Genomic DNA, 108,350 nt, shown 5'->3' with positions numbered 1-108,350 from the left:
TTAATCTCTGTGTTTCATACACAAATGCTACATCATGCTCCAAATCATCAGACAAGACCCATAAACTTGCAATGAACAGGTCATCAGACTGAGAAACATGAGCGTAGATTCCAGCTGGGTGCAGTGTACAGGCATTGTTCGTCCAATGATACCATTGAACTTCATCCTGAATCATGTAAGAATAGTTTTCACTAAAGTCCAGGAGAACAATAGCTGTGTCAAGTTCAAGGTTGGCCTTCATTTCTTTTAGAAACTTTGATTGTGCCTTAGCGATAAATGAATGAGGGACAAGTTTTTCTATTTTATCAATCAAAGTTTCTAAATATTCATCAAATGTTGCAGTGCATCTCACCATCTTTGATCTGTCAGTAGATACCCACTGACTGTAAGAAACTTTATCTGCAGGGTCACAGTCTTCAAATTTCTCAAGTAGAATGCTTTTTAATTTTTCACTTGATGGACACTGAGAGCAGTGTCGTAGCATGCAGTCCCTGTTATCTTTTGAACAGACTAAATAGGTAATTAGGTCCTGATAGGTTTCTTCTATATGACTGCCAACATGCACCATTTTGGATGCAGCATACAGAATTTCGAGAAGCCTATTTTAATGCTAGGGTATTCTAATTTGAATGCAGCATATATTTCTTTTAAATTAGAAAGTAACTCGCTCTTTTGCATGTGCACATTTTTTGAAATACTGACTATCTTTATTTCCTGGTATAACTGTGGAATATTCAGCATTTTGGAAAAAGTTTTTCAAAACTTCAACAAGTTGTTTGCCTTTCCTTGGCTCAGGTAAAGCAAAAATTCCCTTTACGTTAACAAGTACTCTTGCTTGACGGACTGCATACTCACTAAATGAAATATTTCCATAACTTTTACTCCATAAAGTAGGAGCTAGAGTCAAAACCTGTATTTTTTCTCTTTGCGTAATCGGTGTCATAAGTTTAGCTTTAATTAATCTTACAAGTTCATCCATATCACTTGCTTTTTGTAGCAAGTCTTCTGGCAGGTTTTGGCAGTCCTTCTCTGGAGCATATTCTTTGTCTATGATTCTACTAATTATAACTAATTACTTTTCATTTTTAAAGAGAAAATTGTAATTAAACATTAAAAACTCATACAGGCAATCAAAATTCCATTATTTTTCTTTCATAGCCTTTTAAAGTATACTTTAAGGATCAATTTAAAATGGACATGCTAACTCCTCTGCCTTAGGTTGATAATGCTTATTGAACACAATAATATTTTCGTCTCAAAATTTTTTGAACTAAATGATTTTTTAATGACTCACAGAGTCAGGCTAACTTTTTTTTAATCCCCATATTGTGGTTGATAAAGGATAAAATTATTTGTGGATTGAGCACTGAGATGTGATTTTTTCTTTTTATGAGACATATCACACTAAAAATGGAGAATCAGGAGTGGCATTTCTGAGCAATTTGAGATATTAAGTCATAACTTAATATCTCAGAAACTATGAAGCCTAGAGAAGATAAATTTTACATGGGTTAGTAGAAATGTGGTAGTATCAGGTATACCAAGTTTCATGAAAATTTGAGTCGGTGGGTGTCATGGCCTGGGTGAATTGACATGGAATGACCAAGATTGATGCCAAAGTATCATCATCATCACCATTTATTTATATAGCGCTACTGATTGCGCAGCGCTGGACAGAGAACTCATTCACATCAGTCCCTGCCCCATTGGAGCTTACAGTCTAAATTCCCTAACATACACACAGAGACAGACAGACAGACAGAGAGAGAGAGAGAGAGAGAGAGAGAGCGAGAGAGACTAGGGTCAGTTTTTGATAGAAGCCAATTAACCTACTAGTATGTTTTTGGAGAGTTTGAAGAAACCGGAGCACCCGGAGGAAACCCACGCAAACACGGGAGAACATACAAACTCCACACAGATAAGGCCATGGTCGGGAATTGAACTCATGACCCCAGTGCTGTGAGGCAGAAGTGCCAACCACTTAGCCACTGTGCTTGTAATGTTTAGAGGAAAAAAATATACTTTTGTTTTTAGTTCACTTTTTTGCACTTCCAATTAAACCAGGGGTGGGCAAACCTGTCCTCAAGGGCCATATCCAGTTCATGTTTTTAGGATTTCTTTAATCATGTACAGCTGAGTTAATCTATTTGGCTGGGTCAGTAATTATCCTACCTGTTTCTACAGACAGAAATCCTTAATTAATTAAACAAACTTTTTTTCTCCATTTTGGGTACATTTTCTTTGCCATTTGAGGAGGTATAAGCACCCTAATGGTATTTTCTGAAAATTCAGACTTCTGAAAAAATATCAAGGCATTAACAAGATACTGATATTTATGTTGGAATGTGACCAGCCAACAAAGTGCCAAAATAGGCTCAATATAGGTGTTAAGCTGTATCTTGTGCCTGTTACGAGCCGCGGCGGCCAGCGGCTCGTTTCCCCCGCTAGAAACCCAGCTGTCATGGCAACAGCCGGGATGTCACTTCCTCCTTCCTCATCCCGGCTGTCACCATGGCAACGGCCAGGATGCTCTGTGTTACAGTGCCGTGCCCCAGCATTAGCAGTGAGCCAGGCACGCGCGCAAATGTTAATTAAGCAAACTGATTAATTACCATTAGGCTCCTGTGGCTAATCTCCCTTGTGCTCTCTGATTGGACAGTTTAAAAATTTCTTGGCCTTCCTGATGGTTATAGTGTCTGTGTACGCTGACCTGCTTCATCTTCAGTTATCCCGTGAATACTCTGCTTCTGACCTGATTCCTGTTGTGACCTTTGGCTTTGGCTTTGCCCCTGACCTCTGTCTGTTTATTGGATTACCCCTGTCTGCAAGCTGCCCTGACCTTAGTTCTGTCTTCTGGTTACCCTGTTGCTGCTGCCCCACAACCTTTGACCCGTCTCTGGTTATTGCTTTCTGGATTCAGTTTTTTCTCCATCCTGCGCTATAGTTATGCTGATAAGCTTTTACTACCTTAGAGTTAAGTCCAGGGGGCATCAGAGTACCTCTGAATAAGTCTAGGTCTACGGGAAAGGCAGCTGCTAAAGGTGAAGACCTTTATTAGCCTAGTTCTAAAAGCTTATCAAATAGCCATGGTCCTAACAGTGCCCCTGCTTTCAGATTACACATTCAACGGGATGAATGAAATTAGACAGGATTGGTTGCTACAAGTGCTTTATTGCTCTGGGCGCTGAAAACACAGCATGGAGTTTCCTCTATGCATAGAGAAAATATAATATGGTTTAAATGGATTTAAAACTTTACACTAAATCTATAAACATTTAATAAAGAAAACAAAATAATATTAAATAATGACCCAGTGGGATCTGGGCATTTGTTCCCAAAATATTATACTGTTACAATACAAAATCTGAGCTGTAAAAGTACAAATTCCAATTGCTGTCCAGAGGTGAACAATTTATACACTGTACAGTTGTAAAAAGCAGTGACCACACAAAGATACACAGTTACAGTATTAAGGTTCACATTCATAGGTCAATGGGTCATGACATCTCAAGAATTCAACGTCCCATTGGTTGATTACTCTGGTAATTGTTCTTTGAGGTGGCCAGGTGTCCTTCTTCAGGCTCCCGCCGCTAGACATGTATACACTGGTTCTTTTATGACTTGCTATTTGGTGAATGTTAAGTGATATTAACTATAACTAGCGTTCGAAATGTGTGAACGCTAAATAAATAATCCTGAAAACATTCTCATGCAATTGTGAACAGAATGATACCAAACTCAATGTAATTTATATGTTGGAAACATTAATTAGCCTCTTCACCACTTTATATTAAAATATATAAATATGTTAAACTTATTTAAATGTTGCTATGATAATAAATACGTTGTGTATAAATCGCAACACAACTGATTGTAGTGTACAGAAATTACTGATTATCACCTATTATCTATAACTAGCGTTCGCAATATGTGAACACTACATAAATAACGCCTGAAACGTTCTCATGCAATTGCGAACAGCATAATATCAAACTCAATATAATTTATATATTGGGAACATTAATTAACTTTTTCAACACATTATATTTTATATTAAATGATAGAAATTCATTAAAACTTATTTACATATATCTACGATAATAATTATGTTGCATATTAAATGCATTCCAGCTAAATATACTGTACAGAAATTATTGATTATCACTGTGGCTGTATCACTTATAAATAACTTGTTTGTGGCTGGATTACATAGAAATAACTTATTGAAGATATTTATTTTAATTAGGAGTGCAATGCACCTCTGTATATCATTGCAAATGTACTTATCCTGGTATGTGTTTTGTATGGAAATGTATGGACTTCTGAGACAATATGTCATGTTTGGGTTTTGCAATTGTCTACAGACAAGTAATCTCATGTTAATTAGACCTTTTCATCACTCAGTGACCAAAACGTCTGTTAAGCCTGAAAGACAGGAGGAGGTAATTATACTTGCTGGTAGACTCCCTATGCAAATGATCACAGATGAATATGAATGTTGCAAGTTAATTTGTGTTCAAAGCAAGATTATAGAAATGTTATATCCTGATGGCAAACATTCAATAGAACACCTCAGACGTAGTGTCACCGCTAGTAGCAATGTTAAAAGGTGTTAAAACACCTAGGTTGATTTATGTGCAGGCTGCATGAATCATTCTGGATTGGTTTAAAGGGCAGGAGGCTGGAGTAGTGTACCTTCTGTACTTCTGGATATCACTAGTACCTCAAACTATTGTATGTAACTGTCCTTATTAGGACACTTGAGCTAATAAAACATCACTGCTTCAAGAACCTGCTTTGATGACTGCTTAACCTGCTGTAATTCCTGTGACCTGCACATTAAACCAAATCTAATCCGTTATCCAGCTGTTCTGAGGTTAGAACCCTGCATCCACTACCAATGCTCTGCCTGATACCCTGCACCTCTGGGCAGTGTGATAGGCCAGGGGGAAATATCCACAGCAACCCTGATCTGAAGGCAAGGTGTCAGGGATAGCAGCCCAGGTGTACCAGCAAGGGAGTGCACTAGCAGCGAGAGTTACCCAGAAGGATGAGGTTCTACTTATGTATCCCTCATAATTGCTAAGAGGAGTCATTGGAGCGGGACTAAAACTATTCTAAGGTTCTAAGTGTCGCTCAAGAGTCTAGTGGTGGCAGCAGCAAAAGCCCCACCTACTGTGGTTAGAGGGCCATTTAGGATAAAGAAAAGGAGACGGTGGCAAGGCAAGGCAAACCCAGCCGGTCCCCAGCAACACAACAGACAGGGTGGCATAGGAGGTCTATACTGTCACAACCACCTTTATCCAATTATTAACTTCAACAGTCCACCCTTTGAGAATATATCCAACATGCTCAACCTTTCAAGATTATATTGCAGGATTGTAATATAACACTTCATTTTCTGTGATACCTGTCCCTCTTAATACCATCACATTGTCCTTTTCTGGGTTCAGCTCAGTCAAATGTTTACCACACTTCAACACAGCAGAAACTCATCTGATACTTAAGTCAATTACTATAAAGACGACAGCTATAAGAATAAGAATGATACTGAATACAAAGGAAAACTCCCCGGCGCTATAACTGTGTAATACTATAGAAGACAAAAGCAAAACCAAAACCTAATGTGATTATTTAATCAATAGAAATACATTTTAAAACCAGGGCTGATGGATCCTGTAAAACACACATCATTTCTTAATGTCCAAAGGTGAAAAAAGCACCAAAAACAAGATAAAAAAGGGTTGTCTACAGGCATCCAAAACAATAAAATGTCCCTATGAAAAGCAATCTGTCAAAAGTTAAAACCATACAGTTCAAAGAAAATAAGGAAAAGAAGAAAAAAAGGGGGAAATAGATACTTTAACTCATAAAAAGTTCCACTTAAGAGCAAGTAAAGTATATAACAAATAACCATTATTAATGCCTGAAGAGCTGTTAATTAAATTCATGCAGCTAGCGAGTACCTGTGTATTCTGAGATAAGTACAAATAGTGAACTATGGATCGGTCCTCTGAGGAAATCACATACTTATGATAAAACGAGACAGAAGGAGAAGTATCTGGGTCACAAATAACCCCTATACTTATGTATTCCTCATAATTACTAAGATGAGTCATTGGAGCGGGACTAAAACTATTATTGGAATAGTGCACATCGAGATAGAGAAGTTCGGTTGAACCAGTGGACAGGCAGAAAGAGAGAGAGGTCGGGATGTGAAGGTGTGTTGTGGACACATTCTATTGGATCTGCACATACGGTACTCTGCTTTTATCCAATATATGCTAAAAGCCAATTTTGCATTTTACAACTATTATTCATTTCATCTATCTATATATGCATTTGTGAGTCATTTGCTAAGGATTTCATACCATTCGTGGATGTTATAACTTTCTGCAGTCTTTACTTCAATTACGATTACAATTTTGTTATATATTTATCCATATATAACAAATATGTTATAATATGTTGTTTGGATACATACACATTTGCATATTCTTGTTTTATATTTTTTGTCATTGGAGGATTGCAGACCTCCTGCAAATAATGTTTTGTGTCCATTACCCTGACAGTGTCAAGAGTCATTTCCTTTTTTCTTATTTTTATTTATATCATTCTTGTCTTGAACCTTCTCCGGATTGTTGACTTTTCTGCAGTGGGTGGAGTGGATCGAATTGTCTCTTTCTCCTACTTTCAGATATGCTGTGCTGGTCATCAACAGTTCGTATGATCCTTCCCACCTGTCTGTTAAACAACCTGAGCATAGGAAAATGCAGATCATAACATGGTCCCCTGGTTCAACATCATGACAGTTAGTGTCTGGCATATCAGGAGACAATATTTTGAAATTCCTTTGTTGCTGTCACACCCACAGTTCGAATGGTTTTCCTGGTGATTGACAAATTTAGAGGAGAAGTTAATGCAGATCTGGCCACCCTGTGTCTAAAAACTAGAGATGGTCACTGACCCCCGTGTTTTGGTTTTGGATTCGGTTTTGGATCTGGATTACCGTCGTGTTTTGGTTTTGGTTTTGGTTTTGCTAAACTGCCATTGCGTGTTTTGGTTTTGGTTTTGTTTTGCTATTTTTTTGGAAAATCCATGTTTTTGGGCCTAAATTAACCCAATTTAGTGCTCCAACTGTTTTAGAGACAAGTAATCTAATTGTTGAGGTAATAAATCATCCAAAAAAACAGTTTAATTCTTCGTTGGTAGGCCTATTCTACACACAAAACAGATTGTCTTCCTCTCCATCTATGCATATTGGCAATGCAGCCATCGTCTTTGAATGTATATTACACCCTACACTTATAGTTAAATATGTAAAGAAATGGAAAAAGCCAGTTTGGTTTCTGTCTCTCAAGGCCCCCCTCCACTTGTATAAAATACCAAAAAATTCAGCCATTATAGACTGTACAATATTAATTGACATGGAAAAAGCCAGTTTCGTTTCTGTCTCTCTAGGCCCCCCTCCACTTGTATAAAATACTAATAAATTCAGCCATTATATACTGTACAATATAAATTGAAATGGACAAAGGCAGTTTGGTATCTGTCTGCATCAGATCCTCTCTCCACTAGGAGTAAAATAGAAAACTATTCAGCCGTTATATAATCTAGAATATAAATAGAAATGGACAAAGGCAATTTGGTATCTGTCTGCATCATAATCATCAACATCATCATTAGCGCCCTCGTCGCCTACACAAATCTCCCCCTCATCCTCTTCTAATTCCAAAGTGGCATCCTCAATTTGGGTATCACCGGCTACACTCGGGCTATTAAGGCACACATCAGCAGAATGCTCACGATTAGACATCCCACTGTTGGATGGACTCTCCACAGGGATTGTTGTCATTTGTGAATCAGAGCAAATATTCTCCTGTAATGCCTCACTGTTATCTTGCAGCTCGGCTTTGACGCGTAACAGTAGTTGTGCACCAATTGTAGGCTGGGTAACTTTTTGGGATCTGCCACTAATAGCCAAAGGTGAAGGCCTCATTCTCTCTTTGCCACTGCGTGTGTAGAATGGCATGCTTGCAATTATTTTTTTATCGTCACTTAACTTTTGCTCAGTTACACTTCTTTTTCGCTTCAATACAGTAAATTTTTTTTGGGTTTTTGTTTTTTGCACTAATTTGAAAACACTCTGTTGTTTGACATCGCCTTGGCCAGATGACGTACTGGGAACACTAACATCAGGACTGGTGACAGAACCTGGTTGCTCATTCAGATCATATGTGGACTGCTGTGAATCCATTCTGAGCGCAAACCACTGGGGAGTGCTAAAAATTATTTAGTAGATACTGCTGACAGTTATGACTTTTGACAGCCAGAAATATTAATGCACAATTAGGGAGGACACCCCAAAAGCACTGAGGAGTGCTAAAAATTATTTAGTAGATACTGCTGACAGATATGACTTTTGACAGCCAGAAATATTTATGCACAATTATGGGGGACACCCCAAAAGCGCTGGGGAGTGCCAAATATGAAGAAAAAATAATAAACCTCTATCCTCCTCTCTGCACTAGCGATTTTGGTTAGAGCAATTGCAAGAACAATATTGTATTCTCCGTCCCTGCTCTAATTAGCCTATGACTACACCCTGCTCTCTCCCTCTGTCAAATGGCGATGGATTGCTGTGGAGGCGTGTATTTATAAAGTTGAAGTATCGCGAGAACCGAGCCCCGAGATCCGACGACGTCACAATGACGTTCGGCCTCGATTTGGATTCGGAATGGGCGGGAGAGTACCGAGCTGCTCAGCTCGGTACTCGGATACCCAAAGTTCGGGTGGGTTCGGTTCTCGGAGAACCGGACCCGCCCATCTCTACTACAAACAAAAAAGTTTGATTAGTACCATATATAGTCATTGTTACTTTTGGATCTTTGTTCTGATTATTGGTGAATTTAACAGTCTGTAAATTACAGGTGTGGCCCAGATTTCAGAGATTAGCATGCGTATTCATGACATTTGCTGCCATTGAAGGAGTATGTCCCTGATGCTAATTTCTCTCTAGCCCAGGTTCCCCAAACTGTGCGCAAGGGAGCCGTGGCAAGGTCACAGGGGTGCCGTGAGCCGGCTCGGATACCCTAAGTTCAGGTGGGCTTGGTTTTCGGGAAACCGAGCACGCCCATCTCTACCAAAAAGGTACATTTTTTAAACAAGCATCCATACCAAGCAATGCTTTGCTAGCATCTTACAAGGTGGCATATAGAGTTGCGAAGTGTAAAAAGCCTCACACCATCGCAGAAGAACTCATTTTACTGGCTGCAGTGGATATGGTCACCATTATGGTTGGGGAATCAGCGGGAAAGCTGCTTTCAAAGGTACCTTTATCCAACAATACCATGAGTCGCAGAATCCAACATATGGCTGAAGATCTCAATTACCAGTTGATTGAAAAACTGACAGGGAAGGAATCTGCACTACAACTAGATTAAGCAACAGACAGTAACAAGGATGCTCATTTGATTTGTTACACACGCTTTGTCGATGGTGACAATATTGTGGAAGACCTCTTTTTTAAAAGTATCACTGCAGGTATAAAGGCACAAGACTTGTTTCAGATCATTGACACTTTTAAGAGTGAAAACAACTTAGACTGGACAAAGTGCTTTGGTGTCTGTACTGATGGTGGTCGCTCTATGTCAGGATGTTATGGAGGATTGCAGGCACTCTTAAGAAGCAAAGCCCCTGATGCACTGTGGACTCACTGCATTATCCACAGTAAAGCCCTTGCATCAAAGCAACTGAGTCCTCCACTGAATGCAGTCATGGAAAGCGTGTTGAAAGTGGTGAACTTCATAAAACCTTGGACACAGAAGACAAGGTTTGTTACAAAAATGTGAGGATACGGGACCTGAGCACACAAATCTTTGTTGGATTACTGTAGCTGGTGATGGCTCTCCCGTAGCAATGTACTTTCCTGTGTCTTTGAATTACGGCAGGAACTTTACTCCTATCTGGAAGAAGTAGTACACGAGTGTGCCAATAATTACTTGGATACTGATTTTTCTTTTGTCCAAATTAGCATACCTGTGTGATCTTTTTGACAAACTGAATGCATTGAATCTGTCACTACAGGGAAGTAACACACACATTGTTAAACTTTCTGAGAAAGTATCAGCTTTTAGAAAAAAAAACTGCTTCTATAGAAAAGAAAATTAAATGAAGTTGGTTACAATGACTGTTTCCCCCTGTTGCATCCATTTGTTATATCCAATGATGTTTACTTGACACATGAACTTAAAACAGTTTTTGAGCTGCACCTAACAAAGCTCAGTGACTGGTTTGAAAAATATTTTCAAGAAAATATGGAGAAATTGTATTGATCCAAGACCCATTCAGTCCTAATGACCCATCTGAATTCACTTCTATAGAAGAAAAACTAATTGAGCTCTCCTGTGACAAGTATTTAAAAGTAAAATTTAGCAGCATGGGACTTGAAGAGTTTTGGATATCCATTAAAGATGAATATCCGATGCTAAGTGCTAAAGCACAGCGAATCCTAGTTCCATTTGCAACCACATATCTGTGTGAAGCTGGGTTTTCGGCTGTTGCTGTAATAAAAAGCAAATACCGCTCAAAAATGAATGTTGAATAGGAAATGAGGGTGGCAGTGTCCAAGCTGATTCCAAGGTTTGAAAAGTTGTGTAGTGCACAACAGGCGCACACATCCCAGTAATAAATACGTTTGGTAATTTTGTACATTTGCATACCGAGGTTTTATTTTGTTTGATCATCTTCCTGTTAATGAGTGCTGTAAATTGTGGAGAAAAAAATTATTTCAAAAGAACAAGGTTTGTTTGATTTATGTGTATTAGTTTTGCAAACAACTTAATAAGTATTTCTGTCCTGACCACAATACTTATTACGTTATTTTGACCCAAATACTTAAAAATCAGGATTACCACGTAATTATTTGGACATAGGGGTGCCGTTAAAATTTATGGAGACCCTAAGGATGCCTCGAACGGACAAAGTTTGGGAACCACTGCTATAGTCTATTGTCAGGTCTTTGTCAATTACTCTCTGTTATCTACACAGGGATGAAAGGATTTCTTACCCTGTCTGCATCTTCTAGTAAGATGCCCTCCTCTCCCACAGTTATAACAAATTACTGAGTATTTCTGCGCTCGATGTAGCGAACGCTGTTCCTATATAACTAGTATTCTGACTGCCCTATCAGGGTAATCTACAGGCATTTCACTAAGATTATTACATTTATCATTCTTTAAGACAGGATATAACGTACAGGGTTTACCGTTTTCCCTGGCTTTACTTTTGTTACTATCCACATAAGGTGGGGGTGGTGCTGTTGTATACTCAGATTGTGAACAATTTTGTCTTCGTGCCCAGGGTAATTTTTCATGCCAAACTTTGCCCTCATACTGCCATAAATTTAAACACACAATATGTTTAAGTCACAATTTTCTTGAATTTAGCATACAAATATGATCTTTAATTGGATTCAATATATATACCAGGAGTAAAGCTATCAACATTAGGAACACTTTGCACACATTCAGCAGTTATTTTTTCCACTTCTCACAACACACAGTTGCTCTCTGACCATATTTCCTACAGATAATATATATTGCAGACCCTTCAGGTTCTACCGTATACCATACTTGCCAACATTGGCAAGTTGTTTCCCGGGAGGTCCGGGTGGGGGGGGGGGGGGGGGGGGGGGGAAGGTGGGTGTGGGGGAGCGGTGCTAGAAGAATTGCGTCATTAGCCCCACCCCCAAACTGGCATCAGTATTTTGAGCCAATAAAAACAGGGACGACATCACCAAGCTCCGCCCCCTCAGTTTAATTTTACAGAGCTGGCTGGGATCCGGGAGAATTGCCTGCTCTCCCGGAAGTCCGGGAGGACTCCCAGAATTTCGGGAGTCTCCCGGGAGAGTAGGCAACTATGCCCTATACTTATGCGGATTTAATGTTGCTCCTTGTCGTGCCTGCTTGGCTCCCATGGTCTGCAGTCCTTCAGAACTCTAGGGCAGGTTAAGAAAATGCCAAATTATAACCAATACAGGTCGCATACAATTGTGCGTCCACGGAGCTAAACATTTCTAAAGTAACATCTACTCAGGGTTTTCTTCCAGTGATGATTCACACTTCCCCGTCTGGAATTTTTTTTTCTATATATTCTCATAACCATTAAAATTATTTTAATGGTTTTAATCGCCTAGCCAGACGATGTCATAAGCCACCCGCGTTGTGTACCAATAAAGAATCACTACACTAGTCAGTATTATTAACCATCTGCGTTGCGTACCAGTACAAACTATTCCCTTTGCCTCTCATCACACATACACGTGATCACATACATACTGTTAGTATAATATCTTATTGTTGCCAACTTTTTTCCTAGATACGCTTAACAATTCACTGTACTATATTATAACAAAATCTATTAAATATAAATATTTAAATCTATGGCAAACAAATGCTGTGCATAGCAATCGCAATTAGGACTATGTAAAACAATTTTACCTTTGTCCCTCCAGGTTCACTCCAGCACCTCCAATAGACTCTCAAAGCAGGACTTCGGTTTACAAACACAAGATGTTAATTAAAAGTATAGAACGATAAGCGTTCTTGACTTCTTTGACACGTCTTCCACCCTTTGAGAAACCGAAATGCATAGGTCTGAGAATCCTAAAGTGGATTGGAGTCTGCTCACGAGCCCCCAAGCTGTTACGTCTGTGTTTATCATATGAAATAAAGATTCTCCAATGCCATCACTGTGGTTCCAAAGCACAAAGATTTTATTTGCAAAATAGATTAGATTACAGGGCAAAGTTTGGCATGCATACGCTTGCGCTGTTAGCATTAACACAAGCTTCTATCAGAACTCTCTGGTTTCCAAAGCCAGAGGTGAATAATTTATACACTGTACAGTTGTAAAAAGCAGTGACATCACTAAGATGCACAGTTACAGTATTAAGGTCCACATTCATAGATCGATGAGTCATTTCTCCCAAGAACTCAATGCGCCATTGGTTGATTCCTCTGGTCATTGTTCCTTGAGGTGTCTTTCAGGCTCCTGCCTCTAGACCTGTATAAACTAGTTCTTTTAGGACATCTCTGGACTTGCTGTTTGGTGATTGCAAACGCTAGGTATAAATAATATCACTTTTCAATGTGCGAACACTACATAAATAATCCCGTTTTCATGCGATTTTGAACAGAATGATACCAAACTCAATGTAATTTATATGTTGGAAACATTAGCCTCTTCACCACTTTATATTAAATGATTTAAATAAGTCTAATGTATTTCTATGTTGCTATGATAATAATTACGCTGTGTATTAATTGCAACACAACTGATTGTAGTGTACAGAAATTATTCATTACCACCTTTGTCCAATTATTAAACTTTAACACAGTGGACAATGAAATAGAATTCTCGAACATTAACAGGTTGCTGTGGAAAAAATGTTAACGGAGGAGGGGTAGTGCGTGAGCACCAGTGTCCTAGTTGCATGGGTTCATCCTGAGGGAACATGAGTTCATTATAGTCCTGTGCCAGTTTAATACCGGAACTGCAACTCTGCTCTTTCCGGAGTTTGTTTTCTGAACCATATTTGCGCTCTGTTCGATAACATCATCTAGAGAAGACTGTAGTTCTTAGGAGGCAAATTTGTTTCCAAATGACATTGTTGTTCCACTGTAATTCTGATGCAATGATACAAACTGGCCCTTGGTTTGAGAGCCTTGGTGAAGGTGAATAATATTAGAGGCACCAGAAGTAGCACAGACAAGAATATTCTCTGAAATGCTTCAAGGAAATAGGTGCCGTCATGCAAAAGGGTATCATTGCATTCCCAAAGATTTGAGGCCAGGCCAATGCTTGGCCCATCAGGAGACAAATAATGTAGGCCACTTTTTCATTCTCAGACAGGAAATTTCCCAGTAGCAATTCAAATTAGAAAGCACACTGGTTCAAGAAGAACCAACAGACTTTAGGGTGCCAAAAAAATTTGGTGTATTGGGAATCCGCAGTTAATATTGAGTCACCAGAACTGTGGCAGGAGAAGCAGATGGTATTTATGGAGAAGCTAGTGTGGTCAAGGTATTCTGTAGTTGAAAGACTTTGCAGGCACTGCATAAGATGGTTTTGGCTCGTCTCGTTTCATAAATCTTACTAGGAGATGTTGCAAGAGGTCTCGCGGGGATGAATTACAAGCAGGATCCATTAGTAAGGGCCACTCACACGCTGAGAAAGTATAAATCCTGGACCATCAGCCCGGAGGAGCACTACAAAATGCAGAGGCACGAAATACAATGCGCCTCCCGTCCTCACCCGGGAAAGGAGTTTGGACTCTACTGCTGGTGACATGCCAAAGTTTCATGCATGACAGGCTGGTATGCCGGGACCAAGGGATATGTCAGAACTAGCCAGGTCAATAATGGACTGGAGTTACAGAATTAGCAGGTGAAAAAAATGGTCAGGTCAATCCCATGTCAACATCACTGGCAGAAATTCAGGGTCAGGAAACAAGCCGGGAAAACTCTTACACAGGAAATCGACAAATACAAGGTATCATAAGGAACACTAGAGTAAAGAAGAGCTAATACCTTGGCAAAATAGTGTGCTCAGAGGCTGCTTTATATAGTCTAGGTGATTTGAAACAGGTAAGCAATGAGGGAACAGTGGTCATATGACCACAATTTCAAAAGGACCGCAGTTCTGCTCACTCACCACTAGGGGGAGCAGATGGGAAGCTGTCTGGTACCTGCCATACACCAGACACTAAGACCCGCTGGGAGAAGCGTGTACTAGACCCAAGACCCAATTAGTGAGTCCTAGTATCCAGGGCTGCGTGTGACAGTATGTGGTTTAAGACTCCACCTGATGAGTTTGAGAGAGTTCACTCCCCTCATAGCAGTTTTGAATGGCTGTTAATAGATATATTGGGAATATGTGATGTTGGTAGGTCTACTATTCATTTTAATGCATGGTACCTTTTTTTTTTTCTCTTTTTTTTAATGTGCAGTACCAATGATTTATTTATTTATTTTATTCCCCCACCCCCCGAATGCAACCATTTTGAAATCCTGCATTTGCCCCTGCTTATTCACAAACATAATACATTTATATCTGCATTAAATATATAAAACATAAATGACCCCGAGAGGAAGGAAGCAGAATATTTCTTTATTTCAATGCAATAAAAAAAATATTGCAAAGTTTTTGTTTCCCAGTTCTTTAGTAAGTGGTACAGTCTCTGCCATACAGAGTAATAAAACTGAAATGCATAATATGTAATGAGCACATTCACATCAAGAAAACAAGTGGCAGCATATCATTTTCTCAGTTCTTTTATTACAGCTTTTTGTGGCACAATATATATTTTGAGCGAAGTAATTTTTCATATTAGGTGATAAAGTGGAGAACTTAAAACAGACATCCATCCTACAAATACTCTCTGAGTTTAGAGAATGGGTATTGCAAATCTTTATATACTCAAAATCCATCCTCAGTATATTAATAACTACATTGTAAATCTAAAAACACTAAATATTACCAAGCTGAAATGATTTTAAAGTGCTGCATGCAAAATCTCCAGCTTTATGCAGGATTTAACGTTTGATGGTTTGGCTTTGTGTTAACTTCTTGTCCTCCAGGTCTGAAAACTGAAATAGGTGCTTGTGGCATAACATAATGTGACCATGAATGCAAAAAACTGTAACGACAAAAAACAAATACTCATTAAGCTGGGTATTTCATTAAATATACTGTATGTATTCACGGTCATAAAACAGTACAAAAAAAGCCATCTAACTAGTGCTATTGTACAGTATATTGCATTGATATTGTTATAGAGTATTTTGTGATGTAAAAGGGAATTTCTTTTGTACACGAACAATTATTTTAAAATTTTAAAAACATTTTATACTTCAAATTTATGTTATGGCCCTTTAATAAAGGTTACCCAAAATAAAATGTTTTTCCCCTTTGTTTTTATTTAGAATCCCTGTGTGTGGTCTGTTGTGTCTTTGCAAGAGCCTTGCACTAAACCTAGCTTGTATAGAGGGGAGATCTCGCCTAGTGCTTTACTTACTAAATTAGTCTGGCTGAGGTTACCCTAGGCCAGTGATGGCTAACCTGTGACTCCAAGTGTTGTGAAACTACAAGCCCCAGCATGCTTTTCAGCTATCACCTAGTTATCTACTGGCAAAGCATGCTGGGGCTTGTAGTTTCACAACACCTGGAGTGTCACAGGTTAGCCATCACTGCCCTAGGCCATCTAACACTATTAGAGAAACAATGGTAACAGCTATATTTCCAAAAATACAGTCAAATTTAAGACACTTACACAATTATATCTTTCTATATAAAACAAACCTTAAGGGTTCACATATACAAATGTATTTTCAGAAAGTACTCCTGTTGCATTCCAAATGGAATACTATTAGAGCACGGGCACAGATCTATTGGTCATTACTTAGTAGGAAAGTAGGTAACTGTAAATTTATGAAGAGAGGGGACTGAATCTGGACAAAGACAAGCTTAGAGTGTAAAAATGTAAATATACTGGGATATAAAAGTGTAGTGCTTGCATCACATAACAGTGCAATATAGTGACAAAGCAGCGGCAAGTTTTAAGGGAAGTGGTGAGCTACCCATTCATAACATTTTACACACTGCCCATTCTCCAAGATAGTTAACCAGTTGTTCATGTAAATGCTGTCCCAATAAACATATGCAGTTTACCATATGGCTAGGTCATTGTTCATAAAGTGACTAGATTACCCCAACACAGTGATGTCACAGCTGTAACCACTAGGGATCAAGGATGTCTTCGGGCTAATGGAGAATTGCTCCATCGCACATAATTAAGGATGAGTGCACTAGACCCAGCTATACAGGGTTACAGATCAGTACGCTGGTTATGTTTCCCCATCAGGTAACTGATGTTTGATGGAAAATCAGGCCACACTGGGGGTAGTGTAATACAAGTTACAAAATGCCAGAGAGTTCTGCAGGTAAAGGAACCAGTGTGTGTGTGTGGCAGGAAGCAGAAATGTTCATAGATTATAATGGGCAGGTAACAGTCTGACCTTGTGCTCTAACAAATGGTCCTAGAGCTAGAGCTAAATGGTTAAATAAGGTTGTAGTCTGACACATACAGTAATGCTGACTCTGGCTGAAGATGGTACAGGATGTTAAGGGCCAATCCTGCACCATATTGTCTGAAAAAGGTCTATTTTTGTGTAAACACTAGAGAACAGCCATTAGAAACTCATAGTGAAGACACCATTTGTGTCAGATGAACCAACAAACATTAGAATGTAGTTTATAAATTCACCAGGATCAAGCACCTCATCAATATTACTCATAAAAAGTTAGAGATGTCACTGGTTCTTAAGGCTGTGCCTGAACTGTGGGCTTGCTTATAGCAAGACATAGACCTTACACATGAGGGTATATAATTAAAAAGAACTAAGAGGTTACAAAAAAAAAAAGACTCAGCATCGGATAGAGGTAATTTGGAGTTCACCACCACCTTACGCACACAAACTGCTCAGTAAAACATTATCACACAATAACACAACTTGCATCCTTCCCTTTGTGGTCTTTATGCTAACACATACAGGACAAAAGGCCACCTTGAATTCACTTTGTTGTGCAGCCCATACCTCCCCAAATCTCTAGATTGTTACGCCGTACCCAAAAATCACCAGTCCAATAACTTTTTTGTCACAATAAACTTCCTGGAAAAAAACCGTGCACACTTCAAACAACTGGTTTTCTGCATACACCTGTGGCCGGAAGACTGTGTAAATATCAAACTTTTTTTTTTTTTATCAAGTATAACATCCAATATTGCAAAGCCAAGGAGAGGTTATAAAACTTTATTGCCTAGATTTCTCATTTTACATTTACGTTTCCCTTTCCATCTAAACATTGCTCTATTTTACACAGGAGGTTTCATTGCTTGTAAAGCTTGTTATCATTTTCCATTTCCGAGACTGTAACAGAACATTTTTGCAAATACTCACTGCAGATGCCGTCCAGCTGTTGTAGTTGTGATGCGGGTGAACGTCTTTGGTTATTGAAGTTGCATCCACTACAGCAGCAATGAGGTATAAAACGGTGGCACTTCCATTAAAACATAGACCCTTTGAAATACAAAGAAAAAAAACAAATATTTTCAATAAAACCTCTCTGTAATACATCTAGGAGCAAACACAAGATGGACACATTTTAAACATAACTGTCCAGACACGGAGGAAACATACATACTCCTCACCTGTTTTGATCTAGTGCAAAAATAGAAGGATTATACAGTATTTTTTACAAAGGGAACCTAGGACCTAATATTTTAAATGTTCTAAAATTATAAAGTTAAGATGTAAAAGTGTGTTTGTCTTTTGATTTTATGAATTTGATACGAGTATGCAGGACTGCCGCCGTCAGAGGGGTACAGAGAGTACAGTAGTATGGGGCCCCACCAGTCCTAGGCCTAAACAGATTTATTAAGGAAGGGTTCCTCTGCAATGTATTAAGGGATGTGGCAGGCTCCCTTTCTAGGCAGTAGTTGCTCCTGAAAAGGAGATGGAGACCTTCTGCGCTGAATTAAGGGATGTGGTAGTGGGGTGCCCCTTGTAGGCACCACATCTGCGTTCACTTTCAACATGCTTCAGCCCCAGCTCCCCAAATATAAATCTTCCCAATAGAGAGGCGCTCAGCTCCCTGCAGCGTCCCTGATTAACTAAGGACATGTCAATTGAAACTGGGCATCAGGAAGCAGAGAAGAGAAGCTGAGAGGTAAGTAAACTACTGCAGGGGTTAGATAGACAGAGGATGGAGGTGGCTGGAGAGAACGGGGGCTGGGGCATAAGCCAAATGTTAGAGAGTGGCAGGGGGTCAGCTAAGAGAAGGAAGGAGGGGGTCCTGCTTGTTACATTTGTACTGGGCCCCACAATTTCTGGCGGTAGCCAGAAGTATGTGTGTGTGGGTATTTCTCATACTTGCCAACTCTCGCAAAATGTCCCGGAGACTCCCGAAATCCGTGTAGGTCTCCCAGACTCCCGGGAGAGCAGGCAAGTATCTCGCATACTGCAACTTACTGGTCAAAATGACACGATTTGCGGTGAATGTCATTTTGGCATGTCCAAAATGATGCCATTGATGACGCCTGCCCTCTCCCGCCCTTTAACCACGCCCCCTGCCCAGGATCTCCCGGAATTCACTTTTTTTTTTTTTAAAGGTTGCCAAGTATGGTATTTCCATAGGGACCTTGCCCAGCAGTCACTCTTCACCTGATGACAGATCTTGCTTCATTCACGCAAAATATTGCCTTTTTGTCATAGCAGCTGTCCATTACGCCTATTTAAGGCACATTTGGGTGTGGCTCACAAGCCAGCCCTTGCTAGATGTAAACCCCTATACCTGGGAGGTGAGTGCATCTGATTTTAACTGCATTTTAATGGTTTTTAAAGCATATAGGTCAATGTAGGACCTGCATATAATGAGGTTCCCTTGACGTTGGGATACAGGCTTAAATCTTTTGATCAAAATATGAACTAATACCTCATGTTTTCATTTTGCTAGACACACAGATATGCAGTTTAAAGGATAAGCGTTGACAACTGTCTTTTCATTCACGCAAGTTGTTTATTGCTGAACTATAGACAACTCTATGAACGTATTAGTGATCATACAGATTCCTATAACAATGAAAAGTGACAACATAATGAAGAGGAGGAAGAAAAGCTACAGGACCACATGCTACTAAAAAAAATAAAAATAAAAAGAAATATTGCACTTTTCCAACAGGCTCCCAGCATACCCATCTCTCTTAAGAAACCCCTATACATCAAGTAATCATTAGTTACCTGTGTTAACATACATTAAAGACAATTGTTTTAAATATATATTTTTGCCCTTGCTGTGTTTGTCCAACCATTTGCACTACCTATGCTTTTATTTATAAAACTGGTATTGCTTTCTCTATGCTGTTCATGAGATGCATGTGAAAAAAACAATAATGAGAAATGATGAAGGTTCAATTTCAGATAAAGTTACTCAAAAATATAGGTATAAGACATGAAAAGCTTAACTGAAAAGGTAAAAATTCATGATTGAATTGTACATTTCTTTAAAATTAAACGCCCACTTTGTAGCTCCTACTTAAATTCAAATCCATTATGTGGGTGGGGAAGGCTTAGAAGTGTGAATGATTTAAAAATACATCAAATGACTCAGGGCCTAAAGCGCTACAACTAATTCTTTTATACCAGAGTAAGATGAGAATTATGTTGCGGTTGTATTAGAAAATCCTATGCTTTCATTCCCCCCCCCCAATTTAATTTATTATGCTGTAGGAGGACACGTAAATTGCTGCTGCAATTCCACTTTTTTTTTTTAAAATAAAAGTCATGCAACATTCACAGTGTTCAAAATGTGTTCTTTATTGTGTAGCAAAAATTGAAGTAAAATAAAAAGAATATATTTGTTAAGAAAACTGCAGAAATTTCAGCAGCATAATGCAACCTTGTGCATATGCCACAATAAAATGACTCCATGGTAGATAACTGATCTACATATAACACATGCAGAAGTGAACCAATGCTACATGCCATATGAGGATCGACATCCAACACCAATGACCACCCGTGTAGCCTCACTCCAACTTAATCACCATGTTTCCCAAACAACCCCTTCCATTTTGATTCTCCTGTAATGTAAATATATATTCTTTAAACTGACCCACACTCTGCAACTTGGACATTCCCAGCATTACACAGTCTCCAGAGGAGCAAGCATTGGAGGGCTGGCAAATGTTAGCCGGGGGAACAAGACTCAACTCAGCAGCCTATTAGGAACATTTTAAAGGAAACAAAAATGCAGGTGGCCCAGTGACCCAGCCCAAGGTAGCCCACTATGGGACCGGCCCAGGGGGTAGATGCCGCCCTGCCCCCCAGCCAGCCCCTGGGAGCAATCGTGCAGTGATCACAGCACACACAGTCCAGTTACAGCAAACTTGTCAACTTTGGCAAGGTCTGTTCCGAGAGATTGGGGGGAAAAAGGGTGAGTGGGGCCTGGTGGATCGAGTTGCGTCATTTGTCCCCACCCCCCACCACTTTACTATTAAGGTGGTTAGAAACCAGGAGGTTACCCTGCTCTCCTAGGAGTCCGGGAGGACTCCCAGACATTCCAGGAGAGTAGGCAACTATGAATTACAGTCATAAGAAAAACATGACTGCACAGTAGTACCCAAGTGACGGAGTATGCAAGAAGGGGTATATGTTTTGGCAATTGCATTAAGCAATACTCTACAAATGTAAAAAGAAAGATGGTCTTTGTTAAAAGTATTAGAAAGAACTACAATTTTGAAAAGTAGAGTCCCTTAGACAGAGAATTATTTAATGTTTAAGAAGTCTGGTGTACTTTAATGTGGGTATAACCCCGTGAATAGAACCAGTAGGAACAAAATAAGCATCATCGGTAACCACTGATGTAGTTGTACAGCAAGGAGAGGTCTACTTCTCATTAGATGTATTGTGCTCACTTTCTTGTCGCAAGGTTATTAAAACTGGACAAGACAGGTCTGCAAAATATTTGCCTCTTATTTCTAACTTTTGAAATTTAATGGCTTTTATGCTTTACAGATCACTAAAAATACATGCGGAATATTCTTCACTTTCTGAATTATTGCGACAGCAGAAACCGCAATTTCATTTTGAGCAACCACATCTTATTTGGGCTAAGCGGCTGATGCAATTTAATCAACATAGTGGGGGCGGGTCTTTTGCTAACCTTGCTGTCAAGAGCAAATCTTAATTAAACAATACATTCAACTTATGCTTTTACCGGTCCAGGTTAGGGCAAATTTTCCTCTGAACTATGTTGGTAAATACCACTCAGAATGTGAAAGGTTTCGGGAATTCACTCAATGAATTGAAGCCTTATTAGTCCTGGAACCATGTAGGAAGGTTTTCTTTTTTGTAATACGAATTTAATCAGAAAATGGTATCAAGCTCTTTTTGGAGTGAAAAAAAGCACTATGTACTTGTAAAGTGACTGCTCACTAGGTTAGAATCGGACGCTATTGGAGTGTAATGGTAGATTATTTGGTTGTAGCAACTATTTCTGCTATCTAGTCCATTACTGAATATGTTCACAATGTAACTTAAGTGAGCATTACCTGTTGTACTACTTACATTCATGCATAATGTTTTTTTGCCTTTAAACAAAAATCAAATCAAAAGCAACAACAAAAAACAAACATGTACTTACTACCAATGTCCATGGCACCTTAGGGATTCTTGTGTATGCCCTTGTAATGTAAATAATGAAAAAGAACACAGTCAGGACCCAATAAAATACTGCTACAAACATCACCCAGCCAAAAGCAGGAAAACGGAAATATTCAGAGCCTGCGATTAATGCCCACACCAACAACCCGAATACCTGGGGGAGAGAGCAGAAAAGTGGATTAAAATTCTGTAGCAGAAAAGGTCACACGTTTATTTTTGGGTTCAACAAAACATCAAAGTAACTATGAATAATATATAGATTATTTATAAACATATACACACACAAAGGTTTATTTTGATTAGTAAATGTGGTGTGAAAAAAAGCAGAATTACATTGGAGACACTGAAGTGTGAGAGGCCAAGTATCTTCACAGGAATATAAATTGCATTTTTCCATTTGCTTTTTATAATTGATAATGCCCTGATTTTAACCTCTATTTATACTGTGTGCCAATCTTACACTCTACCATAGAGATATAATAGGCATTGTTTTGTTAAATCCACTTTTTATTAAGAACAACATCAACTCTCAGCTGCAAAGGGCACGTGGGATGCCATCTCAGCATAAAGAGCATACTTGCCAACTCTCCGGGAATCGCTGTGTTTGGCCCCGCCCCTGCTGTCAAATGACTCCCGGAAGCCAACTTAAGTAAGTTGGCAAGTATGGTAAAGAAGCACAGGTGCTTTCATCAAACATCCAGCACTGTGGTCAATAGATTAGATAATGTTTGAAACATGAGAAATACCAAAATTGTTCAGGGTGCAAGGTAAATGTCCATATTGTAGTTTAAATTCAAATGTTTGAAATATATATAAAAAAAATCTTCTACACGGCATCTGAGACTAGTTTTTGATGGTTCTCCGTTTTGCTTACATTTGATCAAACTCTCCAGGAGACTGCTGTCATGCAGTAGGTTTAAGTCTGCATTTCAGCATCTTAAAAGGCCTCAGCCACTGGTGTCAATGTTGTAAATTAGCATTTTCAGTGCTTGTACAATACATGAAAATGGGTCTGAATACGGAGACCATTGTTCACCTGCTCAGTGTGTTATGCATATCTGGATGTGGTGTGGTTTTATCCAAACCTAGTTGTTCCATTCTGTGCCTAAAACACTGAAGTGATTGCCGACCACAACACACTGATCCTCCCCATACCCCCCATGACCTCTGTCCTTGTCCACTCCCTGTTCTTGCTTCTCCTTCCTTGTCCACTTGTGTCGCATTTGATCCTTTTGTCTCCGATTTCCCCCTCCATCTAAATTGTAAGGTCTCATAAGCAGGTCCTCTCTACCCTTTGTCTCATTCTTGCACCTTCATTCTCTCCCTTGAATGTACCTGTTATTTCTTTAGGTTAATTTTCTGTGCGCTTTTTGTGAATTTCCATTTAACATGGACTTGTTTATTGGCACTCACATTTTGGCATTAGTTTCATTTGTTATTATAGTTACTCGTATCCATATACTTCCTATGCCGACTACCCGGCATGATTTTTATAAAGGTGCCACAAGTACCTTATAAAAACAGTTGATGACCATGACGACGTAAAAAAACAAAAAAACAAAAACAAAACTACATGTTAAACATATTGGTACGTAATCCGCTGTTCATAGATAGATGAGACTATGTATATATGTAAGGGAAATTGTAGACTACAAAAGTAGAAGAGTTGCTTATTTAAAAATTTTAGATTATTAAACAAAAAACAGTAAACTATATGAGCTGCAACGTAAGCCAAGGCGAATTAGATTTAATTTTCAGCACTAGGGGGAGCACACAGATCACTTTTTCTATAGAAATGCATAAAAAGAAAAAAAAGAAAAAAGAAACCCACCTTGAAAAATCTGCTGTTATGATATTGTAGCTGGGTAAATTGAAATGCAAATTTCCAGAACACTATTCTTCTGCTGAAATGTATTGAAAAAAAAAAAAAACCTGCCTGCTATAGTTTTGGCTTTTTTAGCAAAAGAGTAAAACATTTAACGATAAATAGGTCATCCTGTTTAGAAGTAGATTCGCTAACAGTGGCGGTCAAATGAAGTACCGCCAACAATCTAAAGTTAGTTTTATTTTTCATTCAAGTGGTCACTACACGTGCTAAACTTAATCAAACGGAATCAATTAAAGTTGGGGATAGATTTAGGGAGGCAAATAACATTCCACCGGCCTTGCATCCACATAGTAACATACCAACATAAGTGAAAGTAATTTTATCAATGTAATGCTTCATAGACTATAGAAGGAGGCCTGCAGTTAGCAATCATTCATTTTTTTCATTTAGTATTAATGTTGCAGCAAAATGTCTCTAAGTGGAATTTTAGGGGGGGGGGGGGCGGGGTTTTGGGAAATAGATTAAACTCCTGGAACCTCACTATGCTGCAGGAACATGGTCAGTGTTCTACAACACACAGATAGCGGTACATTACAAGAAAATGACCGCTGCTGTCCTACACAGAGAACTGATGTTGTCTGTGTAATTGCCTACTCCCCGGAATGTCTGGGAGGCTTCTGTAATATTGGAAGACCTTCTAGGATGGTAGGCTAACCTCTCAGATCTCCCACTGTGCCTGCGGAACTGGCAGATTGCATGTTTGTGCGTGTGATGATGCGACGTTGCACACTCGTTCAGGCTCGCACAGGGGCACTAGCCAGTATGTGACATATCAGGGAACAGCAAGTAGTAAGAGAATCCTCATGACTTCATGGAAGGATTGTATTACAAGTACGTTTTATTTGTTTTATATATTTTTAATAATTTACGTATTTGTTAAAGGTTTGTAGAGAAATTTTTGATATATGCTAAATTCTTAAACTGTTTATCAAGCCCTAATAATGTGATAAAAAGAAATTTTTTTTCCCATTGTTCTATTTATTCACCTGGTTATCCATCACATGCGATTGGGTCGCCATGCTTCTGCATGGGAAACATTTATCAAGCAGTGAGGCAGTAATTTCACTGCTGCTTTGCTTTGTTAGCCCTGGCATTTACAGCAAGATAAAAAGTAACATTTTTTTCTTCAGCCCTGCTACACTACACAGCCTGTGACAGCATTTCCCCCCCCATACACCAACCCCCTCTGCTAGCATGCTGCACACAACACTATAAGGTCCACGGGTGTGTCTAGACACGCCCCCTTTGGCGGCACTGTGTTATAAGACTGGTGTTACTTGCATAAAACTCCCTAAAATTATTTTTCAAATATAGACACTTGAGCAATGAGCAAGAAAATGGAACTGGAAATTGTAGTCAAATGTTAGCAAGTGTGTAAAAACAAAACTTTGCTGTTACAATTAAGTGCAGTACACTACACAATCACAGCTACTTAAGGAATTAAATACATTTCAATGTAGCTAGTAATCCAAAGAGACTATTGTGATTAAAGTTGAAATATATTTTGATACCACTAGATGGGGCTGGTGTAAATGTTTAACTTAAAGATCAAATTTACTTAGAAATGAATGTCCCTTAAAAGGGAAGACTGTAAATGATTGGTCAGAGGTAAGGGCTTCATGCTAGAACAGATATGCTGTAACATGCAGGGGCACACGCAGGATTGTTAGGGAGAGCTGCTGCGCATGCGCCACCGCCGGACGCTTCTTTGACAGCGCCGCAGCTGCTGTATAGTAAAGTGCCGCTACGTGGGGCATATTGTTAGCGGAGGGGAGGGGTTTCTGGAGACCCAGAAAGCCCCCCTGCGTGCGCCACTGACATGTGGTATATTTGTTCCTCCTCACCTACTGTCTGCAAGATCTACATGATCTGTTAAAGACTGCAACTTGTAGAACAAATGATTACACGATTCTTGATTAAATCTTTTAGAGCATTTTGAGCTTTGGATAAAGAAACCCCAATACTTACAGTAGCCCAGCATCACTATGTTGCCAATTTTAAAATTCCAAATATTTATGGTTTATAAAAACAGGTTTTTTTTTATATAATGCTTACATATTATGCAGTGCTTTACAGAGAATACCCTACCCCAGTGGAACTTACAATCTATATTACCTATCACACAACGCACTAAATTTTGTCAGGAGCCAATTAACTTACCAGAATGGTGGGAGTAAACCCACGCAATCAGGAGGAGAAAATACAAACTCCACACAGATAACACCTTAACACCTTAAGTAGCTTGATTTGACTAGAATGCATGAGTATCATGCACGGGTTAATTATATATATATATATATATATATATATATATGGGCCCCGGTGTACTGCTTTGCCCGGGGGCCCAAAATGTTGTTAAGAGGGCCCTGTGTATTTGCATGTACTGATGCACATAAATGGATGGAGTCAAGAGGCAGCCTACTTGGTTTTATATTGGGAGTTGTCCTATTATGTTCCGATTTAGGCAGGGCAGTCTCGGTTTGAGGGTTCTGTCCCACTGTCCCGTTGAAAGATATATCCTGTTTACAAAGCAGCTGTGAAGGGTGGTCCACTGTTTTGGAAGGACCGGGTACTCCTGGCCAAACCTCCGTCATAGTAGCACGAGTATATTTTGTATTGGACAAAAAGGGCACAATATTTACACAGACTGTGGTGTTATAGAGACGCATGGTCTACAGCAGACATGGACAAACCAGACTTATTAATAGCCAAATTTTACATTTATTGCAGTCCCCACAAAAAACTTTCATAGACAATTATTTACTTTTTTATATGCGTCATAAAACATTTTTAGGATATGGTGGCAGAAGTGTCAGTAATAGGCAGTTATATATTGATATTCGCATACAAATAATGAACAAAGATGCTGAAGTTCTAGGTCTCAGTGAAGATTGAGGTGGCTGAAGGGCACCTGACAATAGAGAAGTCAGAAGCACCATGCTGATGCTTTCAAAGAATTGGGCGGTTTTCCATTAAAATTCTTCATTAAATTGTAACCTGAGGCATAACCAGTTATGTGCCCACCAAGGAGACTTCCTATAGTTCTTAGAGCAAAGATGAATGAACTCAGACTGATAGGAAACAAGGGCTCAACACAAAGCAAACTTACAAGCACTGCTAGAATGAAGCAAAAAGAAACAACTCGCACTTATTTGTGCCAAAATAGAAATAGGAGTACCGAAGGCGTCATATTTTAGGTATATAATAAGCAGTGAGAGAGTATTAAACCAGAACCTAAGACTATACAAGCAGTCACCGAGATGTCCACATCGACAAACTGGACAGAGCTAGAGACTATTCAACTAAATTATAGAAGCGGTTACCACAACTCATTGAACCTTTGCGAACCTTTACCAAAAAAAGGACACAGAATGGATTCTCACACTCAGAAAGCTTTTAAGACTTTCAAAATACTCCTAACCAAGCAAACAGGAACAATATTAAGGTTTCTTTGCTCAAGTGGATGTGTTACAAAACAAGGTACGGAAGATAGTAGCTAACCACAGATTGTGATAGAAAGGCTGGGTATAGTAATAGATTGTGAGAAATTACACTTATGGATGTAGAATAGCTAAAAAAAAAAAAAAAAAAGCCACTGGAACATATAGGTAAAAAAAACCAAAACCCTGATATCACCCGCACCGTGCATGCAAAATGATGATTACAAAATTACCGCTCACTAGTGCAATTCAAACCAAGCAAAGAATTCCAATAGCAGACATTATCCAAAAATAATGGACAGCAGGATTAAGTGAATGGTATTATAGAACACCGTACAGTGACAAATAGAAAGCCACACAAAATGCAACAACTGAGGATAAATTTCTAAAGACGCAGATACATTCAATGCATGAGTGGCCTGTAAAGGAAAAGAAAGTGACTTTCAGAATCAATGACTGTAGATAACTGTGGAACATGCCAGAGGCAAATGGGTGCTTATTTACAGGTGACACATTGTGAATAGAGTGCCTATGCAGTAAAATAGACAAAAATACTTCAGCTAGGAACAATGTTGACCGGTCAACAAGGTAGTATTATCGCCACACAAGTCATGACACTGAGAAGGTTAAAATTGTCAAACAAATCAAGACCAACATCAAGCAACAATGGATGCCTCAAGAAATCCCAAAACAGACATGGCGAACCTCAGCTCTGTTCATATATAATAAGGGGATTTTACTAATTGTAGTGGATTACTCAAGCAAATATTTAAAAATTGCTAAACTACAAAAATTTACAGCAGGCACAGTAATAATATATATTAAAACAAAACTAAGACACAGTATATGTGAGGAGTTGATTACAGATAATGGCCCTCAATATGCTTCACAAGAGTTCCACAATTATATGGGTAACAAATATATTTCTTTATTTTTATTTCCTTACCCATGTAAAAGCCTTTCCTCCTCAGTTAGGAAAAAGAAAACAGTAAGACTGATATATAGTCGACTGTTTATGGTTTTATTCTTTGTATGTGACCAATTTCTGGAGAAGTGAAAAGTGAAATGTAAAAACTTGTAGTCCATACGTCCAGCAATGAGTCTGGTGGAAAAGTATGCAAGTTTCTCACAAGTCCTATTGGGGGACACGGCTATACATAAATAAATATTTTACTACAAAGCTATGTATATTATTCTAGCAGACTGAATTACAATTTTAAGATTTGCATATTCTGTAGATAGATTTGCTCAAAGGTTTATGTAGAATATTGTTTAATAAATATGAGACAATTAGCGTAGAGAGTAGGGTTTGAGTTTCTTAATGTTTGTTTCTTATTGTAAAAAAGTGCGTTATTAATATAACACAAGTATATGCCGACATGTTTTTTTTCACCATCTGAAACATTGTCCAATATTTAGCATTTGAGCAAGTTTGCAGTGAAATGCCTTTAAAGCCATTGCCGCTTTAAAGTTTCACGGCAAACCCGCCGAATAGTGACGACTTGAAAAAAATCAGAGGTTAATACAGGGGTATAGTAGGTGGTACCAGGAGTCCAGGTACCTTAAAGAGTTAAATCTGTGAGTGACACTCCACCCCTGCTATACCCCTCCAACAGGAAGGATAATCAGTTTAGTGTTCATGCCTTAGGAGAGCAGGCATGTTTTCATGGCTCCTGCCCTGGATTTTATTTTATTTTATTTTAATGTTTTGGGTTCTCTTTTTTTTTCTTTTTTTACAGGGGGGAAAATGCTGGGCTCAGGGATGCCTCCCAGGGGGTGGATAGCCTGCAGCCTTCCTCCACCCCAGGTCCCGGAGTCGCTATGAGTAGTTTTGACAGCCAAAATTTTTTTTTCGGGAACTTGTCTTGATAATGTACGCCAGCTGAAGCTGGCGTACATTATCGGAATTGAAGAAATCCACTGCTGTCAGCTCTGCTCCGAAGAGCAGAGCTGGACAGCGCATGTGTGGAGGGATCACATAATCCCTCCCTGTCACTCAGCACGCTCTCTCTGCAACGATAGTTGCAGGGACAGAGTGGGGACTTTGTGCGCATGTGCACTGCACATGCGCAATTGAAGGAAGAGGAACGAAGAGGAGATCCCGAGACAGCGCATCCGAAGACGGGGGTAAGTGTGATTTTTTCTATCACAGAAACAGCAGTTTTTTTGGAACTGCTGTTTCTGTGTTCCCTTTTTAATAAATTTGAGAAATAGTTCAATCCTTATCCTTGCAATAAGGATTGATAACTATTTCTCACTTTTGCCGATTAATGATAAATGTGCCCCTATAGGAGGTGAGTTTTACATTGCTGGCCGCCGGCTGTCAGCGCCGACAGCCACGACCGCAGCACACTGACAGGTGCTGCGGTTATGTCCCCCTCCCTCCTAGGCACCAGAGCAGCCACACCTGATCTCTGTTGAATTGGAGAGCACAGTTGTGGCTGCATCGCACACAGGGCCGGTGCAAGGTCTGTAGGCGCCCTAGGCAAACTTTCAGCCTAGCGCCCCCCCCCCCCCCTCCTGCCCCTGGGTTCTCGCCTAAAAAAAAAAAAAATACAATTTATAATACCCAAAAAATAAATAAATTAAATATACTTACCGTTTTTGATGATCAGATGCAGGGAGGCTCTTCCTTAATGGCTGCCCACCGCTCCTCAGCTTCTTTCCAGAAAAAGGAGAGGGGTGGAGCAGCCTGTGCATGCTGGGAAGAGAGGGGGGCGCTGGGTAAACTTTACTCCTGACAGACAGGGGCACAGCAGGCGGCGCCGGGTAAACATATGTCACCTGATCACTGACGTCAGTGATCAGGTGTGCAGCCCGGGCGCATCTGACAGCGGCGGCTATTTAAAAAACAGCGGCGGCACTGCACCTCTATCCCACATCTCTCCGCTGACTAGATTTTCAATCTAGTCAGCGGCAGCGGCGCCCTGCAGGACCCGGCGCCCTAGGCAATTGCCTAAGGTTGCCTAATGGCCTGATCGCACACAGAGGGGCACAGAACGCTGTGGAGGAGGCGGGGACATCCATTGGCCGGAGGAAGGGGAGATCCAGGAACTCCTCTCCTACTTCCTAGTGCCAGCATGTAGCGCTCAGCGCCATTCCCACACTATGGAGGAAGGAGCCCTGCTATGCCCCTTACACAGGACAGGTTTTTATTTACCTTTCTTATGTGCTCTTTCTGCAGTGTGATTGTTTTTAAGAGTATTTAGCGTGTGGCTTTTTTTTGTTGGTCACTATTAGCATTACAATTATATCTGTGTTGAAACATGTATATATTGTACTGTTTGTTTGTTGGTTTACACTGAGGGGGTTACTGGATGTATGCTTAAAATACACAATAAATATATTAACAAGGGTCCAGGATGTATGTAATTTCTGCATTTTTCAAAAAATAAAATAAATTGTTGTTTTCTATTATATTCTCTGTGAAGGAGTAATAATATATATATATATATATATATATATATATATATATATATATATATATATATATATATATATATATATATATATATATATATATATATATATATATATATATATATATATATTTTACCATGCTCACATTGGGTGTTGAAATTTTTTTTTTCCACCATGGCTGCAAATGGGGGCTCTGAAAATGGTACTGCTGCAGGGTCTGTTATGCATTATAATTGTGCTAAATGTAACGAAAAATTGTCTTGTGGACAGTCTAACCCAGAGGCCCTGTGTACAGCTTGTGAGGTGGAGATCCGGGATCATAGCCAGACCCGGTCTACATCCAGGTTTGTAGATGAACCTACTTGACTGCATCCTTTTACTTCGACTTTAGCAGAGCTCACAAGGGTAATATCTCACTGTGAGGTAAGCCAACCTTATACTCCTGTTTCTGCAATACACATGTCATGTTTAGTTGCGGCTACTTCCTCAATGGAACGCTTACGGATTGCTGATTGCGGCTAAGAGACTGTCTCATAAGCATCAGGCCTCTCAGGAAGCTAGGGATTTTATGTCCACTTCAAAGGTGTGACATTAAAAAAGGGAAAAAGGAAGGGTAAGGGAAAGGGAAACCGCTCCACACAAGATATTTACCAACCTCACTTTCAAATTTATTTTGTTGTGTGGAGGGGGTGCTTAGGTCAACATGCACGAACATATAAATTCAAAAGGAGGAACATACATGAACATATAAATCCACTTCAGAGGTGTCAAAGAAGGTGAGGTTCACAAAGATTCGGGGAAGGAGGATTTGGCCTTGAGGAATATTCATCCACAGTGCAGGGTGTAGAGGACCTTGTGTTGGGGGTGCGCCAGACTTTAGGCTTCACCAACCCATAGGTATCCCGGGTACCAGTTACTCTCCGTTTAAAAGACAGATGAAACATTTTATTTCCTTTTCTTCTTCAGCTGAATTAATGGAAATCATTTCAGACGCCTGGAAAAAGCCTGATCGGCGTTTTTCCAGGCCAGCGAAGTTTAAAACTCTCTACCCTCTTCCAGATGAAGATTGTGACAGATGGGAGGCACTTCCAAGGGTGGACCATCCCATAGCCAGGTTGACCAGAACAACCACTTTACTTGTTGAGAGAGTGTTATTTCCCTCAAGGATGCCACAGACAAAAAGATTTTTTGCTCAAGTCAGCTTATGAAGCAGCTGGTAGTTTCTTCAGGCCAGCCATGTCTACGGCCTGTGTCAATAAGACTATCCAAGCATTGGCAGAGCAGTTGTCAAAGGGTCTCAGGGATGGAGCCCCTAGTGATGAATTAATGTCGCTCTCTGATCATATTAGAGAGGCTTCAGAGTTTTGAATGTCAATTCTCTCGCTGCTAAGCTCTCAGCATTAGTGATAGCAGCAAGATTTTCCCTATGGTTATGTTCTTAGTCCGCGGATTCCAAACACACCTTGAAGGGGGTTCCGTTTGATGGTGCCTCTCTTTGGAGCTAGATTACACCAGCTCATTTAGGAGGCTACAAAGGGTAAGAGCCAATTTTTGCCTGTCTCAAACCAGGCCTAGACAGCCTAGATTTCAGTCCTTTCGGTCCTTCTAGATATCTAGAGGATCCCCTGCTAGGGGGCAGTCAAATGCCCCAGCTAGGGGTGGGTTCCATAGAGCCCGGGCTTCCTCACGTAGGGGACATCCTAAGCTGACAGAGTTGGCTTCAGCATAACATGACCTCCATACACAGAGCTGTGGTGGGAGCACGTCTTCTGCTTTTCCACCACAGGACTTCCAGCCTGCAGTATTTGGCGCAAGGCCCTGCAGATAGCGATCCAGAAATTGCTGGACGCGGGTGTCATCGTTCTATTTCTGCCATTGGAAAGAGGTTTGGGGTAAAACTTTTCCTAGTCCAAAGCCAGACGGCTCTTTCAGACCCATTTTAAATTTAAAGTCTCTGAATTAACAGGTCAGAGTCAGGGGATTCTAGATGGAGTCAATCAGGTCAGTGAATGTGACTATGGAACAGGGAGAGTTTTTAGCTTCACTAGATGTAAAGGACATTTACCTGCACATTCCTATTTGGCAGGGGCATCACTGTTTTACTTCACTTTACAGTAGGGAAAAAAACATTTCCAATTAAGGGTGTTACCCTTCGGTCTAGCAACCGTCTCGAGGTTATTTACAAAGGTGATGGCAATAATGACAGCCCTTCTCCGCTTTCAGGGAGTCACGGTAATTCCTTACATGGACGACCTTCTGTTGAAGGCTCCATCTGCTCTGGTCCTGTCACAACACATTAATTTGACTAGATCCTTCCTAGAGGAGCATGGTTGGATAATCAACCTGCCAAAGTCATCCCTAATTCCTTTGCAGAAGATGTGGTTAGATTTCGACACCAGGTGTCAGAGTGTGACGTCAAGATTCTCTCTCTCTCCGGTCCAGGATCAGAGACCTATTAAGCATGCGTTGAATGTCCCTGCTGCGATGCATGAGGCTGCTAGGGTCAATGGTGTCAAACTTCGAAGCAGTGCCTTATGCACAATTCCATTTGTGGGCTCTGCAGTGGGAGATCCTGCGCAAGTGGTCATCTCACTTACATCTGGACAGGCAGGTGATCATTCTATTATCTCAGGTCCGCCTGTCCCTCACTTGTTGGCTGATCAGGTCACATCTGTCCCGGAGAACATCACTTCAGACCTGTAATTGGATCATTGTCACCACAGACACAAGTCTGTCTGGTTGGGGGGGGGGGGGGGGGGGGGGTCGGGGGTCTCACTGCAACCCTCAGATTCCAGGCTAAGTAGGATCCGCTGGAGTCAGCTCTTCCCATAAATGTGTTGGAGCTACAAGCTATATTCAGGTTGCTGGTTCATGCTCAGGTGTTTCTGCGCAGAAAGCCAATCAAGGTCCAGTCGGACAATGCAACGGCTGTCGCATATATCTAAATCATCAGGGAGGTGCGCGCAGTGCCAGGGCCATGAGCAAAGTGTCCAGGATAATGCTGTGAGCAGAGAAACACATCCCAATTATATCGCAATATTCATCCCAGGTGTAGACAACTGCAAGGCCGATTATTTCAGCCGCAATAGGGTTCATCAGAGAGAATGGTCCCTTCATCTGGAGGTCTTCGATCTCCTGTTTCAACGCTGGGGTTGTTCAGAAATGGATCGGATGGCCTCGCGGTTGAACTTCAAGGTTCCTCTCTTTTGCTCAAAGACCAGGAACCCCGGGGCAGGATTTGTGGATGCTCTAGTGATCCCTTGGCGGTTTCACTTAGTTTACCTATTCCCTTCCTATGATCCCGAAGGTTCTCAAGAAACTGAAGAGAGAACGTGTGAAGGCCATCTCAGCCGGACTGGCCGTGCCGAGCCTTGTACTCGGACCTGCTAGGAATGGTTGTAGAACCTCCGTTCAGACTGCCTCTCAGGCCAGACTTAATCTCTCGGGGTCCACTGCAATGCCACTCGTTAGGTCGGTTGACTTTAACGGCGTGGCTACTAAAACCATGATTCTGAAGGCCATGGGTTTTTCCATCCAAGGTGATTAAAACCATGATCCAGACCAGGAAGCCTCCATCAGCATCCAATTATTACAGGTAAGTGAAGACTTATGTTTTATGGTGTGAATCAAATAATTTTCACACCTCTAGTTTCAAGCTTTCTAGGTTGCTGGCCTTTCTTCAAGTGAGTTTGGACAAGGGGTTGCGCTTAGCCTCATTGAAAATGCAGGTGTCAGCGCTGTCCATTTATTTCCAGCGTAAACTGGCCTCCTCCCGGAAGTTCATACTTTCTTACAGGGTGCGCTTCAAATTTTGCCTCCATTTTTTCATCCTGTCGAGCCATGGTACTTGAATTTGGTTCTCCAGGCTTTGATTAAGGATCCTTTTGAGCCTTTACAGTCTGTGGAACTTCGTTTCCTTACTTGGAAGGTGGCTTTTCTTTTGGCGGTGTCTTCAGCATGCAGAGTTTCTGAGTTGGGGGCTTTATCCTGTTCTTCCCCCTTTTTGATTTTTCATGAAGACAGGGCTGTACTTTGCACCAAGCCCTCTTTTGTCCCTAAGGTTGTTTCCCATTTTCATTTAAACAGAAAATTGTTGTCCCTGCCTTTCCTCAAAGTACTAGGTCACGGGATCAGTCTTTGTTGTTGTTGGATGTAGTCAGGGTTCCTAAGTGCTACGTGGACCACACAGCTAGTTTGCACAAAACCACTGATCTTTTTGTGCTTTATGACGCAAGGAAGAGAGGTTGGCCTGCTTCTAAGGTCTCTTTAGCTCGTTGGATTACCTCCACCATCAAGCTAGCTTATTTGAGGTCAGATAGACAGTTGCCAGGAGGTTTGTCAGCTCATTCCACTAGGGCTGTGGGTGCATCCTAGGCGGCGCATCATGGAGATTCTTCTGAACAACTGTGCCGAGCGGCTACGTGGACGTCTGTTCACAAGTTAATGAAATTCTATAGGTTACAGGGCTTTGCATCACAGGATGCCAGCTTTGGCCGTAGGGTTCTATGTGCAGCCGTTTTAGAGCAGTCCCTCCCTTAGGGGGCAGCTTTGGTAGGCCCCATATGTAGAGCAGTCCCCGCCATTTGGACGTATGAGAAAATAGGATTTTTGTACTTCCTGTAAAATCCCTTTCTCGTAGTCCATTGGGGGACACTGCGCACCCACCCTTGCTCTGAATGTTGCATGGTTCTCTGAGTGGTTGTGATTAAGCCAACTTAGTTGACCTCTTTCGGACTTTGTTAGACAAACTGATTATCCTTCCTGTGGGAGGGGTATAGCAGGAGTGGAGTGTCACTCACAGATTTAACCGTTTAAGTGCCTGGACTCCTGGTACCACCTACGATACCCCTATGTATAGCAGTGTCCCCCAATGGACTACAAGAAAGGGATTTTACGGCAAGTACGAAAATCCTATTGTCAAAAAAATTCTCATAGACTGCAAAAGAAATGGGACATGAGTCAAATTGTTTTTGATCTGTAGAAACACACCATCATGCTCGTAGCCCAAGCAGGATAATTATGAAAAAATAGTAGAATATGGTGGTCATGATCTATCCTAAAACTTAACTTACTGAAGTCAAAATTGCTTCCAGCAAATCAGTATTTATGCAAACAAACCATTCATGTACGTAATGAAGAAACACATGGTTCAGAGGTTTACATTTTCCTCAATTTTCCTTGACTATTTAGGGAGATACCCTGTTATCACACAAGGGCAATCAACCCTTTTTTAATAGAGTTAAGAGTTTAAAAATAGTTCCTTAAACATTGGCTGAATTCCTTAGGCCTGAAAGAACCATGTGGGTGGAATTCAAGCTCATTATATAATCCTCATAAATAAGTGTGGAATTATGAGGGATGATGCCAGGATGTCCTGTGCTGCCATATGCATAAACCGAGGCGCACAAAGGTATATCCATGCCTTCTAAGAAACCAATAGGGTAATCTCTCTCTCCTAGGAATCCATATAAAAGTAAACATGCAAACCCCAAAACAAAATGGTAAATGATGTTAGAAAATGGTCAGTTTTCAGGGATCAGTCAGTTACTGAGAAATTGCTCAAAACTTCCAGCCTTTCCCACAGGCAGCAGATTACATAAAAGTGTATGGGAGTGTGGTTTTTCAGTTTCTTTTTAGCTTTATCCATTTTGCAGTTATATTTATAGATGACAATTTGCGATTGAAATTCTTATTAAATTAAAATGTTGACCTTTTGCCATGATAAATCCCATTTAATAACATTCTATCTTGCGTCTTAATAATTCACATGTCAGCTAGCCTAGGTATTATAGACCGCTACATTTATGCAGGAATTGATTGGTTTGTAGTACCTCTTGATTAGATTAGATTGTGATTGCATTTTGGGATAAGTCAAGGAATAACTGCAAACTTCCCAAGAGTGTCAGCTCTTCAACTAAATCTTTGTGGTGGTAGTACAGTGTGTTTAATAGCAAGTGTGAGAGAAAGGGAGGTGTAAAGTAATTTTTAGGCAGACAAGGTGATTGTTTTAATTAACCCTTACACACACACCTCAAGCTTGTCTAGGTGGGTCTTGTTGTGAGACATGCCAATTGAAAGAAGGTTTTCACCTGCTTAATTGGCCGACCATGTAGCTTAAGTGTTCCAAACTTTTTATTCCCCATAATATCTGTCCAGGAGTGTCCCTTGGCAAGTCCAATGCACTTGGAAACAGTACTGAAAATAAGAACTGGCATCTGACCAATCAGGGCAAAAAATGCAAAAAAATGAAAACCAATATGCAGGGCTGGAATCCCCTTACCTGTAGACTGGCTGGCCAAAAAAAAAATAAAAAAAAATTACAACAGAGGTCTGGGCTATGTGCATTTTTTTCCCTCTAAACTGTTCTTAATAGGCTGTTGAGCAGAGTCGCACTTCCTGGGTTAAAACTTGCCAGCCTGCCAGTGACCACAACAAAAATACGAGTCGTCATGCAAGGTTCTCGTTACACAATTTCTAGGTTGGAACAACATGACTTACTGAAAAATGCATTTGGATCATGCATCTGTGGGAAACTGAGCACAGCTTCACAATACAGTAAACAAAAGGGAAAAAAACTGCAAATATCAAGGAGAGAAAAAAAAAAAAAGACAGCAGAATAACAGACAGCCACAGCAAAAATATATATGTTAAAAAATATTAATAAAAAATAGGTACTTCACCTTACATTTAAAGCAATCCACTCAACAACTGCATAGACCCAGAGGTGTCTTCTTCACTACTCTCTGCACCATCACAACTGTACAAAATTTAACCTTAGGCCCCTACCTCACTGCTCCTTACCGCTAGAATCCATCCCTCATTTGTTTAGTAAAGGAACCGTGTGTGTGTGTGTGTAATAAATATATATATATATATATATATTATTATATACACACACACACACACACACACACATATATACACATACATACATACCCAATTGTAGCCAGGCATATCAAGTTCAGGTTTCCACAGTACATAACAGTGTTAGGAAATTTAGACATTGACCCTTGACATGTCCGCAAGTGAAAGATCAAAGATTGCAGCATAGAATTGTTTGAGTGTGGGAGAAAGTACCCCAATAAATTGCCAACCAGGTTCACACTGACCTTCAGACACAAGATATGACAACTGTTGCAAAATACATATAAGGTTAGGAGGACCATATGTGTTCCCCTGCTGAGAGAAAGACATAAATCCCAACTAGAGTTTGCTGAACCCAATTTGAGAAAGATGGGTCTCTAGGGCAATGACCCCATATGCACTTAAAAAACACCCAGGAATGGATCAACACAAGAGGCTAGATTGTCCTGAAAAGTCCAGCAATGAATCTAAATCCCATAGAACACTTGTGTAGAGATCAGAGAGCAGCCATTGGGAGAAGGCACCCTTCAAATCTGGGAGAACTGGAGCAGTGTGCACTGCAGTGGACCAAACTGCCAGTAGACTGGTTCAGGAATCTCATCCATTGCTGTAGGAAGTGGTTGGTTGCAGTTATTTTGATCACACAGGCTATGCTGCCAAATATTAAGACTAGGGTGTCAATAAGTTTGTCAATGTTATTTCTTTACATTTTTAATTTTATTTAAAATGATATACAGTATTCAATTAAGAATCACAAAACAAAGGTTATGTATATTAAACAGAAAGTATTGTGAAGTTAACTTTTGTTAATTTCACCTTCTGTTTATAGGAAAGTGTGAGTTATTTGAAAAAGTGCAAGGCTGCCAATTTTTTGGACCATGACTGATATATTATACATAAACCGATGTATATATACATATGTATGATGACGACACAGGGAGAATAAAAGCACCAGCTTTTAAGAGATGCACAAAATCATGATCAATAAAGCACAGATACATAATGATGGGAGAGAGTAGGTCATAAAATAAAAAAATGAAAATTAAAAACCATTTCCTTTGGCCTGTTAATCATGTTGTAAGAGTAACTGCATCAAACATATTACAAGACCTGTGAATTCTACTTCTTACTAATGAGTTCAAGCCACGCTGTTTATTTTCTCAATAAAGAATGAACATAAACAGTGTGCGTCATGTTAAATTCCTGAGGGCGCATTCACAACAGCCACTAAGGCTTGTAATAATGCTTGCAACTGGAAGGCCGTTAACAGGCAATAATTGAAACATATACAATAAACTAACTGTTTACCCAGGAGAACACTACAGGTATATCCTATCAGTTTATAACAGTCCTCTCTCTTACAGGGATTATTGAAGAGAAAAACCCCAAAACACTCATGACTAGTAATTCACTGATTTACACTTCATCTTACAATCAGTCTTATAATAAAGATTCCAAACTTAATTACAGGTTATTTTCAATTAATGTGTACACACACAGATTTTATTCAATAATACACCGCATAAATTGTCATTACTTACATATACATACTAAATATAAAACAAAAACATCACTGTCCTATTGTTTATTGGTCAGAAAAAGACAATTTACTTAATGAAAAGGATGGAATAAAAAACAAACAAGAAGATTACATTTGCCTTTTTAACCTCCATCTTCACCCCATCCTAATCCTACAAAGAACACCTAAATAATTGCACACCTTAAGCTTTGCTTAAAACAAAACTTCTTGGGGTAAATGTATCAAGCTGCGAGTTTCCGGCGGGTTTGAAAAGTGAATATGTTGCCTATAGCCAGGCCCGGCGGTCCCATTAGGCAAGGTTAGGCACTTGCCTAGGGCGCCGGGCTCTGGAGGGCGCCACAGATTAAAAAGTTCTTTAAAACTGTGCGGCGACCGCTGACCATACCTTTCACGGCCGCCGCACAGCTTTACATACATCCACAGGGAGGGGGGGAGGGACTATTGCTCACCACCACCGCCGCCTCTCTGCTCCGTCTCCTCCCCTCCACTCACTGACTGACTGTCGGGTGTGACATCATCATCACGGCCCGACAGTGTCAGTGAGTGGAGGGGAGCAGAGAGGAGGCAAGTTAGAAGCAGGTAAGAAAAGACGCACATCATCAAAATAGGCGCCCCCACCCTGCACACTTACACACTATTTTGTAAGTGTGCAAGGTGGGGGCGCCGATTTTGAAAATGTGCCGGGCGGGGGGGGGGCGCCGATTTTGTAAATGTGCCTAGGGCGCCACGGACCCTAGCACCGGCCCTAAATGTACTAAATAAATGAGAACTGCAATCTGATTGGTTGCTATAGGCAACATCTCCACTTTTCAACCCCGCCAGAAACTCGCCGCTTGAAACATTTACCCCCCTGGAGTTGATTTACTCAGTGCTATTCTCAGGCTAGCACTCCCCCATCCTTTATATAAATGTGCCCAGTGAGTGCAGTATTGCTGCATAGTAAGAGAAGACCACTAATGTACACTGATGTGGTGGAAGGAGACCAAGTAAAACACTACCCAGTTTTTATTGGGAGCTCTGTATTGTTGAGGTTTTCTGCCATAAAAAGACAACTAATCTCATTAATTAATTGGTTTCAGGTTATGGGACACATGTCAAATAAATTTCTTTTTTATGCAGCCCTATCCTTAGTTTAGGGTGGGGAAGTCAGGGACAGTTCTGGGAGCTGCCAGTATTTACATGTATTAGGAGGTAGGACTCCCATACATCTCAGTTTCCGTTAGGATAGATTACTTATTTTCCCATAATTTAGACTCTTTATATACCTGAATTATCTGGACATAGTTGTGTTCATGTTTTACACACAGGTGTTTGGCACACATTTGTTTGCTTTTATTTGACACAACAAATGTAATATAGCAGTGACTTTTATGGGTCTTTCTTCATTTTTCATTCATGGGAGAATTAATTTGAGGCCACTTTAGTTTTAACACTCATACAAATTAGACCTGATGCAGAGTTGGTCACAAAATGGACATAAATTGCATAAACACGAAAGTGCACAAAAATGTACACAGCTCGAGATGTGTCTGGTTCCGCATCAGCATCATATGTGCCTAGTTTACGCCAAGTCATTATCTGCATGTATTTATACCTGCCCTCTATCAGGGGCAAGAGATACAGCTCCTAACAGGGATATATGCATGTTTCTGCAGCAGGGGCAAACGCAGGATTTGTAGAGAGGGGTTTCCACACCACGCCACCAGTGGGCGTGACCAGCAAGCATGGGGGCGTGGCTATAATATTAGACAGTGTTTGGCTGCTCTCCAACTCTTCCTATCCCTATAATATACATGGGCAATGCTGCGTGCACTACTGTTAGGTGCACACAGCTCTCCCTTTTCAAGCAGAGTCATGGGAAGCAGGGGCAGGGTCCAGACACCTCAATTATACAGTGCCCCTGGCTTGGAGGGGGTTTCCAGGCACTAGGAAACCCCCCTCAGTTTGCCTATGTGCAGGTCTGTATGAGCCTCACGTGTGTGAACATGCTTTACTGTACTACTCTTGCATGCCCTTTTCCTTCCTTGTTCAGCCTCACCAGGAGGCACAAGTGCCAGATTCAAGCAAACCTTCATTGCTGCATATGCGTGCAAACGCCTGGTAGGCATGCACCGTGTGAATCTGCACAATATACGCTACATAAACTGTTGCGAGATTAACTCTAAATACAGTACAATTGGCTGATGTAAAATATTTTTTTCTGATCTTTCTAATGAAGGCAGTAGTAATAAATCCCAGAAACATGGCATGACAGTATTTTTTTTTATTTTGAGACAAACTGTAAAATGTGAAAAAGTATAAAACAAGCAAAAACCTAAACATGATATTTCTGCACATTTTAATTCACAGCTAGTTAGTAGCTGAATTTAACAAATTGCAAGACAAAAAAAACAACCCACAAAAGAGTGAATGTAGCTTGTAAGTGTAACAGTTTCTCTTTAAAAACATTGATGCAATTTCTATTCTACAGTTTCCATCAAAACAATGTATGCAGGCTGCAAAACGCTATAGTATTTTATATTCAACTGGATATTTCTGTGGCTATTTAAATAAAATAGATCACACTTTACACAGTCTGAATAAACTTGAATGAAAAAAACAAACAAACCAGCATTGAAATATATAACTTAGTCCGGTACTGAAATGACTGCTCAGACTCGGTACCAATGCTGGGGATCTGCACCCCAAAAATAGATAAATATAACAACCAAAGTGTGCAGTGGTATGTCCGAGTCTGCCACAAAAACACTCATGCACAATGTATATAATTTAAAAATAGTTTATTCTAACATATAAAAAAAACGATAACAGCCCACATTGGTTGTACCTATTATGGTTTTTTTATATGTTAGAATAAACTATTTTTAAATTATATACTTTGTGCATGAGTGTTTTTGTGGCAGACTCGGACATACCACTGCACACTTTGGTTGTTATATAAACCAGCATTGAAGCAGCATAATGACCAAACACTAATCCTAAAACAGCATATTACAAAATAGTTTCATATGAACTGAAGACACTTCCCTGAACGGCTTTTAAAGCAAATCAATAGCTGTGGTGGGAGGCATTTCTCTACTGAACCGTGATACATTTCTTTGTGCCACAGAGCGTGCTGCACAACAGTTACACAATGACATGCCTGTCTGCAAGATTAAGCAGTCAGACTGAGCAATTAAGCATTGGTTGTACTGCACCACACAAGCAGCTTCATTATACTTTGGAGAAAATAAAATACAAGTTTTCACAGATTACGTCACAAGCTAATTAAACGCTGTTAAATGCTTTAGCGTTTGTGCCAGAAACAGGCACCCGATTAGCAGATGTTTTAACATCTCTATGTTTAACCTAGGCTAGGGAGATCTTAAACTGTTGTCGAACTACAACTCCCAGCATACATTCCAAGTACACACTAGGAGTTTTATCCAAATTATCTGTGGCAGCCATGACATTTTCAGACTAAGCCCAATTTCCAAAATAAACCCTGAACCTTTTGTGCCTTGATATGTCAAACAATGAGGGGTCTATTTAAATGCCATAAAAACCTGAGTAGAGAAATATCTATAAGAAATCAGATTTAACATTTCATAATGCAGACCCTATAATCTATATATATTATATTATTTCACTGAATCCTTCAACTGCATGTGCTTAGCATTTCCTCCATTCACTGGCAGAGTTAGGCTGTCAGTAAATGGGAAACACAGTTTGTGGAGGAGGGGTGACTTCGCCAGAGCAGCCTTGGCATGGTAAATTACAATGCTGTTTCACTATAGATTGGAATATTTTTTTGTAGTGGTCTGATAAAAAAAAAAAAAAAAAAAAAATTCACTTGTGCTTCTTGCCAGATAGCGCCAATAGTAGATCAATTAACAAAGAAAATATATGCTCAAAACTATTGTTATACTTCTCCATACATATCATAAATATACATATATATACATAAATATACATACATATACATATATACATACATACATACAAACAAAAAAGATATATATAATGGCGCTAATTACCACAACATAAATACAATTTAAATAGACAACTGGTATGAATAATATATAAAGTCCAGTTTTGAGGGATCAGTCCCAGAACAACACTTAGCTCGGTTGAGAGCGGCAGCCTCAGAGAACTTGTGACCAGATGGTTATTCCGGATAACGATAATACTACAACAGAAAAACAAGTAGGGCGCCCCAATGTGTATTATCAAATATGAAATTTGGGAAGATGTAATAACTGCGTACCGTAAAGATGTAATCAGGAAGTAAATGGTCATATGGAGGTTCCTCTTCAGAGGTAATCCCTCTCGATCTCCATCAGATGTAGCGACAATGCAGAAAAAAACAGAACAAAAACTAACAGTGTAGTATTGTTATATGCTAAACTGCACCAAATCTGGAGATAGTCCTCCACCAGGAGAGAGAGTGCTAAATCAGGTAGTGAACCCAAAGGTGAATAATGGAGGCTCCTTAATAACATCTGACAGAGGAGAGGAGACTAAAGGAATTGCCTGATCCTTTATATATGGTCTGAGAAAGTCTACGGTCTTCTGACTATTTGGTACGCAGTTTTTATATATTTAGGGATGCACTCTGCGCCTGTGTGCTACATTATTCACCTTTGGGTTCACTACCTGATTTAGCACTCTCTCTCCTGGTGGAGGACTATCTCCAGATTTGGTGCAGTTTAGCATATAACAATACTACACTGTTAGTTTTTGTTCTGTTTTTTTCTGCATTGTCGTTACATCTGATGGAGATTGAGAGGGATTACCTCTGAAGAGGAACCTCCATATGACCATTTACTTCCTGAATACATCTTTACGGTACGCAGTTATTACATCTTCCCAAATTTCATATTTGATAATACACATTGGGGCGCCCTACTTGTTTTTCTGTTGTAATATAATATATATATAATATTTTTTTTAAAATAAATCCTTACAGACTTTATTCTAAACAAGTTTGTACAGACAGACAATCTTGCTCTGTATATACACAACAGACCTTAAATACGTGTTTACACAACTCTATGAGACATTGTAAAAGCCATGGTGTTATTGCCTGACTGGGGGTGCGGTCATGACGCCAATAACCTGCTTATATAATATACACATATTTTGCTTGCTTGCATCAATTCATCATGGATCTGTCAACTTGAACGTTGTTTTCCCTGTAGTGTGATCCCTATTAGCAGGTTAATGTAAATCTCATGCCCTTGTGTTTCTCCCATTGTCCTATAGATTGTAAGCTTTGGAACAGGGTTTCAACAGCATCTCTAAAATACCAGTAACTCAGATAACATCTATTTTAAAAGAAGGCAAAGCTTCAACAGTTTTACTGTAAAATGGTGTTATTACAACACATGACAAAGCTAATGCTATGGATTTAGTAGAAGCTGTGTTAAAGAAAATCATCAAGAATCAACAACATAAAGCAGTAAAATATGGAGGCTGAACTAAACAAACACAGGAATATTCCCTACTACTAGTTTGGATGTATGGTACTAGCATCTTGATGGATATAAGATGTATATGTAACAGGAAACTCTGCATTCACATTTCATGAGATAGATGAATAGATAGATGGATAGAAACACACATACATAACCCACCCATTAAAACCACAGACAAGTGAAGTGAATAACATTGTTTCGTTACAATGGCTCCTATCAAGTGGTCGGATGTATTAGGCAGCAAGTTAACAGCTGTTTCTTGAAGTTGATGTGCATAAAGATCTGATTGTCATTGACAAGGAAAATTGTGATGACTCGACAACTGGATCAGAGCAGATCCAAAACAGCAGGTCTTGTGGAGTGTTCCCAGTATGCAGTAGTTAGTACCTACCAAAAGTGATCCAAGGAAGGACAACCAGTGATGGCTCCCAATTCTCATTAAAGTGCATTACAGTGCATGGGGAACAAAGGCTAGCCCATCTGGTCCAATTCCACAGAAGAACTACTGTAGCACAAATTGCTAATAAAGTTAATGCTGGCTGTGGTAGAATGAAGTCAGAAGACACAGTGCATCACAGCTTGCGTATGGGGCTGCATAGCTGCAGACCAGTCAGAGTGCTTATGCAGACACCTGTCCAAAGCCGAAATTGCCTACAATGGGCATGCGAGTGTCGGAACTGGACAATGGAGCATCATGTGGACGGCCGGGTGTGTGTGCACGTCATTTACCTGGGGAAGAGATGGCACCAGGATGTACTATGGAAGAAGACAAGCAGACAGAGGCAGTATGATGCTCCGGGCAAAGGTCTGCTGGGAAACCTTGGGTACTGGCATGTGAATGTTACTTTAACATGCATCACCTACCTAAACATTGTGGCAGACCAAGTACACCACTTCAATGCAACGGTATTCCCTGATGGCAGGGGCATCTTTTGGTAGGATAATGCACCCTACCACACTGTAAAAATTGGTTTGAGAAACATGACAAAGAGTTCAAGGTGTTGACTAGGCCTCCAAATTCCCCAGATCTCAACCTGATCGAGCATCTGTAGGATGTGCTGGAAAAACGTTTGAGCCATGGAGGCACCACATTGTAATTAACAGGACTTAAAGGATCTGCTACCAACATATTGGTGCCAGATACCACAGGACACCTTCAGAGGTCTTGTGGAGTCCATACCTCGACAGGTCAGAGCACTTTTGGCAGCACAATGGGGACCTTCACAATATTAGGCAGGTGGTTTTAATATTGTAGCTGATCTGTGATTATATCACTATCTCAAGATTAGGTTAGGGGTGCTGTTTCCTGGGGTAAACTGCTGCACTTCTTATGCATCAGCCAAACAATATCACAGCACTCCAGTACATTGTTTCAAGTAGCTGCAGCTAGTTTTATTTAGCAGCTACAAATACATAAGAGTCGTAGTCTGTCCAACTTCTAACTAATACAACAGGAACACCCTCCCTGAAGTGAAAGACCACACACAAAAATAACAGAAAGTACTGGTAATAGTGACCAACAGCAGGCATCTGACCTGTTCCCCAGGTAGTGACAGACTGCGTGAACTGCCTAGCAGCTTTTTACCAGTACCACACATAGTCCTTCCAATTTATGTCAAAAATCTACACACAACATTTAAATAAGATAATATTCTCCATTTTATTTTGAAACTTACACAGCTTTTTAGGATTACCATTATTTTGGCTGTAACATACTACGTTAGGTCCACTCTCTTGTTTTTCCTTTAGTTATCTACAGATGATTTGCAGGTTTCAGACCAAACAAAAAAAACAGCAAACACTTCATTCACAGCACAGGAATTTTGGCGCATCAATTGGGAATTGTTTATCATATACATACATGTATTTCTCCCATCTATCCAAAGAGACTCATGAAACACATCTTGGGACCTTCCAGCTTGAGCTGCCAGCATGCAGTAACCCACTGAGGGCCATTACATACATTTAGAATTAAACTTATTAGTTTCTACTTACAGCACTGATTCAACATAAGAATCGCATTGAGGAGATTTTACTTTCAAGTGGGCACACATGACCCAGAATTAGGTCTGACTCACCCTGCAATTACTCCTGATGCACAGCAACATTTAACCTATTGTGGACCTGCAATTTATCTATTTGAACAGCACGGCTCATAGATCTCTACACATTAAATATAAGTACAGTGCTTGTAGATTTCACTTCAGCTTTTATAAATGATTTGTTATGTGTTTGTATCAGTTTACTTCAAGTCTTTTCGTTCTACAGTATATTTACTGCTTTCTTACCGTACTGATGTATTAACCAGAGCTCCAGAGAGACCGTGTTTAATCATCGTTTAACTGACTATATGAGATTGGGGGTTCTTTCCATGTATTCGCTTATCCTTGCATTATTTTTTTAAGCATTTTTAGTATAATTGTCTGTGATAAGTATTCAATTAAAGCCTCATTATTTTCATTTAGTACCCACACCTTATTAAAGGTTTTCTTTGGCTGTATGGATTTGCATGTGGGACTTTGATATAGAGTGTGTCTAGAGGGCGGGACACAGGGAATTGCGTCATTTTGGCCCCGTCCCTGCATCAAATATGCCGTTTTGTCGCGGGGGCGGGGCCAAAATGACGAGATTCACCGCAAATTGTGTCATTTTAGCCCCGCACTTGCGGGATGCAGGATATTTGCCAGCTCTCCTGGGAGTCCGTGAGACCGACCCGAATTTCGGAAGTCTCCCGGACATTCCGGGAGAGTTGGCAGGTATGATTTACATATTTATGGCACACAGATTTATCTAGTTATATCATATTTATAATGGATACTATTTTGTGGATGCAATAGACTACAAATAGGACATGGTATAGTTACACTTCTGTAGTATTTATGTATTATATGATCACTGATGAACTCTAGCCATAAGGCTGCTGTGGTCAGTCCTCAAAATACTCAATATTTGAATGATCACTGAATCAACTGAACATATTAATCCAATGTCAAAAAATGTCCTGAAACAATTACAATGGTATTTTTACATTTATATCATGAGAAAAGTTGATACAAAATGTATCTTCCTCACTGGAAACTCTGGAATCCCGTGTCAGCTATTTTAGGTCCAGAAGGACTTCATGCAATGTGTTTATATAGGAAACAAGTTAAACCGTGCATGATACTCATGCATTCTAGTCAAATCAAGCTACTTAAGGTGTTAAAAAGGTTCTTATCATGCATTTGGGCCTAGCCCAGGCCTCCTCAGGGGAAGAGCGTTACTTCCTGACGTAAGCGCCCTTTTTTAACGTGGTTTTGTCCACGTCACCACTTCATCATTCTTCTCCATCACCTCATCCTTCATTTTCATCGCCACATCTATCCAGATGTCTATCCAGACACAGGGATCTCTCTCAGCGGTCCTGAGTATCACACTCCTCTCACTCTGTCACCCCCGGCAACCACCAACCACACCCCACTGTCACCCCCGGCAACCACCAACCACTCCCCACTGTCACCCCCGGCAACCACCAACCACTCCCAACTGTCACTTCTCCTTCAAGAAATATAGATATATTTTTTTTAAAATCTTTATAAAAGACTTAACAATTAACAAATTAAAAACATCTTAGTATACCAAATTTCAGCCCTTTCTGAATTTTTTTTCCCACACAATAAGAATTTAGTAGGTCAGTGTATAATTCCGCCCAGCAGGTGGCGCTGCAGTTTTATTTTTTCCACACACACACACACACACACACAGACAGACTAACACACGCCACTAGACATTTATATTATAGATATGGCCTATATAGGAAAGAACGGAAAACAAAAAGGCACCTCACGATTAAATCCTTTTCTGAAATAGCATAAAGAAGATGGTGTCCCAAACCTCACAAGTGGACATGAGAAATGAAAATAAAAAATAGAAATACTTTATCACTGGTCTATGAAACTGTACACTGTAAATATCGACCCTTCTGTCTATGGATTTACCTGCCAAGATTTTCAATGCCCTGATGTACTAGTACAACCTTTACCTACGGTTAACTCTGAGCAGAGTGATGAGAATAACTTCTCAGTAACTATGACATATCTGATAATTTCTCGTTGTGCACCTCCATTGAAAATAATGTTCTCTGTACCCTGATGTCCTGTTAAATGTGCCTAGTACAGCAGTGAAAGGGTTAATTACCAGTGATAAATCAAAAAGCTGTAAAAGCTCCATGATAAATCCAATTTAACCTACCAAAAGCTCTGAACTGAGCCATGTGTGCTTTAATGGGTCCAGGCTCATGGGAGCTGAGGCATTAGTAGACGTTGAACATTTCTTAAACTGTGGTGGTCTTGTCGAGGTAGGTCAAGGCCTTAACTTATGGAAGGTCCACATATGCCCTAGGCCTAGTGGATACTTACCTACTCTCCCAGAATGTCCATGAGGCTGCCAAATTTCAGGGAGCACACCAACTCCTGGAAGAGCAGGCACCCTCCTGGATCAGTGCAGAGACGGGGCTTATTAACGCAATTCATATAATTAAGTCCCACCTCTGGGGCAACTCTCCACAGGAGGTTACGGTGACACAATCGCGCCACCACTCCATCCTCCCACACTTGTCGCCTGACCTCCCCTCTGCGATCTCCCGAAGGAGAAACGGGGGGAAAAAAGGGTAACTATGGCCTAGTGAGGTAGTGTTCTGCTCACATTTCACAGCATTATTACAGTTTTGTAGGTTCATTATCAAAATTTTATTATAGGTTGAATTAGGACAAATTTAGTTTACAAAAGTAGTTGTGCTGGGATTTTGGAGAAGCTGCTATGGTGCTAGGGATATATGGGGTGGGACGTACGTGACTGAGGGGAGCACAATATGTAAATTCTGGTCTTGGTGTAATGAATTTGGAAACGATGGTGGCAATTTTTCATGGACTTACATTAGATTATTATGCATAGATATCTACCAAAGTGCATTAGTACGTGAATAACGTTGGTGGCATTCCACGAGGAGTCAAAATTTGTAGGGCAAGGGCATTCCCTGCAAAGTATGGAGGAGATGCACCGTGTTTTGTGGAGCAATGAAAACACACATTTTAGTTTTGGAGAGTGAGATTATCAGAACAGCTGATTATTTACCAAGTAAACTCTTAAAAGATAATGCAGTGAACAGATTAAGAGGACATCTACTACCCTTTGCCTCATTTGTGCAAGTGCAGCATTGCTGAAAACATCAGAGGGATAATTAAAGATAACTTCCTTCCCACTGTATCTCACCTGTTTCCTCTGTCACATCTTATCGCTCTGTGTTTTGCATGCTGCTTCCTCTGATACAAGATCAGATTTGCTCAGGTCTTCAAAATGTGTGGCTAACCCTTACATAGCTATTTTCCTTCCATTCTCTCTCGCAGAGGAAAGAATTAGGAAAAAAAAGCTTTTTTACCGTACTACTACAAATCTCATGAATAATAAAATACAATAATTATAAAAATAATCATGTACTAAGAAACCTTAAACACTCAATTTATAGAGAAGATTTTTATAAATAAAAAAATATGACGGTCTACAGTGAATGGGTGTTCAGAGATAAAAGCAAAATATCTGGTTTAATTTTTTTTGTATTAAAAAATTAGGTTATGAGAAAAGAACGCCCATATTAGGAAAACATTACCTAAGGACCTAAGAGATGAATTTAAAATAATGAAAAGGCTTCATAAACAGTTCTAGTAAACATTTGATTAAAGAACAAAACAAAAAAATAAGTACAATGAAATTCATTGCTTTAACAGGGGATGCAAAGTATATAAAAACAGATGCCTCCACTCAGATGAGTTTCCTGTGTCAATTAAACAGTTATTATTATTATCATCATCCTTCATGCTCAGGGCCATGTATAAAAATATTGGACAGGTCTAGAGTTAGTAATCTCAATTGGGCTGGCACATTTGGCAGAGGCTGGAGAGACTCACTGCTCACTTTGCGATATTTCACAAGGAAAATGGTCTAAGGTGAGGTTGGCATTAAAAGACATTACTGACCATTGGCAACAAAACGAGGTTCTGGAGCGGTGCCTGAGATTTTTATTTTTTTTTAAATAAAAAAATAACCCATATAGAATTTCTGTGGATGGAGAAGAGAGTCCCAGACACTTGTAGGATTTATGCCAAGACATATGTCATATTAATATTGAAAGACAACTTATTTTGGTGCTCTCTTTATTTTGTTAGTTACTTGTGTATACTCGGCCAATACAATAAACTCACTGCAGACCTACCAAAAGGCATCATACAATACAAATGGACACTTATGGAGATTGGAAGTAAAGTACTTCCTTCTTACATAGTTTACTTTACGTTTCTCTGACTACATGAGCCCAGAGAATAGCTATGTTCTATTAGCAAAATACAGGTTCACCAAACATCATTATAGTATGTCAAAAGGGGGCAAGAAAATGACACCTGATTAGATGGGTGCAGAAGGTGCTGCCATTGCATGGGAATGTCACAGTTACTATTATAATAATATTATTATTAATTCTTTATATGGCACCTTTTCCCCGATAGGAATTAGAGCACTTTACATTGTTGAGGAGATTGAGACAGCCATCTGTGGTGTACTAAGCTGTTATGCTATTTAATTATTCACATCAGTCACTGCCCTATTGAGGTTTACAGCCTAAATTCCCTACCACGCACACATGTCCATTTTTGCCAGAAGCTTAACATCATGTTTTGGACAATATGGGAAGAAACCAGAACAACTGGTGTAAACTCCACTCAGATAGGACCATTCTAGGAAACAAACCCATACCCCAGCTCTGTGAGGCAGCAATGATAACCCCTGTCCTGACCCATGCTAGTAACTGGGGAAAGAGGACATCTAAGTCTCACAAGAGTTATCTTTGATAAATGGTGGCATCTGGTAAGTGGTGTAATGGCCACTGGTGTCAGAACCATGTCAACTTCCTGTGCCACCGACACTGTATCACCTACTCTACCAGATAAAATGATCAGGTAGTAAGCTATCCTGGGAGCTGGGATAGTATCTGCTACTGTGTGGGGTAGTATTCCCGTTTAGCGAGTTCCAGCAGCCAGTTGGCAGCTGTAGAATTGTCTATTAATGTGCATGTTACTAGTAGTTGCTATAATGCATCCAATCGCCAACTGAAGTGAATTTTTTAGCAAACACGCATTACTTCAACTAATGAAGTCCAGCTCAATGCATCAAACACACCATTTGCATGAATTGTATGTGTTTACTTACAAACACAAATAACACAGGTATTTATGTTTAGTCATATATGATTGGATGATTGTGATCTCACTCAGTGAAGAGCAGGACCACACAAGTCTAGACTTTCAGTTTCAACAGGAACATTATAGATCGGTTCACCTTTATCCACCCCTCCAACTTTTTAAGGAACCATCAACGGCCACCTGTGAGGCTCCTGATATATAGGTGACTCCATCCTACTGATCTTAATGTAAATTAGGACTGAGCCTGATCTTAAATATGTAGGATGAATAGTCAAACAAAAGAAAGTTGTTATCTATATTGGGATAAGCTCATCTGCCAACGTCAAGGCATCTCCTGTAGGCGAGTCCCTAAGGTAGTGATACAAATTTACATTCAGGGTTGAACAATTAAAACCTTCCCCTTAACATCCATCTTATAAAGCCTGGAAGGAGTGGTGAACTCCCAGAAAACAAACTAGAAATTAGTGAAAAGGTGCACTTCTTTCAATTAATGAAATGTGTACAAGTCAATAACATCATTTGAGATTGTAGCCCAGGACAATTTGAAGAGGAAGAATTAGACCACCCACACAATGGCAATTGTGTTGAGTTTACAATGCTTATCTCCCCAGTCCATTGTCTCTACCTCCTGATCCGATAACAATTGCTGCTGTAATATCACTAATGAGTTTCTATGAAGGGCCACTGAAACTCTAGATAAACATATATCTTAAATTTGGAAACAACATTAATGAATGATTGTGAAGAGGGTACACACTGATAAAAAAAAAATAGTTAAAATAAAAAAAAACCAACACATTAGTGCTCAGCAAAATAGTTATCCATGAGCACTATAGACAAGCTAATATAGCTTAATGTGGTATTTCAAACCACATTAAGGTAGCTTAAAACAGGATTTCAAAATGTATACAGGCCATAAAGTGACGTGAGAAACTAAAGACAGAGGTTAAACAATAAATAAGTGGATAAGCAAAAGCAAATGTCTATTATTTAATTGTTACCTCCACCAGAGTAATGTGGAATGAACACTGGCCTCAGGTTACGATGGCTGCCATTTCTATAGTGTGATGACAGAGCTGTCCCATGCAGGTTACTGGAGTTACATACAGACACATTGAGAGAAACTATGATGTCATCACTGGGCAGGTGAACAAGAATGTTTTCAGTGAAGTGAAAAGTACATGAAGATAGCCGGTTCTACTGTAAACATAGCCTGAATCACTCAACTGTATGGGGCACTTTGAATAAAAATAAAAAAATATTACATTTGTTTGAGGGAACCGGGGCATGAAACATCCAAATAGTGGCTCTTCAGCTACTTAACTACATTCCTAACAGGCAATCCAGTGTATAAAAGTTCGAGATCAACTACAGCTAGAGTCAAATGATGTCCATTCAATATCATCATCATTATTTATATAGCGCCACTGATTCCGCAGCGCTTTGCAGAGAACTCATTCACATTAGTCCCTGCACCTTTGGAGCTTACAATCTAAATCCCCTAACATACACAGACCGAGAGACACTAAGGGCAATTTAATAGCAGCCAATTATCCTACCAGTATGTTTCTGGAGTGTGGGAGGAAATAGGAGCACCCGGAGGAAACCCACGCAAGCACGGGGATAACATACAAACTCCACACAGATAAGGCCATGGTCGGAAATCGAACTCATAACCCTAGTGCTGTGAGGCAGAAGTGCTAACCACTGAGCCACTGTGCTGCCCATAGAACAAAATCCTGAGTTTATGTTGCAATGATGCCTAGAGTTCTTACAGGAGCGGAAGGTGCAAGCACCCTCGGTACCCCACTCACATTGTATCACTGACATGGCGAAAGGTCAGCTCTATATCAGTGCTCAAACAAAAACACCAATATATACACACACAATATATAGGTCAAGATATTTTTAATTATTACTGAACTGCAGCAGCTACCCTGAGATATGCAATGCTTTCCAGATCTTCAACTCAACCAACCAACGCAAAGTATCCATTTTACTTTCTGTATTAATGATTAGATTTTTGTTTTTAAAAACGGATTCAGAGATCTGAATAAAACATTGTCCATTTTCTAACATTAAGAATCCCGAAGCGGGACACCTCTCCCCCTTTTCCCATTAAGCCCTGCCCCTTTTATGGGACACAAACGGGGCGTTGGGAGGTATGCTACCCCCTGCCCTACATTCCTGTCTCTTGTAGGGAAGCAGGCCCATGCCATGGTTATCTTAAGTCATTTTTGTTAGGTTAGTTGTGATGGGGATTCATACAGTAAGAGATTTCAAAGATATATTGCTTACTAGGACTTGAATATAAACATATAAAGAATAAATAACAAATAATTGACCTGTATACCTTGCTCCTCAAGTTTTATTTTTCTATTATAGCAGCTCCATGTGTTTTTGATGTATTTGCTTTTAAAAGCAACAGGCTGCAATTTCATCTAATTATGCACTTTATTTCTTATGACTTATTAATTAGAATAATGGTACATGTTGCGCCTCTGGCTCAGCTCTATTCTAGTAGAGTAGATAAAGGTAGAGCCTTGATGAGTCATTGATCCCTAGCATGATCACCAAGGGCATGGCTCTTTGAAGCAATGCATGGCATAGATGGTAGGTTAATTGGCTTCCGACAAAATTGACCCATGTGTGAGAGTGAATTTAGATTGCAGGCTCCAATTGAGCAGGGCCTGATGTGAATAACTACATATTTGCTGTACAGTTCTGCATAATAGGATTGACCCTATTTAAATAATAACTAATAATAGATTCACTTATATTTCTGTTTATGTTACTATAATGCTTCTCCCTTCTTTGCCAGCTGAATAATCGTTGTGTTGATTGAAGAAAAAGGGAGTGTAAAATGAATACTTTTGTGTAGCAAATACACCTGGTTACAAGAGATGGAAGTGATATAAAGAAGCAGCAGTGTACAATATAATATAGGATGTGTTATTAGTGTGGTTCTTTTTGCTTGTATTTCATGAATTTTGGGAGTGTGGAATGTTATGCATCTCGTTAAGAACAAGATGTATATAATTTATAATAGGAATACAATTTTATATTCGAAATTTGACACTACAATACGTAGTTCTATTTTTTTTTTTATTGTTTTTCTTAATGGCCCTTAATAACAAAGTCGGAGACCAGTGGTCTATAAAAAAAATATATTAAAAAGCCCCTTGTAACACCAAATATAAAATGCCACTTTTCTGATGAACAACTTTACCTCACAAATTCCAGATATCTCTAAGCACAAGACACACATCACATATCTAAAGCACACTCTGGATCCAACCAATCACAGTGAGGAGAGTCCCAAAACTTAGCTCAGGTGGCAGCAGTTCCTTTGGGCTCACAAACCTGGAGGCAATGTTACAGCTTAATGAAACAGGCTTTTGGAATTGGCAGTAACGGTTATGGAGGAGGCAGAGGGCGGGGATTGGAGACATTTCAAGATATCCAAAATTATAAATACCACTGGAGACACTGCTGGGCCTTTAGATTAAAGAGCTTTAGGGGTATATTTACTAAACTGCGGGTTTGAAAAAGTGGAGATGTTGCCTATAGCAACCAATCAGATTCTAGATTTCATTTTGTAGAATGCACTAAATAAATGAAAGCTAGAATTTGATTGGTTGCTATAGGTAACATCTCCACTTTTTCAAACCCGCAGTTTAGTAAATCTAGCCCTTAGAGTTTAATTAAATCAATTTCAGTAAAGAACTTACCTTACCAAGTACTTCAGTGGGGGGTTCATCCGCTGACACTGGCTGCATTTTGCAGGGTTACAGAACTTGCATATAGTCAGGGCCTCGCTCTGTAAACTGCATGTACGCTACTGCTGTAAAGAGATTCACACAGCAGCTTGGAGTTCTGTTTTGTATTTATTAAGAACTAGCAAAAAAATGCTAAAACACGTCGCACGTGTCTTGCAGCAATTATAAAGCTCTGAGAGTATCAGTTACAAGTATATAGCTCTAAGGTATGTTGATGAATTATAGAAGACGTTTTTTTCTTTGGTAAAAAAAAAACCCCCAAAACAAAGCATGTAATACAGCTTCAGTTAGCTACCATCAGCAGTGTGACAGGGGAAGTTTTTTTTCCACTAATTACAATTATGCAATTTTAAAAAACAACTGTGTGAACAAAACACCTTACATCCTTTCACTGCACCCAATATATCACTCAATCATTTTAAGAGGATTTTAGGCATTGACATAATTGATCGCTTGTATTTCATCATGCAAAACAAATTATAATACACAGAGAAAGGGTACTAATAAATAATGAAGTACACGTCTTTGTACATATGCATGAAAACACAGATGTCTTCTGAGAGGTGATGCCATACTCACCAGTTCTGCCAGCAGAAGGAATCCAGGTGCAGTAACGAGTAAGCCACTGTCATAGTAAGACAAGCTGGCACTGCTGGAAAACGTCTCACTATAAGAACTGGTCGTGGTGGTCACAGTGTTCGATCTGGGTCGTTCCTCTTCCATCTCCCCTATGGAAATCCCAAGCACAGTTAGACGTCTCCCTCACAACCCCTCACATATCCCCTCTCTCCTCCCTGATCCTGGACATAAGGAGCACAGCAATGACCATACAGGGACTGAACTCTTAATACTTTGTTCCCAGAGTTATGCTGCTCTGATGTATCTGTCTATACAGAGTGTAGAACACACAAAGGATTAGTTAGAGAAATGATGTCCTCCTCCTCCTCTTCCAGCCCGGGGGCAGGGGAAGGGCGGTGCTCAGGTAGCTCTCGTACTGCATATCCTAGGAGTGTGGGAGAAACACGTTACAGTTAGAACACATAGCTGAAACACAATATATACCTCTTTTTTCATTTTCATAAAGATTTTCATCTTCATATTTAAATGTGACAGATGCTGGGGCAATAAACGGAGAGCGAGTAATAATAAACTGTTTGCCCCAACAAGCTGAAGGTGGGTGATGCCACTTATCGTACAGCACCGGTTGGCACAGATCGCTCCTGCCCCTCTGAGATCGCATTTGTTTGTCTCCCTCCATGATAACTCAGGAGGTCTACAGCCTCCAATAGCAGAGTGGGCGACTGAAGTTTAGCTGAATTTGTATGTGCAGGTGAAATGGAAAACCAGGACTGCTCTAAAAATTGGATTAAGGTCCCTGTAGGCTTGTACGAACAACCCTTCATATCAAAGTAATGCACTTCAGCCCTTGTTGCAGAACTTTCTGTTTATAAGCACATGGATATTGTGAGCAGAGGGAAGCATATTTTTCCTCAAGCAGAATGGGAATTAGGTAAAAGCTGGAACTGCCTGAAAGCTGGAATGAGTCAGCTTAGTTTACTACAGCGCCCTCTGCTGCTTGGTGTCTTGAGTGAAGCTTGCTGTGCTTTCTCTCCCTGTATAGTGCATTCTGTTTTGTTAAACATATATATGTGTGTAGTGTTTTTAAGTATGGGTGTGTGTGTGTATATATATATATATATATATATATATATATATATATATATATATATAATTAATATCTTCTATCTTTGGCACAACTATTCCACATTTTATATTGCTTATGTATGTCTATACATATATATCAAAGCTTTATAACTTAGCCACTTTCTGGGTACTTTAACCCTTTATTCCAGGTGCCAGAATGGATGCCTGAGTACCTTAGTCATTCATTCTGGGTGCCAGAATGGATGTCTGAGTACTTTAACCCTTCATTCCAGGTGCCAGAATGGATGTCTGAGTACCTTAGTCATTCATTCCGGCTGCCAGAATTGGACTCTAAGGGCAAGATTTACTAAGCTGCGGGTTTGAGAAAGTGGGGATGTTGGCTCTAGCAGCCAATCAGATTCTAGCTTTCATTTATTTAGTACCTTCTACAAAATGATAGCTAGAATCTGATTGGTTGCTATAGGCAACATCCCCACTTTTTCAAACCCGCAGCTTAGTAAATCTAGCCCTTAGTATCTTAGACAACTATTCCAAGTGCTGGAATGCGGCTCTGAGGAAATTTTTCATCTATTCCTGCTGCCGGAATGGGGCTCAGAGTACCCTAACCATGCATGCCGGGTGCCGGAATGGATATCTGAGTACTTAGCCACCCATTTTGGGTGCTGACAGCTGGAATGAATGATTAATGTAATCACACCTCGATTTCGGAACCCAAAATGAATGGCTAAGGTACTCAAACCTCCATTCCGGCACCTGGAATGAATGGCTAAGGTACTCAGACCTCCATTCCGGTACCTGGAATTGAAGGCTAAGGCAATCAGACCTCCATTCCGGCAGCCAGAATGGATGGTTAAGGTCCTCGGAGCTCCATTTCAGGGCCCAGAATGGATAGCTATGGTACTCACAGACCCATTCCGGCACACAGACTGGATAGTTATGGAACTCTGAGACCCATATCGGCACCCGGAATGGATAGCTATGGTACTCACAGACCCATTCCAGCACGTGGACTGGATAGCTATGGAACTCTGAGACCCATTCCGGCACCCGGAATGTATAGCTATGGTACTCATAGACCCATTCCGGCACGTGGACTGGATAGCTATGGAACTCTGAGACCCATTCCGGCACCCGGAATGTATAGCTATGGAACTCTGAGACCCATATCGGCACCCGGAATGGATAGCTATGGCACATGGAATGGATGGCTAAGGTCTTCAGAGCTCTATTCCGGCAGACGGACTGGATGTTTAGGCTACTCAGCTCCATTCTGGCATCCGGAATGGATGGTTAGGGTATTCTGAGCCCCATTCCAGCAGCCGGAATGGATGAATAATGTATTCAGAGCCCCATTCCAGCACATGGAATAGTTGTCTAAGGTACTTAGAGCCAAATTCTGGCAGCCGGAATCAATGGCTAAGATATTGAGACATTCATTCTGGCAGCTGGAATGGATGGTTAAGGTACTCAGACATCCATTCTGGCATCCGGAATGAATGGCTAAGGTATTGAGACATTTATTCCGGCAGCCGGAATGGATGGCTAAGGTATGAGACATTTATTCCGGCAGCCGGAATGGATGGCTAAGGTATGAGACATTCATTCCGGCAGCCGGAATGGATGACTAAGGTACTTGCAGACCCATTCCGGCACACCCGGAATGGATGACTAAGCTACTGGTAGACCCATTACGGGAGCCAGAATGGATGATTAGGGTGCTCTAAGCCCCATTCCGAAATGGATGGCTCAATTCTGGCAGCCAGAATGGTTGGCTAAGATATTGAGACATCCGTTGCGGCACCTGGAATTGATGGCTAAGGTACTCAGACCTTCCAGCAGCCAGAATGGATGGTTAAGGTACTTGAACTTCCATTCCAGCACACGGAATGAATAGGTAATGTGCTGGCAGACCCATTTCGGTAGCCGGAATGTATGATTGTATGTTCTCCCCATATTTGCGTGGGTTACTTCCAGGTGCTGTGGTTTCTTCTCACAATCCAAAGACATACTGGTAGGTTAATTGGCTTCTGACAAAAATAAATTAGTGTGTGTGCCTGTCCTTGTGATAGCAAATATAGATTGTAAACTCTACAGGGGCATGGGCTGATATGAATGACTAAACATAATCCGTAAGCGCTACATAAAAAAACGTTAATAAATAAATGGTGCATAGGGAAACGATAGAGTACATTAAAAGAGTAAAGATTTAAGATGATAGTTAAAATGCAATTGTGAGATAGCAGGGAAATAACACATTGAGTGAAGTGTGCACCTCAGTTTCTCACAGTCTGTGATGCCAGTGCCAGTATTAATTAAGCCTGGCAGTCCCAGACAGTACAATGTGTAAATGAATACCATGGACTCTAAACTGTGTCTTACAGATGGACAGGCCAGACCCTGAGATTAAAGCCTCAGATGAAGAGAGTTAGGAAAGTTCCACCTCCCAACCAGGTCAGGCCACTGTCACATGGTGACCACAGAGGGAGTAGTGAAAGGTTTCAGTCCTTGATTACCGTGCTCCACCTCTGCACTGCCTGACCGGGAGGTGGAACTCTCTGCTTGAGGCTATTATCTCAGAGCCTGGAGGAGGGATTTTACCCTTTAGTCAAGCAGACCTGAGCGGGGGAGTCCTATAGTAGGATACATTGGGCTCGGTCACTGGGCTTCCTGCATTTTTTTGTCCATTATAATGTTCCTAATAGGCTTCTGACCCGAGTCTTAGCCAGCCTCTGAAGTCAATGGTCTCAGTTCAGTCTTAGTTGCCTAGGCTGTACAGACTGCTCTCTGCCTGTTATCCGACTCTGTTCCCCAAAGCACAAGCCATCTGGACCTCTGCTGGAGTGCTTGCCCTACCTCTGGCTTGCAGGCCACACATTCTCCATGATGGGGAACAGGCTGTAGTTACTCCATGCCAAGAAAAAATAAAGTTACCTAATCAATTTTTTATGATATGGATGCCAAGAGCTGCCCTATGTAACTTGGGGGGGGGGGGGGGGGGTGCCAAGCTGAAAGTCGGGGAATGGGTTGGTATGAAATTAATAGGGATTGTGGGGAAGATGGTGTCGGTGAGAGGTTGTCTGTATGAGGAGTGGGGATGGTTGGTTGATTTAATAGTCCTGTGGCCTATGATTTCCAATTGTAGGTCTACCTGGGATCCCTGACAATTCATCAGTTTGGCATGGTACCTCTCTCGGTCAGGCTTGTTAATGGTATTTGAGTCGGCTTAGACATGGGCTCAGAGGGGATTAGCCCCCACTGAGGTGCTGCATAAGGGGAAGGAATATTTCAAATATAGAAGAGGTAGAAAACCCCTTTACATGGTTACCATGAATTACTAATACTAACGTTATAACTATTTTGCTTACCCCATTCTGTGACTGGATCAATTATAAGTAACTTATTTGCTTATTTGTATAATTGCCAATGCACTTATTTTTTATATTGTGTATATTTTGGTATAGGAAATCTTTATTTCTGAGACAAGGAAAGAAAATTTGTTTTTTCTGTTTTAACCTTGCTGGAGGAAATGCCTTATTTCTGATGTATATATCTGATACAATAAGCCTTTGTTTAGAAAGCCTTTTGTATATCTTGGTGTAAGGAAATGCCTTCTTTGGGGTTTCCAACTTTTTCTTGGGGAATTCTTTTCTTTGGATAAAATGCAACTTTGCAGGGGAAATTTAAAGCGGCAATAGTTTTCAAGGCAAGTTTTGCTTTGAAAGCCATTCCCGCTTTAAATTTCCCCTGCAAAGTTGCCGATATCCGGCGGCTTTCAGAAACCGAAGCTTAATATATTTACCCCCAGATGTACACTAGAAAAATCAGTTATTGATCTATTTTACACCTCCCGATGAAGTCACATAGACAAAAGGCTGGACAAAATGCATTGAGGAAAGTGTGATTCTAGTTGCATCATTAATGGATTCCCATTGTGCTTTTATGTCATCATCTCTAACAACTTCTGCTACACATTAAGTTTTATGGGAACATTCATTATCTTGCCAAATTTTGATGTACGTGCATTAATTATATTGGGGTTATTAACGTTTGTTAAAAATATACTAGACTGTATTTGATTTTGATCTTTGTCTCCACTTGTGAATAGCTGAAAGCCTGTGCTGAAAGATGTGGTGGAGACATCTAAATTGATCAGATAAGCCTGATTGACTTTTGCACATTGGTTACTGAGTGAACATTACTTTTGCACCTTCTGTTCATTATTATCTTTAGAATTTCCCTTGCTCACAGCAGGGTCTGCGGAAACTGGCTGCCAAGCTGATGTGGGTGGAGAGTGGCCTAGCACCAGCTAAAATGATAGCCACACCCTTGCATGATGACATGCACATTCTGGCGATGTTGCACGCAAACTCCTCTCTAGAAATCCTGTGCTTGCCCCTATACATGGTAGACATCAGCTCAAACGTGATGGGTTCTGCAGTGTCCTGGTTGCGCCATGGCTGATCCCTTGGTGGACAGCATGTGCCAAAGTTTGGAGCTGAAGGGATAGAGAACTCCCCAGGCATATACACAGCACAGAAATGGTCTCTCTCTCTCTCTCTCTCTCTCTCTCTCTCTCTCTCTCTCACACAGTATAATGTACACTAAATGCTAATGGTAATGTCAGGAACACATCATTTTATCTTTTACAGAAGCTCAGATTCATTTAAGTTCCCCTGAGAGTGTGTATGAATGTCTAGTCTAAACAAGAACCCTGCCCTAAAGGGCTGAATTGTGCTTAGACAAAGAGTCGCTCATGTCAATATTGGTATTATGATACAGAAAAATAGGTGGGAGCAGTAATAATGCAGAATTCTTGAGGCAGTGGCCAGAAGGATATGAACAATAATAATTGTCATCTAAATATACAGTAACTATAAAAACTAAGCAGTGCATTCTGTGCAAGTTTATCATTTTATTTAAGGTGTCTGTTCACCAACTAAACCCTACTAGTTGTGGAGGTGTAAAAAGTGCAATGTTAGTAAAATACAAGGACTACTATGAGCTACAGCGTCAGTTAGGGCCAACTGTTGTTTACTGTAATTACTGAGAAATTCCGGACCAGGTTGAATGTCTAAAAACGTCAGAATCATAACTTTTTGTAGGTTCACAAATGTGATTTTTTTTACGGTACCAAATACATTAGACAGGGTATGACAAGTTTCTAAAAGTCATTTGCAGTGGATTTTGAAAAAAAATGTTCAATTTTGAACTGATGTCTAAATCAGTGGTTCCCAAACTGTGCGCCTCGGCGATCTCTAAGGCAGGGACTACTTAGTAATTATTTTGGCTTTGTGGTGCCTTGAAAAAATCATGAAGACCCTAAGGGGTATATTTACTAAACTGCGGGTTTGAAAAAATGGAGATGTTGCCTATAGCAACCAATCAGATTCTAGCTGTCATTTATTTAGTACATTCTACAAAATGACAGCTAGAATTCGATTGGTTACTATAGGCAACATCTCCACTTTTTCAAACCCGCAGTTTAGTAAATCTAGCCCTAAGGGTGCCTAGAACTGTGAAAGTTTGGGATCCACTGGTCTAAATAATACAGACTGACTAAAGTGCTACTAAGTGAAAACTGCCGGATAGAGCAGCTGAACATGTATAATAGCTGCCTTTGTTTCTCTCTTTCATAACATTCTAATGTTTGCACAGCTACAAAAGGCCTGTGCTACAGTATCAGCAGACATGTTTACAAGGTAAATAATTGATGGTACACACTATAATCCAGCAGGATATTACTGACTGTGACAGGGTAGCTGAGAGCAATATAACATATTGTCACTGAAAAGATGTGTGGCTATTGCCAAAAGAAGCGGACTGGACTTGTGTGAATATCTTTCCCATGCTCAGCTGTTTATAGCAAAATGGACATACAGCCTCCTCGTCTGAGGCTTTCATGTGGTTTTGTTTTTTTGTTTACACTACAGATGTCTACACAGTCAACCTTTCTTTGCTTCCAAGAAAACATTGGATAAAAAGAACGTGTACATAATTCAGAGGTACATTTTCATTTGGTAATCGACACTAGAGCAGCAATAATTTAGAGCTCTCATCCAGGCAAGAGTTCATTGTTTAATTTACAATAGAAATACTTTAAAACTTGGCCTAGGATATCGCCAGTTAGCAAACACACATTTGCAATTGTAATTAAGAAATGGTGCGTGACGCTGAGATGTGTATTGTGATTAAAAATGTGAAGATGATCATGTATGATGTTTCATTTTAAAAGTGGCCAAACATGGCTATTATTGCTTTATAGTGAATGATTTGCTTATTGGAAAAAATATGTTGATACACCTCTTGTACCTAAACTAATTATGGTACAATTGTTTACCACTGTGAGACACTTTCAAATTGAATAATATAATGCTGCCAATGTGAATTTACTCTGGCCTGGGAAAAGATAGAGGTAAAAGAGTAAACCAACATGGTTTAGGAACACAGATTGAGCACTAAACCAATTATTTCCAGCTTTAAAGATTGGCATAATACCTGTTGCTTCAAATTGAAGTCTGCACTTGACTACTATCGGTAGTACTGGCCACAGGCAAAATCAAGAAATTGGCCTGATATCCCAGCATGTGTGGCCCAAAAATGACCATGAATTCCAATCATAATCCAATCAAAATGAATGGAAACATTATCTAGCATATTAGTAAGCAGAAAGGGACCATCATTTTCTACTATTGTCCTTAGTGTTTGCTAATCTTTTGATTACAGGCCTTAGTTATGCTTCAACCTATCCGCACGTTTGTGAATGATTGGACATTGGCTCTGTAAGGTCCCTAAAGGAGATGTGCCTCACAGGGCGACTACCTCCTAATACCTCCGAATTTACCACGATCCGCGTGGATGACTGGATCCCACCTCGGTCCCGGTTTGGGTTTTCTCCGGACGCCCGCAAGTAACACCTAAGAGGGAAACACACAGTTAAACCGAGTCTACCAAGTAAGGGCTGTCCGAGACTACGGCAAGGGACGAGGACACGGTCAGTCCAAGCTCCCTGCCGCCTCCTCACTTTGTTCTTGCCAAGACGCGGGGGACTACAGGCACTGAAGGCCAAGACTAATCCGAGGACTAATCCCGCCTCAAGTGCCTCACACACCTGCCGGTGAGGGCCTAACCGAAAGGAGGAATCGAGCGTGATACTCACCGGGACACTCCCACTTCCGATCCGGTTCTCCTGCACCTTCCCGACTCCTGCGGATGACAAGAACACACAGCCTCCCTCTACGCTATCCGTGAACTAAGATGGCACCCACAATACTATACTAACTACAACGGCGACCCGACCCTAACAACGTTCTAATGGTCGGCAACGCAACTAAGTCAAACACTAGGACTAACTAAATGTGGTGCACTAACGGAACTACTAGTTACACGCTACGGGGAACACCAGCCGGTGTTCACAGCCTAAACCGGAGGGCGGTTCCTAACCCCCTCACCCAGGTCGTACCAAGAAGCTGCCTTCTTGCTATGGAGTCACACACAGGCCCTAAGTACGGGTTCTTTAAGCCCGGCTGAGGCTCAGTAAAACAGCACACTAACCCGCGGGCCGACTGCCGCACGGAACAGCCGATCGAACTGAACCGCCCGACTGCCTGTACTCGGGTATCTCACACGTGTCCCTACGTCCGGAACCACAGGTCCACCTGCACGGAACCGGCCTTGAGGACCCTTGATCAGAACCACGGCCGCCCCTGGAACTGCCTCAAGGTGTGCTGTACTGCCACCAACTCACTCAGCCACCCCCTCCGGGTACCAGTGTGACCCCGGGGACCTAAGGGACAGGGAAACTACATGTGTTCTCCCCTGACTATGTGTATGCTGGTACTTACACTTGTCCCCCCACAGCACGGGTTAGCACAGGAAAACCACAGGAAACAAGAGCCTACCTTTAATGGGGGCCTGACGTCTTGCCCCTGGACACAGTTAGAAAGCACACCAAAATACTGTAATGTAAACTACACTCGCCACACAGACAGAATAAATAGATACAGTATACAGTACCTTGCCCGCTACTTACCCGAACACACCGCTGCTAGCCAACCAGCAGGTTGCTACAGCACCACAGGAGCCTACGCTCGACCGTACCTCCTAACCACGTGTGCTCACCTCACACAGGACCGCGCCTACTCTCACGAGGCTCCCACGCCTCTACCTCACACCACCAGGGCCTTATGCCCTACACACCATGGGTCTCTGCCCAGCTACACACAGAGCCTTCTACTCTGACTAATGGGCCTCAGCCCCCTCTCTAACTCAGGGCTCTGAGCCCACTCACTAGGGCCTTGTGCCCTACTACCTAGGGGTCCTAGCCCCTGCCTGAGGCCTGTGGCCTTCCTAACTAACTGAGGGCCTTGTGCCCTTAATAGCAGATGGGCTACCAGCCCCTAACCAGGCCCTCTGGCCTTCCTATGGCCTCTAGGCCACTAACTACCTAAGGGCCTTGTGCCCTTGTACACCTGGGGCTCTGAGTCCCCCTCTCTTACTAACAGGGGCTTGTCCCCTTTATATAGATACTAATGGCCTACTGGCCCACTACCACGTTGAGGCCTAGTGCCCAGGTCCCTGGGCCTTGTGCCCCTAATTCACGTGCCACGGGCCTTGTGCCCGACTGTGCCACGAGCCTAGTGCCCGACGTTATTGTATGTGCTGCGGGCGCGGGCCCGGGAGAGGAGTTGCCTGGCAAGGCCTTACCTGGGGCTGTCTTCGGGGAGCTTCTCCTGGACTCCTTCCCCGCCTGCCGCCGCTTCTACGCTCTGCCGCCGGCTTCTGTTCTTGATCCCGCCGGTCTTCAGGCAGCAGAGGCGCTCTTAGCCCTAACAAGGGCTCTCTGCCGCCACTGCTGGTCTCCGCTGCCTTCTCTTCTGGTCTTGATCCCGCAGGTCTCCGCGACACGTCCTCTTCTGACTCTCTCCGCCGTCGAACTGCCCATGGCGGCGCGCGCGCCGACTTAAATAGTCGGCGCCGCGCTAGCGTCATCACGTAGCGTCGACGCGACGCCACGTGATGACATGGCGGGCCCGGATTGGTCCGTCGCCATGTTTCTTTTTGAAATGGCCGGGAGGTGAGCCCTGATTGGCTCACCGTCCCGGCTGAACGAAGGGGACCGCCGCCCGAGGGATGACGACGGCCCCGGCCAGGTAAGTCCTCCACATTTCCCCCGTTTTTAATGTCGGCAGTCCCTGCCGACAAAACCCTGGTCCACACGAAATCCGGGTCAGTATAACGTCCTCCAGGCTGGCCCAAGTTTGGCCGCTGCGATCTTCTGGGTTGAAGCGGCGGTGTCGGAAGGTCCAGGTCCACTGGAGTAGCATCCGGAGTAACAACGTCGTCGGCGGTCATTGGTGCCCACCAATCCACCCCCGTCGGGGCGGGTATAGGATCTGGCTCACTTCTCTCCTGGACGTCGGAAGGCAAATCCAGAAAACCACAGGGACGTAACATATTCCGATGTAGCACCCGCGGTCTTCCAGTCCCTTCCGCAGGAACCACCTCATACAAAGGAAGGTCAGGAGCCATGCTGTCACGGGCACTAGGAGTCTTTACCCAGGGATCACCAGATGGTAGGCTTACCAGAGCAATGTAGATGGTAATAGGGTACTCTGGTAGCTGGGTGATCACGGAACATGAAATGATGACCGATGAGATGCTCAGGAAAGTCTATGACTAGCAACACTGGTAATAATGAGGTAATAATACACAAGGAACTGTATGGACAAAGACACGTGAAGATAGTCAGTGGTCTGCGATAGCAAGTTGTACCACTGCTATAGGGAGGAGGAATGTCCAACAGAAACAAGGAGGTGATGAGAGTCAGCGGTCTGCGGGTAGCAAGTTGTACCGCTGTCTGAGTGAAGGAATGGAATCCAAGTGGAGGTATCCGGGTAGTCAGTGGTCTGCGGCAGCAAGTTGTACCACTGCTATGTGAGAGGATGATGGAACAGGTGATACCGGAAACAGGGATCAGTGGTCTGACATCAGCAAGTTGTACCACTGAATATATATGTGAGGAGGTGCACAGGGGAAGGCTGCAACACAGGATATAAACAGGCACCTTATACACGATCCACAGTAATATGCACAATATAGATATACATATAGATATAAATGACTGAGCAGGTCTGCAATCTAGAAAGTCTCTTGAAGTAGTCCAGCACAATTATAACACAGTCAATGATGGCAATAGACTCAGCGGATAGCAGACTCCAGAGAGAACCAAACACAGTCCAGCAAGATATGCAATACACAGCACAGTCAATGAGAAGTATGCATACCGTGGTTCAGCAGTAGCAGTCAGATGGGATAGCAGCGGTACCTGAGCGGCGGGAGGCCGCCTGGATAGAAAGTCCCTGGATAGGTGAGGCAGCGGTCTAGCAGGTGCAGCGCACAGGTGAGTAGACCAACAGGGACACGAATTCACAGGAGTCAGCAACACGTGGAACTGGACTCATAGGAGACCCAGGAGAATGGAGATGATCCAGCAGAGGGTAGTAGATGAGATACAAATCAAATGCTGACAGGAGGGTAGAGACCAGTGGAACACGTGAAGGCGTGCAGAGTGGATCAGCAGGAGATGGAGGATAGCGCTGACCACAGCAGCAGGACTCAGCGGCACACGGAGGTAACCAGTAGCAACCACAGGAACCAACAGCGATGGGAAACAGGAGTGTAGCGCAGGGCAGGAGCTGTTGATCATGAAGTGTAGCAGATGGTAATGAAAGCGGCAGGCTCGAGGAAGTCACAGCAAAGATGAGATGAGACTGTAGTGCACGGAGGCAGCGGATAGTAATCAGCTGGCAGTCACGATGTTGAACACAGGCGAGTTGAAAGCAGGAGACTGTAGTGCACGGAGGCAGCGGATAGTATTCAGCTGGCAGTCACGATGTTGAACACAGGCGAGTTGCCAGCAGGAAACTGTAGTGCACGGAGGCAGCGGATAGTAATCAGCTGGCAGTCACGATGTTGAACACAGGCGAGTTGCCAGCAGGAAACTGTAGTGCACGGAGGCAGCGGATAGGAATCAGCAAACAGACTTGATGAGAAGCAGGTGAGTGAAGTAAAAGCTGGAGTGCACGGAGGCAGCGGATAGCAATGAGCAAACAGTCACATAGATGTAAAATAACGTAGAAGTGGTTTAGAAGACTGTAGTGCACGGAGGCAGCGGATAGGAATCAGCAAACAGTCATGATGATACAGTTGATGGTAGAAGTGGTATGGAACCACAGTAGTAGAAGTGGTTTAGAAACCACAGGAATCAGCAGCGCTGAATACACGAGTAATACAGGAACACCTTCAGAGACTCATGAGGAATGAGACTCCAAGATCAGGCCACGTGGTGTTGACCACAGGTGCTTAATATAGGGAGGTTGCCTGATCTGCCAATTGAGTTAAAGGGGTATACACTGAAGTATAGAAAAGGGCTGCGCATGCGCAGACCCTCAGGATGGTGGACGGCCACGGTTCCTAAATGTCCGGGAAGAGGCACTCACGGTCCGGTGAGTGACAGTACCCCCCCTTTTAAAGGTGGGCACAGAACGCCTGGAACCGGGCTTGTCCGGATTTTTGGAGTAAAACTTCTTCAAAAGGGCAGGAGCATTAAGATCTTCAGCTTTGATCCAAGAGCGCTCCTCAGGACCAAAGCCCTTCCAATGAACGAGGAAGTGGAGGACTCCTCGCGAAATTTTTGCATCTAGTACCTCGGTAATCTCAAAATCCTCCTCCTGATGAACTTGAACTGGCTGCGGAGCTGAGGGAGGAGTTGAAAAACGGTTGATAATAAGAGGTTTGAGCAAAGATACATGGAAGGCATTAGAAATCCGAAGACTCTTAGGAAGAAGGAGTTTCACACATACTGGATTGATAACTTGAATGATCCTATATGGACCAATAAAACGAGGGGCGAATTTCATGGATGGAACCTTCAAACGAATATTTTTTGTGGATAACCAGACACGATCTCCAATTTTTAGTGGTGGAATAGCCCGCCTCTTCTTATCAGCGAAAGATTTATATTTGACAGATGTCTTCTTTAAACAGGTTCTGACCTGAGACCAGATATTTTTAAAGGTCTGACAAACAGTTTCCACCGCAGGAACTTGGGTGGGCGGGAGGGCAGGAAATTCCGGAAAAGACGGATGGTGACCGTGAACCACCAGCACTTGACTTTTTGAAGATGACTCCTGAGATCCATCTTCAACGTCCGATGACGTCATGAACGCCCGATGAGGAGGAAGGCGTTCAGACTGAACTTTATCACACAGATCCGTAGATGAAGGATCTTGTGGAGGAGGACCTGGTGGAATAGACGAATGCTGTCTTTTGAATGAAACCACTTGGGAGAGACAACGATGATGACATTCAGTTCCCCAAGATGTAACTCGAGGAGTGCGCCAGTCAATCTGGGGAGAGTGACACTGAAGCCATGGAAGGCCTAAGACAATCGGACTTGTCGTAACAGGAAGGATCAAAAACGATATTTCTTCATGATGCAGGGCACCAATCTGAAGGGTTACTGGAGACGTACTCTGGGTGATGAGACCGTTGATGAGACGTGATCCATCTATAGCCGTCACAGTAATGGGTGTTTTTAAGGTAATCACTGGTAGAGACCATTGATTTACTAATGATTTGGAAATAAAATTTCCTGCTGCTCCGGAATCAATCAATGCCTGTGACTCAAAGGTTTTGGTAGCACAGGAAATCGTAACGTCAAAGGCGCAGACTTTAGATTTCATGGAAGATGGAGAGGACTCCAGGAACCCTAACCTTATCTCCCCAGTATTGGTTAGAGCCCGGCATCTCCTGGGACAAGAATTGAGCATATGCGTAGAATCGGCACAATAGATACAAAGTCTATTCTTTATTCTTCGGTCCCTCTCCTCTAAAGTTAATTTGGAGCGACCTATCTCCATGGGTATCACCGGAGATGAAGCTGGGTGAAATTGAGGATTTGAGAGAGGAGGTGTTTTAACCGAAGTTGTTTTCTCAGGTTCTCTTTCACGAAACCTCAGGTCTACCCGATGGCAAAGAGAGATCAAATCTTCTAAAGAGGAGGGTAGTTCTTGTGAAGTCAGTGCGTTTTTAATTTTATCGGAAAGCCCCTGCCAGAAGGCGGCAACTAGTGCTTCAGTGTTCCACTGAAGTTCAGAGGCTAAGATCCTAAATCGAATGACGTACTGAGCCACAGTGCGAGATCCTTGGCGAAGACGGAGAATGCTGGATGCAGCGGAAATGACACGTCCTGGTTCATCGAATACACTTCGGAACGTGGAAATAAACTCGGCACTATCCTGTAACAATGGATCGTTTCTTTCCCACAGAGGGGAAGCCCATGCGAGAGCTTGTCCAGAAAACAATGAAATAAGATAGGCCACTCTGGAACGATGGGTAGAAAAATTTTGAGGTTGGAGCTCAAAATGAACTGAGCATTGAGTAAGAAAACCCCTACAAGTTTTGGGGTCTCCATCGTATTTTGACGGAGTAGGCAGGTGAAGCGTGGAAGCTGTAAACACCTGGGATGGCACTGGGGAAACGGAGGAAGGCACAGGAGCATCAACAGTAGTTGTGGCATCTTGTACAGACGGTCTTTGGGAGGCTAAGGCCTGGTAACACCGCAGTAAATGCCGTTGGCGAACTTCCTGTTGCTCAATACGAGTAACCAGATGCCGCAGCATCTCTTTGGCTGTAGGTTCCGTATCTGGGTCTGTCATGGCCTGATCTTACTGTCACGGGCACTAGGAGTCTTTACCCAGGGATCACCAGATGGTAGGCTTACCAGAGCAATGTAGATGGTAATAGGGTACTCTGGTAGCTGGGTGATCACGGAACATGAAATGATGACCGATGAGATGCTCAGGAAAGTCTATGACTAGCAACACTGGTAATAATGAGGTAATAATACACAAGGAACTGTATGGACAAGGACACGTGAAGATAGTCAGTGGTCTGCGATAGCAAGTTGTACCACTGCTATAGGGAGGAGGAATGTCCAACAGAAACAAGGAGGTGATGAGAGTCAGCGGTCTGCGGGTAGCAAGTTGTACCGCTGTCTGAGTGAAGGAATGGAATCCAAGTGGAGGTATCCGGGTAGTCAGTGGTCTGCGGCAGCAAGTTGTACCACTGCTATGTGAGAGGATGATGGAACAGGTGATACCGGAAACAGGGATCAGTGGTCTGACATCAGCAAGTTGTACCACTGAATATATATGTGAGGAGGTGCACAGGGGAAGGCTGCAACACAGGATATAAACAGGCACCTTATACACGATCCACAGTAATATGCACAATATAGATATACATATAGATATAAATGACTGAGCAGGTCTGCAATCTAGAAAGTCTCTTGAAGTAGTCCAGCACAATTATAACACAGTCAATGATGGCAATAGACTCAGCGGATAGCAGACTCCAGAGAGAACCAAACACAGTCCAGCAAGATATGCAATACACAGCACAGTCAATGAGAAGTATGCATACCGTGGTTCAGCAGTAGCAGTCAGATGGGATAGCAGCGGTACCTGAGCGGCGGGAGGCCGCCTGGATAGAAAGTCCCTGGATAGGTGAGGCAGCGGTCTAGCAGGTGCAGCGCACAGGTGAGTAGACCAACAGGGACACGAATTCACAGGAGTCAGCAACACGTGGAACTGGACTCATAGGAGACCCAGGAGAATGGAGATGATCCAGCAGAGGGTAGTAGATGAGATACAAATCAAATGCTGACAGGAGGGTAGAGACCAGTGGAACACGTGAAGGCGTGCAGAGTGGATCAGCAGGAGATGGAGGATAGCGCTGACCACAGCAGCAGGACTCAGCGGCACACGGAGGTAACCAGTAGCAACCACAGGAACCAACAGCGATGGGAAACAGGAGTGCAGCGCAGGGCAGGAGCTGTTGATCATGAAGTGTAGCAGATGGTAATGAAAGCGGCAGGCTCGAGGAAGTCACAGCAAAGATGAGATGAGACTGTAGTGCACGGAGGCAGCGGATAGTAATCAGCTGGCAGTCACGATGTTGAACACAGGCGAGTTGAAAGCAGGAGACTGTAGTGCACGGAGGCAGCGGATAGTATTCAGCTGGCAGTCACGATGTTGAACACAGGCGAGTTGCCAGCAGGAAACTGTAGTGCACGGAGGCAGCGGATAGTAATCAGCTGGCAGTCACGATGTTGAACACAGGCGAGTTGCCAGCAGGAAACTGTAGTGCACGGAGGCAGCGGATAGGAATCAGCAAACAGACTTGATGAGAAGCAGGTGAGTGAAGTAAAAGCTGGAGTGCACGGAGGCAGCGGATAGCAATGAGCAAACAGTCACATAGATGTAAAATAACGTAGAAGTGGTTTAGAAGACTGTAGTGCACGGAGGCAGCGGATAGGAATCAGCAAACAGTCATGATGATACAGTTGATGGTAGAAGTGGTATGGAACCACAGTAGTAGAAGTGGTTTAGAAACCACAGGAATCAGCAGCGCTGAATACACGAGTAATACAGGAACACCTTCAGAGACTCATGAGGAATGAGACTCCAAGATCAGGCCACGTGGTGTTGACCACAGGTGCTTAATATAGGGAGGTTGCCTGATCTGCCAATTGAGTTAAAGGGGTATACACTGAAGTATAGAAAAGGGCTGCGCATGCGCAGACCCTCAGGATGGTGGACGGCCACGGTTCCTAAATGTCCGGGAAGAGGCACTCACGGTCCGGTGAGTGACACATGCGCCGTTGCACTACATGTGGCAACACTTCCCACCGATCGCTGAGTTTATTTTCCAACCTCTTAACTCTTACCAGTACCCGCTGACCCACTACGAAGGGGGAAGCCGTGCTGTTGGTTGGCCCGTGATGGACTTTGGACCGTAGCTGCCCCCTAACCACGTCCCCGGCAATCTTCAGCTTCCTCTTCTGCTCGGTCACCCAGCCGCTGGGAGTCCATCTGTCCGCTTCTTCGGGGACGGACAACTCCAAATCACGCCACTCCCTTCCAGGCCGCCCAAACAAAAGGAAGTATGGGGTATAACCGGTGGTACTATGTACCCGGTTATTGTATACCCACACCAAGTCCTGCACGTACTCCGGCCAGCGGTTCTTTTGCCCAGCCTCCAGAGCCCTGAGCATTTGCAGCAAGGTCCGATTGAACCTTTCACAGGCGCCATTACCTTGAGGGTGATAAGGAGTGGTCCGGGACTTCTGTACCCCATAAGTGTCACACAGACCCTCCATGAGGCGTCCCTGAAAACAGGCTCCCTGATCCGAGTGAATCCGCTCCGGGCACCCATATCTCCGAATGAAGTGCTCCACAATGGCGCGCGTAGCTGCTTCCGCCGTCTGATTTCGTGTGGGCACAACGACGGTGAACTTTGTAAAGTGGTCGGTCATGACCAACGCGTAGCTATGACCACTACTTGACTCCCCAACCAGGACGTAATCAATCATAAGCAGCTCCAAGGGTCGCCCCGTCTGAATGGTTTGCACGGGCGCATGCTGCTCCCCAGCCTTACTTACCCCACATCGTGGACAGGCTCGGCAGACCTCTTCCGCCAACGCCTTGGCGCCAGGTACGCAGTACTGCCTGCGTAGCCATTGATGGGTCTTGGCCGCCCCGAGATGAGCGCCTTCTTCATGGGCTTCCAGTACCAAGTCCCGCGCCATGGACTCAGGCACCACCACCTGCCATACAGGACGGAGCTCTTGCTCCAGGTAGGCTCGGCGAACTAGCACCCCTTCCCTCACTGCCAGTTGATCCCATCTGTGCAATAGCCGTCGTCCGGCTATGGACAGTCGACGCCGTTCTTCACTAGAGGGCCAATGTCCCTGTTGCTTCCATCGGCGGACACACCGCAATGGAGCATCCTGAGCCTGCCGTTCGGCCCAATCTACGGTCGTCTTGGGCACACTCAGAGCACAAACAGGAGATGTCAACTGGGTCAGATCCGGGATCTCCTCCCCTTCTCTGTCCTCATCACTAGGCCCCTCCGGCCCTTGCAGGGGATAACGGGACAACGCATCCGCATTTCCATTAGCCTTTCCGGGTCGATACCGGATCTTATATCCGAACTTGGCCAACCGAGCCATCCAGCGCTGTTCCAGCGCCCCTAACTTGGCCGTGCCCAAGTAGGCCAAGGGATTGTGATCGGTCACTATGTCGAACTCAGCGCCGGTCAAGTATTCCGTGAACTTTTCGGTTACTGCCCAAACCACTGCTAACAACTCCAGCTTAAAGGCACTGTAATTATCGGGGTTTCTTTCTGAATCCCGCAGGCTCCGGCTTCCGTAGGCAATGACCCGTTCTTTGCCGTCTTGGACTTGTGCTAGCACGGCCCCCAGGCCCTTGAGACTTCCATCAGTATACAGAACGAAGGGCTTCTCGAAGTCAGCGTACGCCAGCACTGGAGCCGTCGTCAGGTCTTCTTTGAGCGTCGTGAACGCCTTTTCCTGAGCGTCTCCCCAGGCTATGGCTTGATTCTTAGCCGTAGTGGCAACGCCCCTCAATAATTCGTGTAGCGGGCCAGCCACCTTCGCGAAGTCTTTGATGAATCTCCGATAGTAGCCCACTAACCCCAGAAATGCTCTCAGTTCCGTCACCGTTCGAGGGATCTTCCAGTCCAACACCGCAGAAACCTTATCCGGAGTGGGGCTCACCCCATCCCGGGACACAATATGTCCCAGGTATTCCAACCGAGATTTCAGAAGATGACACTTTCGCGGCTTCAACTTCAGGCCGAACTTCTCCAAGCGCTGTAGGACGACGTCGAGTCGATCCAGATGTTCCTTGACCGTGGGAGCGAAGATGATGATATCATCCAAATAGATCAGGAGAGCGTTGAAGTTCAGGTTTCCCAGACATCTCTCCATTAACCGTTGGAAGGTGGCGGGAGCATTAGTGAGCCCAAACGGCATCCTACAGAACTCAAACAGACCCATTGGTGTGATGAAGGCCGTCTTCTGCCGGTCCTCTGCCGCCACTGGTACTTGCCAGTATCCGCTGGCAAGATCCAGAGTGGAGAAATATCTCGCCTTTCCTAGCGCAGCTAGCGATTCCTCAATCCTGGGCAATGGATACGCGTCGCGGACAGTACAACTATTCAACCGCCGATAGTCCACACAGAACCTGATAGCGCCATCTTTCTTCCATACTAAGACGATAGGAGCTGCCCACGGGCTCTTACTTTCGGTAATCACGTGGCTATCCAACATCTGCCTAATCATCAGCTTGACCTCTTGGTACAACTTGGGCGGGATTGGCCGATATCTCTCCCTAATGGGCAGACTGTCTCCGGTACGGATATTATGTTCCAGTTCCTCCGTGTACCCAAAATCCTCTTCACTTCGGGAGAACACTTTCTGTCTGGCCCACAATATCTGCTGTAAACGGGTAACATCTCGAGGCTCGATCCCTTCCAAGGAAACATCCATTTGTTCCAAAATGGTGTTGCCGTTCCACTCGCGGGACAGGCTATCGTCACCCTCCACCTGGACCGCCAGGCCCCCTTGTTGTCCTGACGCGGGTTTGAGAAGTATCTGCCGGTCATCTCCAATCTGTTCTGCTTCTACGGCGATAACTCGAGCGACAGTCGTACCAGGCCCCATCGTCTGAGTATGGTCCTGCACATTACATAACCGCACGGGTACCCTTCCTCGATGTACCCTGGCCAACGCACGGGCAACAAGAGGTCCTTCCGCCGTTCGTTCCGGACTGACCGGTTCCACCAACACCACTCTTCCCTCTAATCTCCGGTTTGTCCTCACTTCCATATATTGCAGCACCTCCTGACCAGGGGGTACTTCGACCGTCTGTCGATAGTTGGTCCGTAGGTAGCCAAGGAGCTCCAGTCCCGACTCAGTCGGTTCTTCATCACACCGTCGTACCATTCTCTGGAAAACCTGCTGCACGGGCCGGGGTACGTCCAACTCTCTCCAGTATCGAGCCCCTTTGGCGTGGAATAAGGCCTGATCCAAATTTTGTAGGGCGTTCATCCCCAGGATCACCGGGCCATGACGAAGCTCTTTTCCACCAACCACCAGAATGCCCTTCTTTCCCAAGGTCTGTCCGCATACTTCAATTTCCAACCAGACTACTCCCACGACAGGGATGGGCAAATTGTTGGCGGCGGTCAGCTTAATCCACGTTTGGGCCCGGCTCTTCTGCAGGTGAGCGTAGTTTTCCAGGAAACACCGCTCCGACATAGTGGTCACCTGAGACCCCGTGTCCAGCAGACACTGTTGTGGTTTACCCCCTAACGTGGCTACTACGGTAGGGCACTCCCCCACCAAATCAGCAGAGTTGGTGAAGTTGGGGTTTGCCCCCATCTCCCCCGCGGGTGGCCCCTTCACCGCGAGGGACTCTAGTTTAACGGTGCCTGGTTTGGAGGTTCGGGACAGTTTCGGGCATAATGTCCCACGCGTTGGCATCTCCAGCAGCGAACGCCCGGTCTTGGGCCCTGCTGGGACCTGGGGGCGCTTCGCCGTTCCTCTATAGGTCCCCCTTCACTTCGGCGATCCCTCGGCCGACGGACTTCCTGCCGCAATTGGGCGACTTCTTCCTTCATGGCCAAGAGAGCTTCCTTTAGATCTTTCACACAACTCTCCAACGGTTGGGCCTCTGCTTCGGACGGGCTACTGGTGAGCAGGACTTGCTGGGGCGCTACCGCATAAGGCCCGTAGTGATCATCTCTGTCCCGGGACACAGCCTCCGCTTGTATTTCCTGGAACGCCAGGTGAGGTTGGTCCCGCACCTTGTCCAGTAGAATGTGCCGGAGTGGCACGTTCCAGAGCCCCAGGGCAAATTGGTCTCGCAGTAGCACATCCGAGTCTCCCATGGCGGCCGACCCCCGTGGGTCTCTCTGCCAGAGTTCTCCCGCCAATTCTAGGAGAGCGTTGCCAAACTGGGTTAGACTCTCGTCTTCTCTCTGCACACGCCCGAAGAACCTCTTCCTCAGCACTGCCGCAGAGGAGGTGTCACCGTACAATCCTCCCAAGATTTTGAAGATGGCGTCCAGGGTGTCCCTATCTGATTTGGGTCGAAGAAGAACCGTCTTCCTGGCATCCCCTTCCAGGGCGTTCAGAGCCAGCTCCACCTTCATGGCACCGGTGATATGATACAACCGGGCAGTGCCATGCAGCCGTTCCTGCCAGTCGGCGAAAGCAAGATTCTTTCCATCGAACTTCGGCAGGTGGGACAACGCGGCACCCACAGCCATCACATTAGGCGGGTTGCGCTCGGGGGAAGGCGTGGTTGGTCGTGAATCCGTCATCATGAACGCGGATCCTGCCGACTACGCCAAAATGTAAGGTCCCTAAAGGAGATGTGCCTCACAGGGCGACTACCTCCTAATACCTCCGAATTTACCACGATCCGCGTGGATGACTGGATCCCACCTCGGTCCCGGTTTGGGTTTTCTCCGGACGCCCGCAAGTAACACCTAAGAGGGAAACACACAGTTAAACCGAGTCTACCAAGTAAGGGCTGTCCGAGACTACGGCAAGGGACGAGGACACGGTCAGTCCAAGCTCCCTGCCGCCTCCTCACTTTGTTCTTGCCAAGACGCGGGGGACTACAGGCACTGAAGGCCAAGACTAATCCGAGGACTAATCCCGCCTCAAGTGCCTCACACACCTGCCGGTGAGGGCCTAACCGAAAGGAGGAATCGAGCGTGATACTCACCGGGACACTCCCACTTCCGATCCGGTTCTCCTGCACCTTCCCGACTCCTGCGGATGACAAGAACACACAGCCTCCCTCTACGCTATCCGTGAACTAAGATGGCACCCACAATACTATACTAACTACAACGGCGACCCGACCCTAACAACGTTCTAATGGTCGGCAACGCAACTAAGTCAAACACTAGGACTAACTAAATGTGGTGCACTAACGGAACTACTAGTTACACGCTACGGGGAACACCAGCCGGTGTTCACAGCCTAAACCGGAGGGCGGTTCCTAACCCCCTCACCCAGGTCGTACCAAGAAGCTGCCTTCTTGCTATGGAGTCACACACAGGCCCTAAGTACGGGTTCTTTAAGCCCGGCTGAGGCTCAGTAAAACAGCACACTAACCCGCGGGCCGACTGCCGCACGGAACAGCCGATCGAACTGAACCGCCCGACTGCCTGTACTCGGGTATCTCACACGTGTCCCTACGTCCGGAACCACAGGTCCACCTGCACGGAACCGGCCTTGAGGACCCTTGATCAGAACCACGGCCGCCCCTGGAACTGCCTCAAGGTGTGCTGTACTGCCACCAACTCACTCAGCCACCCCCTCCGGGTACCAGTGTGACCCCGGGGACCTAAGGGACAGGGAAACTACATGTGTTCTCCCCTGACTATGTGTATGCTGGTACTTACACTTGTCCCCCCACAGCACGGGTTAGCACAGGAAAACCACAGGAAACAAGAGCCTACCTTTAATGGGGGCCTGACGTCTTGCCCCTGGACACAGTTAGAAAGCACACCAAAATACTGTAATGTAAACTACACTCGCCACACAGACAGAATAAATAGATACAGTATACAGTACCTTGCCCGCTACTTACCCGAACACACCGCTGCTAGCCAACCAGCAGGTTGCTACAGCACCACAGGAGCCTACGCTCGACCGTACCTCCTAACCACGTGTGCTCACCTCACACAGGACCGCGCCTACTCTCACGAGGCTCCCACGCCTCTACCTCACACCACCAGGGCCTTATGCCCTACACACCATGGGTCTCTGCCCAGCTACACACAGAGCCTTCTGCTCTGACTAATGGGCCTCAGCCCCCTCTCTAACTCAGGGCTCTGAGCCCACTCACTAGGGCCTTGTGCCCTACTACCTAGGGGTCCTAGCCCCTGCCTGAGGCCTGTGGCCTTCCTAACTAACTGAGGGCCTTGTGCCCTTAATAGCAGATGGGCTACCAGCCCCTAACCAGGCCCTCTGGCCTTCCTATGGCCTCTAGGCCACTAACTACCTAAGGGCCTTGTGCCCTTGTACACCTGGGGCTCTGAGTCCCCCTCTCTAACTAACAGGGGCTTGTCCCCTTTATATAGATACTAATGGCCTACTGGCCCACTACCACGTTGGGGCCTAGTGCCCAGGTCCCTGGGCCTTGTGCCCCTAATTCACGTGCCACGGGCCTTGTGCCCGACTGTGCCACGAGCCTAGTGCCCGACGTTATTGTATGTGCTGCGGGCGCGGGCCCGGGAGAGGAGTTGCCTGGCAAGGCCTTACCTGGGGCTGTCTTCGGGGAGCTTCTCCTGGACTCCTTCCCCGCCTGCCGCCGCTTCTACGCTCTGCCGCCGGCTTCTGTTCTTGATCCCGCCGGTCTTCAGGCAGCAGAGGCGCTCTTAGCCCTAACAAGGGCTCTCTGCCGCCACTGCTGGTCTCCGCTGCCTTCTCTTCTGGTCTTGATCCCGCAGGTCTCCGCGACACGTCCTCTTCTGACTCTCTCCGCCGTCGAACTGCCCATGGCGGCGCGCGCGCCGACTTAAATAGTCGGCGCCGCGCTAGCGTCATCACGTAGCGTCGACGCGACGCCACGTGATGACATGGCGGGCCCGGATTGGTCCGTCGCCATGTTTCTTTTTGAAATGGCCGGGAGGTGAGCCCTGATTGGCTCACCGTCCCGGCTGAACGAAGGGGACCGCCGCCCGAGGGATGATGACGGCCCCGGCCAGGTAAGTCCTCCACAGCTCCATCACCTGGACTGCACGCCAAGCAAGAGGATCAGCCCTTGTGTAGCCATCTTCACTGGAATTTCAAAGCTTTTTAGAATAATTTCATATTTAGCAATGACTAGCAGTGTTATGTAGTGAGCATGTTAGAAAAGAATTTGGAGTTCCCAAGGATAGTTAAACATAAATAATCTTATAGGGTCGCAAGTTGCATTTTCTTAACTTATGATAGTGATTCTTACATCAATAAGGATAACGCAAGGAAACATAGTAGGGAATGTAAGGAGGAGAGAAAAGCTGCTGTATGGTGCTAAGGAAAGTGTTAAGACATTGGGGGCACTGTATAAATAACACCTCTGACTACCTCCAAATGTAAGTTGTATCAGAAGAAACTCAACAAGTCTGAGGGGTAAATTTACTAAGAATTGTGTTTACTGGCAGCTGTAAACCGCCAGACATCACCGATGGTTTAGTGCTCCAAACAGCTGCATTTACTATAGGGCAGTTTGAGACTGCGATGTAAAATGCCTGGCGATGTGTGGCGGATTGAAAACTGCTAAACCACTGGTAGTTTGGTCAAAACCGCCAGGAAAAAAACAGGAATTTCTATACCTGCTTCTGATTGGCTTCATAGCTTCAACGTGCTGTTTAACCTATCTTGCCATTCAGAATATAAGAGGAAGCACCATTGACATATAAATAATGTGGGCAATCATTATGTATTGATTAAGGAGCAAAGTTAATTTATAACTAACTAGTGGACAAATTTAATTTTTCACTATATTGAGGGGACAATATTATTGTATTATTATACCATGGGGGCACTATGTAGAGCCACATGTGTGCAATCATAAATAATTATTGACCCCGATAGCAATCAAATAGTATTGCTCAGTTAATATAGTTATATATTCATATTTCCCCCATAATATAATACAATAATATTATTCACATAATAAAATGAAAAATAAATTTTGCCCCTTCAATAAATAATGATTGCCCCCATAATTTATATGGAGCTTCCTCTTATGTTCTGAATGTCTAGATAGCACAAACAGCATGCAGTTAAAGCAATCTGGCCTCTCACAACCAGCAGTATTGAAAAACAAGTTTAGTAAATCCGGCTGTTTGTATGTTCACAAATGTTAAAATCGGGATGGCGATCTGTAAAGTGGTTTTTAAAACTGGCGGTTTGGCCTTTAGTAAATATGGCAGTTCTAAAACGGCTGAAAACTGGCGTTTTCATAAAATCCCCCTTTAGTTAATCTAGCCCCTAGTCTTCTAGCAACCTTTATTGCAAAACATAGCACAGTAAAGCATTTCATTTAGTAAGAGTACAAGTTAGATGCAAATCATATATGTTTCTGGTCACCTGATACTTTACTAGTATGCGTATACATTTCTAGCATTACGCGTTCATATGCAAAGTACAAAGATTATCAGATTACCATATGAGCTTGTTTCATGTGACATCAGACAGGTGAGAAACAACTTATGTAAAAATACTTTCTGTTTTCCTGTTCTTTATAATGTATGTCCATGGACCATGTAGTAGAAGGATAGTTTGAGGTTTATCCAGCTCTCTTATATAGACTTCTATTCTAAGACATGTCAAACACTGTCCCAAGAAAACTGGTCAGAAAATATAATTTATGAATATTTAAAGCATTTATTCCACTAATATAGTTTCTATTACAATATCTTATGCTGAATTATAGTTCATATTTTTACCCATAATCTATCCGAAAGGACAGTGGCAATTTGAAGTTCCTTTCAATGTTCATATTTTGAATTTAGTGAAGATAGTGATACCTGGATTTTTAATTTTGGTGAAGTTATATATTATTGTATTGGTGTCAGGGCCGCCGAGAGGGGGGGGGAGCGGGTACAGTTTACCCGGGCCCGGCCATGCCAGGGGGCCCGGGCCGGGCCCTCGCTGCTAATTAAATTTATTTTTTTTTTATTTTATTTTTCTCTGTTGCGCTATTCTTTTTAAACTTTTTTTATTTTTTTTTCCCGCGGGGGGAGGGGGGGGGGTCTTGGGGGCTGGAAGAAAGAATAAATAAAAATAAAAAAAAAATAAAAAACTCACGTGATCGCGCGGCGCCGTGTCCCTCCTCTCCTCCATTCACACTGACTGCCGGGCGTGACGTCATCAAGTCACGCCTGTCAGTCAGTGAGGAGCGCCGCAGCCAGCATGAAGAAAGAAGACAGAAGAGGAGACAGAAGAGCAGAAAAGAAAAGAAAGAAGTTGACAAAAGGTAAGTAAAGAAACGGAGAGGCAAGGGGAGGAAAACAGGGAGGGACAGTACTATAAAGAAAGGGGACAGAGAAACAGAGGAGGAAAAAAAGCAGAGAGCCACAGAGTAATAAAAAAAAAAGTGGGAGAGAGGAACAGAGGAGGAAAAAAAGGAGAGAGCCACAGGGGAATAAAAAAAAATTGGGGAGAGAGGAACAGAGGAGGGAAAAAAAGTGGGAGAGAGGAACAGAGGAGGGAAAAAAAGTGGGAGAGAGGAACAGAGGAGGAAAAAAAGTGGGAGAGAGGAACAGAGGAATAAAAAAAGTGGGAGAGAGGCACAAAGTAAAAAAGAAGGGGGAAAAGCAGCATGGAGGTCGCAGTGTGAGCATAAGGGGGTACAGTGTAGTTGTGATGAAGGGGCACAGTATTGTGTGTGTGATGGCACAGGGGGCTTGTTGCAATGTAGTGTGTGTGAGGTAGGTGGCGGCTAATTAATAGGCGCTATTTTGTTTGTAGGGTGATGGTGAGGCAATTTAATAGTAGGGACTATTAATTTAAGATGGGGTGGTTTGGGGGCTATTGAATCTTGGGGTGAGTTTAGGGAGAATGAGGTCTATTTATTAAATGTGACTATGAATTATTTAATGGCAGTGATGGTTGCGGGAAATAGGTATTGCTGGGGCTGTTTGCAGGAAGTGAAATAGGTTTATTTATTAAATGTGAATAGTATTATTTTTGTTGGGGCTGGAGGAAGGCCTAATTATTAATCGTGGGTGCTATTGATTTAACGCCGGGGCTGGCTGTAATTTTCTAAATGTAGCCATTTTTTTTTTCAAAATAGGTCCTTCAACATTTCTTGATCCGGACAAGCCACAACTAAAGAAAGCAGCAGCCACAGGTGGAGAAAGTGAGAAGAACAGGTAGGAGAGAGCAGCACAGTGTGTGAAATGTTGTGATTCTAGTAGGGACAATGGCAATTTTTGGTGAATGTTGTGCCCAATGTAAGGTGTAGGCCAAGACTGAACTGTTTGTTTACACACTGCATTGTTTGTATACTACACTGTGGTGGTAGATGTCCTGAAAGTCAGGAGTGCTTGAACATATGTGACGCTCCGGCGAATTGAGAGCCTAGTGGTTTTTATGTTAGCCACGCCCAATGGCACGTTTGCCACGCCCCCAAATGCATGACCACACCTCCCAAAATTTTTGCACCGCCGTTTGGCTAGCTACGCCCCTGAATGTACGACCATACACCCAAATTTTTTTGCGCCGCCGTAAGGCGGCGCAAAACATTTTTGGGGCTTACTTGACTATGAGGGGGGCCCCATGAATTTGTTGTACCCGGGCCCTGAATTCTTCTTGGCAGCCCTGATTGGTGTTTTGGACTGGATCAACACAGGTATGACTTAGAAACAATAACAAAAACATAGAAAATGATGGTTGTCACAGGGATTATTATTATTACTATTATTATTATTATTATTATTAATATTATTATTATTATCCTTTATATGGCGCCACAAGATTTCCGCAGTGCTGTACAGAATACAAACAGTAGACCATACAGGGTAAAACAGTACAGAACACTAAACAAGTAAAACCAAGACTCCAATAGCTTCAAGCCTAGCTAGTACAGTGAAATTGGTAAAGAAAAAAAACGGTATAGAGACAAGAGAGAAGAGGGCCCTGCTTGCAAGAGCTTACATACTAAAGGGAGGGCAAACAGACTACAGGCACAAGGAGAGTCAGAGGGGGAATCAAGTGCAAGAGGAGCACGTACAGGGAAGAGGGGGGTGAGGAGATGGTTAGGTCGATGGCTGGTAGGGATTGAGGAACAGATGAGTTTTAAGTGCCCGTTTGAAGTTGCACAGATTCAGTAGTAGTCATTACAGCGATTAGCAAGGGTGGGGTACGGAATAACGGTGCTGATTGCACCAACAAAACTTACCACAACATCTTGAGTTCGGACGTCTGCTTCCCGGCGAGGATCCATCACGACTCTTCTGTGAAACGACTTAAAGCAATCCCGAAGAAAGAAGACACCGGCGGGACTTGATGACGTCACTGACATGTACAATGTACAACCCTTTGTAAACTACATTGTACACTGATGTCTTAAGTTGTAATATGATCCCATCTTGCGGGACAGTGTTTATAATGAAACATACAGATATATGCACAAAGAATTATCTTGTCTATATGGGAAAACCATATAGAGACCCTCAGGGGTATATTCACTAAACTACGGATTTGAAAAAAATGGAGTTGTTGCCTATAGCAACCAATCAGAATCTAGCTGTCATTTTGTAGAATGTACTAAATAAATGATAACTAGAATCTGATTGGTTGCTATAGGCAACATCTCCACTTTTTCAAACTTGCACTTTAGTAAATAAACCGCTTAATGTTTATACTTAAGGATCCAGATTATTGTGTGTGATCAAAAACAATCTGTTACCTAACATAGTGGTTCACTCTTGGGCAAAAAATATAATGTTCGTATCTTTCATAAAAAGTATTGTTATTTAATAATTGAAGAGGGCATTAATTGCGGACCTACTACCAGCTTCTGTCCTGGAGTCTGCAGAATACTTGCTTCTGGCGGCTACAGGAGTTTAAAGTGTCTGTTGGGTTGCTTATCCGGCTGTAGCGGGGAAATGCCACGTTATCGGCTTCTTCTCACCTGTAATCCGGAGTCTGTGGGAGTCAGGTGAGTTTATTGACCAGCAGGTATGACAATGAGATGAGGAGAATATCAAGTGTGGGTTGAATGCCTGTCTTGATCCTGGAGTATGTGAGTGCTTGGCTGAACTACAAGTGTGATGGCAGGCTGAAAATATATTCAGTGAAGGTTTTTTACCAACTTTGGTTCCAGAGTAAGTAGGAGTGCCTATTGTGATCCTGCATTTCTTTGTGGTGGTTTGAGGTGGTGGAGACTGTGTTGGAGCAGATGGCTCTTCTTCTATCAGGACCAGGCTGTTAAATTAACTTGAAAATGAAAGAGTCTCTATAACTGAAGGGAATCTATATGGCATAAATTAGCATATAAGGAACAAAATACTGATATATGCCCAGTTTAGATTTATTGAATTGTATTGCATATCTTTTTTTTTTTCTTTTTATCACAGAGGACTTCTTTACATTATTGAATTATATATGTATCCTCACTGTTAGTAAAGTTATAGCATTTAGTGGTTAGAATTGAAATTACAGCTGAATATTATTAATATTATATATATTTTTCTGAGGAACTATTAACTTTAAGTGAATTAAAGAAACCAACATGAATATCTCCCCTCATCCACTGAAAAATTTGCAGAGGCTCTTGGGACAGAGACAAATTCCTCTCTGTTTGAGTACTTGCATCCTTACTGTATTTAGGAATCCACAACCCTCCTACTCTTACTAAAATATTCAAAAGTAACTTTCCCCTGATATTTCTCCATCTCTCTTCTCTGGCCAAGAACTGGATTAACTACGAGGTCTCCTGGCTGAATCGTATTGCTGCCTTTAAGTTTATGCTGTTGCCCAAATTAATGTATATTTTTCAGACCATCCCTTACATTGTCCCCAAAAGATTTATGGCCCAGTTCCACATGCTGATGATGTACTATGTCTGGAAACAAACACCTTCTCCTCACACACAAACACATGGCCCTACCCAAACTGAAAGGTGGCTAAATGCTCTTAAAACACCTGTGAGATTGGACACTTCCCTCCGCCTCTAAGCCATGGGTGAATCTCGAGAGGGCCTTGTACTCAGTCTACCCCCTGACCAATCTTCTCTGGACTCTCAAGTCTGCCCGCCACCAATCTGCTTGCAGGCTTCTTTCCATTTCCAAAGCCATGCAGATGTGGGATAGGCTGATAGCGTTACATACAGACTTCACACTTCCAACCCGCAATCTCTCCTTCAAGCTTTCTACCTGGTACAATAGAGGGCTGAAGTTTCAAAAAGACTTTTTTGCTCAAAACCTTCTTCTCCCCTTCCCTCTCTTCCAAGACCGCTTTTCCATTCCCTCCACAGAGGCCTATAAATACCTGCAAATCCGGCATTGGATTGTAACAACCACCAGGACCCCCCACAAAATCTTTGTGTAGCCTTTAGGTTGGGGCCAGTCCAGGATAGCCTTGATTTTCTCTGGGTCCATTTGGCGTCCTGAATCTGAAACAATATAACCCAGGAACGGTAGCTATTTGGATTCAAAAATACATTTCTCTAATTTGCAGAATAATTGATTCTGTAGAAACATGTTCACGGTGAGTTTTTAAATCAGCGGAAAATATAAGGATGTCATCTAAATACTAAATACTACAGAGTGATAAAGTAGGTCTTGGAAGATGTCGTTCATGAAGTGTTGGAACACTGCTGGGGCATTACCTTGTATTTAAAGTGACCATCGTGCATATTAAATGCATTCCATTCTTCCCCTTTCTTCATTCAAATTAAATTATAGGCACCTCGAAGGTCTAGTTTCATGCAAACTGTAGCTCCTTTTATTCTGTCGAAGAGTTCTGGGATGAGGGCCAGGGGTACCTGTTTTTTACAGTGATGGCATTCAAACCCCGATAATCGATGCAGGGGCGAAGGGCCCCATCTTTTTTCTTAACAAAAAAGAACCAGGCACCTGCAGAGGAAATTGATTTTCTATTGAAACCTCTCTTCAGATTGTCATCAATATAGGTAGACATAGCCTGTAATTCAGGCAAGGAAAGAGGATATATACGACCCTGTGGAGGACATTTCTCAGGTAACAATTCAATTGCACAATCCCAAGGACGGTGAGGAGGTAGCTTGGAAGCTTCTTGTTCACAAAACACATCCGCAAAGGTGGCATATTGAGCTGGAATATTCCTGAATGGAGGTTTTAGAACATATGGAGTTGATAACTGGGAGGACCTTTGCAGGCATCGGGAATGACAGGTGGAACCCAGTATAGGACTTGGGCTACTTTCCAGATTTAAGCCACGGTAGACCTAACACCAAAGGATTGACAACCTTGGGGATCACCAGGAAGGAGATGGATCTGGTATGAAGAGCCCCAATTTGCAGGCTCAGAAGCGCAGTGCGACTCTTAATAGAACCCCGCATAATCTTGCTGCCGTCTATGGCGGAGATAGCAATGGGTTGGGGAAAAGGAACTGTAGGCACAAAGAGCTTAGAAACAGTATCCGCAGAAATAAAATTCCCATCGGCTCCGGAATCAATAAGTGCCAAGAGGGGAACTTGGCGATCAGAGAGACAGAGGGTAACTTCAATAGAAAAATTTGTATCATGCGGAGAGATTTCTGATAGACTTAACCTGGCCACTCCAGAACCGGTTAAGCTCTCTTGTTTCTCAGGCTCTTGGGACAGAGATTGAGAAAATGTCCAGGTTCACCACAGTAAAGGCATACCGATAGACAAGCGTCAATATAATTCTGGAAAAGTATCTGTAGCTGAAGTCAGATGTACAGCGAAGATCCCCAACGAGTAGTAAGGTACAGCCGGGTCTGGTAAACAATAGCAGATGTCAGTCGTGCCAAAAGAGGATCCTATAGAATAGTGAGGTCCAAGCCAGGTCTGGTACACAGGAGTAGATGACAGTCGAGCCAAAGGGAGGTCCAGCAGAATAGTGAAGTCCGAGCCCAGTCAGGTACACAGAAGCCAATGACAGCCGGGCCAAGGGAGATCCTATCGGGTAGTCTGGTCCAAGCCGGGTCTGGTACACAGGAGTAGACTCATAAGCTGCAAGGAGCAACACAGGGAGCAGATACAGGAAGCCAGGAGTCTGGTGATTAACCTGTTGCTTGTGTCAGAGTGCGATTTATAAATTGAAGGCTGGAGGAGTTTCGAATTCCCCGCCGGGAATCACGTGACCGCACCTCCACAACCCGGAAGTGACAGGCGGTAGGCCGTGCGGGAATCGTGGAGCGGGTAATTATTACAATAGGCTTCTGCAACTAGCATGTTCCTAAAGTTTGGTGTCAACTTATCTGGTGGGAAGATTTTTTCAAGCAGCTAAAAGAATTTGTACTAACATCAAATCTTTTGTGGCACATATGGATCCTAATCTGGTTTTGGAGGCTCTAGAATAAGAACTGTTTTAACTCTAATATGAAGTTTCAATGAAATGGCTTACACACAAGGTACTATTCTTAGTGGCAATCACATCTGCTAGAAGAGTGTGCCAATTTTATGGTGCAAGGAATCATTTTTTAGCACCTATACCAATAATATAGTGCTACAAACAAATCCTACTTTCTTGCCTAAAGTAGTTTCCACATTTTATAATACTCAAACTATTGTACTTCCATGTTTTGTCCCAAGCCATCTAAAAAATAACATACTCTAGATAGGGTTAAAGAATTTCCATGTATTTTTCAGCACAAAGTAATTCAGAAAGACCCATCATCGATTTGTACATCCTGAAGGTCCACATCCAGGACAAGCTCCATCCAAATATACTCTTGTAAGGTGAATTTGAGAAGTAATTTCACAGACTTATAAGAGCAATGGACAAATGGTGCCAAAAATACTGATAATGTATTCAACAAGGGTGGTGGCAAACTGCTGAACACAGAGGGCTTAGGCTTTAGCAAAATGATCTATTCTGAGCAGCAGGCTAGTCATCTCTTCATACCTTCTCCAAAGATTGTTATTGTTGCTGTCATACCTTTGTCTGATGCTCAGTTTGGAAGAAATGTTTTTAAAGCATTTGATCAATAAAATATTTTATATGCATGAATTGAACAGTGTTTGCTGGACCCACTCTGTGTTATTGTTTGGATACATCCCATTCATTACAATTGCCTTGGAGTCTAAGGAGGAAATAAGCAAATTATATTCACCAATAATTTAAATTCCTTAAAGTACTTCACGGGAGCCCAAATATATCTTGTTTTTCAAATACAGCTTGGGAAGTCGCTCGAAGACAATGAAGGAAGGAGTCACACTATATACCTTCTGGGGTGGTCAACTTTGGTTCCTGCCTCTAATCAGCTGAATAATGAGTAACCCATTTGTTAGGGTTTCCATGGAGTAGTTAAAGGAAATTAAATTATTGGTGAGTATAATTTTGTTAGTATCAGCAGTCTTAGGCATCACTGGTCTGCCTCCAACACTCAGCAGGCCACTGATTGCTGGCCTTCCCAATTAAAATTCTTAACAGAACCCATCAGGGCTCAGGCTACAGATGAAATAACACCTCTCTCAGGTGATAATAGTAACCTCCAGTATATTGGAATCACCAGTCAACCAGCCACTATAAGAACCTGTTCATTGAGCTCCTCAAGTGCGAGTATCAATTTTGTGTGTGCTCCAGGACTATACTAGGAAGTATTACTGCTATTTGTGTTTCAACTCCTGTGTCCAGTCTTCAACAGCAGAACACCCATACCCGCATTTCCATCTGCTGTGTTTTTGGCCTCATACCAGCTAACTACTCTGCTCCTTTTACAGAGGGAACAACTACACTGGGACGCATCATAGGTCCTCACTGAGCGAAGTCCATATTCTTTTGCTGGGATCCCTAATGAAGTCCGTTGGGGTTATTAGACTCCATGCCACTGTATTTGGTTTTGCCACTCCTGCCTGCTAGCTATTCATCATCATCATCATTTATTTATATAGCGCCACTGATTCCGCAACGCTGTACAGAGAACTCACTCACATCAGTCCCTGCCCCAGTGGAGCTTACAGTCTAAATTGCCTAACATACACACACACACAGACAGACAGAGAGAGAGGGAGAGACTAGGGTAAATTTTTGATAGCAGCCAATTAACCTACTGGTATGTTTTTGGAGTGTGGGAAGAAACCGGAGCACCTGGAGGAAACCCACGCAAGCACAGGGAGAACATACAAACTCCACACAGATAAGGCCATGGTCGGGATTTGAACTCATGACCCCAGCGCTGTGAGGCAGAAGTGCTAACCACTTAGACAGATGACAATAGCACGGTGGCGGTGTGTAGTCTGTCGAAGTCTTGGATGAACGAAAGTATATTGGTTAATATTGTTTTATTGGTCGATTGCACTCAGTATGCCACGCTACACGTGGCATACGGCGATTGCAAGGTAAAATACGCACGTACACACTCGCATTGCAACATTTAGTTATTTATGCAATTGTTAGGAACCCCTCCAGCCGGCACAACACAACCCGGAGTCTACTCTGTCAATAAGGTGTTCACTGGAGCCCCTGATGGTGGGGACAGACTGGGCTGCAGACTGACAGAGGGTCGTGAGGTGTGTACCAGCTGGGGAGAACCCAGGCCAGCGGAGTGAGGTCCACGCAGAGGTCAAGGGCTGGCAGCAGGTTGCAGTTCCAGTAAACAAGCAGGGGTCAAGGGTCACAGGCAAAACATGAGAAAGGGTAAACAGGCCAGAGGTCAGGGTCACGGGATACACAAGCGAAGTCCAAATCCAATCCAAGGGTCATACACGGGAGATCAGTAGAAGTTCAATAGACAGGAACAGGAACAAGCAGGTCAGCAGACTGGGTAGCAGAAGCTATAACCGGCAATGAGGCAGCAGACCTCATTGCCTTAAATACAAATACAGACCAATCAGTAGTTGGATACACTGCTGCAGGCTAATTACTCATACAGAGCAGGGCCAATCAGGGCTTGTCCCTGAAATACACAGATGCAGGATAATGCCTGTAATATCAGCCCACTAATTAAATCAGCCCACAGGCTGCCTGTCATGCGCATGCGCCCGCCTACCGCCGGGACGCAGCGCTATTGTAGAGGCGTCCGGCCGTTGCTTTGGTGACGGCCGGGCAGGAAGAGGAAATGACGTCCCGGTCGTCAAGGTGACGGCCGGGACGCCAGGGAGAGCCAGAAGCGAGCCGCTGTGAGTACCGCCGCGGCTCGTAACAGTAATTCATATTCATATTGGTTCCGTTACACAGTCATTTATGAGCAGATAGTATTTAGTTTATTATTAGTTTATATAATAATATGATTAAATGTACACTTCAGTGTTATTTAAGGTTCAGGTTAAAGGAAATGTGGCATGTCTAGTATCATATTAAACCCCTATTCATCAGCAGCTGTCCGGTGCATTCGGCGAAGAGATCGCACATTGCATACTCTAGTTATTAATGTTAGGGAATAAACCTTTAATATGATACTGACCATAAAATGCTAATAGACTAATTGTAACTGGAGATTCAGGCGGGAAGAACAGAGCTCATCCCCTGGAGAGATGACCCCCACCTTTGGATTTCTTAGATTGAACCAGCCTAAGACCTGTTTACCCTGGACCCATCTGAAGTCTGGACCTATAGAAGCAAGCCACGTCATCTCTATTGTTCACTCTGTAACACTGACTGTATATATATTCATAGCTGCACCCCCACTAGCCTCAGTCTACTCTGACCACAGTATTCTAAACAGATATACTGTGCACTGGGGCCCGTGGTAGCGCAGCGGTATGTATGTATCTTTTGGTATTGGCTGTACTGTAATGTATTATATTATAATCTTGTATTGAACTGTTAACTATTTACATCTGCTAAAATAAATCACTTTGTGCGTTGGAAACACAACACAATCGCCTATGCAATGCTTATTTGAAAACGATAGAATTACTTTAATAAGTCCAATACACTTTCTGTCAATCTCTGTTCTACAGGGTCACTGTGATATACTCTGTTGTATCTATTTGTTTATTATACGCTATGCGCTATTCAACCAGTGGCAACACCTCTGTATACCTTATTACACGCAACACGCTGTTTCAATCAATGCCAACACCAGCGTGTACTTTATTGCATGCTACGTGCTGTTCAACCAATACCAACACATCCTTGTACCTTATTGTACACTACACGCTGTTCAAACAGTACTTTCACGAACACGCTCCCGGCTGTCGTGACTTTGGGGTGTTCGCTGTATGAGGTCACACACGATTTCAGTCCGCAGTCTCTCTCTACCTATCACACAGGTTATAGACCTACGGAATCGCCCCCCAACACAGCGCTCTCACAACCCCAGACACTTCAGGTTTTCCACCACCTATTGAATACAGGCAATAGGACCCCAATACACTGTCCCACACTGGCACGCAGGCTTCTAGTTATTCACAGACTAGCAAGACCCACACCAGCACACAAAGGGTTACCTCTTCACACCTCTAGACTGTTACACAAATGTAAATGCAAGCACACACAGCTTGTTAATCAAATGTATCAACAAATCACACACTGACATTCCAAGGGTTAACCTGGTCGAGCAATCTCTTCTTCTAATAGGCTAATGGATCTGTTAGAGTATCAAGGACGCAACTTATTAAATTATAGATTTAATATACAAAAATACAGGACATACAGATAAAAAAATAATGAATAACAATTAATAGATTGACATAACAAGCAAAACAGTTTAAAATAAATGAGATAGACGTACAGAGCATAACTTACTTATAATCTGTATGCCTGGGGCAGGCAGAAAAGATGGACAGTCTTTCAATTAGATTGATTCCCCAAGAAGCTGACTCCTTGTCCTTTCAAAACACAGGTTTTTAAGCAAAATGAAATGGGATGGTCTCCACAGGGGCAGTGTTTGATGCTAATAGGGGGCATGGATGTACTCTGGGTGTCACTATACTTTGCTCACAAATATTCCCAAAGTCTTGACCTGTGGGTAAATCTTCACAGGTATATCCCAGAGAAATAGCTCCCCCTTCAATAAACCGGTCATAATCTCCCGCACATTTAAATACCAAACATGATGGAATTATGACAATGTAACATACCTTTTCCAAAGATATGTGATTTTAGCTGTTCACCACCCGTACCTGTCATTCACAACCCTGGGGTGATTTCTGTTCCTCAGTATGGAGTGACACCCAGATTTCCCAAAATATGAACTATGACAACATTTTTGCTATCAAGGTCATATTTCTATATACCTGTATAGGCTTTCACATGCTGCCTACAGGGCTCTCCAGCTGTGATCGGCCCCACACAGTCTATTCAAGTGTCCAAAACTAGGCTATATGTCACCCCGGGAGCTCTTTGAAGCTGCCCCCAGGTGACACTTCTATCTTCTCACACTGGGATTTGCAAAGTATTCAAACACATTTAAATCAGACTCTCTGTCTTTAAATTTTACACTTTAAACTTATCAATGGATTCATTTCATATAACCTATTTACACTGCAGTTATGAATAATCCCTTATAAATAACTGCAAGCTCTCTATGTTCACCATAAGTACTAACACATCTGTATACCTTATTGCATGCTACGTGCTGTTTAAACAGTACCAGCACCTCCGTGTACCTTACTGCATAATACGCGCTGTTCAAACATTGCCCACACACCCATGTACCTCATTACACACTACACCCTATTCAACAAGTGCCAACACCTCTGTGTAACTTATTGCACGCTATGTGCTTTTCAAACAGTACCAACACATCTATGTACCCCAGTACATACTGCGCACTGCCCGAGCAGTGCCTTCAAACTCTGTTTGCTCCACTGCACCTTACCAAACCCCCATATTTCATGTAATCAATTTTACCCTCAGCATTTCTTGGACAGTGTGAAACACCTCAGTGTACTCCGGTGGGACAACCTCTCTTTGTATTGTATGCATACATCTCTGTAGGTGCAAAATCCCAAGTTCTCACAAATTTGTTTTTTTATTTTCTTAAAGCTACAATGTCATGTGAAAATTATGTGTATTTTATGATATAAATCACATTGGATACCAATAAGAAAATACAAGACAGAGTTGTCTATTTTTCATTAGTGTATGTCTTCAAGATGGTATTAATGATTTACAGTTGACGAAATGTCATATGATCAACATTGCAGTCACAGTTACATAATATATAATGTAGTGAGTAGAGAGGCTTTGGAATGCCACTTTTATCAGACTGCAGTTCAAAGCAGAGTCCCCCGCCCCACCTGCTTCCTCTGCAATCACATGACAACTGAGCAGCTTTGTGACTCTTCTGCAGAGTTCAGGTTACACTCTCCTCATGAACAAGCTTGGCAAAGTCAGTTGCTAAGAAGCTGGTTGGTGAATGTCATTCATTAGTAAAAATATTGGGAGGCTCCCACACACTGATCGGAGAGTGGCTTTAACTATGCACCAATCAGAAATGAGAAATCTGTCTGACTGTGTCCGAGCACAGCCAAAAATTGTTCTGCACTGTGTTGAGAGACAGTATGTGATGCAAGATGAGTAAGTTATTCATTGTCGCACAGTATAATTAGTAAAGCCATCTAAGGTCTGGGTTTAATGCAGTGAAGCCACCAGAGATCAAGATGGCAGGGAATATTCTACATAATAAAGCTAAATAGGCCTGGGGTCTGTATAATAAAGCCACAATAGATCTATGGTCTGTATAATAAATCCACCAGAGATTTATGGTGGTCTGCATTATAAAGTCACCAGAGATTTTTGGATGTAATACCACCAGAGATTTGGGGGTCCTGCACGGTAAAAGGGGTTTGTATTCTACAGTTGCCTCTAGCAAAAGGTTGGCATTAAACTATAGCCACAAATCTGAATTGTGTTTTGACTAGTGGTCATGCATATTATTTATTTAAGATTTTCTCTATCATTAAGATGATCCCTGTGTTGTATAAATGTCACTAGAATGTTCTCTGCATTGAATATTGTTTATTAAGATGTTCTTTATATTATGACAGTCATTAAGATGTTCCCTGTATGTTTTTGTGGTCACTAGAATGATTTCTACATTGTATATTGGCCACTAGAAGGCTCTGGGCATTGTATAGAGTTCATTAGAATGCTATCCGTATTATATTTACGTCACTTGAATACTCTCTGTATTGTATGGAGGTCAATTATATGCTCTCTGTTTTAAATTTCAGTCACTAGGATGCTCTCAGCATAGCATGCTGTTCACTAGGATGCTCTATGTATAGAATATTGATCACTAGGATGCTCTATGTATAGTATATTGATCACTAGGATGCTCTCTGTATAGTACATTGGTCACTGGGGTGCTCTCTGTATTGTATATCGGTCACAACAATGCCCTCTTTATAGTATAATATAACTACAATATATTTCATTGGCTATATAAAAGGAATTTTCATTCCCATTTTTTCATTGCGGTGTGCTGGTAGAAGTGCCTGGGTCATTTGCTTGTGCTTGCCCCCAGGCCAAAATTTGCCAGCCAGCCCCTCACAAACTTATATGATATCCTAGAAAAATATTATTCATATTACTTCATGTTACAAAGATACAACACATGCTATTTGAAAAATAAAAGTATGATTATTATTATTATTATTATTAATAACATTTATTTATATAATGTCAGCATACTCTGCAATGCTTTACAATTGGGAAGAAATACAGTAAATATATAGCTTTAACAGACTAAGGAAAAAATTACTTTGTTTAAGGACTAAAAATTGATAAAAGGACATTTTTACAATCTAAATGATTAATTGTGAATAATATAATAAGTACATTTGAAGATTACGTCGTCTTTATATAATACAGTTCATGAAGTGTTAGGCTAGGTACATGCTGGAGCTTTTTTCTCCAATAATCGGGCAAATCAGCCGACATACAACCATTCGGTTGGAAGTAGGGTTAGTGTGTATAGTGACACAATGGTCGAAAGACATTCCAAAGTGTCCCTTGTCAGCTCATTTGGTTGGTCGTACTATTTAATATTTTCCGACCAACCAATCCACCTAACGATCATGTAGTGTGTATAAGTTTCCGATCGTTCCATGACCAAGTGCCGATAGTTCCTTGATCTGCGACTCCTTTTGGGGCGTGTGTATGTTAATTTCTGATGCATTTACCAGTCCCACGTGGTGCAGTGTCCGTACGTCACTCATTTGGTAATTAGGTGCTTCTAGCGGTAAAGCAATAGCAGGTGTCTATTATATTAATGCGTATAGCATATGTCTGCCACTTTAATTACAAATCTTTGTCAGTGTAGTGTTATAAAAAACTGCATCTTGCAACTGTGTTCTGTAATCTTGTACATGTACAGGTTTGGGGTAGTTACTATTGAACATGCTCTGCCCCTTATTTAAATTTCTTCAGGATATCGTTACAAGGACCTCAAATGTCGTTTCAGTGTGTACAAAATTGTAATCTTTGCTCACAACAATATGGCAGTGAAAAGTCGCTGCCCGGAGGGTTGGTCTTTCGTTAATCGTCTAAAACGTGACTAATGTGTTCGTCCAAGCGATCGGACCTTCGGTCGAAGGTAAAGTCATTGTAGATAACACGTTGGTCGGACAATTCTTCAGTGTGTACCTAGCCTAAGGCAATAAAGTGTGGACGATACTTTTGCATAACTTGGTCTACTAGTACTTGTTTTGTCCACAAACAAGGTTATTTAGAGGTGAGATTGGCTTTCTTTTGTATATTTTATATTTGTTTGTTGTGTTGTCGGAATGGAGAACCATCCTACATTTTTGTGTTCAAGGTTCCAAGTATTCCAGTACTGAGGAAAAGGACTGGAACAGTTCCCATAACAAATTACTTGCATACATTTTGCTCCTTGCAAAACTTGAATTAAGCTAACAACATAAATTCTCTTTGGTGTGCTTTTTTCATGAGATCTTATAAAAAATATACAGATATCAGTTCTCCAAATGTAGTTGTAGTAGAGTAATAATCAGTACAAAAACACATAGCTAATCATTTTAACAACTAATTATTATATTAACCAATAATTTATTGCTTTTTATATAATAAAACAAGGCATTAATAATTGGATATAATGTATAACATGACTTACACATGTGCATTAGTATGGATATGTATATCAGCGATATGGATCTCACACTTAAAATACAATACCTGAATGTACGTAGATTATAAAGTAAATACATATAGGAGGATATTTAGAAAATAGTAATCTGACGGTAAGTGTATATATATCCAGTATTCTAAGATGTTCAAAATAATAGAAAAACAATTAAATATGATTCAAGTAAAATAAATCGCATGACTTAATCAAATATAAAAAGGTTAAATTCCTTTTATTTAAGTGGTATAATTAATTTTAATTAAAACACTTTAAATGAGTTTTTCTTTTAAATGAAATGAAATTAAGTATATGATAGATGAGTACAAGAGTACAAGTGGATCCACCTGACAATATGATACCATTGTACTGTCAATCAGGTGCGCTCCAACAAATGCTCCCAAATCGGTGCCTGATAGCTATTAATACAGCTGTTTTGTTAATTTACATAATCACTTGTCTTAGGACTCGATCATTATAAATTCTGTATTAAAAAGTTTATTTTTTAGAAATAATATTAACTAAAAAAAAAACATTCTGGGAAACTGTAAAAGAAATGATTCATTACTAGCCCATAGATGCCACATGACAAACAATGCATGTGTTGTTGATGATATCCCTGTAAGTAATGGGATGCCAGAATGACCTGACTTTGTGGTTTGTGGAGACAAAACAATAGTATTTTGTTTGGGGTTCTGTCACAAGAACTTCTTGTATGTCAGGATAGTTTATTCTGCCACTGTCGTGTTTGAAACAAAAACAATGTTCCATAAATGCATTTTTAGTGAGTCTTAATCTAGTTGTTGTACATACAAACAGTTCCTGTTTGTTTTAATGATATTAGCTTCTACTGTTTAGTCACCATTGTCAGGGCACTCATTGTGAAATAATCTTTGTTTGACTTTCAGTCTCAATGGATTGTGTCCTGAACATGACTAATTCCCAGGAAGAGGCAGATCGACTCTGTTTTTACTATACATTATTTTATGTAACATTATAATATACCAGTGCTAGATTTACCGGACCATTTAGAAGCGTATGATTTCATTAAAAGGCAATTATATAAAAGAGTAGTTATCTCACAGCACAGCAAGCAACATTTACATTTCATTTCTAAGGACACTTTCCCACATGTTTGCATCTACACCCCTATCATAATTGTATATCATATGACACAGCTCTACTGTATAAGTCAAACAATTAAAGTAATCTGAATGAAAAGTAAACTTTTAATGTCTCCTGAAAGTCAAGTTAGTTAAATGCATTATTACATGATTACTTGGTGTACTATCTGGATGTCCATTGTGCCTTATAGGTACACAAAAATATAAGGTTAGTGCAAATGAGAGGATTTAATTTCCCTGTTCTGCTTTCTGTCTTTAATTAACTGCATGGAGGAGAGATGCAACTAAACTAGATGCAATGTGTTTATGAAAACTACCTGTGTGCACTTAGGCTAAAATCTACTTTACTTACATAATAAGTAAAATTGCCTCCTCGGATTAGATTTAAGTCCTATATCATAGATAAAGCTATGGCTTCTATCGGCGTGATTAGCTGTAAACTCTAGAGGAAAAGTAGGAGCTATCTGTAAAGTGGGCAGATATGCTATTTGTAAGAGTTTATAACTAACGTGTTTTTTGTTGTTGCAAACTGGTTTATCAGAAACAATGTAAGGGTGCTAGGAGTTTTGCTGTCCTAGACTAGCACAAATCAAGGTGCCTTAAACTGGTACTCTATCCAAGTAAAAGGATGCACACACTGTTAGAAACAATGAGTGGATAGATGAAACTAAAAGGATCCAATTTCTAGCTGCTACATGAACAGTATTATCCTAGGCATATATGGTAGATACAGCAGTGGAAAGACTGCCATTGCAGGAGGTATGGCAGTTATGTGGCTTGATGGTAAGGGGGACCCAGTGCTCCGCTCTTCTGAGAATTGAAAGTCCAAGCGGAGCATACAGTGCAGGTGCCAGACCCAGAAGAGTAGAACAAGACCTCAGGAGCCAATGGGCTGATATGTTAACCTCCCCAGATACACAAAACTTAATTATGGGGCCTGGCAATGTAACATTACCCCCCTGTATACATCTGGGACTGTGTTGTGGTAATTCAAGGCTGACTAACTTGGCCCAATCTGTTGATCTCATTCTGCAATCTCTTTTCCACGAAGCTGACTATTGGAAAACCTCACCCATCTTACTGTGCATGTAGGTGGTGGTGGTAGGTATAGAGTTTCCCAGACATGAATCTTAAATAGGGGTGAGGCAACCAAGTCACTTTTCTGTGAACTGTATAATTAGGAATGTTTAGCAAAATTGAACACTCTATTTGTAAACTAACATAAAGTGACATACACTAAAATATGAGGCGATGGGGTCTCCTAGTTACAGTGGTAGTTTGTGAACCCTTTAGAATTGTGTGAATTTCTGCAGAAATGTGACCTTCAATGTCTTCAGATCTTCATCTAAGTCATAAAAATAGATAAAGAGGATCCAATAAATCAAATATTACACACAAGGATATACACGTTTTCATTCATTTATTGCTCAAAATGATCCAACATTAAATGTCTTTATTGGAAAAGGAATGTGAAGCCCTAGGATTATCAATTGAGTTAAAGAGATAATCAGGAGTGTCAATCAACGACACAATCAGGTGTGAGTTTATGTGGCCCTTCTCTGGTTAAAAAATATAAATCTGAGTCTTCACTACCAAAGACTGTTTTGGTAGTGAGTGAGCCAGGACACTGATGGAAGAATGTTCTGTGGACAGACGAGACTAAATTGGAACTTTTGACTTAAATGAGAAATATTATGTTGGAGAAACCAAATACTGCAATCCAACATAAGTACCTCATCCCAACCGTGACACAGAATCATGGTTTGCGACTGTTTTACTGCTACTGGACCACGACAGCTTGCCATAATTGATGGAAGTATGAATTATTGATTGTACCAGTAAACTCTACAGGAGAATGTCAGGGTATTCGTCAGTGTACTAAAGCTCAACAGAACGTTTGTCTTGCTGCAAGCACATAAATCAGCCTACAAAAATTGGGTGGAGCGGAATTTTTTTTTTCATTTTGGTGGGCGAATCAAAGCACAGACCTTAATTCAATCATTTAATTGTGAAAGGACCTGAAGATGGGTGTTCATGCAAAAAAGTCTACAAATCCACGAGTTGAAGTAGTTCTGTAAGGAGCAGTGGCCCGAAATTTCTCCAAGCTGATATGCTGGACTGATCAACAATTACTTTAAATGTTTTTTTTTTAGGTCATTGCTGCTGAACGTCCCATCAGTTAAGGAAAGTATAGGTTCACATATTTTTTTTGACAAATTAATTTAATGTTGGATTATTTTGATCAATATAGGAATGAAAAAGGGTATCATTGTGTGTGTCATTGTGATATATTGGTATCTCTTTATCCATTTGCATGGCCTGAACTCATTTAAGGTCACACTTATTCAGAAATTAAGAAAATTCTAAAACATTTACAGGAGCCAGAAGGGACATTAATGTTGAGACAAGATTCAACTGAAGCTGAAGGTACAGGACCAGGAAGCTAGTATGTAAACACTATAACTGGCAATATGAAGCTGGACATGTGAGGACCTACCTCAGAGAGACCCCACGTAGCATTAAGGAGAGGACAAATCTCCAACCCCCTATTAATCTCCTTATTATTATTATTATTGTTATTATTATTATTAGCGTTTATTTATAAGGCGCCACAAGATTTTCCGCGGCACGGTACACAGTACAAACAGTAGACTATACAAGGTAAAACAGTACAGTACAATAACCAAAAAATACCCATACTTCAGAAACTCCAGGCAGGCTAATGCAGGAAAGACGGTGCAGAAGAACAGGTGTGGAGACAAGAGGGAAAGGGCCCTGCTCATACGATCTTACATCCTAGGGGAGGGTAAACAAAACAGGCACAAGGGGAGCCAGTTGAAGCATGGGGGAGAGAAAAGGGGCGCCAGGGGGCTGGGAGGAGAGAGGGGAGAATGAGCGGAGGAGATGAGGCGGTTAAGTGGATGGCTGGTAGGCTTTGAGGAACAGGTGAGTTTTAAGTGAAGGAGCACAGATTAGGAGAAAGATGCAATGATTACATACAAATGATATGCAAATCCTAATCCATTAGAGCCCCTGAAGTGACAGATTGCATATGCAGCACTGGCTTTTGCATAGGCTGTGTGTGGGCACTAGGCCCCAAATTACTCTGTGTCTCTGAGCATATCTATATACAATAGAGAGCTTTATACTTCGATGCACATGTCCAGAAAGAAAGTGTCCTAGAAATTATCATCATCATCATCATTTATTTATATAGCGCCAACATATTCCGTAGCGCTTTACCATTGGGGACAAACATAGTAAACTAATAAACAAACTGGGTAAAACAGACAAAGAGGTGAGAAGGTCCAGCTCACAAGCTTACAATCTATTATATTTAAATACTGACAATAGAATTAAATTCATGAACATTTGTAATGGGAGAATTACTGAACATAGGCAAGGTCTCTTCATTTTATTGACAACTTTACTAATTGTCGATTATATATTTTCCTTAAAAAATGCATTAGAAGAAATCAACCTTAAATGTAAAGCCACTGCTGATCTAATTCTATTCTAGTTTAAATAGGATTGTAATTGTTCCATGCAGGAGGAGGGAAGACAGTTTGAAGGAGGTGAGGGGTACATAATGATAGAGAACAATATAAAGTAGGTTTGCATAATGACATAGACCAAAATAACACGTCGGAGGAATGAACGGTTGTACATCTACCGGCGCGCTTCACTGCTGAGGGAATGTTGAGCAGTGACGGTCATGCATGCACAGTACAAATGGGTAAATCCAAAACAGAGCTGTAAATCAAAAGCAACAGATGCACTCACCTTTAACAAGTCTAAAATGGCAGCAATATTATTTTAATGAGAATAGGTTACAAACATTAGATGTGTAAAGAAAATAAAAGGAAAAGAGGTTTTAGTCCTGAACATATAGAGTAGAATTACATTTCCCTAAATGTGCCGCCAAGTGCCTCCACAACATTCGTGAAGACACTCCATAGCGATGCAACATCACTGATTTTTCTTTGTACCCCATAGAGTTGCGCAGGAAAATCCGAGATATTCCGATACGGTAGCACCCGGAAAAGAACACAGCTGGACATCGCCGTAATGTCTCTTATTATTAACAAAATCTGTTGTGCCGTATTCTCCACTGCTCAGAATGATGACATAAGGAATACCGAGATGGTACATTTAGAAATCATCATAAGACTTTTACAGGCTCCGTAAATGTCACCGTTTACAAATTATATTGTGGTATTGAATATAGCAAGTATTTATCAGAGGGGGAAAAAACAAGCATTGTCTGTCTGCTAGTGCTGTTAATGGAGCATTTTATCCTTTGTAGATTTTTTTCCACACATAAAATGTAAATATCTCCCATAAAAACAATTTGATATGTTAATGCTGTCTATCTTCCAGCACAAAGTTCCACAATTGATCTTTCTTCTGTAAAGTGATGGTTGCCTATCAAGGTGTTAAATGAATAAACCATTCTATACACAATCTATAAGATCCTTACTTCATATTATGGGACTATAGTCTTGATAGATTCAAGTCCACACCTATTCAAAAGAAATACTGAAATATTTTAGCATTTTATAAATAAGAAAAAGTAAATAGGTAATTGCTATATGCTATAAGTAAAACAGGCTCTCTAAAAAAAATAGTGCTGCCAAGTTTGAAATGTCTCCTCTTACAGCTAGAACAGTTTAAGTAGAGATTAAATATATTCAGACATATTATTTCAAAGATTTCTTATGTATTGCTCAAAGAGTGATTTAACAAACATTAAAGCTATGACAATGAAAGTCCATATGTTAGGCCAGTGTCTATAGGCTATACAATTATTTCATGGTACAGAGAGCCCCCTAGTGAGGTTAGAGGGATTAACACTTCTCAGATTGGTTTATTGGCCTACTCAATCTTGCACTTATCTTGGTGTAGCAGCTGACTTACCTGCTAGTTGGGATATTCCCCTACCCAGAACAAAAAAAACATGCATGCCTACTATAAAATAGTCCTAGATAGTGCCTACCAGTTAACCTTCTTTTGGAACTAAATCTTTCTAAAGAGAAGAGGAAATAGGGACTGACACAGATTTTAAAATACTTTTTATTGGCTCAAATTGGTGCCTATCCATTCTTTGCTGTGCTATTATTGTAAGTTGAGTTGTATGTATGTCTACCAATCTAAGTGTAGATGTGTCCATGTACTATACATTTTTAGTAATGCAATATTGCATCTTTTTAATCCTGTATCACTCTGTACTAGAGATGGGCGGGCTCGGTTTCCCCGAGATCCGAACCCACCCAAACTTTGACTATCCGAGTACCGAGCTGAGCAGGCTTAGTACTCTCGGAATCAAAATCGAGGCAAAACGTCATTGTGACTTCGTCGGATCTCGGGGCTCGGTTCTCGCGATATTTGAAATGCATAAATACACGCCTCCATAGCAATCCATCACCATTTGACAGAGGGAGAGAGCAGGGTTAGGTCACAGGCTGTATTAGAGCAGGGACAGTGCAATAATTGTATACCTTATTCTGTCAATTATTATTGAAATTCTGCTACCAATTCTATTAGCAATTGTTAGAGCAGGAAGAGAGGAGGATAGAGGAGGCATTTTTTTTTTTTCAAAATTTTGCACTACAAGTGCTTTGGGGTTTCCCATATTCCCCAGTGTGAAACAATAATTTTTCTGGCTGCAAAAAAAGTCATATTTAGCAGCACTATCTATTGAATATTTTGCACTACAAGTGCTTTGGGGTGTTCCATATTCCCCATTGTGAAACAATAATTTTTCTGGCTGCAAAAAGTCATATTTTGCAGCACTATCTATTGAATATTTTGCACTACAGGTGCTTTGGGGTGTCCCATATTCCCCAGTGTGAAAATATTTATTCTGGCTGCAAAAAGTCATATCTAGCAGCAGTATTTATAGAATATTTTGCACTTCAAGTGCTTTTGGGTGTCCCATATTCCCCAGTGTGAAACAATAATTTTTCTGGCTGCAAAAAGTCATATTTAGCAGCACTATCTATTGAATATTTTGCACTACAAGTGCTTAGGGGTGTCCCATATTCCCCAGTATGAAACAATATTTTTTCTGGCTGCAAAAAGTCATATTTTGCAGCCCTATCTATTGAATATTTTGCACTACAAGTGTTTTGGGGTGTCCCATATTCCCCAGTGTGAAACAATAATTTTTCTGGCTGCAAAAAGTCATATCTAGCAGCAGTATCTATAGAATACTTTGCACTACAAGTGCTTTGGGTTCATTAAAATGGATTCAAAGCAGTCCACATTCGAGCAAGATCAGCAAGCAGGTGCTGGAACCAGTCCTGATGGTAGTCTTCCCTGTACGTCATCTGGTAAAGCCTATGTAAAAGTACACAGTCTTTTTAAATCAGGGAAAAAAACACACCAAAAAAAAAATAAGTATACTTATAAGTATAAGTATAAGTATAAGTATAAGTATAAGTGAAGGGTGCAATCTACCCCCAAATAGGAAAGGGACTTGGGTCATTTCTATATCACTTACAGTCTTGAAAGGCTACTGTTTTGTCAATTTCACGATAAGGGTAGGGTGTCATACACAGCCAGACATCAAACTGCCTTTGTCCATTTCTATTTATATTCTACAGTCTATAATGGCTGAATTTTTTCTATTTCAATAAAAGTGGAGGGGGTATCTGATACAGACTGCCACCAAACTGCCTTTGTCCAATTCTTTTTATATTTTTCAGTCTATGCAGGCTGCTTTTTTTCTATTTAACTACAAGTGGAGGGGGGGGGGGTCATAGACAGCCTCCATGTCCATTTTGTCCATTTCGTTTTATATTGTTCAGTCTACGCAGACTGCTTTTTTTCTATTTAACTACAAGTGGAGGGGGGGGGGGCCTCATAAACAGCCACCAAACTACTTTTGTCCATTTCGTTTTATATTGTTCAGTCTATGCAGGCTGATTTTTTTCTATTTAACTACAAGTGGAGGGTGTAATATACACCCAAAGACGATGGCTACATTGTCTATAGTCAAAGATGGAGGGGGGAGACAACCAGGTTTGTCTGTATAATTTGCAGGCAAGTGTTAGAATTAAGGACGGCCTACCAGGGATTAAACTGTTTTTTTCATAATTTCTTAGCTTTAGAATTACCTCACTTATCCAAGAAACTGGTGGAGCACTAAATTAGGTTATTTTAGACCAAAAAATTGTATTTTTTAAAAAAAATAGCAAAACAAACTAAACAAAACATAAACCAAAACACGCAAGGGCGGTGTTGCCAAAACCAAAACACGAAGGTAATCCACATCCAAAACCAAAACCAAAACACGGGGGTCAGTGACCATCTCTACTATGTACCATATCATATTTTACTACATATTGCTTATGTACGTATTCTCAAAATATTTCTTCTAAGCGTAAGGTGCAGTGTCTTCTATGCAGACCAGACACAAGTTATACCTCTATTCTCTTTGTATGTTTGTTAATGTCCAGTCCTGTTTTACTACTGTGCTTGTTCCCAATTGTAAAGCACTGTGGAGTAGGCCTGCATGATATAAATAAATGTTAATAATCAGATTAAAGAAACATAAATAATCCTACTACCTACATGACAGGCACTTTTCAGTTCTAAGTAACAACTTTATGTAATAAAGTCCTTTACAAGTGTGACCTCTAGTGGTAAATAGCTCACATATTGGTTTCACAGGCTTCTAAAATGTATAGTTTTTGAAGCACTTCTATTATTTTCCTTTGTTTTCGGTAAGAAAATTAGATTGTAAGCCACACTAAGTAAGAGAGCACATAAAACAAACAAACATTATAGCTAAATAACCTGCTACTATGTTTTTGGACTGTGGGAGGAATCCAGAGAAGCCAGTGGAAACCCATTTGTAGTTGTACCAGGAAAACTAGAAAGATCTATACAGATAGCATCCTGGTCAGAATCAAGCCCATCAAACCCAAGACCTTAACTCTGTGAGGAATCAGTGCTAAGAACTGTCACCTTAATGTATTCCAACTTTTAAATGTCTAGAAAAATAGAAAATTGCTTATACAAAAAATAAGCAAGCGATTTCACAATCAGAAAATAAGAGCATCAGAAAAAACGATTCTAGTGTTTGTAAAGTAACATTATCATTGACTACACCTAGTTATTCCATACTTGTGAACAGGTCAGATGAGTGGGGGGAGGTGGTTAGGTTAGCCTAACGTGATCCACCTCTGTCCAGAACTGAGAGGGGACCTTCTTCTCCGGAAGTCCAAAAGAACCCCTCAAAATTTGGAAGCCTTATGGAGATTCCAAGAGAATTTGGCCAGTATGAGTCAAACTGTGCATATCTAAGTGCATTCATACCTTTCTCAGTTAGGAATGAGCTCCCAGCTCATCCCATTCAACAATCTTCGTTCCCATCCACACACTTCTATCTTGGCCTGCAAATCTATGTGTTTCCCTGAAAATATATGTACATTTGCGCAAACAATGTCCAAAATATAGTAATCATATGACTTATCTCTTTTTCCTGTAAACAATACTTGGTGTATTAGAAGTGCTCACAATTACAGAATAGACTGCTTGTTGAGTGAGTGGCCTGAGGCCATGTGAGAACTATACACTAAGGTAGGACACTATAAAATATACAATAAAGCAGAATATTGTGGCAGTCCCATCACCTGTTTTTCTGTCACTCATATAACACTTTTATTTTATTTTGTATTTTTCTAAGAAAGCATTGCATGAATACTTGAAACAATGATGTTTTTTCTCCTTTGACATCAATATAAAATATGGATAAAAGGTATACATTAATCTATTATTTGAACTACTTTAATGTATTATTCTGCTTTCATTTTAAAGAATTCTGATGACAACTTTACATCCACTATACAAATATGATTCTTGCCTCCAAGACAAAACAATGGAAGCTAGTTTGAAGTGTGGTCATCACTGGCACTGCGGGTTGATTGGTATATTGGCATGATGTAGTATTCTGAATGAGTTGTATATTCTGAATGTTAGCATTAGCCTTTTATGGAAAAAAATGCATTGTTTAAATGCAAATTAGCTCTCCTGTTACCTGTGTTTAATGTCATATAGCAACAGGATTCCTTCCTTGGTGAATCACTAGGGGGTTAAAGCACAATACGTTCAATATTTTTGAAAGATCTTTCAAACCTGAAGCCTCACCTCATTGAAAGCCTCTCAACCTTAATACAAGTGTGTTATTAACCCAGCACTACTCGTAAGTACTGTGCAATGCACATTGTGAGCAATAGCATATCATGGCATTTCAAAGTCTTATTCTTAGCTTTCTAGATGGGAGAGCAGTATATGTTTAAATAAAAATACCAAAACGTTATTAATGATACAGTAAGTGCTAAAGTTGTCTAATAGTGGTTTTCACTGCCTCCTAAAGGGACACTATCGAATTTGAGTACAATTTATATTTAGGTTTAAAACATTTCATTAATGAGGTCTATTGTATGTTGGTATATAACTGCAACTTTTATTATTTTAATAATCATCTTTTTTTTCTTTTTTTGAATAAAGAATTTTCATTGGATCTTACAAAAGGAAATGCAGAACAACAGAAAAAAACAAAGAGCCAGACAAACATGAAATATAGAGCAATTGGTGGAATATTCAACAGAAAATACACAGAAATACTAAGCATTAAATGACTCAAACAAAGTCATGCATGGTCAAAGCTACAGTAGGAGAGACTGAGGGAGGGAGATGAGGGGTTAGTAAGGGTCAAAAGGATGTCGTCCGCATACAGTGAGAGCTTGTGTTCGGAAGAGCTGAGATGGATTTCTGATATGTCGGGGTTAAGTCTAATTTAACAGGCAAGTGGTTTGATCATGCAAATGCAGGAGGGAAGAGTGGACAGCCCTGACGGGTGCCGTTTTGGATCGCAATGGGAGAGGACTGAAAGCCATTGGGCAAAACAGATGCAGTGGGATTGAAATACAGGGATGTTAGAGCGCACAGAAAAAGACCCCAGTGCCCATAGCCGCCAGAGTCTACCGCATATAGGGCCACCACACCCTGTC

General features: G+C 41.9%; 1 protein-coding gene across 1 annotated transcript; it reads right to left on the bottom strand.

Moving 5' to 3' along the window:
• Positions 1 to 15,155: 15,155 nt before the first annotated feature.
• On the bottom strand, positions 15,156 to 57,401 carry CMTM8 (CKLF like MARVEL transmembrane domain containing 8). Its single transcript, XM_075212385.1, has 5 exons — positions 56,962 to 57,401; positions 56,479 to 56,627; positions 22,264 to 22,437; positions 18,021 to 18,140; positions 15,156 to 15,700 (listed from the first exon to the last, which is right to left on the bottom strand). The coding sequence occupies exons 1-5, from the start codon at positions 57,155 to 57,157 to the stop codon at positions 15,623 to 15,625; spliced, it is 717 nt and encodes a 238-aa protein (XP_075068486.1). The 5' UTR covers positions 57,158 to 57,401; the 3' UTR covers positions 15,156 to 15,622.
• Positions 57,402 to 108,350: the final 50,949 nt, after the last annotated feature.

This window comes from Mixophyes fleayi, chromosome 5 (genome assembly GCF_038048845.1).
Source record: "Mixophyes fleayi isolate aMixFle1 chromosome 5, aMixFle1.hap1, whole genome shotgun sequence".
NCBI lineage: Eukaryota > Metazoa > Chordata > Amphibia > Anura > Limnodynastidae > Mixophyes > Mixophyes fleayi.
The sequence above is the reverse complement of the archived record's forward strand: the minus strand, read 5'-3'. Positions and strand labels throughout refer to the sequence as shown.

Bases quoted from the DNA above. Each gene is read 5' to 3' on its own strand.
- CMTM8 (XM_075212385.1), bottom strand. From the start codon at position 57,157: ATGGAGGGAGACAAACAAATGCGATCTCAGAGGGGCAGGAGCGATCTG. The intron at 56,628-56,961 runs GTATATATTGTG...GGATTTCCATAG, and splicing joins TTATGAAAATGAAAAAAGAG to GGGAGATGGAAGAGGAACGA. The intron at 15,701-18,020 runs GTGAGTATTTGC...TTGTCGTTACAG, and splicing joins ACAGCTGGACGGCATCTGCA to TTTTTTGCATTCATGGTCAC.